Source organism: Citrus sinensis, chromosome 9, assembly GCF_022201045.2.
Source record: "Citrus sinensis cultivar Valencia sweet orange chromosome 9, DVS_A1.0, whole genome shotgun sequence".
NCBI lineage: Eukaryota > Viridiplantae > Streptophyta > Magnoliopsida > Sapindales > Rutaceae > Citrus > Citrus sinensis.
The window spans coordinates 30,622,806-30,731,256 of record NC_068564.1 but is presented as its reverse complement, the minus strand read 5'-3'; the positions used below and the strand labels follow the sequence as shown (position 1 = coordinate 30,731,256).

At 35.0% G+C, this 108,451-nt stretch overlaps 17 protein-coding genes and 3 long non-coding RNA genes across 41 annotated transcripts; 11 read left to right on the top strand and 9 right to left on the bottom strand.

Annotated features, from left to right (window-relative positions):
• The first annotated feature begins 262 nt into the window (after nt 1-262).
• LOC102626388 (peptidyl-prolyl cis-trans isomerase CYP57) lies at nt 263-6,113 on the top strand. 2 transcript variants are annotated; one of them, XM_025097540.2, is made up of 10 exons: nt 263-589; nt 1,090-1,268; nt 1,343-1,444; nt 1,754-1,860; nt 1,980-2,112; nt 2,245-2,464; nt 3,337-3,376; nt 3,474-3,672; nt 4,490-4,635; nt 5,519-6,113. In XM_025097540.2, the coding sequence occupies exons 1-10, from the start codon at nt 370-372 to the stop codon at nt 5,769-5,771; spliced, it is 1,599 nt and encodes a 532-aa protein (XP_024953308.1). In that variant the 5' UTR covers nt 263-369; the 3' UTR covers nt 5,772-6,113. The 2 variants fall into 2 exon arrangements, with proteins under 2 accessions (XP_024953308.1, XP_006474437.1); XM_006474374.4 differs by having other exon boundaries at nt 265-589; nt 4,490-4,630.
• Nucleotides 6,114-8,274: 2,161 nt separating this feature from the next.
• On the top strand, nt 8,275-10,342 carry LOC102627220 (protein ALP1-like). Its single transcript, XM_006489882.4, has one exon. It carries the CDS (start codon nt 8,519-8,521, stop codon nt 10,064-10,066), a length of 1,548 nt encoding a protein of 515 aa, XP_006489945.1. The 5' UTR covers nt 8,275-8,518; the 3' UTR covers nt 10,067-10,342.
• A 1,193-nt stretch (nt 10,343-11,535) lies between these two features.
• On the bottom strand, nt 11,536-15,360 carry LOC102626977 (RNA-binding protein 1-like). Of its 6 annotated transcripts, none has more exons than XM_006474376.4 (8): nt 15,194-15,313; nt 14,426-14,553; nt 14,248-14,318; nt 13,926-14,047; nt 13,524-13,833; nt 13,154-13,215; nt 12,267-12,348; nt 11,536-11,874 (listed from the first exon to the last, which is right to left on the bottom strand). In XM_006474376.4, exons 2-8 carry the CDS (start codon nt 14,530-14,532, stop codon nt 11,765-11,767), a joined length of 864 nt encoding a protein of 287 aa, XP_006474439.1. In that variant the 5' UTR covers nt 14,533-14,553; nt 15,194-15,313; the 3' UTR covers nt 11,536-11,764. The 6 variants fall into 6 exon arrangements, with proteins under 6 accessions (XP_006474439.1, XP_024953511.1, XP_006474440.1 ...); XM_025097743.2 differs by having other exon boundaries at nt 14,426-14,545; nt 15,194-15,303; XM_006474377.4 differs by lacking the exon at nt 13,154-13,215 and having other exon boundaries at nt 13,495-13,833; nt 15,194-15,318.
• A 1,220-nt stretch (nt 15,361-16,580) lies between these two features.
• Nucleotides 16,581-17,738, top strand: LOC107176473 (uncharacterized). The gene is made up of 2 exons (XR_001507802.3): nt 16,581-17,175; nt 17,326-17,738. It is a non-coding gene; the product is annotated as an uncharacterized LOC107176473 (long non-coding RNA).
• Nucleotides 17,739-21,422: 3,684 nt separating this feature from the next.
• LOC102627835 (uncharacterized) lies at nt 21,423-29,806 on the top strand. Of its 2 annotated transcripts, XM_006474380.4 has the most exons (13): nt 21,424-21,685; nt 22,784-22,958; nt 23,142-23,225; nt 23,987-24,228; nt 24,363-24,606; nt 24,918-24,997; nt 25,293-25,377; nt 26,178-26,309; nt 26,392-26,505; nt 27,329-27,376; nt 27,786-27,867; nt 28,990-29,040; nt 29,157-29,806. In XM_006474380.4, the coding sequence occupies exons 1-13, from the start codon at nt 21,558-21,560 to the stop codon at nt 29,246-29,248; spliced, it is 1,557 nt and encodes a 518-aa protein (XP_006474443.1). In that variant the 5' UTR covers nt 21,424-21,557; the 3' UTR covers nt 29,249-29,806. The 2 variants fall into 2 exon arrangements, with proteins under 2 accessions (XP_052289691.1, XP_006474443.1); XM_052433731.1 differs by lacking the exons at nt 27,786-27,867; nt 28,990-29,040; nt 29,157-29,806 and adding an exon at nt 27,469-27,765 and having other exon boundaries at nt 21,423-21,685.
• Nucleotides 29,807-33,088: 3,282 nt separating this feature from the next.
• Nucleotides 33,089-36,966, top strand: LOC102628329 (protein phosphatase 2C 53-like). 3 transcript variants are annotated; one of them, XM_006474382.4, is made up of 5 exons: nt 33,089-33,248; nt 33,729-35,003; nt 35,124-35,441; nt 35,566-35,671; nt 36,276-36,966. In XM_006474382.4, exons 2-5 carry the CDS (start codon nt 34,110-34,112, stop codon nt 36,608-36,610), a joined length of 1,653 nt encoding a protein of 550 aa, XP_006474445.1. In that variant the 5' UTR covers nt 33,089-33,248; nt 33,729-34,109; the 3' UTR covers nt 36,611-36,966. The 3 variants fall into 3 exon arrangements, with proteins under 3 accessions (XP_006474445.1, XP_006474447.1, XP_006474446.1); XM_006474384.4 differs by lacking the exon at nt 33,089-33,248 and adding an exon at nt 33,256-33,404; XM_006474383.4 differs by lacking the exon at nt 33,089-33,248 and adding an exon at nt 33,428-33,627.
• Nucleotides 36,967-37,619: 653 nt separating this feature from the next.
• LOC102628994 (aminopeptidase M1) lies at nt 37,620-44,617 on the bottom strand. The gene is made up of 19 exons (XM_006474385.4): nt 44,309-44,617; nt 44,016-44,161; nt 43,635-43,737; nt 43,243-43,429; nt 43,068-43,161; nt 42,749-42,902; nt 42,511-42,615; nt 42,308-42,424; nt 42,093-42,206; nt 41,253-41,435; nt 40,803-41,094; nt 40,598-40,719; nt 40,421-40,518; nt 39,427-39,604; nt 39,236-39,350; nt 39,082-39,149; nt 38,892-38,966; nt 38,211-38,288; nt 37,620-38,092 (listed from the first exon to the last, which is right to left on the bottom strand). Exons 1-19 carry the CDS (start codon nt 44,522-44,524, stop codon nt 37,907-37,909), a joined length of 2,631 nt encoding a protein of 876 aa, XP_006474448.1. The 5' UTR covers nt 44,525-44,617; the 3' UTR covers nt 37,620-37,906.
• Nucleotides 44,618-48,407: 3,790 nt separating this feature from the next.
• LOC102629278 (uncharacterized protein At4g33100) lies at nt 48,408-49,985 on the top strand. The gene is made up of 4 exons (XM_006474386.4): nt 48,408-48,615; nt 48,734-48,818; nt 48,926-49,055; nt 49,592-49,985. Exons 1-3 carry the CDS (start codon nt 48,518-48,520, stop codon nt 49,043-49,045), a joined length of 303 nt encoding a protein of 100 aa, XP_006474449.1. The 5' UTR covers nt 48,408-48,517; the 3' UTR covers nt 49,046-49,055; nt 49,592-49,985.
• A 500-nt stretch (nt 49,986-50,485) lies between these two features.
• On the bottom strand, nt 50,486-52,578 carry LOC102629562 (uncharacterized). Of its 3 annotated transcripts, none has more exons than XR_001507796.3 (6): nt 51,960-52,573; nt 51,686-51,877; nt 51,490-51,589; nt 51,275-51,371; nt 50,806-50,882; nt 50,486-50,729 (listed from the first exon to the last, which is right to left on the bottom strand). It is a non-coding gene; the product is annotated as an uncharacterized LOC102629562 (long non-coding RNA). The 3 variants fall into 3 exon arrangements; XR_001507795.3 differs by having other exon boundaries at nt 51,686-51,842; nt 51,960-52,571; XR_008051989.1 differs by having other exon boundaries at nt 50,806-51,371; nt 51,686-51,855; nt 51,960-52,578.
• Nucleotides 52,579-53,984: 1,406 nt separating this feature from the next.
• LOC102630136 ((S)-coclaurine N-methyltransferase) lies at nt 53,985-56,606 on the bottom strand. Of its 4 annotated transcripts, none has more exons than XM_006474387.4 (8): nt 56,251-56,606; nt 55,790-55,898; nt 55,293-55,517; nt 55,081-55,180; nt 54,635-54,745; nt 54,435-54,518; nt 54,292-54,350; nt 53,985-54,196 (listed from the first exon to the last, which is right to left on the bottom strand). In XM_006474387.4, the coding sequence occupies exons 1-8, from the start codon at nt 56,435-56,437 to the stop codon at nt 53,998-54,000; spliced, it is 1,074 nt and encodes a 357-aa protein (XP_006474450.1). In that variant the 5' UTR covers nt 56,438-56,606; the 3' UTR covers nt 53,985-53,997. The 4 variants fall into 4 exon arrangements, with proteins under 4 accessions (XP_006474450.1, XP_052289022.1, XP_052289023.1 ...); XM_052433062.1 differs by having other exon boundaries at nt 55,790-55,968; nt 56,251-56,397; XM_052433063.1 differs by having other exon boundaries at nt 55,790-55,968; nt 56,217-56,365.
• A 761-nt stretch (nt 56,607-57,367) lies between these two features.
• On the bottom strand, nt 57,368-63,693 carry LOC102630435 (suppressor of mec-8 and unc-52 protein homolog 1). The gene is made up of 16 exons (XM_006474388.4): nt 63,526-63,693; nt 63,205-63,415; nt 62,964-63,116; nt 62,808-62,856; nt 62,379-62,462; nt 61,965-62,068; nt 61,560-61,646; nt 61,416-61,469; nt 60,861-60,956; nt 60,108-60,235; nt 59,835-59,961; nt 59,692-59,751; nt 59,493-59,600; nt 58,920-59,020; nt 58,142-58,193; nt 57,368-57,816 (listed from the first exon to the last, which is right to left on the bottom strand). Exons 1-16 carry the CDS (start codon nt 63,549-63,551, stop codon nt 57,718-57,720), a joined length of 1,539 nt encoding a protein of 512 aa, XP_006474451.1. The 5' UTR covers nt 63,552-63,693; the 3' UTR covers nt 57,368-57,717.
• Nucleotides 63,694-64,692: 999 nt separating this feature from the next.
• LOC102630744 (protein PLASTID MOVEMENT IMPAIRED 1-RELATED 2) lies at nt 64,693-69,014 on the top strand. The gene is made up of 3 exons (XM_006474389.3): nt 64,693-64,886; nt 65,166-67,558; nt 67,686-69,014. The coding sequence occupies exons 2-3, from the start codon at nt 65,268-65,270 to the stop codon at nt 68,770-68,772; spliced, it is 3,378 nt and encodes a 1,125-aa protein (XP_006474452.1). The 5' UTR covers nt 64,693-64,886; nt 65,166-65,267; the 3' UTR covers nt 68,773-69,014.
• A 634-nt stretch (nt 69,015-69,648) lies between these two features.
• Nucleotides 69,649-70,914, bottom strand: LOC102631232 (probable WRKY transcription factor 50). 2 transcript variants are annotated; one of them, XM_052433450.1, is made up of 3 exons: nt 70,547-70,914; nt 70,320-70,461; nt 69,649-70,040 (listed from the first exon to the last, which is right to left on the bottom strand). In XM_052433450.1, exons 1-3 carry the CDS (start codon nt 70,758-70,760, stop codon nt 70,037-70,039), a joined length of 360 nt encoding a protein of 119 aa, XP_052289410.1. In that variant the 5' UTR covers nt 70,761-70,914; the 3' UTR covers nt 69,649-70,036. The 2 variants fall into 2 exon arrangements, with proteins under 2 accessions (XP_052289410.1, XP_052289409.1); XM_052433449.1 differs by having other exon boundaries at nt 69,649-70,060; nt 70,547-70,899.
• A 2,961-nt stretch (nt 70,915-73,875) lies between these two features.
• On the top strand, nt 73,876-79,437 carry LOC102607140 (25S rRNA (cytosine-C(5))-methyltransferase NSUN5). Of its 6 annotated transcripts, none has more exons than XM_052433384.1 (14): nt 73,876-74,188; nt 74,276-74,334; nt 74,434-74,484; nt 74,801-74,936; nt 75,035-75,120; nt 75,418-75,516; nt 75,634-75,687; nt 76,193-76,337; nt 76,563-76,624; nt 77,254-77,341; nt 77,477-77,560; nt 78,033-78,194; nt 78,581-78,705; nt 78,976-79,437. In XM_052433384.1, the coding sequence occupies exons 1-14, from the start codon at nt 73,942-73,944 to the stop codon at nt 79,021-79,023; spliced, it is 1,446 nt and encodes a 481-aa protein (XP_052289344.1). In that variant the 5' UTR covers nt 73,876-73,941; the 3' UTR covers nt 79,024-79,437. The 6 variants fall into 6 exon arrangements, with proteins under 6 accessions (XP_052289344.1, XP_024953090.1, XP_015384498.1 ...); XM_015529012.3 differs by having other exon boundaries at nt 73,877-74,188; nt 79,252-79,437; XM_006474394.4 differs by lacking the exon at nt 78,976-79,437 and having other exon boundaries at nt 73,877-74,188; nt 78,581-78,897.
• Nucleotides 79,282-80,146, bottom strand: LOC102606859 (17.3 kDa class II heat shock protein-like). The gene has a single exon (XM_006474393.4). The coding sequence runs from the start codon at nt 80,040-80,042 to the stop codon at nt 79,560-79,562; it is 483 nt and encodes a 160-aa protein (XP_006474456.1). The 5' UTR covers nt 80,043-80,146; the 3' UTR covers nt 79,282-79,559.
• Nucleotides 80,147-81,954: 1,808 nt separating this feature from the next.
• LOC102608024 (17.9 kDa class II heat shock protein-like) lies at nt 81,955-83,575 on the bottom strand. Its single transcript, XM_052434194.1, has 4 exons — nt 83,015-83,575; nt 82,682-82,783; nt 82,262-82,397; nt 81,955-82,192 (listed from the first exon to the last, which is right to left on the bottom strand). The coding sequence occupies exons 1-4, from the start codon at nt 83,483-83,485 to the stop codon at nt 81,993-81,995; spliced, it is 909 nt and encodes a 302-aa protein (XP_052290154.1). The 5' UTR covers nt 83,486-83,575; the 3' UTR covers nt 81,955-81,992.
• A 1,405-nt stretch (nt 83,576-84,980) lies between these two features.
• LOC107176456 (uncharacterized) lies at nt 84,981-98,742 on the top strand. Of its 2 annotated transcripts, none has more exons than XM_015528974.2 (2): nt 84,981-85,462; nt 98,297-98,742. In XM_015528974.2, the coding sequence occupies exons 1-2, from the start codon at nt 85,112-85,114 to the stop codon at nt 98,552-98,554; spliced, it is 609 nt and encodes a 202-aa protein (XP_015384460.2). In that variant the 5' UTR covers nt 84,981-85,111; the 3' UTR covers nt 98,555-98,742. The 2 variants fall into 2 exon arrangements, with proteins under 2 accessions (XP_015384460.2, XP_052289197.1); XM_052433237.1 differs by lacking the exon at nt 84,981-85,462 and adding an exon at nt 89,644-90,037.
• LOC102619692 (uncharacterized) lies at nt 93,104-93,909 on the top strand. Its single transcript, XM_006474603.2, has one exon. It carries the CDS (start codon nt 93,124-93,126, stop codon nt 93,892-93,894), a length of 771 nt encoding a protein of 256 aa, XP_006474666.2. The 5' UTR covers nt 93,104-93,123; the 3' UTR covers nt 93,895-93,909.
• Nucleotides 94,607-104,505, bottom strand: LOC127899688 (uncharacterized). The gene is made up of 3 exons (XR_008051613.1): nt 104,161-104,505; nt 103,962-104,075; nt 94,607-94,697 (listed from the first exon to the last, which is right to left on the bottom strand). It is a non-coding gene; the product is annotated as an uncharacterized LOC127899688 (long non-coding RNA).
• LOC127899686 (uncharacterized) lies at nt 101,945-102,767 on the top strand. The gene has a single exon (XM_052433236.1). The coding sequence runs from the start codon at nt 101,968-101,970 to the stop codon at nt 102,736-102,738; it is 771 nt and encodes a 256-aa protein (XP_052289196.1). The 5' UTR covers nt 101,945-101,967; the 3' UTR covers nt 102,739-102,767.
• Nucleotides 104,506-108,451: the final 3,946 nt, after the last annotated feature.

The window sequence follows — 108,451 nt, the reverse complement described above, 5'->3', positions numbered from 1 at the left end:
TCAATTACAAAATAATAAAAAAAAATAATACTAATTTTTTTTAAAACTGCACGAAATACGGTTCTATTTCCTAGTTAATAATAATAAAAGGCCACAACATTATTTATATAAGGCTTTAAGCCTCAAAACCCAACTTCTAGTGTCCCCTGCGGAATCCGATTCAGTCATTCAGATGTGTTGATAACTCGGGCATTCAATGTACATCAAGCTGGGCTTTAGGCCCATTAACCACCGTGTGTACGACGTCGGTTCTTATGCATTTTCACCCGCATCCAAAAAGAACAAAAACGGCGAGAGAGCTGACCCCAACCCGATATCTCGTCGGAACGAAACACACGACGCGAGGCGAGCAAGGACCGAGGAAAGAGAATGTCATCGGTGTACGTATTAGAGCCGCCGACAAAAGGAAAGGTGATAGTGAAGACGACGCACGGGCCAATTGACATCGAGCTTTGGCCTAAAGAGGCTCCGAAAGCCGTGAGGAACTTCGTGCAGCTCTGCCTCGAAGGCTATTTCGACAACACCATCTTTCATCGCATCATCAAGGGCTTTCTGGTTCAGGGCGGCGACCCCACCGGCACCGGCACAGGTCATAATATTTCTAATCCTTTCCACTAAAGAATGAGAATTTGATTCCGAATTTGAAGGAAAAAAAAATTAATTATTTAGGTCTCGACTCTTGAGATTACTCCTCTTGCTTATAGGATACTGAAATACCGAAACTGACGAAGTTATTAATTAGTGCTTTATATTTAACTTGCCAAGGGATGATAATACTGTGTTTGATTTGGGGAGTTTGATGAAGAGATAAACATGCTGTTGAGTATTCCCGTCATGTAGCATAAGTGGATGCAGGTGCTTCACCTTTAGTTCTTTAAGCTTACATGATCCTTTAGTGTGTGTGACTTAAATTAGTTGACTTTTTACTTTGTTATTTTCAAGGTGAATTCTGTTATTAATAAAAAAAAAATACAGTTATTTTGTTTGGCCTACCTCATTCTTATAGACATCGGTCATTGTTAAAGGCATTGTTGTTTTTGAATGGTTGGATGCTTCATTTGTTAACATCTTGATTGTCAATATCTGTAGGTGGGGAAAGTATATACGGAGGCAACTTTGCTGACGAGTTCCATTCGCGTCTAAGATTCAATCACCGAGGGTTAGTCGCATGTGCAAATGCTGGCTCCCCACATTCTAATGGGAGTCAATTTTTTATATCTTTGGATAGATGCGATTGGCTTGATCGGAAGAACACTATTTTTGGAAAGGTAATGTTGATTACATTGGTAAACTTATATGCAAGCTATTTTCAGGGTTGCAGAACTCATTTCTTTGTTTTCAGGTGACTGGGGATTCAATATTTAATCTTTTGAGGTTGGGTGAGGTTGACACTGATAAGAATGATCGACCGCTGGATCCACCTCCAAAATTACTTTCAGTTGAAGTATGTTTCTTCTAGTGCATTCTCTAATTCAGAATGTTTTTAGAACTGTTTGGGCTTGGATGGTTATGGAACCTGTGTCAGTGATTTTGTTAAAGAGATTGGAATTTTCGTGTAAAGCATATCATTAATAGAGTCAATGACTTAGTACTTGACATTGATTTTGTGTTTTCCTGTGTTGGGTGGTTTGAACCATGTGTGGTTTCCTTTTCATACCAGTTTACGTGATTTTTCATTCACTTAGTAATTACAATGACAAAGCAGGAAGAAAGTCTCATTAGTTAGCGTTTTTCTTGAAATATTTGTTTTTAGGTGCTGTGGAACCCTTTTGAAGATATTGTTCCTAGAGCACCTTCAAGGCCCTCAATCCAAACCACAACTGAGGCTGAGAATAAAGATATAAAGAAGAAAGCTGTAAAGTAAGTTTCTTACCACACTCGGTGGAACGTCATCTCTTGCGAATGAGCAGACAGAACCTTATGCATATTATGTTTCTCTTACTTTGTTTAAGGTGAGTATTTCTATTTGCACAATGCAGAAAGCTGAACTTGCTTTCATTTGGAGAAGAAGCTGAAGAAGAGGAGAAGGAACTGGCATCAGTAAAGCAAAAAATCAGGAGTAGTCATGACGTTTTGGATGATCCCCGTCTTCTTAAGGAAGATAAAGGATTGGTAATAACCGAATATCTGCTGTTCAATCTTTTTTCATGATTATGTAAAAACATAGCATGTTGCATCACAAATTTTATGATTAGTTTCCTAAATTTTTGGAAGTTAATCTCTTTATCCCTCTCTCTCATGCAGAACACATCTGGAGACAAAACAAGAGAGGTGCAATTATCTGTAAGGGAAGCTCTAAGTTCAAAGAGAGAAGAGCCAAAGAAAGATTCAGAAGCTGAATTTCCGAATTTCATTGATCATAGTGATGATGATGAGGCCAGTTTTGATGCAAAAATGCGTCAAAAGATACTTAGGAGACGGAAGGACCTGGGAGATGTCCCACCTAAGCAAAAGATGCACAATGGTACCTTAATTATCTGTGTTATTTTTCAAGTAATAAATTCTAATTCTATAGGTGTTCAACTTATAAATACTGTTCTCTATCGACCATCCATCAGAAATAAGTAATACTAGTTTTAGTGGTTGCTACCATTGCTCCTTTCCTAGAGTATCGTTTGGCTAAAGAATATAAGAGCAACAGTGAAGCTGGAAAACTTGCTTTATTATAGTACATGTGCTCATACACATTCATGACTCTTTAAGTCGACACTTGACAGACACCATTGGAAAGTTAAAGAGACTTGTTAAATAGGTACTGGAAAATTTAGAAGCCTACAGTTGCTTATCACAGTAAAAAATGAAGCAGAATATTAACTGTCATCCACTTGTAAAACTGCATATAATTGAATAGAAATGACCACAGACTTTTGCCTCAAAGCTGCCATTATGACTAGGTGGAGAAAATTAGTCTCCTGGTAAGCAACGGGGAGATTCCTTCCATTGGATGAACTGTAAGAAAGACCCTTAAATCTGGATACTAGGAGGCACCTGAGGTCTTACTTTGAACTCCACTTTTATAGCACTGCTTTCGTCTGTCATATGTCCATTTCATCAAAGTAGTTTGTTTAGCAAACACCTTTATATATTGAAACAAGCCCCACATCATGCTATGATTTGTTGAAACATGAAATACAATTAAAGTTCCTGATGTCATTTATTAGCATTTTACACTCAGTGAAAGGAAGGCTGGGTTTTAACATTAAATTTTCGAGTTCTGATGTATGATTGAACTAATTTGAAGTGAATAGCCTTGGTATCTTCCGATATGCCTCCCTTCATTTCATATGATTGCCTTTGATACTATGAGTTCCTTTGATTATTATCTTTTGTCTGCAGGGAGCTCTAGCCCTAGCTACAAGGATATGTCTGCTTCAAGGTGAAGATTTAGATGAAATTTTTGATATTTTGCTATTATTTTGCTGTGATCAATGTTGGCAAACTCAAACTTAATGGTACTCTTTTGTTCTCATCAGATCTAATGCTGAAAGCACAGATGATGATGATCTACGAAAACCTGGAAAGTTGTCCTTGAAGAAAAAGGGGATGGGGTCAGAAGCTAGAGCTGAACGTATGGCTAATGCAGATGCAGACTTACAGCTCTTGAATGAATCTGAAAGAGGAAGACTACTGCAGAAACAGAAGAAGCGCAGACTTCAAGGACGTGAAGATGAAGTATGTTATAATTCATTGATCATCCTTGTTTATCATTTTCTAAGAAAACTTGTGTCAAAATCCATTCCTCCTAGTTTTCCTCCCTCATCTTATCTTCCATTCCTTCACTTTCTCCTGTCAGTTAAAGATCAGAAGATGAAGAGGCAAAATCCAAAGTGTTTAGAGAATCGATCAACTTGAGAATCATGGACATTAGACCTCTCTAAGAATTAAGATGAAATTTTGAGAGAACATAAAAATGTAATGTTGGTATATTTATAATTTTCCAAAAATTCTTAAATAAAAAATTCTTAAATGGGTATTCTATAACGTTTTACATCTGCTTTATATTCCTGGAACTTATTCTTTATCAAATAGGTAAATATTTTTTTCTGGCTCAAATATTCTTAAGTTAAGTGCTTGATCTGTTTGCTGTAAATTGGAGGGAAGGAAATGAATGATGGAATTTTAGGAGATCTTTTCCTCACGCTCTCCAAAACCCTTTCTGCATCTCCACTCCTTTTCTTCCTCTGAGCGTATGCTGTTGGGAATTTCAGATGAATGATGCGGTGCATCATAGTTAACCAAATTGAGGTTACTGGGCTAACCCATTCTGCATGATTAGTGAAATAAAAGTTTTGAAAAAAGAAAAGGAAAGAAAAGTTGGTGGCTTTTAGCTTAGGAGGAAGAGTTTCCATCTACATGGCAACAGTGCATCAATGCATGTATGAAATCATAAATCTTGCATGTATACTTGTTGATCATGCTGTACTTCTTTTTTTACATTTGATATTTAACATTTGTCATAACGCTTGTACTTTTCCCTTGCCACGATCAGGTTTTAGTAAAGCTTGAGATGTTTAAGAAGTCTGTCTCTGCAAAACCAAATGACTTGAGCAACAAGTCTGGAGGAGGTGAAGATGAGGATTTATCCGACTGGAAAGCAGTTCGGTTAACTTTCACTCCTGAGCATGGCAAAGTAAGGTCTCTTATCAAAGATTCAAAACCAATTCAGTATGATAGCATGTTGGGGGTACCAACTAGCTGGGTTAGTAAAATCTCGTGTTGAAAACAAGAGGTCTAGGGTTTGAATCCTGCTCACATGGGTTGGGAGGGAATTAGGTTGCTGTTGAACTAAATAAATGGTCAGGAACTATATATATATCATTTTGCATTTATTACCTTCTTAGTGTCTAAGAAATAAATGGTCAGGAACATTGTAAACTCCATTTGACTGAGAACCTAGGCACAAGCTGAAACAAATGGCAATAAAATTTAATGTTCAGGTATTACATTATTTCTATAAATATTTTGGAACTACATCTTCGTCTAGTATGAGTAATGTTAGGAGTGGACTGAAACTAAATGGGATGGTTTTGGTTCGACTTTATATAGGTTCAGTTTAGGTTTGTTTTTGTATGAAAACCAATCAGTTCAATTATTGTGAGGTTTTAATCTTGCAAGACTCTAAAACTGATCAGTACCATATGTAAAGCTTTCACTCAAATTAAACACGCCTCTAGTTGTTGGTTATCCGAGTTTATATACCACTCACAGCCATTGTTTCTTTTAGTAATTTTGTTATCTAACTTCTTTGACGAAGTTCCCTCTTTTCTGATGATTTCATTTGAATTTTTCCAACTTAAACTTCTGTTATTTTACTGCTGTTCTGTCCCAAATTACTCTTTATTTGAATGAGTTTGAAATTTGAACAACTGAATTGTAATTGGTTCAGTTCACCACACCCACCACAGGTAGCAAGTACAAGCACTAAAAATAAATTGTTTTTATTTTAGCATTATTTAGATTGATTACTTTTGGTGTCCATGCTCATTGGACCTAATTTTTCCCGTGAAACATCATGCAGGATAACATGTCTCGTCAGGATGATCCTGATGACTATGTTGTGCATGATCCTCTTTTGGAAAAGGGGAAAGAAAAGTTCAACAGGATGCAAGCCAAGCTTAAGCGACGAGAACGGGAATGGGCTGGAAAATCACTTACTTGATTTATCTTTTGCAGACTTGTGTGAGCCTTTTTTTGTTAATATAAAAGACTTGAGTAAAACTGATGAGCTGGTTCGCATGCCTATTTGTCTTGGCCATTTGTTCAACAGTTAAAGCCATACAAAAGTTATTCAATAGTTGAAGTCAAAGCTCTCGAGAAACCTGGGAACTTGCTGTTACATGCATTACATGATTCATCTGTGTCGGATGATATTTAGCCATAAAAGAGGTCATGCTTCGGGCTGGCACTACGTCTTACTTCGACTCTGTTTGGTATGGTGCTTTTCCTTCTGTTGGTCTTAAATTCATATTTTCTTCATCAAGTAGGTTAGGATGGAAGAGCGTTGTACAGAATCATTTCTTTCTTCATAATGGAACGGTTTTGTAAACATGAGGATAACTTGACTGCTGTTCCAAAAAATCAAATCAATTCAAAGTTTTTGAGATTTCAGCCAACCCCATTAACTGAAGTTTGAACATTTGAGCATTTGACCTGTGAATGAAATCTTAACAAAGGAAAGAGGCATTTCTTTGTTTTGGTCTTGAATCGTGTATCAGAACGTACTTTTAGTTTATTGGAGACTTGTTCAAGGACCAAGGGCATCAAATTAGGATATACGCCCAAAGGTCACCACTTTATGGAAAATCACATGCTTGCTTTAATTGTCTCGTTGGTAGGGCTTGACCTTGTGTTCCTTGGATTCATCTCTTGCATTTTCCTATCATCTTCCTGGACTAAATGACAAGATATTGTGCTTTGAATCACTTTGGAAGATATTTAGTCGGACTCAAACAGGTTACCAATGTAAATCTACTTTGTCTAGAGTTGAAATTAAGCTAGACCTCAAAACTAGAATAAAATTCTGGAATTTTACCAGTAACACTATCTATTTTTCTATTATGCATTTGAAACAGATCTTAAATTATTGTTATCGTAAGTATAGAGATTTAACAGAAAAAAAACTTGGAATTGAAACAACCCAAATATATATATATATATATATATATATATATATATATCATCGTGGATGCGTAATGTGCAAGTAATACAGGAGGGTTTTGCGATGCCCATTTCTTTCAAAATTCAAAGTTCGCTGTTCGGTTTTTCCACAAGTCAGGCAGAGGAGAGGGGCTACACACGGCACAGGGTCAAAAAGCGGCGTATAATGTTGAAATTTGTTGCTTCAAGGGGAGGTGTAGATCCCATTCCCAGCAAAGGGCAAAAAATGATCACTTTCACCATTACCGCTCAAGAGGGAATACAAAATTTGACAAATAAGAAAAGAATAATTATTATGACCGGTGGGATGATGATGATGATGCTGTAAATCTTGAATGAGTTTCAGCTTTGCTTCTCCTCTAGCGTGGAGGACCAACTACGGCGGAATTTTCATAGGATCATGCAGAAAATTTAGGAAGACAAAAATACTGTTAAACATATCTGCCTAGTGCGACTTCAATAATAAGGGGTTTTTCGTTTTTATTTATTTAATGTATCTTTTTTTAATGATATTTTGATAATATTCGAGGAGCTTGGGTGAAATTTTCTATGAATTGCTGCTGGTAACAGTGAGCGGAAGGAACTCTCCCATGGGTTTATTTTGGACGAGGGCGACATTGTTGTCCTTTTTATCATACAGTCTGTCTATTATTACAGAAATCACTTCCTCGTGAAGTAATAAATATTCTCCTCTTTTGGCTTTGTCCCTTTTTGCTTTTTGCGTTACTATTAAAACCACATGTCGTTTTTCAAACGAGTCCCCCTTTCATCGCGCAAAAAGAAATCAATCATCATCGACGACAATGAGCCTCGGCGAGATGCACGACACAATTAGCATTTCTCAATCCAATGACTTACTTGTTCAAGTTTATTTATTACGTGTGCCTGTGCCCAAGTCACCGTCGCACCCAACTAATAATAAAGAGTAGCCGCTTTCTAATTTTCCGAAACTCTTATCGTATTCATCATCATCGTCATGTCAGCATCTGGGACGTAAGGTACAAATTGCCCCTACAAAAATTAGTGGCCTTCTATTTCACAAACCCTAAAATATTAGTCCAACCATTGTTGTTTGGAAAAAAAGGGTATAAGAAGTATTAGAGCTAGCACAATTTTACCATTTAGTCGAAGGGAAAATTAATAATTAAAAAGAAAAAAAATATATATATATATATAAAGAAAAAATAGCTAGATTGGGGGGGACAGATCCCATCCGGGGTAATCACAAGTCACCGTCCTAGACCTAACCCCACCACTCCCACCTCGAAATTCACATCAAATCAAATATACTTTCCCCCATGTGCGTTCACACTACACTAGCACATTTCTTTTCTTTTCTTTTTCTTTTTCTTTTTTTTGGTTCCCCTGATAGCTGATACATTCAACTCAATCAACAACTCTGAATTCTCGCACATCTCTGTCTCCTGAGCGTTGACTATCTTATATTTTGCAAAGCAAAATGATAATGACGTGTAATACATTTTTAACATTATTTTGTGCCATTTGATTATTAATTTGACTATACGTAATCAATATCGATTTGAGCTTCATAGATCACTATTTTTTAAAAGCACCAAAAACGCGTTCAGATTAACCCAGCAAGCCTCAAAGTCTACATCCATTTCATTTGTAGGTATTATTTAACTTTTTGCTGCTGAACGAATGAAAGAAACTTCAGGATTGCTGAATATTTTTCTTATTTGTATATGGATGGCCACTTTGTCAATTTCTGTGTTCACACTTTGTTCTTCAAAGTTTGTTCACACCAACCTTTAAACCCTTTTCAAATCTCTTATATGCAACTCTCTTATACCATATCCCCTCGCTCACAAAACCAAAGACTAAAAAAAGTAAACAAGAAATGAGTCATATCATTTCTAAAATCAGAAAGAGGAAAAGAAAGGATGAGCAAGTTGGCTATGAAGATGATGATGATGATGATAATGATGATGAGTGTTATGACAGCAGTGGTAATGAATCACCACGACCATCGTCATCGTCAGAAGAAGGAGGTGGTGGGAAGAAGAAAGATTTAAATGGTATTATTACTTCATTGTTGTTGTTAGAAGAGCAAGAAAAGGGTGACCAAGATGCACAAAAGAAAGCTTCAGCCGAAGAAAAATCATTTTTCGAAGCGAATCACAGGAACAAGAAAAAAACCATGTTGGAGTATTACTCCAACATACAAGATTACTATGCAGAAGTTCAAGAAACTGAACGTGTGAAGAGGAAGAAGTCACGTTCACTTGCCACTTCTGTTGCTGCCATCACTGCTATTGCTGCTGATGATTCTCTGCAGGCAGAGAAACAAGTCAAGCAGGGAACCGGTGGCGCTGGTTCGGGTCAGCATAGGAGGTTGTGGGTGAAGGACAGGTCTAAGGCCTGGTGGGATGAATGTAACAGGCCCGACTATCCGGAAGAGGAGTTCAAGAAATGGTTTAGAATGAGGAGGCAAACGTTTGACATGATATGTGAAGAGCTGAATTCTGTAATTGCTAAGGAAGACACCACTTTGAGGAATGCAATTCCTGTGAGACAGAGGGTTGCTGTTTGTATTTGGAGACTTGCTACAGGCGAGCCACTTAGACTTGTATCAAAAAGGTTTGGTTTAGGGATATCGACTTGTCATAAATTGGTTCTTGAAGTTTGTACAGCTATTAGAAGTGTGTTAATGCCCAAGTATTTACAATGGCCTGATGATGATGCTTTGAGGAAGATAAAAGATGAGTTTGAAGTTATATCTGGGATCCCGAATGTTGTTGGTTCAATGTATACTACTCATGTTCCGATTATAGCTCCAAAGATTAGTGTCGCTGCTTATTTCAATAAGCGGCATACAGAAAGGAATCAGAAGACTTCTTATTCTATCACGGTTCAGGGAGTTGTGAATCCGAATGGGGTATTTACTGATGTGTGCATTGGATGGCCCGGTTCAATGCCTGACGACCAGGTGTTGGAGAAGTCTGCTTTGTATCAAAGAGCAAGCGGGGGTCTTTTAAAGGGTGTGTGGATCGTTGGAGGTTCAGGGTATCCGTTAATGGATTGGGTTTTGGTGCCTTATACACAGCAGCATTTGACATGGACTCAACATGCTTTTAATGAGAAGATTGGAGAGATTCAAAGGGTTTCTAAAGATGCATTTGCTCGGTTGAAAGGAAGGTGGTGTTGTCTGCAGAAGAGAACGGAGGTTAAACTACAGGATTTGCCTGTGGTTCTCGGGGCATGTTGTGTGTTGCATAATATTTGTGAGATGATGAATGAGGAGATGGATCCGGAGTTGGCATTTGATCTTGTTGATGATGAGATGGTCCCAGAAGTTGCTCTGAGATCGGTGAGCTCAATGAAGACTAGGGATTCCATTGCTCATAATCTTCTGCACCATGGCCTTGCAGGCACTGCATTTCTATAGTTGCATTTATTTGTTTGTTGCTTTCATGATATTATGATTCTTTTGCTGATCTTCAGTTCTTATGTTTGTAGTGATTCATCCTAATTTGTTAAAGGGGCTATGTAAAATCTTATGTTTGCCCCTCTCTCAAATTGATGATTGTTAGTCTTCAATCTTCATAGCTTATTGTTAATTATAGCCAAAGATCACAAACAATTAATGTAAGCTAGCTAGGTTCCATAGTTCCAAGGAATAAAGAGATGAATGAGAATACACACAAAATTGTACTCTTTTGAACCAACAGTCTTTTGCTTCACGTTGTTTACATGTTTTAGTTTCAAATGCTACGAAGGTTTGTGCTATGAAGGTTTGTGTTAAACTTTGTGATTATTTAGCAGCATTGACGACAAAGATCCCAGAAGCCCAAAATGGTGTTGAAAACGATGTTTTGCTAACTGTATATTATGTTGTGAAGTTGAGGAAATAAATCTGGTATTGATGAGATTAGGTGATAAAAGATTCTGCCAACCAAATACGGAACGATTGATGTATGCTACTCGTCAAATGATTGGCATTGAACCATTCAAACAGTTCATATGGCCCTGAATTCTAGACTTCCAATGTTATCACGGCACTTAAAAGATCAGTTAGACTTCAGTTATATTTCCAACTGAAGGAATTTCTTCCGCATTGTTATATAGTTGATAATATTGAAGGTTGAAAGATTCCATTTTAGAGTACGGTGAAAGCTCTGCTGTCTATTTTTGGTTCCCGTATCATGCCAGCACTGAAAATTCATTGTTTATTAACGATTGTGTAATCGCTTAGCTTGCATGATTGTTATCTATTCCTTTCAGGTTTTAATGTTTCACTCATACAAGGCCATGCCCTGGCCAAGAAACCCCCATTAAATATTTGCTTTAAGCAAGCAGAAGCAGATGAATCTTTAATGCTGAAGTGATGCACATCTTTCACAAAGGACAAGGATGATGAAAATGATAGGGTTCCTAATGTTCTTCAGAAGAGGATGATAGAACTGTCCATTTGTTTAAAGAAACAGTTTGTTTTATTTCATGTCCGGTATATAAATTGATGCATCCTCTCAATAATAATAATAATAATAATAAAATTGATGCATGATGCCCGCCGAGTATTCAATCAACTGCTAGATTTGGCACTGCACCTAAATTCAATTTCATTTGGTAATCTCACGTCCATCTGACACATTTTCCTGTCATTATTGCCTTTCTTGGTTTAGATTTAATGAATGTTGTTGGCTGTTGTTTTTTAATTTGTTTGAGTTCGTGTTGTCATGAGCGTTTGTACGTGCAGTACTACCTGAAAAGAGTAACCGTAACTAGAAATCTCAAAATCAACCAAAGCTTGAGATCAAAAGACCAAGACGCAAGAGGAGGTTTAAGAAAATGAGAAAGGTCTAACTTGAGAATGAAACTTCATAACAATGATGATGATGATAAAATTCCAAGGGGTAACTGGGAAGTATCCAAGTATCCATTTCATTATCTTGAGAGAAATCAGCATTCTTTTCAACAAATCATTACCTATTGCTTAGGGTGGGCCATTAATAAAATGTACAAGCCATGATTTTACATAGAACGGCTGCTTACATCCACAGAACAGCTCAACTAATATACAGTTCAGAATGGAAAGGCTCGTTTCTATGTCAAAATACATCCACGGCGATCAACCATTGGATACTCAACGGGGAGTACGTTTCTCATCACCATCAGATGGAAGACGGAAAGGAAAATGTGCAAATTGGATCTTCAAGGCAGGGGAGTCAGGTTTTTTATCGTCAAACTTGTAACCTGCAGAAAATGGCACGATTTAAAGCCTATCAGATGACATATTTCACTGCAAATAGATAATTGACTGATTAGATTACTGCATACATTCAGCTTGCTAGCCAATTCAGTAGCTTTCTTTAAAACTAACTGTAAAAAGATTAATTCGTAAGCACCAATTGTCATTACATGAACATTTTGAAAGAAGTGCGAACTTGACGCAATTGTTATGTTAACATTTAAACTGTATAATCAGACAAAAAATCCATATAAAGCATATGCTGGTTGAAAATGCCCTAAGATGTTCAGTTTTCTTGTCCCCCTGTCTCCAAAGGAAAAGATTAAAAATGACCTAAGATGCCCATGCCAAAGTTGACAGAAAGTTCAAAATTTCATAATTTCTTGGACAATTATACCATGAAGAGCATCCATAGCTGTCCGAGCACACTTTGGATCATCGAACTCCACAAAGCACAAAACCATAGCCCTGTCTCCACTCTGCAATGTAATATTTACTGTGAAGGTTACAGAATTAATGATAAGCATAAATCTAACATAAGCAGCCTATGATTTAATCATTTGAGCATCAAAGATGAGAAATTGATGCAAGGTGATGACGTGAACGAACTGTTAGGAACGTCGACAATGATATGAAGTACAAAAATCCACTTAAGTTGAATCTAACAATTGCAATGCTGTGAAATTTGAGAGCATTTTTTAATTTCTTTTCCTGTGAATATGAAACAAAATACTCCAAAGAGCATCCGAGTATCACAATAAATTTAAAATAAAAAAAAAATTATAGAAGGGGTTGCAGTACAGAGTAGTTGGACGTGTAATACTGAAAATCTAACCTAAATCCTTAACCCCCTGAATCCCACAGCAGATCTAATGACTAGCAGAAACAAGGTGGGCCACTAGCGTTCAAATCCTATGGAGGTAGGGACCAATAAAATAGATTTGGGCTTTGCCCACCCCCCTCTTTTTTGAAAAATAGAGAAAATTAGCAGCAAAGGATCCATCTAGTCAATCCCAAATTCAAATGTAAAGCTTAGTCAGGTGAGGTTGGGTTAAAGGATGATTCTGTAAACTGAGTGAAAAAAATTATCAAACAACAGCACTGTTAGTTAAAATCGGAAGTCAAGCTTCTCATGCTCCAATAAAGTGCCAAAGTTAAACAAGAACCATCTGTGCCAAGGCTAGAAACTCTATTGAACAGAAATGATTTTTTCCCCCCCCTCACTTTTATGCTGTAAACCATGCCTCCAAACAGGGTAGAATGAAATTAATGTAGAAAACTTACTCGTCTGGGCTCCTTATGAATAACTCTTATTTCTCTATAACCAACAAATGGACGGAAAAGATCTTTGAACATATGTCAAGGATACTAGTGTCACAACATTACGAGGTAAGTGTCATTCAGACATACAGATATAACAAAGCCATTGTGGCTTTGCTCACACCCAAAAGAAAAAGGAATTGAGGATTTCATTTCAGAACCCTTATATGATATGCAATGCTATTACAATTTGAAAAGTATCCAAATGTCCTGTCATGGAATCTGATAAAACACCAGAAGTCTTGAGATGTCAAACACAGGGAAAAAATGCACAAGAATAGGCATACAAACAAGAAAACACGCACGCATGTTGAAGACACATTCAAAAGGATACGCGATACTTCTCTTCTGGTACAGTCAGTTGGGAGCCCATCAACAAACAGAAGGTTGGATTCTCCTTTTTTTAGAGGGGAACCCGCGTTATTTCTTAAAGAGCTGGGCACTCCATTAATCACATCAGGAATTGTCGGATTAATGCCTGGTGCAATATCCCGTCTTTGGCCTATTAAATTTGGATCTGGTAAAGGAGATGAGTAACCCTTTACACTAGCTACCGCTGTGATTCCAACCATCCCAGGTTCAGGATGAACTCCAACACCAGCAGTATCAACCAGGCCAAGTGCCCCAGGCCGCATTGGTGTTACCTGAAAGTAAGGGCACAGAACAAAAGAAATTTCCCTCGTCACAAATATATTAGTAAAGTAACCAAAAAGATGCTCCACTCAAAAGTTCTTACTTCTCTATGTAAGAAATCAGAAGCACCGCGAAAACCATTAGAACTTAAAGGTTGTTGCGATGTCAATGAGGGTGCTTCAGATGTCAAGTAGCCAGCAAAGCTGGGCCTAGCAACACTGGATGCTGCAATAAGGCGTAAATCCATTTAAAAAACAATATACAGAGAAATAGTCACACAGCATAAACAGCAATGGCTTAAATTTCCATTACAGGATAGTCTAATTTTCAACAGCTAAAGTATAGCCCATGGTGTATATACATTGCTTTACCATTTTTCGTTTCTATCACTGACAAGTAAAATTTAAAGGCACAGTGGTTCTTACTTTTTCTGTTCCTTTGAAGAAAGGCACATGACCTAAGCAAAAAACCTCTTCCCTTTTGCAGGTAACTAAAGCTAAAAGGGGAAAATGGCAGGAAGCAGCATAGGATTTAATTGTTTGAGCATATTGGAAAAGTATAACTATTTCCAAACAAAGATGAATATAAGGGGAGTGAGAATACTTTTGCAAAAGTGATGAGTGAGATCTCAATACAGAGCATGAAGAGAGACAGGTAGATGCCAATGCCACCCTTGATGCGTCAACAGACAAGTTAACATCCAGAAGCATAAGGATCAGTTACCTAAAAGTCTATCAATGCATTAGGATCAGGTATCTAAAAAAAAAAAAAAAAGTCTAGCAATGCATAATTATTAAGATTCAAGCGATGCAACTTGTTTCCATATCCATAAGTTGCATCAAGTCCTGGGCAAGTAGTCCTATCAGCGAAACCCCAAATGACATGGCATCCTTTATTGATGACGGAAACCAAAATGTGACTGCAACTCTTACAATAAAACTCCTAGTGGATTGCAAAGGAGTTGAGCAAGCATCACTCTAGAAGACACAACATTCCATTGGCATTGCTTGACCTAACAATAGGTTTCTCATTCGAGTTTTATTGATGATGAGAAATCAACCTTTTATCGTTTTTTTTAATATATTTTTTAATAAATGAGTCCATCACAAGCGTCATACACAAAATCTTGCACATGTAAACCAAGTGATTATAGCCAAAAAAAAAAAAAATTGTTAACTTACGATTTTTAACATAATAAATACAATTAAATCGCCTACAGGCAATTTTGATACACAAAGCATCATAATAATCAAATAATTGAATTTTAAAAAAACGCACGTAGCAGCAGCTTATGCCTCAGGCCTTTTTTTTTTTTTTCCTTTCAACTTTCCTACATTTTCGCGGGAACCAAACAAAGGAGATAGAAATTACCTCTGTCAGCAGGAGTATCGTATCTATGGAAGGGATCACCCATGAATTCTACTTCTATTCAGAACTGAGACGACAACGTCGACTTGTTCGGTTTCTTGTGTCTAATTTTTTAATTAATTTATAATTTGTAAATGTATATGCATTTATGTCATCGCCGAAATTTGACAAATAACAGTGCCAATATGCCTAAAATTACATATTTTGGCCCTCTCCTTTAGTGAAATTCCAATCAAGCGTCAGATTATTTATTTAATTTTCATTATTATTTTTTATTTAAAAAAACAGTTGCCTCATTACCGTCGGTGGCCGCAACCGCAAAAGTTCAGTGATTTGTGGACACCAGTTACACCACTAAATCTTTTTTTTTTTTTTTTTCCATTCATACAATAGTTGGTTTTATGAGCATTTCACGTCTTTTTTTTCCCCCTTTAATAATTGTTAGTGATGGTATGGAGATAACAAGGTAGCTTTGATCATTTATATGTATGTTTTGCAGTTTCTTAAATGATATGACATTTATCATCTATAATGAGATAGTTAAATAGGAAATTATATTAAAAAATGACCGATTTTAACTCACCGTCACTAATCATTGACATTTTCAGTGATTGAAGCTGAAAATACCAAGTGAGAAATTACTGATTTATCTTGTCGTCAAATATCTCGCATTCTCATAAAAAATAAAAAAAAAGTCACCTTTTTCCTTATCCTTGATAGTTCGATACCCTACACTGCCGTTGATTTTCTAGTGTTCTCCTCCTTTATGACTGATGGTAAGTTGTGTAAAAGGGAGAATAAATTAGGGTTTTGGAAATTTTGGATGATAATTGTAATTTTGTCCTAATATAAGTTTATTTGGCTATGAAAGTAATGAAAATTACAATGTGGCCATTTTTGTAAATTAGGTAAATTTTGGGTGGTTTTAAAAATTTTTATTTATCAGTCCACTGATGAAAACCACATTTTTATATGCGATCGGGAAAGTACAGTATAATTGAATATTTTATTACGAGTAAAAGCTTATTTAGTTTTTATATTTTAAAATTAGTGTCAATTTAGTTCCTGTATTTTTTAAAATGCATCGAAACATCCTTGCCGTTAAAGTATTGATATACATGCTGTTACTTTTTATTTCTTTTGGTTTATTTTTACAATATTATCCTTTTATAATAATTTTTTTTGGACATTAATAAAAAGAAAATAATTAAATTACTAATTTAACCCTAGAAAAAAAATTATATTAATTTTTTTGCAAGCACCATCTACACTTGGTAGTTTGCATACAATTTTTGACAATTAAAAATTAAATATAACTTTTTTAGGGAAAGTAAAGGATAATTGTATATTTTATTACTGTCTTATTAAACCCTAATTAAGTGTCGGGTCCGCCTATGTTACAACTGTTGTACGGTGCAACAGTTGTTTGTCCTTATTCAGTGTAACAATTCGATTTAAAAGTAACCGATCGAATGCTTCAGAGATGGCCACGTTTGTGTTAGAGAATACCGGAGAAGTCTGTTAAGAAAAGGTAAGTTACTTGCATCTGAAAACGCACGTGACTGTTATGTTAAAGGAGTTTGACGAAAAAGAAAGGAGATGATGGTCGAAAGAAGCCCCTGGCAAAAGGCCAAATGGATTAAGGAATCGATTCCCAGAGGTGATTCCTTCATCGGAGAAAGAAAAAATTGGCGAGTCGAAGCTTGAGACATTTTGTGAAGAGGGCTGAAGCAAATGCTCTACTGTCACACACTTTTGGTTGGATTCATCGGAGATTGCAAAAAAGGACTGAAAAGTTTTATCTTTTATCAATTATCACTCGTCCACTCTCTTCTGATCTGTATCTAGGGTTTCTCTGTTTTCCCCCCTCCTTTTCTCCTCTTTTCTTTCTCTCTTATTCTAAATCACAATCCCTATATCTATTCAAATTTCAATATTCCATTTTTCAACTCAAATCAACTCGCCGGGTCTACACAGCCCACCAGGTGAGTCACTCTCATTCTCTTTTTTTCTTTCAAACAAATCATTTCACCCTGTTGTTTTTTTTTTCTTTTGGGCGATTGTAGTTGTTGATTTTCTTTTAATTTTTATTTTTCTGGTTAAAATAAAAGTCTTTTTGTTTGGTTTTGATTTAGTCCACGACTTGGTCAAACCAAACACTTGACGATCACGAACCATGAAGATGATTTCTTCCCACACGAGCCCCGGTTAGATTCCGAAGAGAAAATCTATTAGATCAAATTTATATATTAGCAGAATATATAAATTACCACCAACACAATAATGAATGAACGAGGGCATTTAGCTTGGCCAATCTTATCTCTCTCTATTCTTAGCAACAGCAAATGAGATTTTTAGAATTTCTGGTCTGCTTCTGCAAAATAGTATCCTCTTCTCTCTTTATGCTTTTTATTTTATTTATTCTCTTTGTATGAATTTATGTTGTTGGTTTGGGCGAAAATCGAAGTCGAGTACAATCGATCTAATTATTGTTACTAGATTCGCGAGGTATTTTAATTTGATAATAAGAAAACAGTGAGATTTTGAATTTGGTGTCGGAGCTTTTATAATTTAGATGTGTTTAGTTAATTGAGAAAGAAAAGATAAAGAACAAATGGATAGAAGGCAAACGAGAAAGAGCGAGATTTAGAGATAACAATAAATCTGCGGAGAAGGCAAAAACCAATAAGAAATTGAGAAAAAATGAATGACTCAAATGAGAAACAAGAAGATAAAAGAAGGGCAACAATAACAACATAGTCAGTGCAAATGAACTCTCAAACGATGGAGGTATTTGCAGCAGCGGATTTAGCGGCAATCAAAATGGAAAATAGAGACTGGGTCTGCGAATTCGGAGAATTGAATTGAGGGTTTAAGTGATTCGGTCAGCACAAGAATTACAACCGGCCACAACGATTGTAAGTAGCTGGATCAATTATGTAATAATTAATTTCAGCCATTAGATCTGATAAGGAGGCATCCAACGGCTTTGTTGAATAAAAACAAAAACTGTTGCACCGTACAACAGTTGTAACATAGGCGGACCCTTAAGTGTCGCTTAATTAAAAGTTCCACTTATTTTATTTTATGGTAACTGTGTAAATGTATTACCATTATTAGGTAATACCATATAAGTGTGTTAAAAAAAAAATCAAAATATTACGTGTTAATTAACCAATACGAAAAAATTATAAATTTCCCCCCTCAAATGTAAGTAAGAGACATTTGTACCTAAGTTCAAATGGGTTACAATATTTAACATCTCCAATTTAAAAATATAACACTTATCTCCTTTACACTAACGTAAAGTAACATATTCGATTAAATTGTAACAAAAGGTCCACATAAAATCGGTTGACATTGCTCGAATCCATTGATTTAAAAATTAGAAGGATATCCAATAATTTGGACTTGGTCCACTTATAGCTTATTTAGTATAGTGAGTTAAAAAAAAAAAAAAAAAGCGTCAGCTCATATTACCTGGAATTGCAGCAGTGCCTTGCCAACCCAATTATATTATTTAATTACTTTGAATAAAAATATGCGTAATTAAAACTTTATTAGGATTCACCTAAATAAATGCTACTAAATCACATTTTAAAATTATATCTTCATTAATTTGGAAGAACATATTAAAAAAATCTACTCGTACTCAATTATTTATTCGAGTCCACACACCCAAAGCCCAGCGATTAATTATCATTTTAAATTACACATCCATAACTGCCATATTACAAGTAATTAATTTTTTCCCCTTATTAGTTTATTCCTTTATTAATACTCCTTAATTTATACAAAAGTTTATTTGCAATCTTGTGGGTCACCTTAACCATTTCACACAACTCAAATTTTGTTCGAATTGCACATATATATTTTTAAATCTTGACCAAACTCAAAAATTTGTTCGAGGCAACCTTTTTTTTTTTTTTCTAAATAAATCATATAATGAAAGGCTGTCGTTTTAAGACAGCTCTCTAGTTTTGTACTGTTTCACTAAATTTGCTGGATCTACCTCAAGCCCCAACCGCTGGTTCCACGTGTTCATCGTTTTTAAGATTATTTTGTGCATTAAGTTTTGTCGTTTTGCAATTGATCTATCAAATACACCAAATCTAACAGCTGTTTCGACAGCCTCATGCCAAACTGCCTCCTCCTTTAATATATCTTTTATAAAAACAAATGTAGGGTAGTTTTTAAAAACTTTCTCCTTAGATTTGCGCTTGTTATAAATAAATAATAAAAATTTATTTATTTATAAAAATTTTTCTACTGTTAGTTAATTTTAATATTGACCGTTAATTGACTGTGCAAAGATAATATTACCCTTAACAATAGTTTGTAGACAGAAATAACTAAAAAAAAAATTTAAATTATTAGCTATTTTACCCTCTTTAAATTATTGATATTTTCTTAAAGTTCCTACAAAAAAAATAAAATTAAAAACTTGAAAAATCCTCTTTAAATTATTGATATTTCCTTAAAGTTCCTACAAGAAAGATAAAATTAAAAACTTGAAAATGAAATAATCATAATCTTTACCTATGATATTATAAATCTTTAGAATTGACAAGGATAAAATTGTCAAAAATAGGGTTTGTGTTTTTCACGCCAATAATTTTAGTTTTTTTTTTTAGTTATGTCAGTCTACAAACTATTATTAAGGGCAATATTGTCTTTACAAAGTCAACTAACGGTCAATATTAAAATTAATTGATGATAGAGAATTTTTTACAAATAAACAGATTCTCGTCATCTACTTGCAACAAGCCTAAACCTCAGGGAAGATTTTTAAAAATTACCCAACAAATGTATAATGTGTGCGGCTCTACGTTTTTGTCAGCGTGACCACATGTAGATGAATAAAAACTTTTTCTGTGTTTTCCTATGACCAATCGGCGAGTGGCACGTCAGTCGGTACGACGCAGACTATAATCTATAAAATATGCAGCTCTGGTCTCTGGAGACTTATTGGATGTCCATAAACAGCTAGAATTAGCTAGAGGGTACTACAAATTTCTTATTTATAACCCAAAACCAAAAACAAAGAAAGGGTACTTCATGTAATTAAATAAAAGAATATGATTTCTCCAAAAAAAAAATTAATTAATTAAAAAAATGAGGCACGTGTGAGGCGTAAGTCACCATAACGGATTTAACGGTCAATGGTTAATTACACTAATAAATTACGCTCTAGATTGAAAGAAAAATAAACTCTCGTTATTATTTTTATTAGCTTTTGAAAAGTAAGTACTTACCCATTAGGCCAAAGATTTATTGGTTTAGTTAATTATAATTAAAAAGATACAATGCTAATTTTTTTATGAACACTAGTTATTATGTTTAGAAGTTAAATTAATTCGATCCACCACTTACAAGATTAAAAAAACTATAATAGTTTAATTATTTTTTATTAAAATCATATTACTATATACTATTAATTTTTATTTCATAATTATATTTTTTTTTCACAACATCTCAATATCAAAAAGGACCTACATTAAATTAAATCTCTTAACCTTTACAAAAATCATAATAATTAAACTACTTGTGCGCGATTAATAATCTTCTAATTTTATTTTATTTTTCTTATTTACTTGACGGTCTCTTGTTTCACATTCCCAAAAATTCGTTTACATCACGGTTCAAGTCAAAGCACCATGTAATATATGTATAAAGACCCCTAATATTATAACTCAATATTAATTGAAATTAAATTATAGTCTACAGATGGTAAGTATGTTACACAACTGAGGCGTTGGTGAGAAACTGAGAATTATGAATGGAATGGACCCAGCAAATGCTGGGGTGTGAGTGTCAGAGAGAGGAGATATATATAGCCCACACTTCAAGCAGTGACACCCAATCACTGACCAAAGAATTAAATAAATCCACATCGTATCCCAGGCGAGTGCCCAGCACACACCAATCAAATCCAACACGCGGGCCCCACGTGTACTAAATTGTGTTGTACTATCATTCATGGCTCGACAGTGACAACTTGTTTTTCACCCACCACGGCCGAGTTAGAGCGCGTGAGCCCATCACTCGCATCCGCTGACAACAATCGCTAAACTAAAACAGGCAGCTCAGATCGTCTACGCCCGGAAATATGTGAGCGCCAACTCGGCTGGGTGAAAGCATACGTGGCGTGAGACAAGTGGTGGAAAAGTGAGTGTAGTGTGCGGCGTGAAAGTAGGGAACAAAAATGAATACAGTACATGTGAGGTGGTCTGGGTCTGGCATCGTCTCCTGGTCGTTGCAATTAATAAGAACACTTGGGATGAGAAAAATGATTTTAAAGGAGTGATTGGCATATAAATAGATTCTGAGTTAATAGACTGGGAGAAAGAGAAAAGAGAGAGTTCAAATGGAGGAAGCTGAGGAAGAGGAAGTGCTTGGCTCGAAGCTGACGATGGAGAAAGTTGCAGCAGCCAAACAGTTCATAGAGAATCACTACAGAGCTCAGATGAAGAACATTCAAGAGCGCAAGGAGAGGTAATCGAAATAGCTAATTGAACTGAGGATGCTAAAGTTATTAAGCTGCTTATTAAGCTACTAGGCTAAGCTTTGGATTTTTTTTAAAAAAAAATTTGTGGAAGATTTAACGTAGCTTAAGATGTGAGGTTGACAGTGGTTACATTGTTATTAAATCTGCTAGATTCTGAAGGCATTTTTTGTAATTAACACTTATGGAACGTTTATTTTTCTTTGTTTGGAGTAGTTGTTTGATCTCTGTGTGATTATTTCTCAATTTAATAAGGGAAGAAGTAAAGATAATCTATTAGAACATTTTCTTTGTTTGTGGAGTTCGCAGATCGTTAGGCTAAAAATTATCTCTAGGATGTTGATAACAAGATCTAAACAGGGCATTAGCTGAGTTACAGCGCACTGAAAGTCTTGCAATCTATTATGATATGGATCGCTGCTAGTCTAGTTATGCATTCAACCAAGAGAGTAGCTGAGTTACAGCGCAATTGAAGTCTCGCAATCTGTGAGTGTTGTCGAGTAGATTGAGAACATCACAATCTATGAAATGACATGTATATTGGTTTATTAGTTTGGAATCACTACCGTGGGATTTTGTGCTATGTGTAAATTTTTGTATGTGTCTCCCAGGTTAGAGTTCTGCTCTTGATTTTGTCTATTTTCATTCAGCGTTGGTTTCTGGTTGCATCTGTTACCCTGGAACCATTCAGACTTCACTGGGATTTCTTATGTAATAGGCTAATAGCAGATAACTTTTTTACCATAAAACTATGTACGGGTGCTGATCTCTGTGATTGGTAACATAAACTTTATTAAATTATTTCTGGTGAGATAAACTTTATTCAATCATTTCAAATTTTGCATTTATCATCTAAATTGCATAACCTGTGTCTGCAATTGATCTTGAAGCTTTGATGAGATAGAAGATGGCATCCGGATGCTTTAGGCTTTTGAATTGTGATTAAACATTTAGTTTATGTTTTTCTTGCGATGATATTTACTTTCTTCAAAATGATTTTTCTTGTTTAAAATTCCTTTTTTGTGATGCAAACCTTTGATCCAAAAGTTCTGTTTCAGGAGATCTAACATAATTTGTCTCCATTGCAGACGATGGGTGTTAGAAAGAAAGTTAGCTTCTTCGGATGTGCCTATGGAGGAACAGATCAACCTCATCAAAGATTTGGAAAGAAAAGAGACAGAATTTATGAGGCTTAAGAGGCACAAGATTTGTGTTGATGATTTTGAGCTTTTGACTATTATTGGGAGGGGAGCCTTTGGTGAGGTTAGAAAATTTATTCAATATACTTGCAATTCATTAGAAGTTGATCATTCTCAGTGGTTATATGATTTTCATTTTTTTTTCTTTTGAAAGCAATTTTAACTCTTTTGTTTCTAATATATTTTATCTCAATCATGCATTGGCAATCTGGAGAACCATTCTTGCTAATGTTTCCTCAAACTTCAGGTTCGATTGTGTCGGGAGAAGAAATCTGGAAACATCTATGCCATGAAGAAATTGAAGAAATCTGAAATGGTTAAGAGAGGACAGGTGAGATGAAACATAATGGCCTTCATATAATTCATAGTTATAAATCTTAAAATAATAAAGGATCTTCAGGGTTTCCTAATTGTGCTGTTACAGGTGTTTGCATCGCAAAGTTAAAGTTGTATATCTAATTCTAATTTTAGAAACTAAGGATTAGAAATGGGCTGCTCAGTTAGTTTTTTTGGCTTTAGTGGGAGACCATATAATTGTTGGTTATGGTGTATACATTTTATAGACATGCATATAAGGATTTGTATTGACATGGAAAAAGCTTATAGGGAGCTGAAGCACTGATATTTTGTAGTTATGCATCTTCAGTAGAAGCCTCATTGGTGGGTACCAATTGTTATAAGTTGAAAACTGAATCAATATGGAGATAATGATTAAGAGAAATTGTTATTAGGTTACTTGATTATGTTTTGTCTCGGATCACCTCCTCTCTCTGGTACAAGGGATTTTGACAGGATTCAAGTCATTGACATACTACCAGTAGCAAGGATTTAGATGTGAAATTGCCAGCATCATTATCACCTTCTTTATGTCTAAAGAGTGTTGCAAACCTTTATATGTTGTATCTTTAATATGTTCTTTTTTATTCTTTTTCAGTTATTTTGATAAGAATTTCAAATAAAAATTATATAAAGAAGAATGGGTGGTTTGCATGGGAGTGGACTAACTGTTCACACATTATTACTGTAGTGTCATTTGCATTTGCAGTTTGTGCTGGTTTATTAGTGCGGATAAGATGCCTTTCTGCTTTGTAGGTAGAACATGTAAGAGCTGAGAGGAACTTACTGGCTGAGGTTGCGAGTCATTGCATAGTGAAGCTCTACTACTCATTCCAGGATACTGAGTACCTATATTTGATTATGGAATACCTACCTGGTGGCGATATGATGACTTTGTTGATGAGGGAGGACACCTTAACTGAAAACGTGGCTAGGTTTTACATTGCCCAAAGTGTCCTGGCTATTGAGTCTATCCACAAACATAACTACATTCACAGGTTCATATTCGGGCTGTTGTACTTGTGTTCTCGAATTATTTTCTGAATCTTGATACTGTTGTGATTATCACTGGACTTTATCATTAATTAGGTATTTTTTCTGTCTCATTAGTGTACATTCACTTCCTTTTCAGAGATATTAAACCTGACAACCTTCTTCTGGACAAAAATGGTCATATGAAGTTATCAGATTTTGGCCTTTGCAAGCCTCTTGACTGTTCAACCTTATATGCAATCCATGAACATAAAACCATTGATGATGAAAATATGGCGGAACCAATGGATATTGATGGATGCTTTCCTGACACGGATAATAAGAGTAGTTGGAAAAGCCCCCATGAACAGCTTCAGCATTGGCAGATGAACAGGAGGAAACTGGTAAGCAACTTGCACAGATATGTTATTTAGATTTCTACTTAATCTCCATTCCTTTATGCAGGGATTGACAAATAACTATGTGTTTGTTAAAACTGGAACTCCAACTCTCAGAGACTAGTTATAAACTTATTTTCTCTTTATTAATGCTATAAGCTGTTTGATGGTCATATTTGTTACCATTGCGCTTCATTTATGGTATGAACTAGAGTTGTATGGATGTCAAAGTTCTTATTATAGTTATTAGTATTGTGTTGTTGTTGTTGTTGTTGTTTCAAAATAATAGCTGTTGGTTTGTGTCATTTGATTTGAAGGCATTTTCGACTGTGGGAACACCTGACTACATTGCTCCTGAGGTGTTACTAAAGAAAGGATATGGCATGGAATGTGACTGGTTAGTTTCTGTTTTACATTTCAATTCTTATAGGTTCTTGGAGTTCTGATCATGTATTCTTTTATCTTCTTTCATACCTCCTGTTGTCGGTAGCTTCTTCATTTTTAGAGTTTGTCTTTGACCTTTTTCTGTGAATTGCGAACTCAAACTTATGCTTATCTCATGGAAATTTTACGGGCATTAATTGTGGTTATTTTGATTTTTTTTTTGCACAGATATACAAAATCTTCTGTGCAGATTTCATTTTGCATCTAAGATAGTGTTGATATTTCTTTTTCATTGGAATTTTATCCAGGTGGTCACTAGGAGCAATAATGTATGAAATGCTTGTTGGATATCCTCCGTTTTATGCAGATGACCCAATAACAACATGCAGAAAGGTAATACATCTTATGCTTCTATGGGTATCTTCATCTGAACTCCGACATATCTCTGGAATCTTTTTTCTCTCTCTTTCTTCTTCTCCTTTGCTTATTTGTTCATTTCATTTTCATCAATAACATTTGTCATGGGTTCAAAATACCAGTCTATTTCAGGTAATCCGAAATATTGAAACCTTCTTTTTTTTGGATTCCAACAAGAAATTTTAATTGCAAATGAAAAACAAGAACAAAGTAGGAACAAGTTTTATTCCCAGCTTCATTTTTTTTCCCCTTTTTTATCATTAAGTTTTGTTTTATCGGTTGATGAACTTGTGACCTTCTAGTTCCTGAGCCATATTAACAAAAGCAAGCAAAATGGTAGAGTTATGAAGAGACCAAATTAGTGAAGGCTTCTCAAAACAGGACTTCAATTATGGTGAAACTGAAAATGTATTGGGCTATTGGCTACTATATATTTCTTGAGTTCTTAAATATGAGAAAACTTGCAGTTGCCTTCACGGTTCAAATTTGAGCTTGTAAACTTTTGTTGGTCAGTAACGTCGTATAAATTTGATAGAGTTCCCCTGGCATTTCATATTTTTAGGTCACTTTTCTATTTATTAATAGTGAGTAATCTAGAAATTTCTGGAGCAACTACAACAAAGCCTTTGCACTATCGAATTTTCTGTAAGAAATGCCTTGCTTGGTGTTCATTCTTTTATTTTTATGTTCTTTCTTTTCTGTTCACGTTCTCTTTTACTTCATTTTACAAAATAATATGGGTGATCCATTTTTTCCTGAAAAAAAATTTATGCCAGATTGTGCATTGGAGAAATCACCTTAAATTTCCAGATGATTCGAAGTTGTCACCTGAAGCAAAGGATCTGATCTGTAGATTGCTATGTGATGTTGAACACAGGCTAGGCACGGGAGGGGCACACCAAATTAAAGTAAGGTTTTAAGGTTTTGAAATTTTATTGTCTCTGTCAACTCTCTTTTTTCCTTACAAATGCCAAACTCCTGTTGCATCAGGCTCATCCTTGGTTCAAGGATGTTGTCTGGGATAAACTCTATGAAATGGAGGCAGCATTCAAACCAGAAATCAATGGAGAGCTAGATACCCAGAACTTTATGAAGTTTGATGAAGTAATTTTTCTTCACTTTCACTATTCTTGTTGTGTCTAACAACTATTTCAATTTCTGGCCAGTGCCAGATTCACTTTGTTATTTGACATACTTTTATTTATTTATTTTTTTTAGTGGCCATACAAAGAGGCCCCTAAAGGTGCAAGATCTTTTAAATGCTATTTTGATCTCATGTATCCATAGATTACCGGCATTAACTACTTTAATATGAAATAGCATGAGCAGAAGTTGAATACTGGTCAAAAACTGAAGCAGCTGTTGTCCAAAATGGGATCTTATATTTCAATAAGTTTGTATCATGCGTGCTAAAAGCAATGAACGAATTTCTCAACTTTTATGTATTTATGTATCACTTGTTGGTTACACTGATTTCTGATCACCAGCAGACTATGATCACACCAATTTACATTTTCTGCATATTATAAAAAAAAATTCTACTTTGGCTTTCCAAATTAATTTTAAAATTTTGGTTTGAAGATCTATTGGTCATATATAATATTCCGAGACCTCCTTATTTTATTAGGAAATTTTATCCTCCATATCATTTCTACAATTTTATTGTTGATGTTGATTCATAATTTGTGCATGAGTCTTTCCCTTTAGCATAGAGTGAAAATATGATCATTGGATTCTCAGTTCAATTCTCTCTGGAAGTACTCTGCATAAATTGAGCAAATGATGTTCATTAAAGCTACACCTTGTTTGGCTATTTTTGTTTGTTTCATCATTGTGTTTCAGTTGCTTCCTTCACTGTACTTGTGTTCGTTATGGTGCCTCTACAAAGTTCCCTTTTCTTGAATTGGTATTCTGTTCTCTCCTACAGTTGGATCCTCCAGCATCTGGAAGAACTAGTTCAGGACCCTCACGAAAGGTTTGTAATGATTCCTGCTGTTCATAAACTCATGTAATGCAATGACTTGTTAGTTTGTTACTCTTATGTGGAATTTACATCTCCATCTTCAGTAAACAGCAATCATTCCATTTATGCATTTAGTGTTACGGAATTGATAAGAAATGGGTGATTACTGCGCCAGCGTTTGCTTTTTAAGGACTGAGTTTTCCAGGTGCAATATGGCATTGTATTTGTGCTTCTTGTTCCTTTTTAAAATTAAGAGAGAGCAGCAAGAATATTTTCCTTGTGGCAATTTTTTCATTCTTATGCTATGGTTAATCTTACAGTCCTTATTCTTTCTGCTATTGCTGCAAATTCTACCAGTTTAAGGCAGCTATTATTCTTAAAATTAGGATAACATATATTGCTTTCTTCCCCTTTCATGCAGATGCTCTTGACTCCCAAAGATTTAAGTTTTGTTGGCTATACATACAAGAATTTTGATGCTGTCAAAGGGCTACGTTCCTTGGGTATGGAATCTATTAGTCCGTATATTGATATATTTCTTTTCAATTCTTTTGTATATTTATCAGCAAGTGTGTAATCCTAGTTCTGTGAAACTATGCTGGTTTTATGCATGTTTATGTGCTGTTTCGTTGTTTTGTTCTCATTTTTAAGATACAGATGCGGGGAAATTACTACACATAATGGTATTGTCCATTTGGGTGACTGGAAATGGGGTTTAGGTTGGAATTGTGAAGGTCAATTGATAAAAAAAAATAATATAATTTCAATATTGAAGGCAATGTGGTGATGTTGTTTCCAAACTGAGATATTTACCTTAAATTAAGAATTCAGTGGACAATTCCAGATTTTGTTTGGATTATATGCTGTTATGTATTTTGTAGAAGTGAATATGATCCATATTAAGCACTAATAGCATATCAGGCTCTATTATTAAATAGATTCTTATAGTGTGTGGTAAATCTGAGAACCTTTCCAAATTTTAGCGGCTTTCTAGATGGCTTGGCAAGGGTTATTAAGAACTTAGATTGGACCATTATGGCCTGACCCCAAGTGATTCTAGGACATGGGACCAATCCAACTATAGTTTATCTAAATTTTGGAAAGCAAAGCTTATGCAATGGGTTGCTAGGATAGGATGAGAGCTCACTCCATATGAAGGCTTAATTCATAGACTTTGGCGAAAGCCTCTGCAGGATAACAGGTTTGATGCTGAAAACCACAGGATAGCTGCAGCATGATCTATAATAGAAAACAAGGGTTGAGAACTTGCATTAGGGGAATCCAAATCAGAATCAAATACATTCTGTTCAGCCTGAATTTTAGTGTGATTATGGAATGGATTTGGAATCAGTCTATTGACATGGAATCAGCTATAAACACTCAGATTTTGGTGGAATGTAGTCGCATGGTAGATTAATCATTGACAAGATAAAATTAGAAATGATGTTGGTTGTTGAAATTTAGCACAGGCTCGTTGTGATTTAAGCATGTGAGGGTGATTTGTTAGTCATGAAGGATACTAATATTGTTGTATAAATTTTGAATTGCTTCTCCTGATGTCTTCTGCTTCTTTTTTATAGGGGGAAAAATCTAACCTGTTTCTTGAACCATTCTAATACTTGCAGATCTCAAAAGAAGTTTGTCAGCGAAACAACCATCAATTGGTTCTATATTCAGTATTGGATCTGACTTAATCATCTTCTTCCTTTCTCTGTATTTAAGTCATAGATTATTCCTTTACAATTACTGAATTTCTTTGATATTTAACTGATTAACTTGGTAATATGTGCAGGTGAATCGGCAATAGATAATACTAATAAACGGACAGCTGAGGAAACAGAGGTGCAGATGCTTGCATCATCAGGTGACCCCATGCTGCCGTAATGTAACAAATACGCCAACCTGTTTTGCGGATAGTAGGATATGCCTATTTATTTTCACTTGGGCGTTCCTCCAAATCTGCATTTCTCATGTGTTGGCTGCCTTTCTACCTTTGGAACCAGTACAAATGTACAGCAGTATTTGAGAAACTCCTTGGAAGCCCCGTAGCGGGTTAACTCATAGGATTGAGAGATTTTTAGCTGAAGAAAGCTTCTATGTACTAGAATGTAGAGCAGATTTCTGGAACTTATGTCCTGGCTGCCCAGGTTGGCTGTGGTTTAAAAAGTAAAAAGCGCCTTCTCTAGTGGCAGTTTCTGGTCTAATTTTAATTGTGAGTGAAAACAACCAAGAAACTCTAGTGGTTTTCAAAGACTCAATGTTGTGTGCTAAACATTTATGGAAAAGAAAATTGAAAAATTAGCTGAGAAAATACTGGAGGGGTGGCACTATTTCTAATTTCTAAAGCCTGAAATATATTGTGCTTATGATGTCCATTAGAATTATTATGGGATTTGTGTTCTAAAAGGTTCTATAAAAGAGCTTTTCTTATTTTATTTGTGATTTGAACGGGTTTGCACAAATCTAATGTTATGTGCATTTGGAGTTTCACATCTCTTGATCACACACCAGGTGCAGGCATTCCCATCACCAGTTAAAAAGGAAAAACTATCAAGCTTATGTTATACAAAAGGGGGGTTAAAGTATCCCTGGCATGTACTAAGTTTCTTTTTATTCACAGATGATGGGCACGCCACATCATCTGTGCATCTTTTGGACTGTTCCACGTAAATATTTTACCTTTGGATTACTAGGCCAACATAGATCCTTTTTTATTTGTTCTTCTAGTGGCACAATTCCTAATATTGGAGACAGACTTGAGAGGATGCGCTTATCTTAAAATTAGGAAGTCGGGTAAGTTACAATTTCTATAAAATAATAGATTTAACTTTAATATCAGATATTAACTTGGTACTTGCATGCTCTGCTCTCTCTTCCAGAACGCATGTGATCTTCTCATTGGATATGTTACTAACAGAAGGTTCTAAAATTAGATATGAAGGGTCAAAAGTATCATCCCAAATTTGATGGAGGGGGTTTTTTTTGTATCATGTTGAAGAACACGTTTTGGCAGATGGACATTTGCTTATAGCCTAGGTCAAGGGCTCAGTGGCGGGTATTAATAACACTTAGACAAACAAAGAAAAGGCCAGCCTCATATAAGCCTCTAAACTCTTATTTAGGTGGGACAGAGTCTTGACAGATTTCAATAAAATAGGACAGACTCTTGACAGATTTCGTAATCCTGAAAATGTTAGGCGTTGAATGGACACGTGTCACCTGCGGAAGGTAAATTGGCTTGCCTTTTTGACATGGCTATCATGCTTGCTCCTCCACCAAACCCCAGGTCAAAAAAAAAATAATAATAATAAAATGAAATGTTGTTGATGATCTCTCTCTTTGAATTTGGTTGGTAAATGATTATTTCACTCTAAAGACAGCTGTGTGTATCGCTTCCCTTGTTATAAAATTAAACAAGTTATCTATGATTCACCCTTTCTTTCAATGCAAAAAGTAAAATGAAAAAAAGTGGTGTTGACCTCTACGGATTTTTATCCTACAATAAAAGAAATCCTCAATGGTTCTTCGGTTTGGTTATGTTAAGAGGGATATCATATTCATAATTCATATGAAATGATAAAAACTGTGACATGGAGTGTTATAATTTGTATACCTCTTTCTTATGTTTAATGTTAAAAGTCTTTACATCTGCAAAATCAGAGTCCTATGAATATGATGTGATGCAAGTCATGTCGAGTTGAGGTCATTCCTATTGCACATGTCACATATAATAATAATAGCACGATATAAAGCAAATTAGTCAACACAATGAGTTAATATCAGACCACCTCTTTTATCTTTTTTTCTTTTAAAACAAAAAGAAAACTGTAAGTATTTTTCTTAATTAAAAAAAAAAAATTACACGTATGTTGCATGTTGTTTTTATACCTTTAAATTTACGGATAAACCTCTTAAAGTCTTAATTCTATGTAAGCAAGTAACATCCGGTAAAGTAAAGTTAAAAATTTATCCTTTTAACTCGGTTTCATAAAGGTTTTTTTTTTTAGATTGTAAATTATACTTTTTTGTTTATATTTATTATTATTTTTTAAAAAAATAAACAAATCATAATTTCACATTCTCTAATAAAATAGAAGTCTTACCTATGTTCGGTAAACTTGAAAAAAAAAAGAAAAAAAAAACCTCCTAAAATCACATTAAATTTGTACACTCTCATCAAGGGGTCCATAACAATAACCTTTTTTTTAACTTTTCGTTTTCTTTTTTCTAATATAATGGTCATATTGATTTGCTGTCTTTCTTATGAGCTTTGTATAATTAAAAGGCAAGTCAATTATTGTCTATGTATGATATGCACCTTTTATTTTTCTTTTATTTTTAATTATATTTTGGTCAAAACATTTGGAAATTATGGCTCAAGAGAACTATTCAACATAACATTTTCTTTTTCTTTTTCTACCAATTCAATTATGGTGATGTTGTTTTGCTCTCCCCACCTTCTTCATGTCATGTGCATAATATGAATTACGAGAATCTTATCCTTTTTGAGTGGATGTCCACTTATGTATTTATGGTATCTTGTGCCTTTCCACCACAAGAACATGCTAAGTTCTTTTTCTTTTTCTTTTTTCTTTTTCCCAATCATATCAATTAATATAATACATGGATAACAAAAGAATATTTCGTCTAAATGATTTACTGTTTGATTAAATTATTCTTTAAAAAAGTAAAATTCGTAACAGTGTTGATCTAGGAGATATATGTAAATTTATGTTGTAAAATATCACTAGCCTACAAGTACATATTCATACTTCATGATCGAATCAAACCCATCATGTAATTAATAATAAAATCAATATAGTAAGCTCATGATGTAAGTATTATTTAAGGTGTAAATAAAATTATTACTAAATGTTTCTAGTTATTAGAACCATAACAAAAATCAATTTTTTTGTGTATTGTTTGATTAATACTTACAACTTCTTCCCCCTAAGATTACAATTTTAAAGAAACCTCATGGCAAATACCACCCTCTTGATAAACCAAATGCTTTATTGCAAGCTCCTAACTTGTGACTACATGTGAGAGAAGCCATCAAGGCCTGAAAATATGAGTAGAAGCATATTGTATTACTCAATATTAATGGGAATAAAAAAAAAAAAATTCCCTCTCCCCACTGTAAGTGTAGGGTTGAGACTTCAACTCTAGTTAGTGCATATTTTTTAACAATATTCGTGAGATATATTATATAACCGTATGAACTTGGATCCACAATATAATTCAATTAAAATATGCACAAATCTAACAAAAATTTTTAGAAAAAAATTGCATATGAATATATGATATGAGGAAGCAGGGGAAAAACATATATATATATATATAATGTTGCTATGGGTCTAATAAAAAGATCTACATAAACGATAAAGTCCACCATCAGACATATAACATGGGAAATAAAGATCGGACACCGGAGGGAAAAACTTATAGAATACTTCAAATATACTATAATTAATTAATATATGCATAATAAATATAATTAAATTTAATACAATCATCATTTATATAATAATTATTTAAAATAAATATATATATATCATAATATTATTATTTATTATATAAATGACATTATACTGTAGATGTATTCTAAAATTTCTCCACCGGAGGATTGAGAGTGACTTTGGATTGGAGACGCTTTAGTATGTGCTTGTACACTTGACATCTGTCAATTCCTATTTCTCTCTCTACATGCATTATTCAAAGTCTTTTATTTTTTTCTGTTCCTTCTCAAATCTAAAGTCTCAACCCTCTTTCTTGCTCTTTCAAGTCTCTATTATCCCCAGATTTAAAAAGAAAAGTAAAAGAAATTTATAATAAACAAAGTCTTAAACTTTAATGATCACATTTGAGCTGTTATTTTTAATAGGTAAGCAAGGCAACCCCATATATCTTGTTTTTTGCTGTTTTTCCATTTCTTTAATCTTTTTTTACTTAGTTCTTAGATGTTAAGTCTTTGGAAGCAAGAAGTCAAGTAGAGGGAGAGAGAGAAGTTAATAATTTTACATTACAGTTGACAAATTAGGTAGTCATTTTTTTCTCTTGATTATGTTGACAATAATAATTTGTGCAAGATAGAGAGAGAGCAATAGTTCAAGAGGTTCAGGTGGTTTGCCTTAGATCCAGGGAACTTAAGTATTTTAAAAAGACACTATCTTTATAACGGTTTCCTGTGAATTTTTGGGGCTTCACTTTTCTTGGGTTCTTTCTCATGACCCCTCTGTTTTCTTGTGTTTAGAGATAGAAGGGTTGGTTTCAAAATTTAATTTTTACTTGCCTATTTTTGTATGATGTAGAGTTTCATTTTATTTTTTTGTGGACTTAAAAAGTTTCTCTTTTTTAACTGTAGTTGACGGAGGTAGATAAAGAAGAGTCCAGAGAAGAAGAAGTTGATAGGAGCTAGACAAGTCACACATGTCTATTTAGGGTTATTATTTCCACTAATGGAATTCGGATCCGCTTTTGTTGACCAGATCTGAGTGCTAATATTTCCCTTTCACCAGCTTTTTTGCTCAACCATAAGTCACCTGAATTTGCTTCTGCCTTTTGGGATTATTGAATTTTTTAGGCATGGAAAATGGTCTATTAAGACCGACCTTTTACTTTCTATTATTGTTCTTGATAAGAGAAGAAGGTGAAAAAGTTAGTTGAATAATGACAGGTTGTGAGATATTGGAGGGGTTAAAAGGTTACTTTTTGCACTTCCCAGATAGAGATTCTGATAGAGGAGATGTTTACGCCAGTTGTGGTGCCATTTAGAGCAGGTAATTCAGTCTGTGATAACCCAACAATAAGTACGCATTCGGATATCAAAAGACTTAAGCTGATGTCCGACACTGCTGGCTTGTTGTCTAATTCTGTGGCAAAGGTTTCTGAAAAATCTGTGGCCCGGGCACATGAGAATTGTAATTATAGTGATTTGGGGAATGAAGTTGGTTCTGTAGCTGTGGTTGTGCCGGAAGAGGATAAAGTGGGAGGGGTTTCTTTGTTGGATATGATATCTGAAAATAAAAGCAATTGGGGTTCTAGTGATGATGTGATAAATCGGGAAAGTGAGGAAGATGATTCCTTGTCATTGGAGGGGGATCCGATTCTTGATAGCTCTTGCTCGCTTTCTGTGGCAAGTGAGACCAGTAGCTTATGTGGAGAGGATTTTTTAAGTTTCGAGGCTTCGTCTGAGGTAGGAACTCTGAGTTCAGTTGACATTGAGAAGAGCATTTGCAGTGTTGATATTATTGCAAAGGCCAGTGATTTACCAGAGTCAAATATTGAGACTGAAATAGGGAGTAATCCTCTTGCTGTTGCCGTGAGCCTTGAGGAAGAGATTGGGGATGGGTCTAAGCAAAATTCATCTTCAGTTGTTCTTCAATTGGCTTTCGAAAACGGGGTGAGGGCAACAGTTGGACGCAGTGTATTTGAGGTGGATTATGTGCCACTTTGGGGATTCACTTCTGTCTGTGGAAGGAGGCCTGAGATGGAAGATGCAGTTGCAACTGTGCCTTATTTTTTGAAAATTCCTATTCAAATGTTAATTGGTTCCCAGGTGTTTGATGGCTTGAGCAAGCGATTCAGTCAGCAGACTGCTCATTTCTTTGGGGTCTATGATGGCCATGGAGGCTTGCAGGTTCACTCCCTTGTCTTGCTTCTAATGTTGTTTCTTTGCCCCTTGCTATTCAACTGCAAATTCTCTTATTGTTATTTATTTGGGTGAAAGTAATTTTTCTCATGGAGTTTGTTTGTTCAGGTTGCAAACTACTGTCGTGATCGCGTCCATACTGCTTTTGCTGAGGAGATAGAGCTTGTTAAGGAATGTCTGAGTGATGGAAGTGTGGTGCATAGCTGCCAAGAGCAATGGAAAAAAATATTCACTAGTTGTTTTGCTAGAGTTGATGCTGAAGTTGGAGGAAAAACAAACCAAGAACCTGTTGCCCCAGAAACTGTTGGTTCTACTGCTGTTGTTGCCATTATTTGTGCATCCCATATTATTGTAGCAAACTGTGGAGATTCAAGAGCAGTTCTATGTCGTGGAAAAGAGTCCATGGCCTTGTCTGTGGATCATAAAGTAAGAAATTTTCAACTGTGGTTTTATTTATTTATTTGTTTATTTTTGCAATATCTCTTAATCATCTGCAAGAAACTGATCTTTATCTATTTATTATTATTATTATTATTATTTTGATTCACAGCCAAATCGAGAAGATGAATATGCAAGAATTGAAGCAGCTGGAGGCAAGGTTATACAATGGAATGGACATCGTGTATTTGGCGTTCTTGCGATGTCAAGGTCTATTGGTATGTATTCCTTCATCATGATTCTATCTCCCATTTTCATGAATTCAGCACGGTACAGCTTTCTAGTGGTTTTCCACATCAGTGGTTTTTCTTTGTGAACAGCTTGGTTTTGTCATGTTGCAGTTGGTTAATCATAGGATAGTAAGAATAAAATAGTTATTATCATATTAGAGAAATGACTCCATCATGTTCATTGACGATCATGCTGTATCTAGCTTGATATCTATCCCCTTGGCGTTGTTGATCATAGTTGCATTTTACATCTTGTATGCAATTTACAGAATTTAACAAATAATATGCAGATCATGACACTTATCCGAGCATCTTTGATGATAAACAATACGTTGCATTTTTTATTTTTTTCCCTGAACACTGTCTGTATCCATAAAGAGGTAATATGCGTAGGTTTCCATTCCATTAGATGAAACTATATCAGTGATGAAACTGCATAGTTTTCTTGTGTCAGGTAAAATATAATTCACTCTGTGGTTTGTGCATGCATTTTTCTGAGTATGGGTGCATAAAATCAGTTATGTGCAATCTGCTTAGACCTCAAATGTAATTTAGTAAATTTTATGACTTAAAACTTTGGCGTGGCTTGCAGGTGATAGATACTTGAAACCATGGATTATTCCTGAACCAGAAGTAATGTTTCTTCCAAGGGCAAGAGAAGATGAATGCCTCATTCTAGCTAGTGATGGTTTATGGGATGTCATGACAAATGAGGAGGCATGTGAGCTAGCACGGAAGCGAATACTACTCTGGCACAAAAAGAATGGCGTTACACTTGCCACTGGAAGAGGGGAGGGAATCAATCCTGCTGCCCAGGCAGCTGCAGAGTACCTCTCAAACCGTGCCCTCCAAAAGGGTAGCAAGGATAACATCAGTGTAGTTGTGGTGGATCTCAAGGCTCAAAGGAAGTTCAAGAGCAAAACGTGACTGTTTCTCATCCATCCTTTAGCTGTTAATTGAATGTTGTATGATGAATATTATTAATATGATCTTATATGGTTATGCCCATCTGTTTTTCACCTGGGCTTTTATGGTTTCGTGAGAGTAGCGGCCTGCATGTAATATATAGAACATTGAATCATTCTAACGTTCTTCATTGTTCAAGAGTTGATACACTCTTGGGCATGTAAATCTTAGCAGTTTACTGTAGGGATAGGAGATGGAGAGAGAATCGTGTTCATTTTATGTTATGATCAAACTGTAGTCGTTAAGCCTCCGAGTTAAATTGCTCTGTGAGGTATTTACTTAATATAATTTTCACCTCTATGGTGCCTTTTCAAGAACAGTGACGACAGATTTGAGGGCACGAGTATTGACAATGTATTTGTTCAACCGTCACAGTGATTTCATCCATATCATCATTAGCCTAAAGACGGTTTATGATGCGAAGATGGTGGTAATATTCATACGGTTAACGAACGGGGATTTCAAGTGCTAATGATTGTGCTGTGGGTTGTGCAATATTGGCAAAATTGAGAACCAGTTGAAAGCATTCCAAGGACTGAACTGTGAACTGTCTTGACACCTGAGGTAGAGCCTCCTGATGATCCCCACGAGGAACGTCTATACATTACTTCTTGGGTAAATACTAGCCCTTGGAAATACAAATCCCTCGAGACCGTGCAGTAATAGCAGAAAATACATTGGAGGTAGCAACGTTTTAGGCACCTTAGACATGGCAATTGTTATTGCTTGCACAGACTCGGCTGTGGAGCAACAGTTGGGCAAACAGCTCAGCAAGAAAGACAGAAAAGCAAAGAGAATTGAGGCAGGCGACATGGGAATGAGAAATCTCATGCACGAAACAATAATCTTTACCCTTTGTTATTACTCAAGTTTGGATGATAGCGGACACAAAGCACATTCATGACTGAGCTACTGCCCAAAGAGAAGAAGGCATTTTTATTTTTCCCGGCATTAACACTTCCACACTTAATTAAGCAAAGGAAACTGCTAAATATACTGAATCATGTAAAACATATCCCCAACATAAAGCCACCACATAGAACCCTTAAAAAAGAGGTAGAAATAAGTATCAGAACTAAATAAAAGCATCGAAAGAAAGCTAAATGGTCGCACAGAAATAACTCCAGGCACTAAGTGGAGATTTTGATGATTGCTGAAGTCTTGTATATGACTCTTATTCGACCAGATTGTCCTGATAACCTAAACTTAATACAAGCTTTATTCAGGATAACATAGGCAGCCAAATAAAATTGCAAGTTAGTATTTCCTGTATGCTAATTCCTTCACAGCCTCAGCGAGGTGCCCTTCATTCCGAATGCTCTCAACCCATTTTGCATTAATTTGGACCCTTTCAATGCTCTGCCTCAAGGTTCTAGCAATATAAGGCTTACAACGGCTTGAAAAGAACTCCTCCACTTCCCTGACCTTCTCATATGAAGCAAACTGAGCATGCCAGACAGCAGAAAGAAACAAAAAAGGGATCAAGGGGAAAACATTTGAAGTGCACATATGTAAGAGTTGAAAAACGGAACACATAATTTGAGAGGTGTAGACAACAAACCGGTGAGACAATTGAGCTGATAAAGCGTGTGATAAGAAAACCAGAACCCCAGGTCTTTGAGATGTGGTCCCAGTTATCCTGCACTCCAATACAAAAGAAAGAAAAAAAAATATCACCATATTAGGAGTTTGTAACAAGAGTATAAACTGACATGGGAAATGTGCCATAGAAAATCAGAACAATATTTTTCCTCTTTCCAAATGAAAAAAACCACATAAAAAGTAATCCAGTAGCATTGCAAAATTTCAGAACAAAAGTGAGGTGCTTCTTTTGGTGAGTTCCCTTGTCTGGCAAAGTCTATCCTTACGAGGAAATTCTTCCATTGATAGAGCTCGGGATGGGGTCAAAGTTGACTTCTTTTGATAAAACTCCAGAAGCCTTTATAAATATCAACATAGAAAAATGCACAAAAAAGTGAACAGTCTGTCTCGGTTGGCTATTTTTTCTTTTTTTCTTATTTGGCAATCATCATATATTTGCTGCACTCTAAATGATCAAAAAGGTTGAAAAATCTGAGGCTCTTGTGACCAATAGGAAATTTGTCCCTTGTAAAGCAGAAAGTACTGAGGTTCACTTGTTCTCTAAGGACATTTTCAATCAATGTAATGGTGAAGTATAATGCATATCCATGGTTAAAACTTCCTGTTCCATAACATTCAGATAACAACTGAATCAGATTACCTTCAGCCACTTCCAAGCTGTTTCACGGCCTTCTATGCTAACAGCAAGTCCATACACAGCATCTTGGCTGCGAACCTAGATTAAATAGTAATCAAAATTAGAAATATTGAATAATTCAGAAATGATATTGTAAAAGCTTCATGTCAACTTTTGACATCCTTAATAAGAAAATAAATAAAAACTAGTATACCTCAGATGACAACAGAAAGTTGAGAACTTCAAGAACAATATTAACATCAGGACATGACGCCAACGAACCTACAAAATATGAGAAAATATGTTATTGCCACAAACTCTAAAGATTCAAATATTCTGAATCACTTTCCCAAATGATTTTTCAATACTTAGAATGCGTGTTTTCTCCTGGCTCAGATCAGTCTCTCTGTAAACTCTCAGAAGGGATTCATAACCCGATCTGTCTGATGCGCTGACTTTCTGCATTACAGCAACATATGCTGCCTGCAAACCATAGACCAAGGTCAATAGGGATTTTAGATCGGACAATATTAATATTTTAATAAAATTCACATTCGACCTTTCTTATGTCAGGAGGTAGGAGTGGGGTAGTTCTGTCAGCTAAGAATGCATGGAATCGCTTGCTTGCTTCATTTAGGGTCTCTTTATGCCCAAGCAAAGCAAGGGCAGTGAAAATTTCTCCTCTCAACAATGCATCCAAATGACTTTCACCTGGTTTAGAATCCCAACCAAGCTTCCTGTAAAGAAACGATACAAGTATAAACGAGTTAACAAAGCCAAAAACCAAGTGGCATATTTACAAGTGAAGGTTAATATATACAATCTTTAATGGCATTCTACTATTAAAGGAAAATAATGTTTACAAGCAGCAGGTTTACTCACCGCGCATGTGACTAAATACCTGCAGATGAAAAGTCTGATAATTAACCCAAAGAAATAAACATGCTTATCACTTAACTTTTCAGTAACTTCAGATGCAAAGTATGATATCTCTAACTGCATATATGTATATGTCCCTGTGACTGTATTTCTATAAGTAAGAGAATTTTCTATTGTGGATGTTTGCATTAACTAAAATCCAAACCAAAACTCTGTACAGAGACTATGATAAAAGATAAAAGGCTTTCCAAACTCTTTGTGCAAAGAGTTTGATAATCAATGCACAGGAATTCGCAATTTTTCTCTTTTAGCAGGTTCTCTGTATCACTAGTTTTCTTCCTGATCTTATATCTTAATACATAAATAATAAAAGGGCTCCATTAATTGCCTTCAACAAATGATTACAGAGTGGAATGTAGGTATATGACAATATCTTCTATGACGACAAAATTTAATTTTTGCACCAAGTTCAGTATCTTGCAATAGAAATATGACCAATTGAGTCTAGCATCTTAAAATAACTTCAAATTGTATAATAGCTGACTCAAGAGATCAATTACTGTTAAAACAGCAGCCGCAGGCAACAAACAGCCAAGTAGGCAACTTCAATTGCTATAAAGTTTCTAATCAAAGATTGGGTTAGGTACTTCAACAAAAATATATGAGTAACTTACTCAGCAGAATTCTGAAAGAGGCTGATGAAAAATTGTTTAAGGTAGTCCAGTAATTCAGGTCTCGCATCAGCTGCTATCCTCCCAATTTTATAGCTTATCTATGAAAAGAAAGAACTAAAATCAGAACCAAAGGGATAACTGAATAGAAATGAAACATGACATGGCGGTGAAAATTACAGTAATCAAGTTTGATAGAACAGTATATTCAGTTTCCTCGCTATAAGAGGCCATCAAGGTAAGCAAAGATGTCAAAGTCTGCTGGCGAGCCATACAAAGGGCAAAATGATCGTCCAAAATACCTGTCAATGGAATAACAAATTTATTGAATTCTCTCTTTTATCATCCAAGATATAGCAAGGGCAAGGAAGACTAAAGAAAATACCAAATCTGTCAGTTTCAGATAACTGTTTCTTCTCTATTGCATATCCAAGCCTAGCTGCAAGGTCCTTATCGTATTTCACTCTGTAGAAACCAGTCTGATTCACATTCAATTTTATCCAACCCCCATTATCACCTTCTTTACTAATTGAACAACCCAGTAACTCCTTGATATCAAAAGAATCAGACTTATTATACAATAAGAAATTCTTGCACACATCATACGAGCCACAGCACAATGTTATTGGAACAATCCATTGTCCATCCCCAGGGGAACCACTTGACAAGAATTGTGACTGCCATTTATGATATTATCTTGTTAGAGCATTGAAACTTTCAGAATATCATATCATGAAAAAGAAACTCACAAACACAATTGAGCTGACTATTCATATCGCTTCAAAGTTTCAACTGACAACCAGGAAAAATAAAAAAAAATCGAAGGCAAGGAAACCTGTTCAAGTTCTAGTTTCTCTTCTCTGACTTTTACAGAGATGACTGGATAACCTTTTTGCTTTGTCCATGAATTCATTAGCTTGTTCACAGGTTCACCAGATCCTTCTTCAAGGGCAGCCCACAAGTCTTCAGTCTTTGCATTTGAGCAGGCATATTTTTTTATATATGAAGCAAGTGATCGCTGATTGCACAAATAAGGCACGTAAATTCAAATCAAGCTATCTTCTAGAAAGAAAATCCAGTGAACAATAGTGATTAAAGTTCATAAATACAAGGAAAGAAAAACTAACATAAATTTAGCAATAAAGAAAACTGACTAAATGAGTAATATAAATTGCAAATTTCCAATCTATTAGCATAATCATCATTCGGAAAAATATCAAGTACAGCAATGTCTGCAGTAATAGATTTCACTAGTAGATTTTTAAAACTGCTGATTCTCACTAGTGGATTTTTAAAACTGTTGATGCATATAACATCTCTTTTTTAGATTTTCAGAGAAGAGTGAGACTGGAGGCATTTCATATTGATGCTGAGTCTGCGAAATCACCACAAACGAAATAGACATTCTGACTAATTCTATTTGTCTTATTAATGGCATTTGACTTTATTAACAATTCTTATAACTCATGATGCAGTTTCAAGCCCTGTATACAAACTACATACATTAACATAACTGTCTAACCATTACTTCAAAAGAAAAATTGCAGTTCACAAATCCCAAAATGAAAGCACTTAAGTTGTTTTGACAAAAACTATATAAGGTCTTGTTGAGGATGAAGAAGGCTGATTGACCTCAACATGAAACTTAAATATTGTTAAAAAACAAAGGACCAACCTGAAAGCATTCAGCACCAAGATAGTTTTGCAGCATCCTAATAACAGATGCACCTTTCCTATAACTTATTGCATCAAATATTTCATCAATCTCACCAGTGTGATTAACCTCTACCTGAAATGAACCAATATGCTTCAGATGAAATAAACTGGAAGCAAAAAATGTATACTGATTTTCCAAGCACAGAAAACACATTGCAGTACATGACAAGTTACCTCAATTGGGTGGGATTCAGCAAGCCCATCAAGCCTTAGACCCTCAGTACATTCATCAAGAAACTGAGTCCATATTTTCCATTCTGGAAATAAGCTATCAGCCGCTAAGTAGCTCACCTGAACACAATCATTCTATGTAATGTATTTACTATCGTGGGCTGTGGCAAGTGCAATAAGCAGACATATGAAAAGAAGGAATTTACCCATGTTGCAAAACCCTCATTCAGCCACAAATGCGTCCACCATTCCATAGTTACAAGATTGCCAAACCATTGGTGAGCCAGTTCATGAGCTACAACAGTAGCAACCTTGACAGCAGTCAAATAGATCAGTTAAATATTTTATACATTAGGAAGTTTCTTTTGAACAATCGCTTTATCATTAGACAAGCTAAAATGGAACCAGACAATCATCAGACAACAATGAGGAGGTGCAAATTACCCTCTGCTTGTTAGCAGCTGCAGAATGTTGATCATCATAAAGCAGAGCGGTTTCACGATATGTGACTAACCCGTAATTCTCCATGGCCCCAGCAGCAAAATCAGGGATCGCAATCATATCCAGTTTCGGAAGAGAGTATGGCACAGCAAAGTATCTGAGAAACAAAGGGTATTAAATGGCAGATAACACACACTAAGCACCTGAATGGGAAGCCAAGTAAGTAATCAATGGCTCCATAAGTTTTATTTGTCAGCCTGAAATATGAAGGTTGTGATCAATTCTCAACACATGGAAAGATAGAGGAGATGGTCGAACATACTCTTTGTACAATTCAAGTGTCTTAACGGCAACATTGAGTGCAAATTTTCCTTGATTTGCCTTCCCAACTTGACAGTAAACTCGAACTTTGATCCCTATGTGAAGATGTGTTTAAGCGTATGCAACCATTAAAAAAGTTGTAATACCATGAGAATCAATGGATATAGTCACAGTACCATCAGAAGTGTGATCTTCCACATAATCAAACAAACCAATAACAACTGCCACCAGATAAGTTGACATGATTGGTGACTCTTGATATGATACCGTTTTCATATTCCCATCCACTTTTTCATCAATAACTGGCATGTTGGAAAGAGCCACCAGTTCAGATGGCACATCCAACGTGATCTTAAATGTAGCCTGCAACATCAAGTGTCAACAAATATGGGAATTTACTAACCTAAAAAGAGTCAAGATATGAGATCAACCACATCCAATTATAGAAAAAAAGAATATAAAATAGAAATAATACAATTAATGAATTTAGAACTTACATAGATTTATAAGATTGAATTTTATTTGTTTCTCAAAAAAAGGGCTTCACATACGTGTTAAATTCCAATACCTTGCAAGCAGGTTCATCCCAACATGGAAAGCATCGCCTAGCATCAGCTGGCTCAAACTGTGTGACTGCCATATTTTTCTTCTCTCCATTAAGCTCATAAGAACTGGAAACCAAAAATCACACCTTAAATATCATAGCAAATAAGCACTCAATTTCCATGTCACCACCACTTTAAAAAAAATGAACTTCAAATGTTACAATTTTTTTTCTTTCCTTCATTGTGAAAGAGTACAACAAGTCACCAAGACCACAATGATCTTCTTTAGTTTAGCTCTTAACATAGCCATGCAAATATCAAGCAATTTATAGAATTTTAATAATTTGTACACCTCATAGAAAAAAAAATGGAAAAAGAAAAAGAAAGAGCTTAGAATGGATGACCTTCTATAAAAGCCTTTCATTTTATCATTCAACACTCCCTCAAAACCAATAGCCAAAACCCCCATCCCCGTAGGAAGCGTCTCCGCAAACTCCAATACCAAAATCTCGTCAGCTTCCACCAACTCCACTTTCGTAGGCTCCAACGCCTGCTTATTTCGAAAATTAAATTAAAAATAAATAAATATACTTCACGTGAAATAATTCTTAACATTTCCAAAAACTTGGCTACAATAAAATTAAATTAATAAGCAAGCTTATTTTTGTTGTGCTATGCCATCGGAGTGTTGAGTAACCTTAGAAGAGGCTTTGTTGGTGAAGGAAACGGATCGGTTGTTGATGGTGAGGTCGGCGGCATTGAGGACGATGAATTTAGTGTCTCCGACGACGTCGACGTCGATGGCGACCGAGCCGCCGAATTTGCAGGATGTGAGGTCAGGTGTCAGGCGAATGTCATACCGTTTCGGCACTGCGAATTTTGGGAGACGAGGCTGTCCTTTGAATTCCTCCATTTCTATCTCTCTCTCCTTTTTTTTTTTTTTTTTTCAACTTTTTAGAATAATTTTTCAGAGTTGGGAAGTGCTAGTAAGAGTGACGAGCTACTCGCACTTGCCGATGCTTATATAGAATTCTTCTGATCACAACGACAACGTTTCACGTTATTCTTATCCTTTCTGTTTACATATTTTTTAACAGGATTAGTGATGAAATTTGTTCTCTTTCATTTATCATATTATCTATTTAACAAAATTATTATTATTATTATTATTATTATTATTATTATTATTATTATTATTTGTACAAAAAAGATGTGAAATTCTATAATTAGTTGGATGAAAATATAAAATAATAAAAATAAATCATATGAACCAAATGATATTTTTATAGTTTTACTCAATTACTCATAAGTAATGTCATATTAATTTGTACAAAATAATATGTATAAAAGAATTTATAACTATTATTACTCCTAAAACAAAAAGATAAAAAATGATATAAGGTGTTGTTTACCATCACACTTACATTTTTAGTATAATGAATACTGGCTTTTTAAAATATATATATAAATAAATATATATATATATATATATATATATATATATAGATGACAATTGTAATAAAACAAGTGATTTGCCTAATCAATCTTCTCCCCACTCGTTCAAACGGAGTTCAAACCAATATAAATTAAAAGCAACAGAATCTTAACTCTCAGTCTCAAACAATAATTTGAGATTACTTATGCTGAATTGATATGTGACGTATAATAGAAACTAAAAAAAATATTTTATTTAATTGCATAATTTTTTTAAAGGTAATACAAGAGGATTTATAATTAATGATCAATTTTATTCACAACATAATTCAGCTGATATATTTGATTTACATTTATGTATTATTAACCAAAATGTTCTTTTTCCATTCTTTGGACAGGGAAACAAAGAGCGTTAGTAATTGATTTTGGCTTCTAATGGAAGTTAATATAGTTTAATCAACGGACAAAATCTTTCGAAGTCTTTCAAAAAAAAAAAATCGAATATTTAACAGTTAAAATGACTTTAATCACTTCGACTTAGTCCAATGGGTAGAGTCACTTTTTTATAAGTGTGAGAAAAATAATTAGAATCCTACAAATAAATTGTAGGAATTTAATTTAAATTTTTTTCTCAAATCTTAAGTAAATATATTCTTTTTCTTAAGAGTAGAGTTGATCGAATATTTGTTGGCTGTCTTTACAAATGGTAAATATGCTGAGGAATAATCCCTTAAAAAACAGTTAAAATGACTTCACAATGAAGCCATGTCAACTAATTTGTTGTCATCACCTCATTGGCCAGCCCAGTTGGTGATTCGTACGAGGTAATTAAGATATTTATTAAAGTGAAGAGATAAGAGATTGGGCCAGCCTAATAATACTCTATGCTTTGGCAGTTTCGGCTGAAATCAGCTCAAGTGTATCTCCCAAGGGCCTAACCAATCATCCAATAAATACATGCTTTGTAAGAATCTGATAAATTATTTAATTATGTAAATGCAGTTAAAAGCGTGACAATAAGTCAGAGATAAATGGCGCTAAGTGCCAAAAAATATATATATATATATAACCATTTACATCGCACCAAATGTCCATTAAAAATTAATAATTTAGATAATGGATATAACTTGCATTGGACTTATCTTAAAGATCAATGCAAATGTAGTTTATATTGATTTCAGGTAATAAATTAATACGAATGTGAGTTCTATTGCTCCAAATTTAAAATTAATAGCCATAAATTGATTTATGCGAACGGTTTAGAGAAAACTAGCAATAATTAGATTAAAAAATATTAACATTAATCCGCACGTAATTATTAATGGAACCGCGTTAAAAAAATTTAGATACAAATAAAAAAAAATTAAATTTGACGGTGTAAATTAAATAAAAGAGACGAACATAAAGGTTTAGACCTAGAATAAGGTTTCTCGCCAACCCTACGTATCTCATTCGACAAAGGATATTTTGGCTAGCTTCTTAATGGAGTTAAAAGAAATTCAAATCCAAATACTTCCTCAAATATAAATATTAACTTGAGCGTTTGAGTACTTTTTGCAGATGTATACTTAGGTTCAATTCGCAATTATTCTCAAGAAGTATCGATTGTTTCCAGAACTTTCAAGATAATGAGATGCAATCCTTAGTTTACTTTTTCCTATTAATTATTATTCATAGTCGCACTAATGAATACTATAAGAACCTTCAAATAGTATACACTAAAAATACCAAAAAAAATTCGAAAAATATGAACGATTTGTTACTTGAGGAGATTGGTATCATTTTTCGTTTTTTATCAACCGGAGTAGCTGTACTATTAATCTTTAGATAGAGCATCTTATCATCTTCCTGTTTATTACTTTTAAGGAATAATCTTCATTCTACTCGTCTTGTTACTTTTTGAAACTCCCATAATTTCACCCATAGAGGGGACGCATGTGAACGAAGCCATGATTGCTTGGAAATTTTAATTCCTTTTAGTACAAGCATTTGTTCCTTCAATCAGGATAAAATGATGCTTTCTTTCACTTTTTCCTTCACCCGTTGCTTGCGCTCATTACTAAATTCATATTCCATTCTGATAAGTAATTAAGCATAAAGGTTTAAATGTCACTTTGAAGCTGCTAAAGAAAAAAATATAATTAATTGTTGTGTAAATATTAGAGAGCCCATCAATCAGTTGTTCAAAAGCTATTATCATACAGTGGAAATGGTTAAAATATATACCAATTAGATAAGGGTTTTAAGAGTAGCACAAACAGTCAAATATTTAGGTAATCACTACTAATATTCAACAAAAAAAATATGTACATAGTATTGAATAACATAAACATATTAATTGGTTACATAATTAAGAAAAAAGAAAGTTATACCGCGAAATGTTAGATTAGTTAGTAATAAATTACCTTTCATTCGTGTTCATATTCCATATGCATTAATCTTCATTATATTATAATTTGTAATGTTTCATGTTCATTCGTTTTATTATGTTAAAAGAATATTAATTTTGTTAACATTTGGATTGTCCATCTGGGTCTAAAGCCACTTAGATTATTAATTAGGAAATAAGATTCTTTTTTTTCATAGTACAACCTTAAAATTTAAATATGTGGATTTAGACTCTTACTAGACTCTAATTGTAACACACACAAAAATATAAATGAAAAAAAATCTGAATTTTGGATTTTTGTGGATACGGGGTAGATCCAAATTTTCTTGACATCCATACACACAAATAAAAAGTTAATAATGAATAATATTATATTCATATCAGTTTATAGTTTTAATTTTTTTATTACTGATTACACATCAGATTATTATATTACACAGATATTTACAACTGTTATAACAGCAGATCATTACACTGATTTTTATAATCATATATATAATTAGGACTTACATATTACATTAAATTTTATAAAGTACATACCCATATAAATAGCCCTCATAGACGAAGCGAGGAATATCTCTGCTCCACTTTTATTTCGTAAGGGAGAAAGACTTGCAAATAACTTCATACAATCATGCGTATTGCGTAATACTTAATTGAGTGAGTTTGAGTCAATGAGGACTCAGAACCCATACCCTCACAATCCTGCTTAATTATGAGGAGGTTTATCATTGAGTCAAAGACCCATTGGCTTGTAGTTCCAATTTTAAAACTGGAACTAAACTGTTCCAGTTTATATTCATATTTATGTCAGTTTATACTAGTATTCACATCGGTTTATAGCATGGGGACCCGAATGTCAAAATGGAGCTAAACTGTGTCATTATTTGTTTTTCGAAAAAAGATAGGGCCCCAATGATATTATCCCATTCCATTTCTCATTGGTCATTACTACAAGTTCTTTTCTGTTGAATGACCGCCCTCCCCGCCGCCCAATGCCAGCCGAGCATTAAAACGTTTCGTTTCATATTGCCGTATTATATCATGTGTTTGATGATTTTAAAGACGTATGGTTAAATTGAAATGGGTTTCGGTAAGAAAGAAAAGAAACGCTCATCTGATTCTCAGTCAACATCGCCTTGTGCCCAGCTCAGAACTGCTTACCACAACTGCTTTAACAGGTAAGTGGCCAATAATCCATTTAATCTTATGGCTTTAGGGTAAGTCCGTTGGCTTCAGGGTCGTTAATAATCCATTTTAGCTAAGGGGGTAACCTTTTTTATGTTATGTTGTGAGCAGGTGGTACTCTGAGAAGTTTGTAAAGGGTCAGTGGGACAAAGAAGAATGTCTATCCGAATGGCAAAAATATAGAGCTTGCCTATCTGTGAGTTTCATCTAATCTTCTTGATTTGTATAGTACTCGTATGACAACTATATATATTGCTTTTTATGTTATTTTATTATTGTTGCTATGCATCCACTTTTTGACAGGAACATTTAGACGATAAGCATCTAAGTCGTTTCTTGCAAGCTGAAGGTGGTGTTGATTTGGTCTCTCCAGCTGATTTAAGAAACCCTGTTGATGGTTCTGCCACTGGGGTGTCTTCGTAGTATTAAGGAGGTGAATTTCTTTGTTCTGTTTTCTTTTTCCTCTCCCTAATTGAATTGTTGGTTCAGTTTTGAATTATGTTTTGAATCATATTGAATTTGATTGACTCATGCAAGTTTTCCAGTGGGTTATATTTTTTATGATTTTGATATTTAACAAGGTTGATTGGTTTAGAAAGATTGAGGTATGATTATAGAATATAGGAAGCAACCAGATTGCAGGTTTATTATATGTTAACCTTAATCGGGTGTTTAAATAAATCAGAGGCAAGTAGGATTGTTGTTAATGCATGCAAAATTAGAATTTTGGTGATCTAATTGACTTGTTATTTTGTTATATCATTCTGGTTTATGTGCAAACAACTGCATTGCAAAGATTTAAGCCTTTACCGACAATATGGACATAATTTCGGCGATTCTGGAATAATTCGTGGACTGGAATGATCTTGTTACTTCCATCTCATAGCAAAATCTGTTTTCCAAACGCATTCAAGTCTGTTGTCTTCTTCACCCTCTTGCACAAATTATTTTTGATGTGTATTTCATCAGGCTGTTTAGGGGAAGTGGAAAAGCATGATACACAATGAAGCTGATTCACATGTGCCAAATGGGAAGGTATATATCAAGGGAGATAAATCTGTGGTTCGTGAAGAGCATATAGTTCTAGCCAATTGGTAGTCTAGTAAGTATAAGTGAAGCTGCTTTGTCTATTGTGTTTTTTAAGGTCAATGGCTGTAGTTCTGGGCTACATCCCCCTATCTTTACCCTTACCTTCTTCTAGGAAAATTTTATCTTTCAGCATGTTTGGCATAATCCATACACTCTTATGTTATGGTTTTGGGCTCCATATCTACTTTCTGCTGGTTACCACTGTAGCAGGATTTTGAATTTTGTTTTTAACAGTCCTATGCTGTCAATATGAATAACCGTTAAAGCGATTAAACTGTTGTGTTATTTTTAGCTAATGTTATTGTTGAAACTGCGTTAATAACTGTTGCACCTGAAAGCATCACCATACCCGAAGCCCATGTTTGGATAGAAGAAATGGTAGGAAAGGGGAGGAAAGGAAGAAAAGAGAGGGAGAGACTATGAGTGAAAAGTGAGTTCAATCTCATTTTCATTATTTGGTTAAGACATTGAAATTCATCTTTCTTCCCTTACTTCTTTCCCCTCTCCTCCTTTCCTCTCCTCTCCTCTCCTTATAATCCTTGAGACCAAACATGCCATAAATTCTAGAACATGAATTGAAAGTATTTTTGTGCATCCCCAATAAAAGTGGAGTTTTTAACTGGATACTCTTTTAAGGGATCGTCATCCAGTAAATATAGTTGTTACGTTCGTCTTGGCTTACTCTGAAACTGATGATTCAGTCATTAAATGCTTCTAACTGTCATCAAAACTAAGATTCTAACTGGCATTTTTTACTACATATATGAGAGGCAATTATCTTGAAAATGATTTTTCACTAAAGTTGACTAGAAATAATTAAGGCGGTCTTCTTCAGGCAATCAACATATATACTTGTCCATTCTTTTCAGGATCTTGTTACTCCAAGAGATTATGTTACTACTGTCATTCCAAAATCTAAAAAGTTCCAACCTTTATTAATGTTACAGAATGATTAATCAGACCTTGTTTGCAAAACGCATTCCATTCAAAAGCCAGTGATCAATGACAGAACATCATCCTGCACATAAATTTATTAGCTAGACAGATATGTAGAAGATAACATTACAGTTAGGAATGGAGAGTACGCAACTTACCTGGAAATAAAGAAGCAGATTAGCTGAAGGCATTGTAACTCCATTGAAGAAGATTTCATTAATCCAGTCTTGTTCAGCTGTTGCTTACAGTAAAACACAGGCAGAATATGTGGTGATCACTGATCAGCATAGATAAGAGCCTGATGTATAAATACAGTATAATAATCCACTGAAACAGCTGATATACAATTTGAGTCATTCTCAAATGCGAATATTTATATGTTTGAAAATAGGCCGGGTCTATTTTCAAATAACTGGAAGAAAATCAATGCGGCAATACACATGGAAGGATCTAACCCTCAACCTCAAGAATGAACTGAGAATGTGCCCTCCACTTGACCAAGTGATGGTTTGCGATGAAGAGTAAATCCTAGTCCCTTATTTTTCCCTATGTATTTAATACTTTCATTTAACACTACACTGTAATTGTTAACCAATTGACACTAGAGCGAATCAAGTCCGGCAATACCTCCAAGTGATGGGCAAACCTTTTGTGGCAGTTATGCTCAACAAAAAGGAGGGCATCTTCTTTCATCCACTTTGATATCTTGTTGAGAATTCATTCACTGTCAAATATAAAACTAAATTTACTCAACAGCACTGCCGGCGAACGATAATAACACTTTATTATTGTTATTTTTTTTAAAGAAAATACAAATTATATTATAATCTACTGATATTGACCTCGAATATTCCAATGGAGAATATACAATCATGGGATGGTTCCAGTTCGAATGAGTGGATATCTGCGAGCATCTTCTCCACAATCTGATGCTCAAGAACCCTACAAAGCCGTTAGAAAATAAATGGTTAAGAGCAAATTTGGATGCATAAGGGATTTATGTAAATATGTCAAAATGTATCGAATTAAAAGGCATACATGCCGAATCTGCTCATCGATATAAGCTTCTCTGCTTTTGTTGGCAAGGTGTAGACAGAGCGCCCCAAAAGCCGCATCCAAGATCAAGAACACCGTGACCGTCTTTTTAACTGCGACCCCTCACAGTACATCTCCAGCATTGCTTCCTCAGCATCATCTAAGGTGGTTCACTTATCAGAGAAGTAACGGCGGCTTATTCATAGAGATAAAATCAGAAATTGACTTTTATTAATCGAAAAGCTAATTATAAAGTAAATGAGCGTGGAATTAATACCTGTTTTTGAGATTTTTACCAAGAACCATCTCAAAGAAAGAGTTTGGCAGTACAAGAGTCCGTGTTGATGGCTATGGGCATCTCCCTCATATCCACAAAATTTAAGTTGACAGCTAGTGATACATAAGGGCGAGCTCGAAGCTCAATAATAACTAAATATTAAAAGAGGAGTACGGTATGAAGGCGGGAGCATTGGGTGGGTACTGGTTACCATGTACGATACGGAGTAGGTCAGCGAGTTAGAGCTCAGACGAAGCTTTGTAACCGGAGTGGAGGCGATCGGCCAAGATCTTGCGGCAGAGCCTCCTTATGACGGCGTCCGGTAGCAAGTTCCGTTCAAGTGAAGCCAGCATTAGCCGCTTTGTTGCATCGTACGGTGACGCAATTAATCCCTTCACTCCTCGCTCTTTTTTTCGGTTGCAATATTAATTTTGTGAATTTTAGAACTGCGTTTTTTTCTTTTGCATTTCAAACACTTGTCCGGTGATGCTTTAATGACCCTTGGATCATGGCTGATTTAATCCTCACCCTGCTCAGTTCAACTTTTTTTTTTTTTTTTCCTTTCCAAATGAAAAGTTGATTTATAAAGATGACACTATCACGTGAAACCTTCAGATATATTCAGTAAATAATTAAAGGCTTATAAAATTGATTGGATTGGCATTGGTGATCTAAATAATTGGTTCCTAATTAAAGAAAATATACTAATTTAAAAAATTCTTGCATCGCTGTCAGTGTATTTAAAATGGAAATCGAAGCAACCACCGGGCCTTTGACCCAATTATCATAAATGTGAGGGCGGTTGGTCGAGTTCGTGCGACACATGCAAATATATTTTTTAATTATAATATATAATTAAGTAAAATAAGAAGACGTTCGAACTCCTGCCACACATTAAGGACTAATTTTTTTCATCATTATAGTATATAATTAAATAAAAACAACATTCTTTCTTTCAAAATGTAGTAGAGTAGACGTTCGAGCTCCCGCAACATATGTAAGAACTTATTTCTTTTCCTAATTATAATATATAATTAAAAATACAGTCTTTTTTTCTTTCGAAATGTGAGTAGAATAAACATTTCCCGCAACATATGTAAAATCTTATTTCTTTTCTTAATTATAATATATAATTAAGTGAAGGCATTTTTTTTTTCTTTCGAAGTGTGAGTAAAATATATATTTCTCGAATATTTGAAAGGATAAAATTTGGGCAGTATTATATAAGAATTAATGTAAATTAGTCCTAATAATTATCTGATTGTAAATAGCAGTTGTTTATCTCATATAATATGAGTTGTAATCTGAGCATTAGTCTCATGTAATTTAAAAAAAAAAAAGAAAATCAAAGCGCAACTGTTTGTTTTTTCTTCTTCTGCATTTGGCTCGCAATATTTTGTCTGGATAATCTTTTAATTTTTGTTTTATCATGTCTTACCATTTTATTTTAAAAATCAATAAGATCTTCACTGCATTATCAGCTCATCAAACATCATTTTCAGACTCATCTACATTCTTTCGGTAACTGATTAATTTACAAACTGAAAAGCATGGGCGATCAATCATGCACCCCAAATTCCCAATAATTGATTTATATATGTAGATATAATACGATTTTTAAAATCGAAAAATTATGTGGAATATTTATTGATTATGTTTTAGAAGATGTGATAAAAAAAATTTGTTGATGATTCAAACGTAATGATTTGATTCAGCGTAAACCGAGAAATATGAGAAAGAGAAACCAACTGGAGAGCTGGGTATCCATTACAATGATTGTTAGAGCTATGTGCACTAGACAGGGCCTTTGTCCCGGACCACAATGGCTAGAATCTCCTATAGGGAATCATAGAAATCATCAACATCAGGGGCCATCTATAACGCTACGTGTACCGTCAATGATATGGTCCAACTTAGCAGCTGCCTTATAATGATTACGCAAGCCTTATTTTCATTTAAAATGCAAAACACACACGCTAAAACAATTGTCAGTTTTACAAACACATGCTTGCTTTCTTTCTCCAGCTCCAGCATCCTTCTACTCCATTTTCTTTCTGAATAGGAAATGTGTAACCATCCATTCTTCTCCATTGTTGTATCCAAAGAGTTCTGCAACAGCTATAAAGAATGTTCTCCAATAAACAGTCCACTTGACAGCTTGATCCTTTCCATATGTTGACTCCATTATCGGCTTAATTGAAGCCAAGTTGTTGTCCATTCTTTTGAGCCACTCTTCACTGCAAGAAAACATGTTATTTTATCACGGTCATCTGAGAATATATAAGAAGTTCAAAACTCCATAAATGTTGCAGAGTAATTCGAGTCTAGCTACCTGGTTTGTGCATAATGCTTTCCATTCACAAGCCAGTGATCAACAACAGAAACATCGTCCTGTACATAAATTTATTAGATGAAGTAGAGAGAACAGAAGTATCACAAGTTCAAAAAAAGGAAAAAAAAGGGTACAAAACTGACCTGGAAATAAAGAAGTAGATTAGCTGAAGGCATTGTTCCACCAGTGAAGAAGTATTTTGTAATCCAATCATCATCATTTGTGTCCTAAGTCAAATGGAAGGACAGGATACATCAAAATTACCATATATAAGAGACTGATGTACAAAATTCTTTTCCAGACACAATACAAAAATGTGAAGAAAATCTAGTCAGGGCAATACCTCAAAGTGATAGGCAAATGTTTTGTGGCAGAAATGATGGACAAAAAGAAGGGTGTCTTCTTTCATCCACTTTGATATCTTCTTGAGAAGATTCTGATAGTTCTTCATATGCTGTCAAAGAACAAAACACAATAATAATTGTTATAGTACCATTCATCTCAGAAGCTTAAGCTAATTGGTAACAAGTCTTTCTAAATGGATTACTGGATTTATTCAATAGGCTTGTCAGGTGAGCCTAAACACAAAGCCACTTTGTTAATTTTACTCCTAAAAACTTGGAGCCTTTCCAAGATTTGAGCTGGAGACCCAATAAAAATTCACTTCATTTTGAGATAAATAATAAAAAATTCAAAAAATTTAAGCTAATAAAAAGGTGCTCAAAAGTAGTTTTTAAGCTTCAAAAGTAATGAAAATAGTAGCCATAGGACATCTAGAGAAGGATGAACCTCAAACATTTCAATGGAGTATATTCGGTCATAGGATGCTTCCATTTCAAATGTGCTGATATCTGCAACAATAATCTCCACATTTTGAAGCTCAAGAACCCTACAAGAGACTTAAATAATTAGATCATAATTAGATCATATTTGCATTTTGCAGTTTGGTAACAGGTACAGAATATTATTATATACGTCAATCTGGTTGAAAGCATATATACCGACACTGCTCCTCAATAAATTCTTTCTGAGTTTTTGAATTGCATATCCCAGTAATCTTGCAATTACTATACTTTTGAGCAATGTAGAGGGACAGTGACCCCCAGCCACATCCAACATCAAGAACAGTGTGACCGTCTTCCAACCTCGACCTCTCACAGTACAGCTCCAACATTGCTTTCTCAGCATCCTCTAAGGTTTTTGATGCATCAGAGAAGTAACAGCAGCTGCACTAGTTCATGAAGAAAAAGAACAAAATTCAGAGTAACATCCAGGAATGCAGTTCCAACATTTTCTATTTTTGTTGGAAAACTTAGAAAATCAGCAATTCCTTCATATTCAATTTATCCATATTGGCTGCCTTGAGTTTCCACAATATTCAAAAGTCATAATCTCAAAAGACAACAGTGTTTATTTATGTTCAAACGGTAATCAATTTCTTTCAAAAGCCAATGTGTATTGGACACCAGTGCTATTGCCATTAGAGTATAAGAAATACCTGTATTTGAAATATTTACCAAGAACCAACTTGAAGAAAGAGGTTGGCAGTTCATAATGCTGCTCTTTCGCCTTGTCCGTCTGGATGGCTATAGGCATCTCTCTCAGTGCTGGAAACGAGGTTCATCACAACGGCATTAGGAATATTTATATAAATAAATATTCCAAGCTTATAGATAACTGAAATTTGAACAAAATCCAAGCACAACAACAATATCACTATATCAGTCAAACATGAAGATTTTGGCAACAGATATATCTTGTAAAAGGATTCAATTTCAAGCTTGAGCAAACACCAGCTTATGCACAGTACACTAAGAACAGAGGAAGTAAAACATCATGATAATAACTTTTCATTATAATACAACTGGACAGTCAAAGATAATTAGTTTATACTAACAGAAAAACAATTAGAAATCTGAATTTACGCGATCAGAGTAGCAGGAGAGGAGAGTTGAGTACAATGTGCGAACTGGAGGAGGTCGCTGAGTTGGAGCTCAGCTGAAGGTTTGTAGCCGGAGCGAAGTCGGCCTCCCAAGAGCAAACGGCTGAGCCTCCTGATGACGGCGTCCGGTAGCAAGTTCCGTTCAAGTGATGACAGCATCAGCCGCACCGTTGCATCGTAAGCTGCGTGCATTATCCCCTCCATTTGCAATTCTCTCTTATTTCTGTGCCGCAGATGTATGATAACAATAATTATAACTGCGCTTTTTGTATTTATTTATTTAATTCCTTGACACCCTTGGATTTGGACTCTGCCTCTTCATGCTGCCAGTTTTGAAAGGGTAACCGGTGAAATCGTTGACCTGTAATTACTTTTTAAATTTATTAAATTCAGCGTTTTTTTTTCCTTTTTGGAAATATATATGAAAAGTTTTGAAGAAACGATGGCGTGAAACCAACCATCCAGGTTTGGAAAAGATCCTTCATCACATGGATGATATTGTAGCCTTATAAATTATATATTATTAAAAAATTCATGGTTCGTTGTGTTGTCATTTTGTCCACCTGATGACTTAAACTATAGAGAAAAACTGATTTATTGTAAGGGAGAAGGACAGGATGCGAAATTAATTGATTAAACATGTTATAATTACCGGTATTTTACTAAGAGCACCACCAAAAAAATTTTTAATTAAAATTTTATTATTTATTTAAAGAATCATATTAATATTTAAAATTTTAAAAAATACTCTAATAAAAATTCTTCAAATAAAAAATAATATTATCTTTTTAAATTTAAAGAGCTTATTTTTTTTCTCTTTAATTTATATTTTATTACTTTTTATTAGAGAAAAAGAGATAAATATTTTAATTACTATTGACTTTTTTTTTAAAAAAATAATTATTTAATTAAAATAATATTAACTTATTTTTATTTAAAAAATCTTTTGAATAATAACATTTTTTTTAACCTTCTATTTGCCACATAAATAAACAAATAGATATTTAAAAAATAAAATTTATAGAGGCTTTTGAAGATGCTCTAATAAACTTTTATTTTTTGTTTTTTCTTCTAATTTCATTTTATCTAATAAATTAAAATACTTCTCTCTTTTTTTGCCTGTACTCAAAGAAATTAAGAAAGAAATAGTGTGCTTTTCTTTTACAATAATATTAATACTCTCAACAGTTTAGTAATAACATAAATCTCAATATTATGTGTCTCTCATTTTTACAATTTTCATTTAGTTCAAAGGTAAAACAAAGATCGACTATCCAATTTAACACTATCCAAGTATTTGAATTGGAAAAAGTCCTCCCCCCCGTGAACAAAATAATAATACAAGAGAAAACCCCTGATCTTTGATTGAAATTTGGTTCTTCCAACCCATGCTCCCCCAGTGAATAATGGGTCTAATGAATGAAGACAACATTCCAAGAAATTACAGAAACATTTTTCATTTCAACGGAAGCAAATACAGGGAATCAAGGCTTCCATAATTTCATTGTGCAATCTTCACCATATGTTGCCAGAAGGTTTCTATGGGGATGATGAGTCACACCAATTACATCCTTTTCATGGACCTGGCAATAAGAAAAGTGATAAGAAACAAGAAAGCTATTGCCAAATACATTGGACATTTTGTGACTTCCACTTGCTTACTTGCATTTGAAACATATAAATGTAAAGCCATTATTCTCATTGTTATGTACATTATATAAACTTTAGCCTTTATTTTCTATTCTAGTCTGGTTCAAGATCTGCGTATAATTAAAATCCTGAGATTTATCTAACATACTGAAAAAACAAATAATTGAGATTTCATATGGCAAACACTGACCCATGAAAGACAACCCAAATGCTTAATATTTATAATTCCAACTCAATTTTTACCAACCAAAAGCTTACCTTCATTAGATGCTCTAGTTTACCAGACTGATGGCTGAAGCAGTACAAGTTCCTGTAGATAATTCACAAGATTACGAGCTGATAATTAAATTAAACACAAGGTTAAAATGAGGAAATCAAGAACAAGTAGCATAATAATTGCATCATTAACAATTTGTTTAGTCAATTCCATTGCAACAAAACCCTTGCAGATTGGGTTTCTAACCATCATGTTGCAAGAACGTGACAATACATTATGAAAGTTGCTAACACCAAAATTTATAGTAATAATTTAAGGTTCTTTTCCTAATATTGCTGCTCGCAATCATTTCTCTGCAATCCTCAGAAAAAGAAACCAACTGTATATACTGATCACATTTACTTCGTAAAATTTTTTAGTACACAAAACTTTGCATGAAAGTAGAAACTAGTAAGCATATCTAAATTTCATTGAATAAGAAAAACATGATACCTCTAACCCTTTTGGGCTAGGCAAGAATGGATTATCAAGCCAGACAGGCTATCCCCTTAGCCAAGGTCCAGATGGAGAACAAGAAATCCTCTCTTTTTCTTATTTAACGTTTCATATGAACAAACAAATCTCAATGACAATTTGGATTAAAAAACATATGAACATGATACCTCTCAAACCAAAATACCCACTACAGTGAGAAATAGGGAACAGAAAAATACCAAGAGTTGTTTCTAAATTTATAATATCCCACAATATGATGAAACCATTTGTAAACCAGTATAGGTCAAGCCCAAATTAATATGAAAATACATCAGATGAGAATACCTGTCTTCACCAACACAATAGATCCATTCACCTTTCGGTGAAACACAAGCAGCAACAAAATCTCCACCTTCTCTTTTACCAGAAGAAAAACTCTTCACAACCTACATCACAATCATCCAGAAGAGAATTTCAACAACAAACAAATAAGTTCACTCCTTTAACAATAGAGTCCAGCAAAGACTGAAAGACAAGAATTTTTGCGTAAATAAGCACCATGACACTAAGCAAAATGGTAATACATAATCACAATTGTAGTAGACAATGTACAGCGACAATCTGAAGATTTAGGTTACACAATTTGAAGAGCAATTGTTAAACTGAGATTAATGTACAAGTATGTTTTATGTGGACGCTCAGAAATGGCTCCAGTCACCAAGGGTTGGTGGGGATAAAAGGCAAGTCTGAAGTTTTATCTTTCAGCTAAATACTTAAAAGAATTCAAAGAAGACTACAAGACTTGGTTGCTAATTATGGTGAAGCTTGTTCCTATTAAAATACAGACTCTAAGTGAAAGTTGACTTGTCTGACCCAAAGAGATAGGAGTTATGAACATGTAACAACATGAATAAGTACCTGTCCTTGAGGAGTCATTATGTATATTGAGGATGTCTTATTACATACGACTATGTGATCAGGATTCTTTGGGAATAAATGGACAGAGTTCACTGAAGCATCACCTCCCTAACAATTCAAAGAGAAATGGGAGAGGTTAAGTACAGGATAACTGACATAACATAACAAAACAAAGAAAACAAATCAAAGCAAAAGATACCCTCAAAGGAGGTGGTGGCTTAAATGTCTGGAGGCAATCAGTACTCTTCAGGTCCCAGACCTATGTAAAGCATGACGAAAAATAAATAAAACACCTCACTGATAAGTGGAAATAAAAATTAAACACAAATAAGGTCAATTAACCTTTACTGTACAATCACTTGAGGCAGTAACGACACGGCTGCCATCATTTGTGAATATGGCATCATTTACGTAAGACGAATGACCTCGGAACTCTTTCAACAATTTCCCAGATTTTAGTCCATGAATTCTACATAAAACAACACAACAAATAACCATTACAAAATTTTCTCTAACCGAAACTGACCAGCTTTTGCTTCTTGTACTGCCAACAACAACTATGGATGCATCACACCATTGGACATAGGAAAGAAGTGCCCATAGATTAAACTAAACCTTGCTGTGCTGTCAAAAGATGTACTTAGAATTTGGCTTCCATCTCGAGAGAAAACAAGACTAGTAACACCTTCTGAATGTGCTCGTTCAAGACGGCGCAAACATTGACCGCTTCTTATGCGCCAAACCTGAAAATTGTAACACAGATCCAATGGAAATTTGTCACAAGATAATCAAGAAAAGTTCAGTATCACAAGTTATGACAGTATATTTAGAAACTGGCACAACAGAAATAATAGAACTTTCAATCAGTTAATGCTGATTTCATGGCTGTAGTTGTCATGTTTGTTGTGGACATTATCATTACCCTAAGTACACTAAAACTGGTTGGCAATTAAGCTACAATCAGGATGCCAGCTATGGCAATATCATACAGTTGGCTTCTATCCTCAAAATAATTTCCCAGAGTTAACTGCATAAACATCCTCTAAGGTTCTTAACACTTTCATAAAAAATTAAAAATTTATCCGTCAATGCTAAAAGTATAAAAGAAACTTATCAAAGGCCTTCCCTGCCATTACTAGGAAGCTAAAAAGTTGAGAGACAAGGGTTTAGCAATTTTATGATGTAAAGGCGTTGGGCTCAAACTAAAGTTTAAAAACAGAACCATCAACTTGCAATTCAAAGGAAACCCCCATTTGAACCCTTCTTCAGTCACTATTAACTTTCTCTTCACCATTAAGACTCAACACAAGCACTAAAATCTTTGAAAAATACAAAATAAAAATGCAACACCAATAACATAGAACTTACTTTGATCTTCCCATCTTGCGACCCAGAGGCAAGCATCTCTGAGTCTCTGCTAAACTCAATACAGAGGACAGTTTCATCATGCATCATGAAAGTTTCCTGCACAAAGCTAATATTACATCACAATGGTGCCATTCGAAGAGCTCTGCCACTCAGAAAATGTCTAAAATTAAATCATTTAAAAATAACGAAAGCGCATGGAGAAGATATGCCCCATGATCCTCAATTCACTATTACGGAAGCCATCAATGTTTATTCATTTCTTATTAGCTTGAGCTTTTAGGATTGAAGATTCTTCAACTACTTTTATCTCTTTCTTTGCCTTCCAAAATTAATTTTTGTGTCAAGGTGGAAAGGGGAAACTATGGGCTGTGAAACCTCAGTAACTTCCAGCTGTTTTTTTTCCCCTTCCTTCTTTCTTTCTTTCTTTCTTTTTTGAGTTCGCCATTGGTACATATTCAGGCCATGTACAAGCAACACAATTTTCTGTACAAATTAGGTGTAGACTAAACTATGGACATTCGAACATCCGAGAAGAGGAGGACAAAAAGTGCTCACATCAGCCTGGTATTGTAGATCCTTCTTGAGTTTCCCACTTAAATAATCCCAGACCTGGAAGTGTTCAAAATCTCAGCAAGCATTCAAGTAATATCAATAATTGTATATGCCGGCAAGGAGGAAGGAGAGATTGATGATTACTACCTCAATAAATCCATCAAAAGAGCAAGAGACAAGAAACTGGCCATCTGGAGAGAACCGAGCACATTCTGCATGACTTTTTGTCCCAAACTATAGCAACAAAATCATTAACCAATGAGAATATCAACTCAAAGTTAAAGAAAGCATTACCTTCGAGAATTTATAAATTGAATAAATTTCCAAAAGAGTGCCCTTATCACACAATGACAGCCATAGACACACATTTTAGAACGCACACAAATTTGACTTCCAAAAATTATCAATGCAATTGAAAAAACAAAACTAATTATCTATAACTGGAAGCAAAATGAAAAGAAAAGGCAATTGCCCCCCTCTTTCTAATGGTAAGGGAATTTATAGATAGATACACACAGAAAGAAAAATGAGTTTGTACACAAAGAAGCTCACCTTAATGGTGTGGGAAAGAGTTGTTGGATACATGTCTTCTACATCCTGTTTCATAGCAGCAGTTCCTCGAAACAAGTCAAACTGTGTTCCTGGAGGTAGTAACCCTAGAAGGCCAAACATAATCACATCAGCAATACATAGACGAAAGCACAATGATCACATTTATGTCCCTATAATTCTGAGTTTTTCTACTCTTTCAGGTATACGGAGGTAGGCATAGCTCAGGCATGAAATCCCTCCTTTTAGAAGATAAAACTGTATTTTCATAACACTACAAATAAAATGCAGGTAGAAGAAATTTTGGATGTCATAACAACACGAACCCAACTGAAGAAAATTCTTCCAGTTACTTCATTAGAGACATTCGGTTGAGATTTTTACTAATATAGCAAAAGAGTAATTAAGGAAAAGAACCTTGGTGCTGCTGCCACTTCAGGGCCTGACCAATCAGAGCCATTAACCGTGATGGTGGAACCACAGAAACTTCCGCAGCAACAGCTAAACAAAAAAGAAAAAATTTGTCAATAAAAAGTGGGAAAAAAAAACTACACAAAAGTATGTCTTTTTAAAACCTAAAAAGAAGAACAGAAAACTGCTCATGCAATTTTTTTACTCATATTAGTTTTGTTCCCCTGCTGCTTCGATTACATCCTTTGGCACTCTTGAAATAGAATATGATAAACAATCATAAGTATTTTTTTCAGTTTTCCCACACAGCTATCGGGAGATTCCAGATTTTCAAGAACTAGGTTGAAGAACTCTGATGATCTTAACAAAAGTAAGTTTTTATAAGGTCTTCACTTTTAGATTTAGTAAACAGTGAGAAGGAAAAATTAGTAGAACCTTGGGCAATTTGAGCACGGCGTCTCTCTTTGGTGGAATCTTGATAAGCCTGTCACAGAAAATAATTCATACGCATCAATTTGTCCATCACATTTTGGAATTGCACATTAGAACTGATCTAAAGGATAATTTATCATACGAAAAGTAGCTCCCAACCTCATGTGCGTCAAAGTAAGTCCTAACAAGAAGATGCTCAAGCCGCAAATATCTTTCGGGTTGTTCCTGCTTCATTACACCCATTGCCTGAGTTTGCCTCAGAATCGCACGTGCAGTATCCAGCTCACGCAGTTCAATCATCTCCAATACAATCTACTCAACCAACAAAAATAAAATCATAAAAAAATCATAAAACTTCAGTATCTCCTCACAAATTGAAAGTTCAATTACTAAAACAAACCTGCTCATACAAGTCCTCCAATTTATTTCTTGGAAGTTTAAGCTGAGCTACTTGAGGCAAAATTGCATCCCATCTTCCACTATTGATATCGGCAACAAATGTCTCAATGCTATCCACGGTATTCAGCGACACTTGGCACTCGTTCTGAAGCGTTTGAAACGTTTGCTGCAAAGAATTCTCTTTGCAGAATTGAAGCACAATCTTGATCACACTGCATGCTTAAAAGAGTGAGAATTTATTGCAAGGGAAAAATTGAAACATCTAATTATTCTTGACATTGTACAACTTCGAGGCATTATCAAAGTCTTAACTAAAACTTACTCTCGAGCTTCGATTTCTAATGTCATCTTCGATGCTACATAAAAAGTTACGCGCGCTTGTTCGGGAGAGAGAGAGAAATAAAGTAAAGAGGGTTTAGGGTTTTCAACGTCTACGGTTGGGAAAAGTTTGTTGAGTTTGCCCGACCTCAATGTTTTTCTAACGAAACCGGATGTTCGGATCTTTTCACTGTAACATTTTGTAATTAATTAAATGTTGGGTATCTTAGTGAAATTTCTCATCAAAGGATAAGATAATAACATCTGCATAATCAACTTTTAGCACAATTAGAATAAATATAATGGTTTTGCAATTTCTTTTACACAGGTCCGTACTGTTTTATTGTTAGGATCCGTCAAGATTATTATTATTATTATTATTATTTAAGTTGAGAGTGATAGACTGATCTTTAATCAATTTTCCAGCAATTAAGCTCTTTCAATCTCAACTAACTTGAAATTTATTCAACCAATTCCTTGAAATTAAAAATACCATAATAATGGTCATTGTATTATGGTGAATACATTAAATACAAGATTTTATATTATATTATTGTATAGTGATTGGGTTTGTGGTGGATACATTAATTATAAGATTTTTATATTATTATTATCGATTATAATCCTTTATTGATTTGACATGTATCATAAAGTAAAATTATATGGATAAAATTTAATTATTTATTTATTAATCATCAATCAATAAATAAATTTTTGTTGAGAATAAGTTCGTATTAGAAGAGGATTTTAATCCTATTATTAGATACAAGTTATTAGGATTCTATTCTCTTTCTATAATTTCTTTGAAAAATGTGAATAAAATATAGTTTTAATATGAGAACAAAAATCTGTGTTTGTGATAACAGATTCTAGGTTGTAAATATGACTGGATTTCTGGGGAAAAAAAACTAGTATTAGGGGAAAAAAAAACCTTAATAAGTGGTTGATCTAGGGATCCTATGAAAAACAAATGTGGATATGTCCTTATTTGGTGGTTTCAGTAGAAATTAGGGATGGTGATGTTATTATACCATAAACCATAAATTTCATGCGTCGTGCGTCGATTCAGCTGGGTTCCGATGATCCTACGTGAAATCGAGTGTAGCATATCATGGTTGAGTGTAAAAATTACTAGACAAAAGAGTCCATCATGGCTTCTCCTGCACCTTAAGACACAAAGAGACAAAACTTTAATTTTGTTCACAATTGACAATTCTCTCGTGAAGTTCTTTTTCTTTCGGGAAGTACATAGAAGTAAATTCTGCGTAAATAACGGCTAAATTGAGCGATACCAATCTTCTACCGTGTTCCGGGTCAAAGCCTTACAGTGACTGTTTCGTCTGCGAGGAGAAGATCCAGTCTCAGGTAAGCTTGTTAGAATTGCTTTACGAGTTATGTCTGATTGCTAGGAAATGATAACTTGTCAGGAAGATTTGTATCCCAAAAAAAAAAGAAAAGAAGGTGCCAATTTTTTTATAGTATTGAATATTAAGATGATTGATTTTCTGAATTGGACTTTTGATTTATCTGTGACGGAATGTTGCTATGTGCTGTGTATTTGTAATTTGATGCGTCCAATTTTGTTAATTGCTTGAATGCTGATTCTTTATTTTAATTTTGTGCTGCTTATTGGTACGATCCAAGTGGGTCTGCGGACTTGTCTGAAAAAGTTGAATTGCTAAGAACGTGCATACTGAATTTTGGTTCCGGTTCTGGATCAAATGTTGTGCTGTGTTTGAAGACGATATGAGTTTGTCCAAAATTGACTTGGAAAATGACAGTAGTGATCGGAATTCGAGTAGTAGTCGGTTGTTGCATGATATTGAGGCAATAAGCAAAGCCCTGTACTTGCAAAGACCACCACCGAAGTCTTTGATTTTCCCATATGAGCGTCGATCCAAATCCGCTGAAAGAACCCGTTTCACAGAGCCAAAATCAAACCCAAACTCAGGAAACTTCAATGAAAAGGTGCTGCAGAAGAACAAAAAGTCCTCATCATTATGGAATTGGAAGAAGCCGCTGAAAGCTTTGGCACACATTAGGGATCATAGGTTCAACATTTGTTTCTTCCTCCACGTTCACTCAATTGAAGGGTTGCCAATGAATTTCAATGACTGTAGTTTGCATGTTTTCTGGAAGAGGAAGGATGATGTTTTGGCAACTCGCCCGTCAAGGATTTTGCAGGGCACTGCTGAATTTGAGGAGACTTTGATGTATAAATGTAGTGTATATGGTGGTAGAAGTGGAGCCCATAGCTCAGCAAAATATGAAGTGAAGCTTTCTTTGATATACGCTTCTGTAGTTGGGGCTCCAGGAGTCGATACAGGAAAGCACTGGGTTGATCTCACAAGGCTGTTACCACTTACTTTAGAGGAGTTAGAGGGGGAAAAAAGTGTAGGTACGTGGACAACGAGCTTTAAGCTTGCAGAAAAGGCTAAAGGTGCTACACTGAATGTTAGCTTCGGCTTTAAGGTGATGAAAGACAATTTGAGTGAATCAAAGAACAATAGGAATGTTTCTGAGCTTATAAACTTAACAGAGGACAGATCAATGGCCCTAGAATCTGTTAAAGGTTTGGCGGTGAATAACTACAATGAGATGCTTAAGAGGGTTGGTAGTGTTCCAAGAAACTCTAGCCACAGATCTTTTCTCTCATATACATCTCATGAAGTTTCACCAATTCTGGGTTTGGAGCTCTCCAAGTCAATTAACTTTTTATATGAGAAACTTAATGAAGCGAACTTGAATGGTTCAAAAGAGTTTAATTTATCGTCCGAATATGTGGAGCCACCTAATAACCATAATTTTGAGTCTGCTAAAGATTTTGGTGAAAGTGAGTTTGACTGTTCTGAGTTCACTGTGGTTGAAAAGGGGATAGAAGTGTCTGAAAAGGAACATTTGGAACCAAAAGGAAGTGTTCAGACAATCGATGATCCTGTAGTTGAAACTATAAATGTGGATGAGATCACTGGAGGGGATAACATTGCCCTTGAGGAGAAGATGAAAAGTAATTCGAAAGAAGATACTTGTGGTAGCTACATAGATGAAGTTCTAGTTAATGATGGGAAACATGAAGATCGCATTCTATGTACTACAGGATCAACCATCCAAGAGCTAGAGTTAATTTTTGATGACATGTTTATTTCAGAATTGAAAGATTTGGAATCTCCACTAGCTATTGATGAACTTCTTGAGCAAGAAAACTACACGGAGATTAAGTCTAATTACAGAGCTAGTAAAACATCCAAAACATCACTTAGCTTGGATGATGCTACTGAATCAGTGGCAAGTGATTTTTTAAAGATGCTGGGGATAGATCAAGCTTCATCTGGCTTTACCTCTGATAGCAATCCTGAGTCTCCTAGAGAGCTTTTGTTAAGAGAGTTTGAGAAGGAAGCTTTAAATTCTGGTAGTTCTATATTTGATTTTGATGTAAGGGAAGAAGACCAACTGGAGTTCAGTTGCAATGCTCCAACTGGATCAAGTTCTCAGGATTCTTGCAGGGATTTTGTTCTCTTTCCGATTATTCAGGGTTCTGATGGGGAGCACAACAGGGCAGACCAATTGTTAAAAAATAGAAGGAAGGCCAACATTCTTGAAGACTTGGAAACTGAATGTTTAATGCGAGAGTGGGGCCTAAATGAGAGTGCATTTCAGAGTTCTCCACGATATTGTTCTGATGGCTTTGGAAGTCCGGTTGAGCTCCCTCCTGAGGATACCTCAGAATTACCTCCACTTGGAGATGGCTTTGGACCTTTAATTGAAACAAAGAGTGGAGGTTATCTGCGGTCTATGAATCCATCACTTCTCAGAAATGCAAAAAATCTTGGAAGTCTCGTCATGCAAGTTTCTAGACCAGTTGTACTGCCTGCAGAAGTGGGCTCTGAGATTATTGACATATTGCAGCACTTGGCATCGGTTGGTATTAAGAAGTTGTCTATGCAGCTAAACAAATTAATGCCTTTGGAGGATATTACTGGGAAGACACTACAAGAAGTGGCGCAAGAAGCTGCACCCAGAACGCTGGTGTCAGAGAGGTTTGTGAACTCATTGATCACATTGATAAACAAAGTATTCTTGATTTCCACTTTCCATATACATGTTCCTTTTATTCCACTATTTGGTATGCTTTGTGCATCAACTGATTTCATATTTTCGTCACAGGCAGACTTCACTGCAGTATGGGTCATTATTTGCACAAGATTCCTTTGCTGGGAGAGAGAAAGAAGAAGAACTTCGATTTGGCTGGACTAATGATTGCATGCGCTCAAGCTTGATTGTTGGTGAGATGGGCAAAGGATTTTTATCTACCACAGATTTTGCTTGTTTAGCGATGAATGGGATTGAGGCACTCTTGATTGACGGGTTGAGAATTCAGTGTGGCATGTCTGATGAGGATGCACCATCATGCATCAGAACCCACTCTGCAGGATTGCAACTATCGGATGTCAGGGATGGTGCTAATGATATTGATGAATTGATGGATCTCTCGGTAACATTGGATGAGTGGTTAAATCTGGACAATGGAATTATTGATGATGAAGATCAAATTAGTTTGCACACAGTAAAGACCGCCCATCATTCTCAGTGCATAGATTTTGTTAGTGGAACCTTGATAAGAGAGGTTAGCTGTGATAAGGCATCTGGTAAAACTCACACTTTGTTGAGGAACAACTTCACAGTAGCTCTGATGGTTTTACTTCGAGATCCCCTTAGAAACTATGAACCTGTTGGCACCTCAATGCTTGCTCTGTTTCAAGTTGAGAGGATCTTTGGCCATGTTAAGCCAAAAATTTATAGTGCAATGAGAGACAGAAATGAGAGGACGGATGGTGAAGCCAACTCGGAGGAGGAGGAGGTGACTGTCAAGAGAGGAGAGGAAAAAGAAGAGTATAAAGAAACCACTCCATGGTTTAAACTTTCTGAAGTCCATCTTGCAGGTTTGAACGCTGAGCTTGGCAAGAATCATCTCTGGGGTAGCAGGACACAGCAACAGTCTGGGACCCGCTGGTTGCTTGCTAGTGGGATGGCGAAGTCAAAAAAATATTCACTTTCCAATTCAAAGGCCATTGTAATATCCAATCGTCTAGGGCCTAAAAAGGTTCAGAACGAGGATGTGCTATGGAGCATAACCTCTAGTTTTGATGATGCAGGAACTAATTGGAAAGAGTTGACAGCGTTGGTTCCATACATTCGAAACCCCGATTTTGTATTTCCTCCAAATGAAAATCCCGGGTCACATGTAATCTGATAGGAGGTGTTTTTTTTGGTGGTGTATACTTCCTTTGTGTAGAGTGAACAGATATGACTTTTTATCTTTGCTGTTTGTATACCAAGATTGTATAGCCGATTAGGAAAGAATTTTGAGTACTCAGGATGGTCTTTAGAATTTGATGAGAGAGATGGGACAACAGATATACCATGTTGGTTGTAATAAACTGATGCGTGTTTAAGCAAATAAAAATTGTAGCTCAAGTGGACTACTTTCCCTCATGGTTTGATCTTTCTCTTTTGCAATTGATGTTTACTTGTGAGTTGTGACCTTAATGTAAACCAAGTTTTCGCAACTACAACGACATGAATATTTCACGTTACATTGGTATATTATGGTGCATAACCTCTACAAAGGCTGTCGTTGATGAATGGGATGAGATTTTTCTATGGTCATCGAGTTTTGGGACTATTCCGGGTCCGACCCTATAACCTTGATAGTCAAGAAACTCATATGATATAGGCAGTTGACCTCTTGGTTGTATCTAGGAGTCCTTTCCCACTCAACCCAAAATCCCCTTGAGGTTAAAACACGCATCTAATTAAGAAATTTGTGACTAATGCTTACATTTTATTTTACCAAAGGTAGGGAATCTCTATTTGCATTCATTGTGGTAGAACTTCCTACCACCATCAAAAGAGACTCCTTTATTTTTGGTATAATTCAATACTTGTATATTTTTTGTTTGTCACCCGGCATTCACCAATTCTGGGATTATGTTTTGTACAAACCATCCCTCTCTGAAATTTATTGTATGAAAAAAGTTAATGTCAGGTTCGAATGTTGTTGTCCAACTGCTAGTTAAAGCACTTGACCTGTTTCTTAGTAGACAAAAGTATGCATAGCTTGGCGAAATTGAGGTGAAATTGACAAAACTCTCTGTTATTAATCTGATTTACAGAGCTTTTGATTGCTAAGCTATTACAGATAGTTGATATAGAAAGAGGATCACAGTACAAACTACAAAATCATAGATCATTCTGTCTAGGCTGAGTCATCACAGTAGCCCCGCACTGAAAAAGGTAATGCAATTACAGACTCTACTTCCCATTCACTCGGGACTAAAATAAAACAAGATAGTACTTCTTTAACACACAAGTGCAGTATTAGGAGAACTCAAACCCAGGAAAAAGTATATGAGAACTAAGGATTGCTTTGGTGAGTATGGAAACCTTCATAGGTTGTTATTACATAACTTGGATCATCTCTGTCTCTTTCAACTCTTTTCTTCACGGGGCATCCATCAACTGAACATTTATAATAATTCCTGGTAATCACACAATATAGACGTTAAAAATGAAATTCTACATTTCTATGGTTTGAGGTATAATTCAGATTTCAGAATATATGCAAGCTATTTTGATAGCAATAGTTTTTGCTAAAGCTATTAGCTTAATACTCATTCCACTCAAGTCTGTTATTAACTCATCAAAAGAAGAAATTAAGGATTTAACTGATCAAAAGATGCAATTAAGGAATTTTTTTCCCTTTTTTTAACAATATCAGATGTTAAAACTATTACTAACCTTGGATTTGGGCTATTTTTCACCATCTTCTTGCCATATTTTCTCCACTTGAACCCATCATCCAGTATCTCGACGTCAGATTTTGTCTTGAACGCAACTCTTTCTTTTACCGGCTTCTTCTCCCTCCCACTGTCATTGTCACCTTCACATACACAACCGCACAAAGATTAATAACAATAACTCGAGAGCAGAATTATTTTTGCATGAAAATTTTAAACTTTGCTTACTGTTACTAGGTCCTTCGAAGTGGGTGCTAGTTCCTCCTGGTTCAACAACTTCATTTGCTCGATACACCGGATTCTGGACATACCCAAAAAGTTTAGATGCTTGATCATCCTCGAACCACTCATCAAAGGTCAAGTACTCAGAGAGCTCGAAATTAGTCTTTTCAGCAGAATCACTCTCAGGTGAGTCCTGTGGTATAAGATTTATATTAGACATTCACGTATATATGAACTTAAAAAAATTAGCTTATATTCATAGTATCATCGTGATGAAATGCGATATTTATTATATATACTATAGGGAGCACTTATCACTGCAACTTGAAGGTGGCTTCATGCCTTCGCCGTGAAGCTTCTTGTGGTGTTGCAGGAAACTTCTCTGTTGATTCTGAGTGGCAAGGCACCACATATACTTGTAAAAAGGACTGTGGGGCTTGTCAAGGATGACTTGTGCGTAGACTTAGTGCTTTGTTTAATGTTATGATGAGTTTAAAGTTCAAAGTCTCGTGCTTGCCCTTTCACAACGATAAGGAACGTACAAGTCAAAGGCGATAGTGATTCTTGAACTATGATGTAAACACAGACTGTTACATTTCATCTCAACGTTTCATGTATTCTCACAATCTAGATTCATATATTAAGGTCATGCACAGCTTCATCTGAGGGGCAGCAGAATCGAGACCCATCAGTCGTACCTTGTTTGATACGTGCCTCACCTGGTCTATTTATCATCGTTCGTGAATCCAATCTAGACGTGGTTGTGTATGATTCAATCAGTTTTTATGTAACTAAGAATATGTTTATTTTCGTTGTTTATCTCATTCTAATGCCGGCTTGTTTGTTCAATGATTATTATTATTCATCAAATATGGTATTAGAATTCAGAAATAGATTCAATTTGTATTATTCTTCATTCTCACATTAAAGATTAGTTAAAACGCTCATATTTTTGTTCAATTTTCTCTTAACATTTTTGGTCTTTGGATTGTCTATAGATCTTCATTTCGCAATCATTGTGATTCGATATATAATTTTTTTTTTTTGTCTTAACCACGAGGTATCCTGGGATGACCCAAACTGTGGGATGTACCTTTAAGCCCGTACCACAACCCATATTATAAGTCCCCGCTCGAACTGTGAGGCACACGTTCTCCCAACAAAGACGACTTCCCTGCGACTCGAACTGGAGAGCAAACCCAGTCAAACTACTTAAGGGGACTCCATTGCCAATGGAATCAACACTTTATTGGTTATAATTTAAGTATATGTTTGGTAAACTTAATAATAAATAAGATGCATGTCATAAAAGAACTTAAATATCTGAAGTGTTTGTTGTGCCCTTAGCTGTGACCACAAATGACCGACACAGAATGCTAAAGAACATTCAAGCCACGAGCAGGCAAGAGGAGAAAAGGTCAACGTCAATTTTTAAGAATCATTGACGAGGATGGCTAAACTCTCATGAGTTGGCTAAGTTACGTATCACGTAACTTACAGATCCAGTGGCTGTGCCAACCCCCATTGCTTGTATTTCAATGCTTTTTCTCTCTCCTCAGAACACGTGGCTGCCAACCATTGGGTGTGTATGTCACATAGCAAGCTCCCTCATGTAAGCTACAAATTGCAATATTTTGGAATGCCACCAACCGTCGCAATTAAGACAAGTAGACCTCCATTGACCTAAATGGATCAAGTAGAAGCTCCATGTGCAACTTCCAGGCTGATTTTTTTTATTATATTATATTTATACATATATATCACACCACGCAGAGAGCCAGCTGATCATGATTGCTGAGTACCTTTAACGGGGTTGGCATTTATTTCATAGCATTGTTAGGCATCTGTCAAATCAATTGTGTTCATGTTTAGTTCCGGGAAGGAACACGCACCGCCGGATACTACACAGAAAGAGACTCTAAAATCCAAATTGATGAGGATGAAGAATCAAAATCTGATCAATGACCATGACGCAATTGATGACCAGACCTCATTACGGAGAGCGATACATAATTTGAGGCTCGTTGTTGCCTCCATTATGATCTATTAATCATTATTATTATTTTTTTTAAGTATGGAAATGAGAAATTAGAGGATGTAATTTTCAAACTTTTCGGATGCAATTAGCAATGTGATATGCATTTCGTTTTTAGGATAATACTAATAAACGTTTCTCATGCTAATAAGATGAAGAATGTGTTTTTTTATTTTTTTCATTTAATTTAATAGTAGATTGGTATTCGGCGCAATAGAATTTAATAGATGTGTATCTTGATATAAGTCTAACTTTTTTTTATATAGTAATATATTATAATCAAAATTCTACTGATACTTATAATAAAAAATTAATCGGGACTCTCCTTAATTATTTTTTATGGCATAGCCCGAAATACTACTTCTATTACGGCACAATTCGAAATTTTACCTTCACTTAATGCTAGAAAGATATCTATTCTAATTCAAATGACAAAAAGATAAGTAATTTTCTATCCAATTTTAATTGGGAGAGAAGTCAAGTCTCAACAATAGTTAGGATTCGAACTTATGCACGCAAGATGGGTTGGCTTAATTTGCTCTTTAAATTATTATTCTATTGTTTGGTTGGATGATTTTTTCATCAGAATTATTATGTATTTTTTTATTATAATAAAGTCATTGGTTGCTTAAAAAAATTAATTTAAAAATTTATTAATAAAAAGAAAATTACTTCCATAGTTCAAACATGAAGAAGTGCAGCCATTGGGCCCTTGGCCTGATGGTTGCGTTGCTGCCTTCACAAGCGTGAGGGCAGCGATTCAAGTCCCCACAAAAGTATTGTGGGGGTTAAATATTTATAAGTTCTTCTTCTTTGTGAAATACAAGTGGAGTACGAATATCTCTTGTTTGTGAGGGTTATTTGTCTGTTGGGCATGTACTTCATAGAATTTAATGTAATAATATAAGTCTCAGTTATGTATATCTGATTATAAATATCAGTGTAATATTTATATATAGTAGTTGTTTGTAAATATCTGTGCAATGTACTATATTTGTATATGTCTGTGATGGTTATTTGTCTGTTAGGCATGTACTTCATAAAATTTAATGTAATAATATAAATTTCAGTTATGTATATCTGATTATAAATATCAATGTAATATTTATATATAGCAGTTGTTTATAAGTATCTGTGTAACGTACTATATTTGTATATAACAATTATTTATAAATATATATTCAATGCAATAATCTGCGTAACGAGTATTAAAAAAAAAAAAGACATAGAGAAGTGCAATCGCACCGGGCGGAACATTTTAATGTATGTTACAATATGTTACAAGTAAAACGACGTCATTTGATGGATTTAACTTGGACACTTAAAATTAGAAGTGTCGGACTAATCGATTGCCCTAGCGCGAGCCATGGCGCGCACTAAGACAGCGGCAACTGCCCCATCGGGAGCATCAGCGAAGACATCTCGAAACGGCCGACTAAGCAACGCTGAGCGGTCGGCTTACTTCGCGAGGAGAGAAGCGGCGAAGGTTTTGCGGTTGGTCCTCCGAGGCGACGCACGTCGCCGAGCCGTCGGCTCCATCAAGTCGCTCGTCTATAGCCCCTCTGTGAAGAACAAAAAAGCCACTTACGCTTTGGTTTGTCAAACTCTCAAACGTAAGCTTGCCATTTAAGCCCTAAACCTTTTTACTCACTCTGTGTTTGTATGAACTATGTTCAAGTGTTTGTTTCATTTGTATTCAGATCTCTCTATTATTAAACAAGTGTTGGACTCTGCTAGCATACTCAATAGCAAATGGAAGGTAAAAGCTCATGTTTTTGTTTATTTTAATTTGACTTATTTTTTTAATAAATGTCGCTTTTTATTTTATTTTAATGCAACTTTATTATTGCTGTGGCAGAGGCAAGAAGAATTGGTCTACATACTAACTTACGACATCCTCTTTGGCCAGGTAAGTTTTCCGTCCTTTTTCATCGAATTAGTTCTGTAAAATTGACTGTAGCATTCTTAGACTTCCAAATGCAAATTTATTAGTTTAAGTGAAATTAGTTGTCACTTAACTAAAAAGCCTGCAGGGTTTAGGACTCTATATGACGGCACAACTGGATCTTGATTTTCAATGTGCTTATGGCCTTCTAGGCTCCCTAAAGTAGTGTTATTCATTTTGATTGCCAAAGGATCACTAATCTTACCTCTCATGTTTGCATGCACTTTGTGCTTCTTTTCTTGTTTTTGTGGTGACTTCTTATGTGAATTCTGATTTCTAGGAAATATCATTAGTAGGTGATGCAGAGAAGTTTCTGATGCTCCATAAAGGTGCTATACAATTGGCTCTAGCTCAACTTTTAGTGAGGAATAAGGTCAAGAGCATTGAAGACTTAATGGCACTTTATCAAACTCCTGGTGAGTATTCAAACAGTCTTCTCATTGAGATGCATGAGTTATTTCAGTCCTATGCTTTGAGAACATTGACTGTATGTGTTTTGTTAATTTTGCTGCAGATGTTCCAAAGCCTCGTTACGTTCGTGTCAATACTCTGAAAATGGATGTTGATTCGGCGGTGCTTGAATTGGGGAAGCAGTTTGTGGTACTTTGTGAAACTTATTAGCATTCTACTTGGATATGTTGAATAGCATTTGAATTATTTCAAAACATCTGTCGTTTACCTTATTTGTTTTGCATGCCATCTCTGTTACATCTTGTTTCACTGACATGTAGTTGATATAGTGACTCTAATTAAACACCTCATGTACGTATATCTTAGGTGTTTGCATACGGTGTCTTTTGTTATCTTCTTTAAATGATTTGTTAATTCTTTTACCCTGGTTAATTTCTTATGTGGTTCATTTGCATTATGATTATGTTTCTTGTGTGGGTTAACTAGGTCCAAAAGGATGACTTGGTTCCTGACTTATTGATACTCCCACCAGGTTGTGATTTGCACGTTCATCCTCTGATCGTCAATGGATGTGTATTCTTGCAAGTAAGATATTAATCGTTTAGGGAGGAATATTTTAGTTTTTTCATCCGAAAGAACAATTGTGAATTGGTAGTGGTTTGTATTCTTACTGTAGTTCTTTGGTGATTCAATGTTTTATAGGGAAAAGCAAGTTCTATGGTAGCAGCAGCCCTAGCACCCAAACCAGGATGGAAGGTGAGTGGTACCAGGTTTTTTTTTTTTTTTTGTATTTAGTTATTTATACGTTGATGGTTCTCAGATAATATCAAATTCATTATCTTGAACTTCCTGTTATCTCATCTAAAAATATAAGAAAAGTAAATGAATAATTTTTTCATTTTTTCCCCTAATAAAACAATTAAAGTTGCGTGCAAGAGATACTCTTTTAGAGAGATCTGTGGAGCTTTTTTATTTGGAATTCTAAATTTTGTGTGTAAAATTTATGAATTTAAATAAATAATTCTTTTTGAATTTTAGGTATATAGCCAAGTGAAACCACATATTTGAGCACGGATATCAAGAATGCACAATAAGTAGGTAGTTTGTTAAATAGAAGTTTTTGATTCACAGCAGATTACTATGTTTTAGCTGGGTGATTATATGATTTTTCCCCCCTTTCCAGACTGACCTGATTTCCATGTGATTTCTTATTGATTTCCTTGTTTTTATGTCTTCATGTTCTATTTCAATTTTTGTGAAGGTTCTTGATGCCTGTTCAGCTCCTGGAAACAAAACTGTGCACCTAGCTGCTCTTATGAAAGGAAAGGGAAAGATTGTAGCATGTGAGCTTAATAAGGAAAGGGTTAGACGTCTCAAAGACACCATTAAGCTCTCTGGTGCTGCTAGTATCTTTATGTTGTTTATTGGTTTTGCATCTTAATTATTTGAATGCTTGCTATCTCAATTGTTGAAAAAGTTTGCAATCTACAGGATACTTGCTACCTTTTTTTTTTTTTAAAAAAAAGAATTTAAGGTGCTCCTATTTGTGATGATGCATTATCTATACTCAATGATCCATGCTTTTCAACTATTATCAATTTTGTTTAGAAACAGCCTTAACCAGCCCGAAGATATTGAAGTCCTGCATGGGGACTTTTTGAACTTAGACCCGAAAGATCCTGCATACTCTGAGGTAAGCTTGATATTTTGCATCTTCACATGGATGAATTATGTTCCATGGCTTCTATGGGAATCAATAGTTCTGCTAACAAGTTTTTCTCCATTTGTCTGGATGGGTTATCTGATAGAACACAAGCTTTCTTATCTACCTCTAGATCCAGTAGTCTTTTCTTTTGGAACCTTATCCAACCATTCTTTAGTAGTCAGTATCACTTATCAACACCGTTCCCTTTTTTCTTTTCCCCACAAAATTCTGATCCTTTGGTTTAATGAATCTCATTGAGTTCTGCTAAAGGTTTTTAATTACTGCTCAATGTAATAATAATTTTAGCGGTCCTTGCTTTGTTCATCAATGGGTCTGTTTTCTGTCGTAAAGTCAGTTCAGATTCAATAAAATGTTGGGTGGTTCAACACTAAAATTCTCCAATATGCCCTATTTCCTTTGTAGTGGCAGTTTCCCCCCCCCCCCCAACCCCTCCCCCCCCCCCCCCCCCCCCCCCCCCAACCAAAAAAAAACACAAATTTTAATTTAGAAGGTAAAGAAGTTGGACTTCTTACTTGTGTGATCATCAACCTTGTGATGCCATTTACTAAATTACTGTCTTGTGTATCAGTTGTTCTCTTATAAGAAAATAATTTCAGGTCCGTGCCATTCTCTTAGATCCATCTTGCTCTGGATCTGGGACTGCAGCTGAGAGGTTAGACCATCTACTCCCGTCACATGCTTCAGGTGATGTACACATTCATCTGCTGTTTGGTATTTGTTGTGTGGTCAGAATTCTCGTTGTTTAGATTTACATTCTAACAGGATAATCTATATTCTGTTTATTGCATTAACTCTTGTCTTGCATTCTCAATTGTGTAGGTCATACTGCTGATCCTACTGAAATGGAAAGACTGAATAAACTTTCAGCTTTCCAAAAGAAGGCATTGCGGCATGCATTATCTTGTAAGTGTGTCTTCTTCTTTCAAGGATGATTTTTGTTGTAGCTTTCCTCAAGGATTGGAATTCTTCTAACTTGTATGTGTGTTGAAGTTATTACATATGTCATCCAAAGGTGTTAGTGACCCTTGCATTGAACTGGCTTTTTAAGGGAGTTTTGCTTAACCAAATCACTGTATTTCCAAGCAAGTACTTTATTTTACTTGTGCAGTTTTATGTGATAAGTAGAGCACTAGTACACCATTCATTTCTTTCTTCATTAGACTTATTTAGGTTCTACCATAGGACAATTTATAGGAAACTATGTATAGGAAACGCTGTGAGTCCAGCTCACAGCTGACAGGTCTTAGCTGCTTTCTGATGAGTTACAGCCTACAGTTGTGATTTTCATTGGATGTTATATCGATTCCCTGTCATTCTAGCAGAGCATGATACCATCTTTCAATTTGGTGTTCTAATGTGAGTTTTTCTTTGGCAGTTCCTGGAGTTGAGAGAGTTGTGTACAGCACCTGCTCCATCCACCAAGTTGAAAATGAAGATGTCATCAAATCTGTCCTGCCTATTGCTATGTCCTTTGGCTTTCAATTGGCAACCCCTTTCCCCCAATGGAACTGCCGAGGCCTCCCAGTTTTTGAAGGCTGTAAGTGTTTTATGGAGATATCATCAAATCTGTAAATGAAAAGAAGTATTGGGATAATATACATCATAAGGATTGGAATAGAATTATAGTAGAAGTATAAAATTTAGTGTAGCATTCAGAAAGAAAAATATAATGTTTTTACACAACATTATCATTTATTTTGAGATATCTGATATTTGAATGAAATTTCCAGATATAATTCAAAACATCTTTTAGATATGAGCTCATTTAATCTCGTAATAGTTAGAATATTTACTATCGTTTTTCATTCAATAAACTACATGGGTTAGAAAGGATGCTTAATATGTAGAACTGATAATGAATTCTCTGAATCTCTCACAACAATATTCTCGTGTAACATTTGGTTGATTTTTTTTTTTTTGTAGCTGAGCATTTACTTCGAACCGATCCAGTGGAAGACAAAGAAGGCTTTTTTATAGCTCTATTTGTTAAGGGTAATATCATCGATCGCTCCAAAAATCCCACTATGCCAAGCAGCTATAATAGCACAGTAAGTGAACACATTAAAGGAAATAAGACCATAAAGAAGACGAAGTGCATGAAGCTATTCATGCATAATAGAATGTTCAAAATATGGTCCCATTGTTTGTTGAGATCCAAGAGACTTGTTCTCGATTTGAAAAATGATAAACAGTTGCGTTAAACTTCTGAGAATCTAATGAAGCAGCTCTTCTATTGTTAATTGATCTCTCTTATCAATTCCCAGTTAACGTTGATGAGGTTCCTTGCTTCTTTATTTTCTTCTGGAGTTGTTTTCCAGGACAATATATTTTGCCAGTTGGGCACTCAAAAAAACGTTCGGGCATGAGTAGGTGACAACTCCAGACTATTGTCTTTGCGAGTATCGTTATAAATTGGCTATTTAATTGTCTTTGGGAGATCTTTAATGTTCAACCATTTTCACTCTCAGTAATGTGAACTCAGTACCTGCTGTAAAATCTTGCCGCCATGTTTGTTCGTGTTTTGTAAATTGCCATATTGATTTTAGTGCAAGAGATTCCAAAATTTAGTGAAAGTTGTAATAAATGTGCTGCAGCAAACAGGTAACCGAGGAGCACGAGAAACATTTAGATAAAAGCTGGATTTTTCATTAATTATAACAACTAGATGTCTACCAGTAGACAGCCGTCAGCTTCCCCTCCGGAATGCTAAAGACCGAACCGCAAACCAGTGAACAGAGAGAATTTTCGAAAAAAAGGGAAGAAAAACAAAAAAAGAAAAAGGAAGAGGAGGTTACAGAGGCATAGTACCGTCACACCCACAAGCAAAATTATTCATAACAACAACCGGCAAATAGAAAAGACATCAGCACCCACAATCCAGCATATTCTCTCTCTTTAAAGTTCAAGCAATCTTAACCTCAATGGTCTTGGGCTTCTTGGGCTCCGGCGGTGGCAGCTTATCGACGGTCACAGTCAACACTCCGTCCTGACACACAGCCGAAATGGCTTCAACGTTAGCATTCTCAGGCAGCACAAATTTCCTCATAAACTTGCCGACCCTCCTCTCCATTCTCACATACTTGGCCCCCTCTTTCTCCTCCTCCCGCTTCCTCTCTCCGCTTATGAGCAGCACATTGTCGTCCTCCACTTGGACCTTGATGTCCCCCGACTTCAGTCCGGGCATGTCGACGATGAACACGTACGAGTTCGGATACTCCTTTACGTCCGCAGGCGTCCCCGCCATTGCCTTGGCGTCTCTCACGTACGTGCGCGTCGGCGCGTTGAATGACTTGTTGTCAGCGGAGTCGTCCGCCCCCATCTCCATCATGTGCTGCAGAGTTGAAAAGAGTGGCGATGAGTCCAAACCCATGATTCTGAAATCCATTCTTTTGCGAGTATTAGCTGTTGTTGATGTTCGCTACTGCTAAATGAGGATTCGTTCGTTCGTTCGTATTTTGTTGGTTAAAAAATGTGGAGAGTGCTTTCGGTATTTATGGAGGAGTATGGGGGAGAAAAGGAAAGTTCTGGAGAGAGATTTCTGGAATGTCTGGGGGAGTTTCCAGCAGTTTCTATTACGTTCTAGTTCTTCATCCGTCCTTCCAGAGTCTTACGGACGCTCGCTTTACAGTTTTAGAAAAAAGTCGTTGCCAAAACTAGGAAATACGTGGGGACAAACCAAACTATAATTGTTTGGGCTGGCCCAATGTCGTTTCCGGGTTGCGCCCACTTGTATTTAGAGATATTTTCAAGGTTATCCCTTATCCGGGATCTACTTTGTCAAATGGGACCTGACCTATTACATTTTTGCGAACATGAGCAGGTGATCACCTATTGAAGTTATAGAGGCTTGTAACGTGGATCTGACAACCTTTAAATTGAAATTTCTTATTTATAATAAGGGAGCCCCTATGTTACAATTAATATAACATACACACTCAACAACAACCACATAAATAATGGGCTCACACAATTTGTGTGGTTGTTGTTGAGTGTGTATGTTACATTAATTGTAACATAGCATTTGCCTTATAATAATCTGTTATAATCTAATACGTGTTGAATCGTACAATTTAAAATTTTCTCTAACAAATACATGTACACCGTAAATTTTAAAATCATGCCGAAAGATACGTGCTATGCACTGCCATAATATGATAATAAAATTAAAAAAATATTTATTAAAAAATTTACGTCAGTGCCCCAAAAGAAAGAAAAAGAGAGATCGGTTGTTACTTGTCAAGTAATTAAAAAAATCATAAAAAAACTACTTTTACTACTTTTAGAATAATAGTTAATACAGTTGGCTAACATAATCATTCTGACGCAAGAAAGAAAGAAAGAAAGAGAAATACACTCAGGTGGGATTTAAGTTCGGGCCATAAATTATTTTGCAACCGTTTTAAGGGATATCAGAAAAAGGAAAAAGGACACTTACATCCTCAAAATTAAAAAAAAAATTAAATTAAAAAAAAAGACACTAAGACCCCTTTTTATTCATATACGCTTTGAGTATAGTAATTAAAAAATTAATTTTTAAAACTTTTAATTAACATGAATTTAATATAAATAATATAATTTATCTAAGAGATTAATAATATTAAATTATTTTTGACATTTAAAATAATATTAAAATTTTAAATTATTATTTTTTGAATAATATATTTATAATATTTTAAATAAATTATTGGGTTAAATAGGTTTTATAATTAAAAAATCTCTCTATTAATAATATTAAAAATTAACTTTTAATTTAAAATAATTTTAATTTTAATTAATTTAATTTAATAGTATGTTTTTATTTATTATTAAAAATTATTTTAATATAATAAAATAAATCTAATAGATTAAAAAATATTAAAAAATTTTAAATATTAAAATTATTTTAAATATATATATATTATTAAATTTATTTTAATATCATATTTTTATTTATTATAAAATTATAAAATTATTTTTTAAAAAATTATAAAATTAAAAGATATGGTAATTAAAAAAAAATTGATATCTTTTATTAAAAACTTGAGCGTCTTTACGACTATTTCCTCATTTCCATAAACCTAAAGACCATTTCTCTAAACCTTAAAAGGGTGTAGAGTGTAGGTTTCCTTTTTTCATTAAAAAAAAAAATATTTTAAAGCAGGTATACACTTGTGGCGTTCAGGCTTATATAGTTATATCGATACTGAAAATGAGGATCAGCCTGCAGTCCCACAGTGGCACCATGCCACTTCCTTTTGTCTTTTGTGGCAAATTATCATATAACCCCTTTCACTCTTTTTTATTTAAACTTTACTTTACAAATATTAAATTAATTTCAACTGCATCCATGTGAACATTACCGAAATACCCATGCCGACCAACGGTGACCGGATTTCAACTGATGGCGACGGGAAACTCGAGTTAGACACTTTTGGCCGAGCTGAGTCCAACGGTGGTGGTGGTGACCTCTCACGCGTGGTGATGGTGCCGAATCGAGCTCCCAAAGCCGTGAATCCTTCAATGACCGATCAACGGCAAATAGGCTCCCCCCGGTGGCTGTGATTGGTCGAAAAATACAGAGGGAATCGTGGGGAGCAAAACTCAAGTGATAGCATCACCGGAAACCGGAGAAATCACGGCGAATTGAAGCGGCGGTTCCGCGGCTTTTCACGGCTTCAATCGGGAGCTTTCCGAACGCTTTTCGGCGACAAGATTGGCATGGAGATGACCGGCATCGCACGATCTTCCGATCGGTACCAACCTTGGTCGGTGAAGTGGCCGGAAATGGAAATAGCATCCGGGTCGGGTTGTGGGTTCGGCATGGGCATTTCAATTCACAGAGGGGGTATTGTGATATAAGTGTAATATATAATAAGAATTTGTAAATAATAAATAGTATAAGGTGCTAACTAAAATGTCCATGTGGATGTAATATATATTAACTTAATATTTGTGAATTAAAGTTTAAATAAAAACGAATAAAAAAGGGTTATATGAAAATTTACAATATTGGAGCCATAAAAGACAAAGGATGTGGCACGGTACCACTGTGGTACCGTAGCCTGATCCAATTTTCAAAACATTTTTTGACTCGTCTCTTTTCTCCTTGAACTTGCTGTTAACTTCGTGTGTTGCATAGTTTGAAGCCTAAGGAAGACCATTTCTGCACCAGATCAATATATTTACAACATTCAACTTAAAACCCGCTTTATATTGCATATACACTGTCGTTAACTTAATATTATTACAAAGGAAACGAATACAACAGAAAAGAGCTTAAAAAAAAAAACTTAATATGTAGATATCAGACAGGTATATACGGGTGTCGTCACATGTAGTTTAGTCTCGTCTGCATAATTTTCAGCCAATTACGTGCACCTGAATAGTCTTCGGCTTCATGTGCTCTGGGGGTGGCTTCTTGTGAACAGTAATAGTAAGCACACCATCTTGAGAAACAGCAGTAATGTTATCAGTATCGGCATTATCGGGCAGCACAAACTTCTTCAAGTACTTGCCAAGCCTCCTCTCCATTTTTGTATACCTCACAACATCCTTGTCTTTCTCTCTTTTCCTCTCCCCACTCACCGCCAACACGTTATCCTCCCCGACGTGCACCTTTAACTGGTCTGACTTCAGCCCCGGTACGTCCACCTCAAAAACATACGAGTTCGGGTACTCTTTAATGTCAGCCGGCGTGGCGGCCATGGCCCTTTTCTCCCGGACGAAGGCTCGAGATGGGGCGTGGTGGGATCTGTCTGGCTCAGCCTCATCGGTGAAGTCGAGGATTTCGTGCAGGTGGTTTATTATGGATTGATCAATCCCCATGTTCCTCAGCTCTGCTATATCCATTGTTTGCAGAAGCACAAGTTTTTATTTTTGTGTGTTTGCTAGATAAGTCGATGAATCATGAATGAATTTCGGTCTGGGATTGTTTACTATTATTATATATAATGTTGTTGGTGTTGGGTTTAGAAAGTTATGCAACGTGGGACTTTTAGGGTTAGCTATTGACGTATCGTTGGTAAAAGCAAACGGTGAGCTCTGTTTCTTTGGGAGGTACGTGGTTATTCATTCGGAGGTTTGATGTCCACGTGGCTTCATCATTTGACGTCCCTTGCAGACTAGCCGAGGACGTGGCAACCTCAGTCTCTTGATTGAGTCTCTCTCTTCACAATCAAGATTGTTCTACTGAAATTTCGATCTGACTTTGCATATTGCATGCACCCCCCGCCCTTTTATATTAGGGAATTTATTATCTATCTTTATTTTTGTGTAAATGTTCATTTCGAGCTCGCATTTTAGTAGGGTTGGCAAAACCCGGCGCCGGGTTTGGGTATCGCAATGATCGGGTCCGACCCGGATGCAATAGATGTCCGGACCGGATTGTGCTGGGCTTTAATTCGAGTACCCGAATTTTATATTTTTTAATATTATATGTGTATATTTTTTTAAGTTTTTGGTAATTTTATAAATTTTAAATTTATTTTAATAAATTTGACATGAAAATATGAACTATAAGTGTTTAAAATTTTATATATGTGTAATAAATGAGTCAAATAAATAAATATTTAAAATAATATTTTTTTAATAAAATCCGTATTCCGAATTTATCAAGTGATGCCCAAGACCGGCCCAACTTCACCCGGCCCACAACGCATGGGTGCGGTCCGGATCCGGACCGGACATGTATTTTTACCACCCCTACTTTTAAGGCATGAAAATAATTTGGCTAACTTGCGAATTGCCAATCTCTCCCTCTTTCTTTGGAAATATGTGAATAGGTTAATTAGATGTAAAAATGCAAAGATCTATTATTTTGAAGATCTATGTAATAAATATGAATTTTGATGGATTTAAAAAAAGATTGAACCTTTTTTAAAAGAAAAAGGATTGAACATAATCTCTTGCTTCCACTAAATAAGCCAAACTAATTGGGCCAATATATATACTACATGAACATGTATGCAAACGTAATATTTGAATAAAAAATACGAAAACGTGAAAAAAATCTTTAAAAATTTACCAAACCGTAAAACGTATGACATGTTATTCAGTAAATAAAATTTTAAATGACATTTTGTAAATATTATGTGTCGGTGCATACGTTTTACAATAAGTCATTTATTAAAAAAAAAGAAATTTTAAAAATTTAATAAGTTGTAATTTTAAATGGAGAATTAGACGATTATCTATGTTCTGTTATATCAATAATAGGCTTTTCACACAGAATTAAAAAAAAAAAATCCTAACTATTATTTTTATGTTACAATTATGCCATAAATACTCACATAACTCATGGTAAATGTTGCATATGAAGCTGTTTCGTCAATTTACAACAAGCGTTTCCGTAATCAGTATTTAGAGTGTGTTCTCTTCCTACCTAACCCTTCCACAGAACCACAAGTATCCTTTTAAATCACAGGAAACTTGTATCAACAAAACCAGTGCAAAGATTTCCAGTGAGCTACTGATCCAATGGCAAAATCATCGAATACCCTTCTTCTTATGGTGCTGATTGTTGTGTCGGCGACAATGCTGTTCCCCTCAGGACTGTCACAAGAGCAGCCTATACACGATATTGAAAAATGCTGGTCATCTCTAACAAGCGTACCAAGTTGTCTCACGGAGATTATCGGTCCCCTGTTGCTTGGCCAAATTGGCCAAATTGGCCAGATTGGTCCTGTTTGTTGCACTGCCATCAATCAAATTACCGACAGTTGTTGGCCTAAGATGTTCCCATTCAACCCATTTTTGGCTCCATTGCTCAAGAACCTCTGCACTGCACCTCCACCTCAAGACGCTGGAGTACTGAGTGCTGCGAGCAAGGTTTCTTCTCCAAATCTGTTGTTGACGCCAGGGATTAATGTGGCTGAAGTTACTGAATGCTGGTCCTCCATTGCAAGCACGGAAGGGTGTGCTTTAGAGGTTTATAAATCACTCACCACTGGCCAAATCAATGGCGTTGGCCCTGCTTGTTGCAAGGCTATCATTGGAATTAATAATAAGTGCTGGCCTAAGATGTTCCCATTTAATCCATTCTTCCCTTCATTTTTGAGAAGCAGTTGTGCTGCTGTCATTGCTTGATTACGGGAGAGTCAAGAGTGGTTCCTCTGCTTTTCGATTGGTTTATGTTTTCGGCTAGATGATTTTTGTAGTCTTAATTTAAGACTGTCGTATGATTCTTCACAATAAAAGTTCAGTTGGCCAACTAGAAATTTGGCAGCATTTTCTTTCTCTTGGTGATATCATTTCTCTGTTCTTTAAAGTTTCATTTTAATATTTATTTATATTCAAAGGCATTTAAATGCTAGCTTGCATGCGCATTAGCTTGTGCACTTGAACAAATAACGCACTGATGGAGAATTGACTCATAAAAAGACTCTGACTGAAACATATAGAATCAGCAATCTCATTGATTTCTTGGTAAAATCCAAGAATACAACTAATGAAGAAGCCAAATATTTTTAGGGATATAAAAATGCTAGCCGACGTTCTTAAAGCTTTGGCCGATAGAAATATTTCGAGTCAAAACGGTAAGGATTTATGACAATTGGCGACATCTACAAAAGCCTTTTTCAATATTATCAAGATTTTTATTATATTATGATTGCGTTTATATATATATGTATAATTAGGGTCCAGTTACGTTATCCATGGGTTTGATACTCTATTTTTTGTCTTTTTCGAATCTACTAATTTAGGTAAGAGTTTTACATGGCTTAGATGAGATTATTGTGTTATTAACATTAAAAGCCCCTATTGTTCATGCAAAATAAAAATTTTTTTTTAAAAATTATAACATATAATTCCATAATATTCTAACTTATTTCACACTATTGAACTAGGTTTTCTTTTAAATGACTTATTGTTACATTTATTAATATCTATTTAAATTAATAAATGTATATATTAATTAATAAATTAACTAATTTATTATATAGATAAACTATGTATAATATTTACTAACCATAATTAATGATAAATATAAATATAATTTTTTTTAATTTAACATAACAACCATCAATTTCCTCTTACCCATGTGAACAAGGTTCAAACCCCATAACTTTTTTTTTTCCAACATGAGATTTTACTATCATGTGGATGGAATGTACAAAATACGAAAATAAATTTAATTTCACATTCTATGTAGTTAATGTTTTATTATATTTTTGTAACATAATATTTATTAAACATACTGTCAATTATGTAATTATGTAGTAGAAATATGTTAATTTACTAATAATAATAAAGTGTTAGTTTACGAATTTATAAAATCATTTTTTTTTTGTTTGAACAATGAGTTTTGTATTTTTGGTTGTGTTTTTTGTCCTTAAATGAAAAGAATAAATTTAATTGCACATTAATAAATTGATATTTGTTACTTCACCCCAACAGTTTAACTAGTCATTAGTATACATCCACACGATTGATATTTTTATTAACTTATCTGAGAGAAGTGTAAAAAAAAAAAAACAATTACTCTATTTGAAAATAATTTAAATATTTCTTTATTAAAAATAAACTAAAAATAAATATTTTCTTTTCTTTCTTCTCTCTTGTTAACATCGCACATGGACAACAATAGAGATGGTAGTTCAGTACATATCTATCAATTAAAATATAAGTCAATTAGTATAATTAATTGTGTCATAAATAGGTTATCATATTAGGAGTTTTAAAACTGATCCCAATACAGTTATTAATCATGTTTACTGTTAGGAAGAGCAAACAAATTCATTCAAGTTGGATATCTAAGTATTTGATCCAAATAGATTGGATAATATCCATCCAAAATACTTTGGATTTGATTTATCTTATATCCATCCATGAACTTGAATATTAGTAATATTTAAGCATACAAGATAAAAATTGAATATTATAATTAATATTTAAGTTTTGTGAATTAGATAAAAATCAAAATAACATTGCTAAAAATTATTGCACCATCAATGACAACAATGACGACACTATCACTAAGAAATAGAAGTGAGTGAACAAAAATACAAATACTATCAACAGATTCAAAATTCTCTGATCTATGTCATAGTGACAATGTTTGCCGGATAAATGGATGTGCCGGCGATAGATGTACATTCCAATGCAAACAAATATAGCAAGACCCCATGATTAGATGACGTTTTCAAGGTTCATTTCCTTTAACAACCAAATAGAGGGTCTTTATATTGAAAAAAAGTGGTAGTGTAATGTAACTTGTGTTTTTGTGGTGTGGTTATGGTTGCAGTTATTTTGGAAGGGGTGTGCAACTCTACATGTCACCATTTTCTGGCATTGAGACTATTATTGTGTAGATCATTCAATTTCAAGTTTAATAGTACCTTTCATGGCCCATTTCGATCAATAATGTCATTGCACGCGAAGACGCAGTGGTCACTAGTGATTGTTTATATTTTTTAATGTAAAATATATTTTTGTAATTAATTGAAAAATAAGAGTAATAATTTTGTTATTCATTTGAAGGTTTGATGTCCACGTCGCTTCATCATTTGACATCCCTTGCAGAGTAGCCGAGGACGTGGCAACCTCAGTCTCTTGTTTGAGTCTCTCTCTTCACAATCAAGATTGTTCTACTGAAATTTCGATATCTGACTTTGCATATTGCATGCCCCCCCCCCCCCCCCCCCCTCTCTTTTATATTAGGGAATTTATTATCTATCTATATTTTTGCGTAAACGTTCATTTCGAGCTCGCATTTTAGGCATGAAAATAATTTGGCTAACTTGCGAATTGCCAATCTCTTTGTCTTTCTTTGGAAATATGTGATTAGGTTAATTAGATCTAAAAATGCAAAGATCTCTGAATTTGAAGATCTATATAATAAATATGAATTTTGACGGATTTAAAAAGGATTGAACATAATCTCTTGCTTCCACTAAATAAACCAAACTAATTGGGCCAATATATATACTAATTGAACATGTATGCAAAGGTAATATTATAATAAAAAATACGAAAACATAAAAAAAAAAAATTTACTAAACTGTAAAATGTATGACCTGTTATTCAGTAAATAAAATCTTACATGACATGTCGCAAATAGCATGTGTTGACGCATACTTTTAATCAGTGGCGGATCTAGAAAAATAATTTACCGGGGGCTAAATTAGATAATAGTAAAATATAAAAAATTAAAATTTTGAATATATAAAATATTTATAATTAGTCTCTACGCACTTTTATATTTTTAAAATGTTATACAATAGACTCATTATCAATATTATTAAATTTATTGTTTCTTATATAAACAATCAAACTATCACTTATCCCATCCGATTCCAAAGATGATTCTTCATGAGTTTTATTACTGAAAATGTTCGTTCTACTATTATTATATAAACCGGAAGAATTAACCATATTTTTTAGAATAGAAAATATTTTGATATTATTATATAAACCGGAAGAATTAACCATATTTTTTAGAATAAAAAATATTTTGAGTAGTGGGCTATCATTATTTTTAATTAAAATATATGTTTTTATATTTCTTAAAAGTCAAAGTTTAAATTTTATGGGGTTTATATTTTATAGTGACTATTTTAATAAATTTAATGGGGCTAATTAGAAAATAAATTTTTTTTTTTTTTTTGGCCAGTGGGGGCTTGAGCCCCCACTGGTCATGTGCTGTATCCGCCTCTGCTTTTAATAATATGTCCTTCATAAAAATATGAAATTTTAAAAACTTAATAAGTTATAGTTTCGAATAGAGAATTAGACCACCATCTATGTTCTATACTTCCATTATATTGATCACAGGCTTTTCACACAATCAAAAATTGAAAAAAAAAAAAAAGAATTCTAGCTATTATTTTTCTGTTACAATTATGCCATAATTACTTACTTAGCACATAACTCGTGGTAAATGTCACATATGAAACTGTTTCGTCAATTTACAACAAGCGTTTCCGTAATCAGTATTTAAAGTGTGTTCTCTTCCTACCTAATCCTTCCACAGAACCACAAGTATCCTTTTAAATCAGAGGAAGCTTGTATCAACAAAACCAGTGAAAAGATTTCCAGTGAGCTGCTGATCCAATGGCAAAATCATCGAATACCCTTCTTCTTATGGTGCTGATTGTTGTGTCGGCGACAATGCTGTTCCCCTCAGGACTGTCACAAGAACAGCCTATACACGATATTGAAAAATGCTGGTCATCTCTAACAAGCGTACCAAGTTGTCTCACGGAGATTATCGGTCCACTGTTGCTTGGCCAAATTGGCCAAATTGGCCAGATTGGTCCTGTTTGTTGCACTGCCATCAATCAAATTACCGACAGTTGTTGGCCTAAGATGTTCCCATTCAACCCATTTTTGGCTCCATTGCTCAAGAACCTCTGCACTGCACCTCCACCTCAAGACGCTGGAGTACTGAGTGCTGCGAGCAAGGTTTCTTCTCCAAATCTGTTGTTGACGCCAGGGATTGATGTGGCTGAAGTTACTGAATGCTGGTCCTCCATTGCAAGCACGGAAGGGTGTGCTTTAGAGGTTTATAAATCACTCACCACTGGCCAAATCAATGGCGTTGGCCCTGCTTGTTGCAAGGCTATCATTGGAATTAACAATAAGTGCTGGCCTAAGATGTTCCCATTTAATCCATTCTTCCCTTCATTTTTGAGAAGCAGTTGTGCTGCTGTCATTGTTTGATTACGGGAGAGTCAAGAGTGGTTCCTCTGCTTTTCGATTGGTTTATGTTTTCGGCTAGATGATTTTTGTAGTCTTAATTTAAGACTGTCGTATGATTCTTCACAATAAAAGTTCAGTTGGCCAACTAGAAATTTGGCAGCATTTTCTTTCTCTTGGTGATATCATTTCTCTGTTCTTTAAAGTTTCATTTTAATATTTATTTATATTCAAAGGCATTTAAATGCAAGTTTGCATGCGCATTAGCTTGTGCACTCGAACAAATAACGCACTGATGGAGAATTGACTCATAAAAAGACTCTGACTGAAACATATAGAATCAGCAATCTCATTGATTTCTTGGTAAAATCCAAGAATACAGGTAATGACGAAGCCAAATATTTTTAGGGATATAAAAATGCTAGCCGATGTGCTTAAAGCTTTGGCCGATAGAAATATTTCGAGTCAAAACGGTAAGGATTTATGAAAATTGGCGACATCTACAAAAGTATTTTTAGATATTATCAAGATTTTTAGTAGATTTTGATTGCGTGTATATATATATATATAATTAGGGTCTAGCTACGTTACTCATTGGGTTTGGTATTCCGTTTTTTTTGTCTTTTTCAAGTCCACTGAGAGTTGAACAATGGCTTAGATGAGATTATTAGATTATTAACATTAAAAGTCCCTATTGTTGATACAAAATAAAAAAAAATTAAAAGTTTTAAAATTATAACATATAAGTTTATAACAGATTAAATAGTCATTAGCACACATCTATACAGTTAAGATCTTTTATTAGCTTATTTGAGAGAAGGGTAAAAAAAAAAATCTAAACAATTACTCTATTTGAAAATTATTTAAATATTTCTTTAGTAAAAATAAACTAAAAATAAGTATTTTCTTTTTATTCCTTATCTCTTGCTAACATCGCCCATGGACAACAATAGAGATGGCAATTCAACACATATCTATCAATTAAAATATAAGTCAATTAGTCCAGTTAATTGAATTGTGTGATAAATAGGTTATCATATTTTGAGTTTTAAAACTGAACCCAATAAAGTTATTAATCGAGTTGACAACTAGGAAGAGCAAACAAATTCATTCAAGTTGGGTATCTAAGTATTTGATCCAAATAGATTGGATAATATCCATCCAAAATACTCCAGATTTGATTTATTTGATATTCATCCATGAACTTGAATATTAATAATAGTTAAGCATGCAAGATTAAAATTGAATATTATAATTAATATTTAATTTTTGTAAATTAGATGAAAAATCAAAATAACATTGCTAAAAATTATTGCACCATCAATGACAACAATGTCGGCACCATCACTTAAAAATAGAAGTGAGTGAATAGAAACACAAATACTATCAGCATATTCAAAATTCTTCGATCTATGTGATTATGGCAATGATTGCCGGATAAATGGATGTGTATGTGATAGATGCGCCTTCCAATGCAAACAACTATAGCAAGACCTCATGATTAGACGACGTTTCAAGGTTCATTGCCTTTAACAACCAAATTGAGGGTCTCTAAATTGAAAAAAATGTGGTAGTGTAATGTAACTTGTGTTTTTGTGGTGTGTTATGGTTGTAGTTATTTTGGAAGGGATGTGCAACTCTACAAATCACCATTTTTTGGCATTGAGACTGTCATTGTGTAGATCATCCAATTTCAAGTCTAATGGTAAACTTTATGGCCCCTTTCGATCAATAATGTCTAAATGCCAGAAAATAGTATTGATTGTCTATATTTTTTAATGTAAACTATATTGTTGTAATTAATTAAAAAATAAAAGTAATAATTTTGTTTTATTATTATGTTTTTATATTAAAAATAATTTTAATTATTTTCTAATTAAAATGGGTAAGAAAAATGATGGTACGTGTAAGTGCAGGATTAATGTGTAAAAATTTAAAAATCTTTAATTTTTTTGTTTCCATAATAAATAACAGAATTCCATTGTAGTTGATCTTAAAAAAACGAAAAGAAGGGGCACCAAACCCATACATAGTTTTGCCCATATAATTGAAAACAGACGCACAGGAAAATTGGCGACAGTGACAGTGTCAAGTGGGGTTGCTCAGGCAGAAGCAATGAACGAGGTTGAATTTGTGAAATTGGATATTCAGTTGTGCGTATATTTTGAAAATAATTGAGATTTGATTACATAAATTCTTCTAAAAAGACCAACATAAAGCTTAAATCAGAATAGAACACAAATCCTGAATTTGAGTTTGTGGATATAGCTGATGAAACGCCCAACCGAGTGGTTTTTTTTTTTTTATTTTATTGAAAATTTATTAACCAAACAATAAGCAACGGAAGAAATACAATACAAACGTGACACGTTTGTTTACTAGCAAACTGGTCTGGAATCTGGTTGCATAGCTTTCAAACGTACGACGCTTTAAATGTTCATTATTTTGCCAAACACAAAGACTCACTGTCCCACCTTATTAGCCTTTGGGGGGAAAAAAAAATTATCTCCCTCTCTAATCATGTTTATTTTTAATGAACAAAATTTTAAATTTCAGTTGCATGTTGGGAAAAGAGATATAACTCATTCCATAACAGTCAGTTTCACTCAAACGAAGGAACTCGACTTAGTCATATTGATTAAATCCAATTCAGGAGTTATTCCAATTTTAATTAATTAACAGAAGGCTCTTTAAAACAAAAGTTAATTATCAAAACTGTTGCATCAATTCATTATGGTAAATGCTTCAACACAAGTAACGTCACCCCAAAAGACAAATAAATTCCGCACAAATTTCCTCCACAGAATCACAAAATCAAATTCCCTTGAAAATACTTGCAGAGGAGGCGTCCAATGGCAAAAATATCAGCAAATGTAGTCCCTATGATGTTGGCTGCGGCTTGCATTGCGGCAACGCTGGTCTCAACAGAACTAGCGCAGCTCACAACACTGCCGCCACTACCGACGATACCAATCTCACAAATTCCAGGCATATTACCGCCTCTAAAAGGTGCCGAACAATGCTGGTTGCCGCTAACAAACATCCCAGATTGTCACTCGGAGATTTTTAGATCACTTTCCAGCGGTCATGTTAGCAATATCGGTCCTGCTTGTTGCAATGGCGTCAATCAAGTGACGGATAAATGCTGGTCTAAGATGCTCCCCTTTCATCCCACGTTCCCTTCATCGCTCAAGCAATTTTGTGCTGTTGCGCCTTCATTTGATCATTTATTTGCTGGGACAAAACTCTCTGTTACACCTGCATCTGATTATACATTTGACCAGACCACGCTCTCTCCGTCACCTTCACCTGATCATGCATTTGCCGGAAGCAACCCCTCTTTGGCACCTTCACCTTACCATATATTTGCTGGGACCAAGGTCTTTGTGCCAACAGCAGATTTGGCTGAAGTAACAGAATGCTGGTCGTCCATTACAGACACTGAAGGGTGTGCTTTAGAGATTTATAAATCACTCATCACTGGCCAGTTTAATGGTCTTGGCCATGCTTGTTGCAAGGCTATCACTGAAATCACCGATAAATGCTGGCCTAAAATGTTCCCATTTAATCCATTCTTCCCTCAATTGCTCCAGAACACTTGTGGCATTGTCCTTGGGGCTTAGTATTGTTTCTTTCTTCTTCTCCCCCCCCCCCCCCCCCCCCCTTTTTAAAATAATAAATAAATTTTGTAGTGAGATTGAATTCAATTATTAAAATATCTGGTAATATAAATGATATGGGTTTGAACCCCAGCACAAACGAGCAGTCGAGCAAAGAGAGAATTAGTTACCATTATGTTGCAATAATAGGATAATTTTCTTGTTTGTCAGGTTATTTTTGTAAGTGAAAAATATGCATATCCAATTAACAAGAGCACAAGACATTAAATTTAATCGTTAAACCCTTCAAATTCACACTATTTCTGTTTTCTCAAAAAAATTATCTTTATATTATGATCCCGAAATGGAAATGCTAAATTGCTAATGCCTAGTTGCCTATTTCCGCTCCTTTGGCCGCATAAAGAGCGGAGCTCAACTTTCGCGGTTCTTTTAGAATCAATTTCGAACCATCTGCTAAATGTTGTAGCAATCCAATTGAAGTCTTATTATATTATCAGTAGACAGAAAATGAGATCCTCATGAGTTATTTGCAAACCTAAGCCATTACAATGCCGATGATGTTGGCTGTGGCGTGCATAGCAATGCTGGTCCCAACAGGACTAGTACACGGTTCCCATTAGCAATACCAATCGGACAAACTTCAGGCCTATTACCGCCTCTACAAGATGCAGGCAAAGGCTGGTCATCGCTAACTAAAATTCCAAGCTGCCTCTGGCAGCTTTGTGATTCACTATCCAGTGGTCGAGCAAGCAAGATTAATCCGGCTTGTTGCAGCTCCATCAATCAAGTCAGCGATGATTGCTGGCCTAAGATGTTCCCATGTCATCCGTTTTTCCCTTCATTGCTCAATAATTTTTGTGCTTGAAACTTTCACCTGATCAACCAACCGGAGCGAATTCCGGGAGCAAGCTCTCTGTGCCATCTGTTAATGAGACCGCAATAACAGGATGCTGGTCATCTATTACAAGCAAAGAATGGTGTGCTTCAGAGATTTTTAAATCACTCACCAGTCACCACTGGCCAAATCAATGGTGTTGGCCCTGCTTGTTGCAAAGCTGTCACTGAAATCAGCGATAAGTGCTGGCCTTAAGATGTTCCCATTTAATCCCTTCTTCCCTCCATTGTTGAAGAGCTCTTGGGCTGAGGTTAGTGGGGCAGCACCAACACCTGGTTAGGCAATTTTGTTCTTACAGCTTAGAGTTACTTGTTAGTTATTACATGAATGGATTGGGCCAGTTATCAAGGAACTGCATTCCTTTCTGGTTTTTCAATGAGCTTAGAAATACAGGTTTTACTTCCATCGCTAGCAAAGCTTAGAATTGTGAATTCATTCTTGACAATAAAATTAATAAAGTTCAGCAAATATATATACTTGAACATGCATTTGTTAGAAAATAACCCATTGGTGAAAACCATGGCTTAAATTTTAGAAACATTCATGTTGTATCACCAAAATCAATAATTGAGCTTGCGGAAGCATACCTGAATTTATAACGAATAATTGCTTTTTAAAGTCGCGTGGTTTATCTTCTAGATCAACACATTATCCCAGAGAATTCTTTAAGTTTTTTTACCACAACCATTTATATAGATAACTTTACCTTTAGGTACTTATACTTTCAACTCACTATAAAAATAAAAATTATCCTTAAATCTCTACACATAAAAGACACATACTCTATTAAATATATCAAAGTCCAAATTACTGAAAATTTTAATTAGATAACTTTTAATTATGTTTAACTTTATATGACAGTATACAACACATAATTATTCATATATAAACCCAACGTTCTATTAAGGATCCAACAATATTCCCACTATTCTTAATTGCTTTGAAGTTTTTATGTTAATTTTAATTTACATGTAAAGAACTGCTTGTGTTTTTTTTTTTTTACATCTTTTTTAATTGCACTATCGATTTTACAGTGGCATTACTACCTTTACGAGAACACTGCTGCTCTTTGCACTGTAATTAGATCACTTTATTTCATTATACTATAGCTAGGACACACTCATTCTTTAGTTGTAAACATCCTTATGTTGACTAATTTCAAGCATATTTTGATTGTTATTCTTCTCGTCAAATTAAAGATGGATCCCCAGTGATGTTTTGTGGCAAAATTGGCTATGAACTATCTGCAGAGACTCGAGACTGAAAAAATAAGTACTTCCCAAAATAACAAAACACTCCTTCAAAAATATGCATTTCTGAATTGAGATTCTAAATGCGGGCGGCTTCCAGTCCAGGCCAGATTTGAAGCGATTCAACGATTGTCGACCCAAATTGCAGTCCCCTGTAAACTATTGTGAGAGCTTGTACTACGAAAAAGGAGCAAAATTTATTTGCCATCCCTGCAAATAACGCACTGATGGAGAATTGACTCATAAAAAGACTCTGACTGAAACAAATAGAATCAGGAATCTCATTGATTCATTGGTAAAATCCAAGAATGCCGGTAATGAAGAAGCCAAATATTTTTAGGGATATAAAAATGCTAGCCGACGTGCTTAAAGCTTTGGCTGGTAGAAATATTTCGAGTCAAAACGGTAAGGATTTATGAAGATTGGCGACATCTACAAAAGTCCTTTTAGATATTATCAAGATTTTTATTATATTCTGATTGCGTTTATATATATATATAATTGGGGTCCAGCTACGTTACCCATGGAATCTGGTACTCCATTTTTTATCTTTGTGAAATCCACAGTAAGAGTTGTACATGGCTTAGATGAGATTATTGGGTTATTAACATTAAAAGCTCCTATTGTTCATGTAAAATAAGAAAAATCAAAAGTTTTAAAATTGTAACATATAAGTCTATAATATTCTAACGTTTTTTACACTATTGAACTAGGTTTCTAATTAAATGACTTATTGTTATATTTATTAATAACTATTTAAATGAAAAAATTTACATATTAATTAATAAATTAACTAATTTATTATATAGTTAAACTATGTATATTATTTACTAACCACAATTAATGATGAATATAAATATGATTTTTTTTTAAAATTTAACATAACAGCAACTCATTTCCTCTTACCCATGTGAACAAGGTTCAAACCCCATAACTTTTTTTTTTCAACACGAGATTTTACTATCAAGTGGATGGAATGTACAAAATACGAAAATAAATATAATTTCATATTCTATGTAGTTAATGTTTTATTATTTTTTTTGTAACATAATATTTATTTAACACACTGTCAATTATCTAATTATGTAGTAAAAATATGTTCATTTACTAATAATAATAAAGTGTTAGTTTATGAATTTATAAAATCATTTTTGTTTGTTTGAACAATAAATTTTTTATTTTTGGTTGAGTTTTTGTCCTTAAATGAAAAAAATAAATTTAATTGCACACTTAAATAAATTGATATTTGTTACTCCACCCCAAAAGTTGAAATAGTCATTAGCACACATCCATACGTTTAAGATCTTTTATTAACTTATCTGAGACAAGGGTAAAAAAAAAAATTACTCGATTTGAAAGTAATTTAAATATTTCTTTAGTAAAAATAAACTAAAAATAAATATTTTCTTTTCTTTCTTCTCTCTTGCTAATATCGCACATGGACAACAACAGAGATGGCAACACATGTCTATCAATTAAAATATAAGTCAATTAGTATAATTAATTGAATAATTAATTGTGCCATAAATAGGTTATCATATTAGGAGTTTTAAAACTGAACTCCATACAGTTATTAATCGAGTTGACAGCCAGGAAGAGCAAACAAATCCATTCAAATTGGATATCTAAGTATTTGATCCAAATAGATTGGATTAAAAATTGAAAAAAAAAATTCCTAGCTATTATTTTTCTGTTACAATTATGCCATAAATACTCACTTAGCACATAACTCATGGTAAATGTTACATATGAAACTGTTTCGTCAATTTACAACAAGCGTTTCCGTAATCAGTATTTAGAGTGTGTTCTCTTCCTACCTAATCCTTCCACAGAACCACAAGTATCCTTTTAAATCACAGGAAACTTGTATCAACAAAACCAGTGCAAAGATTTCCAGTGAGCTACTGATCCGATGGCAAAATCATCAAATACCCTTCTTATGGTGCTGATTGTTGTGTTCGCGACAACGCTGTTCCCTTCAGGACTGTCACAAGAGCAGTCTATACAAGATATTGAAAAATGCTGGTCATCTCTAACAAGCGTACCAAGTTGTCTCACGGAGATTATCGGTCCCCTGTTGCTTGGCCAAATTGGCCAAATTGGCCAGATTGGTCCTGTTTGTTGCACTGCCATCAATCAAATTACCGACAGTTGTTGGCCTAAGATGTTCCCGTTCAACCCATTTTTGGCTCCATTGCTCAAGAACTTCTGCACCGCACCTCCACCTCAAAACGCTGGAGTACTGAGTGCTGCGAGCAAGGTCGCTTCTCCAAATCTGTTGTTGACGCCAGGGATTAATGGGGCTGAAGTTACTGAATGCTGGTCCTCCATTGCAAGCACTGAAGGGTGTGCTTTAGAGGTTTATAAATCACTCACCACTGGCCAAATCAATGGCGTTGGCCCCGCTTGTTGCAAGGCTATCATTGGAATTAACAATAAGTGCTGGCCTAAGATGTTCCCATTTAATCCATTCTTCCCTTCATTTTTGAGAAGCAATTGTGCCGCTGTCATTGTTTGATCACGGGAGAGTCAAGAGTGGTTCTTCTGCTTTTCGATTAGTTTATTTTTTCGGCTAAATGATTTTTGTAGTCTTAATTTAAGACTGTCGATCGTATGATTCTTCACAATAAAAGTTCAGTTGGCCAACTAGAAATTTGGGCGCATTTTCTTGCTCTTGATGGTGTCATTTCACCATGACTGATTGCTCTGTTCTTTAAAGTTTAATTTTAATATTTATTTATATTCAAAGGCATTTAAATGCAAGTGTGCGCACTTGAACAAATAACGCACTGATTGAGAATTGACTCATAAAAAGACTCTGACTGAAACAAATAGAATCAGGAATCTCATTGATTCTTTGGTAAAATCCAAGAATACAGGTAATGAAGAAGCCAAATATTGTTAGAGTTATGAAAATGCTAGCCGATGTGCTCAAAGCTTTGGCTGGTAGAAATATTTCGAGTCAAAACGGTAAGGATTTATGAAAATTGGCGACATCTACAAAAGTCTTTTTAGATATTTTGAAGATTTTTATTATATACTGATTATATGTATATGTATGTATGTATATAAAATTAGGGTCCAACTACGAAACCCATGGGGTTTGGTATCCTATTTTTTGTCAAGAGTTGTACATGGCTTAGATGAGATTATTGGGTTATTAACATTAAAAGTCCTTATTGTTTTATAAAATAAGCAATATCAAAAGTTTTAAAATTATAACATATAAGTCCATAATATTCTTTTTTTTTTTACACTATTGAACTAGGTTTCCAATTAAATGACTTATTTTCATTTATTAATATCTATTTAAATTAATAAATTTACATATTAATTAATAAATTAACTATTTTATTATATAGCTAAAATATGTATATTATTTACTAATCATAATTAATGATAAATATAAATATAATTTTTTAAATTTAACATAACAGCAACCAATTTTCTCTTACTCATGTGAACAAGGTTCAAACCTCATAACTTTTTTTTTTTAATTCAAGAGATTTTACTATATCAAGTGGATGAAATGTACAAAATACGAAAATAAATTTAATTTCATATTCTATGTAGTTAATGTTTTATTTTTTTGTTAAATAATATTTATTTAACATACTGTCAATTATCTAATTATGTAGTAAAAATATGTTAATATACTAATAATAATAAAGTGTTAGTTTATGAATTTATAAAAAAAATTTTGTTTTTTTGAACAATGAGTTTTGTATTTTTGGTTGAGTTTTTGTCCTTAAATGAAAAGAATAAATTTAATCACAAACTTGAATAAAATTGATATTTGTTACTCCACCCCAACAGTTTAAAAAGTCATTAGCACACATCCATACGGTTAAGATCTTTTATTAACTTATCTGAGAGAAGGGTAAAAAACAAAATCTAAACAATTACTCTATTTGAAAATAATTTAAATATTTCTTTAGTAAAAATAAACTAAAAATAAGTATTTTCTTTTATTCATTCTCTCTTGCTAACATCGCACATGAACAACAATAGAGATGACAGTTCAACACATATCTATCAATTAAAATATAAGTCAATTAGTACAGTTAATTGAATTGTGTCATAAATAGGTTATCATATTAAGAGTTTTGAAACCGAACCCAATACAATTATTAATCGAGTTGACAGCTAGGAAGAGTAAACAAATCCATTCAAGTTGGATATCTAAGTATTTGATCCAAATAGGTTGGATAATATCCATCCAAAATACTCCGGATTTGATTTATCTGATATCCATCAATGAACTTGAATATTAGTAATACTTAAGCATACAAGATTAAAATTGAATATTATAATTAATATTTAAGTTTTGTAAATTAGATGAAAAATCAAAATAACATTGCTAAAAATTATTGCACCATCAATGACAACAATGACGGAACCATCACTAAGAAATAGAAGTGAGTGAACAGAAATACAAATACTGTCAACAGATTCAAAATTCTCCAATCATCTATGTGATGGTGGCAATGTTTGCTGGATAAATGGATGTGCCGACGATAGATGCACCTTCCTTTGCAAACAACTATAGCAAGACCCCATGATTAGACGATGTTTCAAGGTTCATTGCCTTTAACAACCAAATTGAGGGTCTCTAAATTGAAAAAAAAATGTGGTAGTGTAATGTAACTTGTTGTGTTTTAGTGGTGTGGTTATGGTTGCAGTTATTTTGGAAGGGGCATACAACTCTACATATCACCATTTTCTGGCATTGAGACTATCATTGTGTAGATCATCCAATTTCAAGTCTAATGGTACACTTCATGGCCCCTTTCAATCAATAATGTCATTGCACGTGAAGAAGCAGTGGTCACCAGTGGATGCCTATATTTTTTAATGTAAAATATCTTTTGTAATTAATTAAAAAATAAGAGTAATAATTTTATTTTATTATTATGTTTTTATATTGAAAATAATTTTAATTACCTTTTAATTAAAATGGGTGAGAAAAATGATGTTATTGATGGTGAAAATGGGTGAGAAAAATGATGCTATATGTAGGTGCAGGACTAATGTGTAAAAAATTAAAAAAATATATATTTTATTTTATTTTTATTTTCATAACAAATAACAGGACTCCATTGTAGTTCACCTTGAAAAAGACAAAAACAAGGGGTACCAAACCAAGTGGGGTTGCTCGGGCAGAAGCACTGAAGGAGGTTGAATTTGTGAAATTGGATATTCTGTTGTGCATATATTTTGAAAATAATTGAGATTTGATACATAAATTCTTCTAAAAAGACCAACATAACGCTTAAATCAGAATAGAATACAAATCCTGAATTTGCGTTTGTGGATTTAGTTGATGAAACGCCCAACCGAATGGTGTTTTTTTTTTTTTTTTTTAATTTTATTGAAAATTTATTACCCAAAGAATAAGCAACGGAAGAAATACAATATAAACGTGACACGTTTGTTTACTAGCAAACTGGTCTGGAATCTGGATGAATAACTTTCAAACGTACAACGCTTAAATGTCCATTATTTTGCCAAACACAAAGACTCACTGTCCCACCTTATTAACCTTTGGGAAAATAAAAAATAAAAAAATTATCTCCCTCTCTAATCATGTTTATTTTTAAGGAACAAAATTTTAAATTTCAGTTGCATGTTGGGAAAAAGAGATATAACTCATTCCATAATAGTCAGTTTCATTCAAACGAAGGAACTCGATTTAGTCATATTGATTAAATCCAATTCAGGAGTTATTCCAATTTTAATTAATTAATTAATTAATTAACAGAAGGCTCTTTAAAACAAAAGTTAATTATTAAAACTGTTGTATCAATTCATTATGGTAAATGCTTCAACACAAGTAACGTCACCCCAAAAGACAAATAAATTCCGCACAAATTTCCTCCACAGAATCACAAAATCAAATTCCCTTGAAAGTACTTGCATAGGAGGCGTCCAATGGCAAAAATATCAGCAAATATAGCCCCTATGATGTTGGCTGCGGCTTGCATTGCAGCAACGCTGGTCTCAACAGAACTAGCGCAGCTCACAACACTGCCGCCACTACCGACGATACCAATCTCACAAATTCCAGGCATATTACCGCCTCTAAAAGGTGCCGAACAATGCTGGTTGCCGCTAACAAACATCCCAGATTGTCACTCGGAGATTTTTAGATCACTTTCCAGCGGTCATGTTAGCAATATCGGTCCTGCTTGTTGCAATGGCATCAATCAAGTGACAGATAAATGCTGGTCTAAGATGCTCCCCTTTCATCCCACGTTCCCTTCATCGCTCAATCAATTTTGTGCTGTTGCGCCTTCATTTGATCATTTATTTGCTGGGACAAAACTCTATGTTACACCTGCATCTGATTATACATTTGACCAGACCACGCTCTCTCCGTCACCTTCACCTGATCATGCATTTGCCGGAAGCAACCCCTCTTTGGCACCTTCACCTTACCATATATTTGCTGGGACCAAGGTCTTTGTGCCAACAGCAGATTTGGCTGAAGTAACAGAATGCTGGTCGTCCATTACAAACACTGAAGGGTGTGCTTTAGAGATTTATAAATCAATCGTCACTGGCCAGTTTAATGGTCTTGGCCATGCTTGTTGCAAGGCTGTCACTGAAATCAGCGATAAATGCTGGCCTAAAATGTTCCCATTTAATCCATTCTTCCCTCAATTGCTGCAGAACACTTGTGGCATTGTCCTTGGGGCTTAGTATTGTTTCTTTCTTCTTCTTCTCCCCCCCCCCCCCCCTCCTTTTTTTAAATAATAAATAAATTTTGTAGTGAGATTGAATTCAATTAGTAAAATCTCTGATAATATAAATGATATGGGTTTGAAGCCCTGCACAAACGAGCAAAGAGAGAATTAGTTACCATTATGTTGTAGCAATCCAATTGAAGTCTTATTATATTATCGGTAGACAGAAAATGAGATCCTCATGAGTTATTTGCAAACCTAAGCCATTACCGAGCCTAAACAAATATAATACATGGACTAGAATGCTTTGAACGCACGTCAACACAACCTAAAGATGAGATTGAATTTCCAAAGATATGATACATTAGCATTAGGCTGCGAAACTGCAGACAATGTTCACCGATGACCATTTAATAAGATCATCGTTTCAAGTCTGACGCAGTAATTATTTGCCCACAAATTACAATGACATATTTTGAAGCTAAAAGAGTAAAGGTAGCAAAATTAATCATTCAATTGTGAGCCTCTTTTTTCTTTTTTTCAATAATCTTTGTATCTTAAATTGGCAGAGAGAGAAATGAAAAGATATATTGCCATGTAGCTCAGTAGCTTGTGTTGGCCTTAGCTAAGAAGTTGAATAGGACAAGGCTTAAAAGAAAATGGCTGACTAAATTTCGGGCCCTTTTGTTTACGGAACCAAAATTTTAATTTTCAGTTGCACGTTAATTATTAGTCAAAAGAGATATAATTCAGTATGTTAATTATGTCGTCAGTAATATCTTTTCAACCAAATAGTCATAAATATTACTGTAATTTATTGCATGAGTTATGTCATTTTAACTAATAATTCGATCCGATCAAGGAACACTATAAATTCACTACAAACCTAATTCTTCCTCAGAATCACAAACTAAATATCCGAAAATACTCGAAGGGTTTGCACACATAGCTGAATCCATGGCGAAAATATCGGCAATTACAATGCCGATGATGTTGGCCGTGGCATGCATAGCAATTCTGGTCCCAACAGGACTAGTACACGGTTCCCATTAGCAATACCAATCGGACAAACTTCAGGCCTATTACCGCCACTACAAGATGCTGGCAAAGGCTGGTCATCGCTAACAAAAATTCCAAGCTGCCTCTGGCAGATTTGTGATTCACTATCCAGTGGTCTAGCAAGCAAGATTAATCCGGCTTGTTGCAGCTCCATCAATCAAGTCAGCGATGATTGCTGACCTAAGATGTTCCCATGTCATCCGTTTTTCCCTTCATTGCTCAAGAATTTTTGTGCTGCACTTTCACCTGATCAACCAACTGGAGCGAATTCCGGGAGCAAGCTCTCTGTGCCATCTGTTAGTGAGACCGAAATAACAGAATGCTGGTCATCTATTACAAGCAAAGAATGGTGTGCTTCAGAGATTTTTAAATCACTCACCAGTCACCACTGGCCAAATCAATGGTATTGGCCCTGCTTGTTGCAAAGCTGTCACTGAAATCAGCGATAAGTGCTGGCCTAAGATGTTCCCATTTAATCCCTTCTTCCTGCATTGTTGAAGAGCTCTTGGGCTGAGGTTAGTGGGGCAGCACCAACACCTGATTAGGCAATTTTGTTCTTACAGCTTAGTGTTACTTGGTAGTTATTACGCTGAATGGATTGGGCCAGTTATCAAGGAACTGCATTCCTTTCTGGTTTTTCAATGAGCTTAGAAATACAGGTTTTACTTCCATTGCTAGCAAAGCTTAGAATTGTGATTCATTCTTGACAATAAAATTAATTAAGTTCAGCAAACATATATACTTGAACATGCATTTGTTAGAAAATAACCCGTTGGTGAAAACTATGACCTAAATTCTAGAAACATTCATGTTTTATTACAAAAAATCAATAATTGAGCTTGCGAAAGTATACCTGAATTCATAACAAATAATTACTTTTTAAAGTCGTGTGGTTTATCTTCTAGATCAACACATTATCTCATAAAATTCTTTAAGTTTTTTTACCCGAACCATTTATATAGATAACTTTATCTTTAGGTACTTCTATTTTCAACTCATTATAAAAACAAAAATAAAAATTATCCTTAAATCTGTACACATAAAAGACACATACTCTATTAAATATATTAAAGTCCAAATTATTGAAAATCTTAATTAAATAACTTTTAATTGTGTTTAACTTTGTATGACAGTATACAACACATAATTATTCGTATATAAATCCAACGTTCTATTAAGGATCCAACAATATTCCCACTATTCTTAATTGCTTTGAAGTTTTTATATTAATTTTAATTTACATGTCAAGAACTGCTTGTGTTTTTTTTTTTTACATGTTTTTTAATTGCACTATCGATTTTACAGTGGCATTACTACCTTTACGAGAACAAGGCCGCTCTTTGCACTGTAATTAGATCACTTTCTTTCATTATACTATAGCTAGGACACACTCATTCTTTAGTTGTAAACATCCTTATGTTGGCTAATTTCAAGCATATTTTGATTGTTATTCTTCTCGTCAAATTAAAGATGGATCCCTATTGATGTTTTGTGGCAAAATTGGCTATGAAATTTCTGCAGAGACTCGAAACTGAAAAAATAAGTACTTCCCAAAATAACAAAATACTCCTTCAAAAATATGCATTTCTGAATTGAGATTCTAAATGCGGGCGGCTTCCAGTCCAGGCCAGATTTGAAGCGATTCAACGGTTGTCGGCCCAAATTGGAGTCCCCAGTAAACCATTGTGAGAGCTTGTACTACGAAAAAGGAGCAAAATCTCTTATTATTGGATAAAATTAATTAAAATTTCATTAATTTTTAAAATATATCTAAATTTTTTGAGTATCAACTTTTTTTTATTAATATATTAATTTAATTCTTGTAATTATTTGATATTGGAAATATGAATAACTTTATCCATTTAATTAATTGAATATTTTTTAATTATAATTAATTAAAAATTATGAAAAAAAATACAGGATTTGTCATGGTTTTTCAATTAAATAAAAAAATCCTTACTTTTTTTTTCATAATTTTCATTTAATTTTTCAATTAATTATGATTAAAAAAATTCAATTAACTAAATAATTAGAGATATTTATATTTCTATCTTCAAACAACTAATTATAAGAATAAAATGATAAGATTAATAAAAAAAATTTTAAAAAAATTTAGATGTGTTTTAAAAAACAAGGTTTCTGTTAAGTAAACAAGAGCACCAGCTCGGCCATACCATCATCCCCACCTCGGGGTGAATCACCTCTGTCGAATGGTACGAGCAGAACACTGATAATGAGCCTTCTACAAACATGGGCCGACCAGAGACGAGTACCAACCAGAGGAATACACCGACCAGAGACATATACCGAGTAGATACCCATTCCCTAAAGAGCGGGAACACGATCTCATAAAATCATGACAGTTGCGCTTTTCCCAGAACCGTTGAGGGAGACATGGTGTCCCACGTTTGCCCACAATGTTAGAGTTCCATGAGGGGCTACCACTACCCGAGAAAGGGGGGATGAAGGGTGAACAGAAACGTGGAACAACGGCTATAAAAGAGGAAGAAATCAATTAATAAAGGGATGAAAAAACTGAGAGAGAAGAGAAAACTCTGCCAAATTAAGACTAGACTGTTTTTCTGCCTAAATTGAGAGTAAATCGTGAGTCATTCCGAAATCTAAATTGAACTGTTTTCCCGTAAATATCTTGTGCTAACTTAGGCATCTGATCTATTTCTTTGTGAACGCAGGCTTAGCAAGATAAAAATGGGTGATTTCAACCCAGTGACGTAAGCGATCGTTAAGGCAAGGAGAGAGTGACATCGTTCCATTAAACATATAAGCGTCGGTGGAAAAATCTGGTCGGATAAAGGGCGAGCAGATTTCAGCATCAACATTTTGGCGCTGTCTGTGGGGAGCTGGATAAAAAGCTACCACCAAACTAATAGTCATCCGAGGAAGCGCACGAATAATTGGTTATGGATGTTTCAAGGAAGGGTGCCTTAGGGGAGGACAATGAAATTATTGAGACAATCACTCTCCGGAAGATTGCGAATGAAGCTCGAGAGAGGATGATGCAAGATCGGCTAGAGAAACAAATGGAGACTCTCACAGCCATATTGCATGAACTGAGGGATGAACGGAGAAGGGACTATGAAACCTTCGTGGGGAGAGATGAAGTTGTGACAGAACCTAGCCTCCAGAGGCGTAGAGTCGAGGAAATCCCTCCCCCGATAGATCAACCCTATGGGCCACATCCCCATAGAAGTACTTGTCAGATTCCAGGGGAGCGTGTAGACGAAGGGAGGGACCAACCTTGCTCTGGACGGGTGCTGAAAATTGATGGCCGAGGAGCCAATATTGATGAAGGAGAGCTCAGACAGCGGTTGCAGAATGCCGAGCAGGAGCGAGATCAAATAGCTGCACGCGATCCTGACCGTGCTGTAGAATTGGAGGGTGAGGTGCGCAGATTGGCGCAGGTGATGGAAGAGATTCAGGGTAAGAGAAAACCCCTGAGCTGGAGGATAATGCTAGATGAAGAATCTCCGTTGTCAGCCGAGATCATGGGTACTGTAATCCCAAGAGATTTCCGCTTCCCCGACCTTAAATACTCCGAGCGAAGTGACTCGCTGGTGCATATTGAACGTTTTAACGACATGACGGGTGTGCATGGGCTAACACCAGCTCAGAGATGCAGGGTGTTCCCACTAACACTAGAGGGGTGAGCCCGAGAATGGTACCGTAAGCTGCCACGAGGAAGTATAAAAGGATACGAGCAGATGTGCCAAGAGTTGACTGAGCAGTTCCGAGGAGCAGTGGCCCCAGAGGACGATATGATGGAACTAATAGAGATGAAGCAGGAGGAACATGAATCCCTCCAGGATTTTGTAAAACGATACCACCGGGTCGTGCTTGATTTGGGAGCTTTCAATCACCCACAGGCATTGAGGGGATTAAAAGATGGCGTGATGATAGGCCGATTGTTGTACAACTTGAGAAATTCCCTAGTGCAGAATTATTCGGCGGGGTATGAACAGGCGAGGAGAGATATAGAAATCGAAGAGGAAAAATCGGCGAGGATAAAAAGTGAACAACTAAAGGAGCTGAGACGAAAGGAAAGGAGAACCCCGAGCGGGAGCGGGTCGGGAAAGCGAGCTAGAAAATCCTCAGCAATGGGGGCAATATCAGCTCGATCTCGCCATTATCCCATGGCTCAGAGGCCGCAACAGTTCCAACACAACCGAGCTCAGCCTCCGCGCCCCCTATTCCCGGAGCGGCAACGAGAATTCCGACAATATCAGCCCGGGACGATATCCACGATAGCCGAGCAGTCCAGCTGATTGACCAGAGCTTGGCATATAGGCAATACACCCCATTAAAAGTTCATATGGAGGAGTTATACGAGAGGATCGAGGGACGAGGCCTGCTGTACCCTCCAGCCCCTATAACAAAGCCTGCTCACCGACGTGACAAAAGTAGATTCTGTAAATTCCACGACACTCATGGTAACACTATCAGCCAATGCCGTGACCTAAAGATTCAGGTGGAAGACTTGGTGAGGAACCGATACCTGGATGAATATGTAGACGGAATGACCCCCGTCCTTGAATCGCCGTATACCCGGGATGAAGGAATGGAGAGGAGTTTGGAATGTGAACAGCTAACTATCTGTGTGATAGCAGAAAGGGCCAACATTGGCTGGGGATTCGAACAGGGCACATAAGAAC

What these genes read in the sequence shown, in the direction of transcription:
- LOC102627220 (XM_006489882.4), top strand. Translation starts at nt 8,519, where the DNA reads ATGAGTCATATCATTTCTAAAATCAGAAAGAGGAAAAGAAAGGATGAG.
- LOC102627835 (XM_006474380.4), top strand. Translation starts at nt 21,558, where the DNA reads ATGGAGGAAGCTGAGGAAGAGGAAGTGCTTGGCTCGAAGCTGACGATG. An exon ending in TATGGCATGGAATGTGACTG is followed by an intron (nt 24,998 to 25,292) that starts GTTAGTTTCTGT and finishes AATTTTATCCAG; the next exon opens with GTGGTCACTAGGAGCAATAA. An exon ending in GAGGGGCACACCAAATTAAA is followed by an intron (nt 26,310 to 26,391) that starts GTAAGGTTTTAA and finishes CTGTTGCATCAG; the next exon opens with GCTCATCCTTGGTTCAAGGA.
- LOC102629278 (XM_006474386.4), top strand. Translation starts at nt 48,518, where the DNA reads ATGGGTTTCGGTAAGAAAGAAAAGAAACGCTCATCTGATTCTCAGTCA. An exon ending in TACCACAACTGCTTTAACAG is followed by an intron (nt 48,616 to 48,733) that starts GTAAGTGGCCAA and finishes TGTTGTGAGCAG; the next exon opens with GTGGTACTCTGAGAAGTTTG. An exon ending in AATATAGAGCTTGCCTATCT is followed by an intron (nt 48,819 to 48,925) that starts GTGAGTTTCATC and finishes ACTTTTTGACAG; the next exon opens with GAACATTTAGACGATAAGCA.
- LOC127899686 (XM_052433236.1), top strand. Translation starts at nt 101,968, where the DNA reads ATGGCAAAAATATCAGCAAATATAGCCCCTATGATGTTGGCTGCGGCT.
- LOC102619692 (XM_006474603.2), top strand. Translation starts at nt 93,124, where the DNA reads ATGGCAAAAATATCAGCAAATGTAGTCCCTATGATGTTGGCTGCGGCT.
- LOC102607140 (XM_006474394.4), top strand. Translation starts at nt 73,942, where the DNA reads ATGGCGCGCACTAAGACAGCGGCAACTGCCCCATCGGGAGCATCAGCG. An exon ending in ACGACATCCTCTTTGGCCAG is followed by an intron (nt 74,485 to 74,800) that starts GTAAGTTTTCCG and finishes TCTGATTTCTAG; the next exon opens with GAAATATCATTAGTAGGTGA. An exon ending in ATGGATGTGTATTCTTGCAA is followed by an intron (nt 75,517 to 75,633) that starts GTAAGATATTAA and finishes AATGTTTTATAG; the next exon opens with GGAAAAGCAAGTTCTATGGT.
- LOC102628994 (XM_006474385.4), bottom strand. Translation starts at nt 44,524, where the DNA reads ATGGAGGAATTCAAAGGACAGCCTCGTCTCCCAAAATTCGCAGTGCCG. An exon ending in TTCTATCAAACTTGATTACT is followed by an intron (nt 40,519 to 40,597) that starts GTAATTTTCACC and finishes TTCTTTTCATAG; the next exon opens with ATAAGCTATAAAATTGGGAG. An exon ending in CAGCTTGGAAGTGGCTGAAG is followed by an intron (nt 38,289 to 38,891) that starts GTAATCTGATTC and finishes ATTGGAGTGCAG; the next exon opens with GATAACTGGGACCACATCTC.
- LOC102630136 (XM_006474387.4), bottom strand. Translation starts at nt 56,437, where the DNA reads ATGGAGGGGATAATGCACGCAGCTTACGATGCAACGGTGCGGCTGATG. An exon ending in GGTAAATATTTCAAATACAG is followed by an intron (nt 55,518 to 55,789) that starts GTATTTCTTATA and finishes GAACTAGTGCAG; the next exon opens with CTGCTGTTACTTCTCTGATG. An exon ending in CATTTGCCTATCACTTTGAG is followed by an intron (nt 54,519 to 54,634) that starts GTATTGCCCTGA and finishes CATTTGACTTAG; the next exon opens with GACACAAATGATGATGATTG.
- LOC102630435 (XM_006474388.4), bottom strand. Translation starts at nt 63,551, where the DNA reads ATGACATTAGAAATCGAAGCTCGAGA. An exon ending in CGCAAGATGGGAAGATCAAA is followed by an intron (nt 60,236 to 60,860) that starts GTAAGTTCTATG and finishes TACAATTTTCAG; the next exon opens with GTTTGGCGCATAAGAAGCGG. An exon ending in AACTAGAGCATCTAATGAAG is followed by an intron (nt 57,817 to 58,141) that starts GTAAGCTTTTGG and finishes TCTTATTGCCAG; the next exon opens with GTCCATGAAAAGGATGTAAT.
- LOC102626977 (XM_006474376.4), bottom strand. Translation starts at nt 14,532, where the DNA reads ATGCTTCTGGATGTTAACTTGTCTGTTGACGCATCAAGGGTGGCATTG. An exon ending in CACTCATCACTTTTGCAAAA is followed by an intron (nt 14,319 to 14,425) that starts GTATTCTCACTC and finishes TTCCCCTTTTAG; the next exon opens with CTTTAGTTACCTGCAAAAGG. An exon ending in AGCTATGGATGCTCTTCATG is followed by an intron (nt 11,875 to 12,266) that starts GTATAATTGTCC and finishes CATTTTCTGCAG; the next exon opens with GTTACAAGTTTGACGATAAA.
- LOC107176456 (XM_015528974.2), top strand. Translation starts at nt 85,112, where the DNA reads ATGGCAAAATCATCGAATACCCTTCTTCTTATGGTGCTGATTGTTGTG. An exon ending in TACTGAGTGCTGCGAGCAAG is followed by an intron (nt 85,463 to 98,296) that starts GTTTCTTCTCCA and finishes GCTGCGAGCAAG; the next exon opens with GTCGCTTCTCCAAATCTGTT.
- LOC102630744 (XM_006474389.3), top strand. Translation starts at nt 65,268, where the DNA reads ATGAGTTTGTCCAAAATTGACTTGGAAAATGACAGTAGTGATCGGAAT. An exon ending in AGAACGCTGGTGTCAGAGAG is followed by an intron (nt 67,559 to 67,685) that starts GTTTGTGAACTC and finishes TTTTCGTCACAG; the next exon opens with GCAGACTTCACTGCAGTATG.
- LOC102626388 (XM_025097540.2), top strand. Translation starts at nt 370, where the DNA reads ATGTCATCGGTGTACGTATTAGAGCCGCCGACAAAAGGAAAGGTGATA. An exon ending in ATAAAGAAGAAAGCTGTAAA is followed by an intron (nt 1,861 to 1,979) that starts GTAAGTTTCTTA and finishes TGCACAATGCAG; the next exon opens with AAAGCTGAACTTGCTTTCAT. An exon ending in TAAGCAAAAGATGCACAATG is followed by an intron (nt 2,465 to 3,336) that starts GTACCTTAATTA and finishes TTTTGTCTGCAG; the next exon opens with GGAGCTCTAGCCCTAGCTAC.
- LOC102608024 (XM_052434194.1), bottom strand. Translation starts at nt 83,485, where the DNA reads ATGGATATAGCAGAGCTGAGGAACATGGGGATTGATCAATCCATAATA. An exon ending in TGAAGCCGAAGACTATTCAG is followed by an intron (nt 82,784 to 83,014) that starts GTGCACGTAATT and finishes GGTCTTCCTTAG; the next exon opens with GCTTCAAACTATGCAACACA. An exon ending in CAGGCTACGGTACCACAGTG is followed by an intron (nt 82,398 to 82,681) that starts GTACCGTGCCAC and finishes TCACCGACCAAG; the next exon opens with GTTGGTACCGATCGGAAGAT.
- LOC102631232 (XM_052433449.1), bottom strand. Translation starts at nt 70,760, where the DNA reads ATGTCTAATATAAATCTTATACCACAGGACTCACCTGAGAGTGATTCT. An exon ending in CTTCGAAGGACCTAGTAACA is followed by an intron (nt 70,462 to 70,546) that starts GTAAGCAAAGTT and finishes GTGTATGTGAAG; the next exon opens with GTGACAATGACAGTGGGAGG. An exon ending in AAAAATAGCCCAAATCCAAG is followed by an intron (nt 70,061 to 70,319) that starts GTTAGTAATAGT and finishes TGTGATTACCAG; the next exon opens with GAATTATTATAAATGTTCAG.
- LOC102628329 (XM_006474382.4), top strand. Translation starts at nt 34,110, where the DNA reads ATGTTTACGCCAGTTGTGGTGCCATTTAGAGCAGGTAATTCAGTCTGT. An exon ending in CCTTGTCTGTGGATCATAAA is followed by an intron (nt 35,442 to 35,565) that starts GTAAGAAATTTT and finishes TTTGATTCACAG; the next exon opens with CCAAATCGAGAAGATGAATA. An exon ending in TGCGATGTCAAGGTCTATTG is followed by an intron (nt 35,672 to 36,275) that starts GTATGTATTCCT and finishes CGTGGCTTGCAG; the next exon opens with GTGATAGATACTTGAAACCA.
- LOC102606859 (XM_006474393.4), bottom strand. Translation starts at nt 80,042, where the DNA reads ATGGATTTCAGAATCATGGGTTTGGACTCATCGCCACTCTTTTCAACT.